This window comes from Castanea sativa, chromosome 1 (genome assembly GCF_040712315.1).
Source record: "Castanea sativa cultivar Marrone di Chiusa Pesio chromosome 1, ASM4071231v1".
Lineage (NCBI taxonomy): Eukaryota > Viridiplantae > Streptophyta > Magnoliopsida > Fagales > Fagaceae > Castanea > Castanea sativa.
Window position 1 is genome coordinate 4786525 of NC_134013.1, and position 144179 is coordinate 4930703.

A 144179-nucleotide genomic window follows, 5' to 3' on the forward strand; every position below is an offset into this window, starting at 1 on the left:
TTTTATTTGGTTGTTAGTGCTAACTATTTTTGGTTTTTGCTGAAGGTGGTTAATGAGCAAGTTCATCAGATACCTATGATGATGAGCTTTATCCCCTCACCCCTGCACTTCAATCTTCGATAGGACTTCGAATTTGCACTTCACGGTCTTCAATCAATAGGTTGGACTTCAAAATTTATGGAGATCATGCGCCATTGGGAAATAGTTAGATCTTTAGATCATTTGGTCTAGCACCATCTATCATCAAATACATTTATCCAGAAGCCAAGAGATTCATTGTTGGTCTGGAATTTGGAGGGTTTTTTCTTCTTCTTTTTTTTATATTTTGTTTTTTTATTTATTTATTGTATGAATAGATGGATTTTAATCAAATATATCAATAAATAGAGTGAAAGATGAACAATAGTAGATTAGTAGTGCTAAATCTAACTTCATTTTATTTTTTTATTTTTTTCTATTTATAAGTTAAGCGAAACATTATGTTAACATAAATTTTTAAAAAAACTTTTTTTAATAAGAAAAATTTAGTAAATATAATTTAAAAAAAAAATTGATTCTCATGTGACTGTGTGGGCTTCGCATGTGACCATGTGGACTTCCCAAATATTTGAGTTTAATGGAATCTTCAATACTATCATTAGTTAGTTTTTTTTTTTTTTTTTTTTGGTGCTAGGTTTCATTACACTTTTTAACTATTTTGGTTGTTAACGGTTACATAAATTTTATTGAACAAATGCACAAAAAGGCTTTTTATTTATTTATTTAGTGTCACAATTTTTCACTCATTCTAATATGAGGTTCATATGTTTTTTTCCACAAAAATTGCATATTTAAAACTACTAAAACGGCTAAAACTTTCATAAGGTTAGCTACAAAAAATGAATGTTATTTTGATGTTCATTTTTTGTGATGAGATTTATATACTTAAAAATTATTTCACCCATATTATTTCAACGCTATTTTGGTGTTCATTTTTTGGAATTAGCCTTAGAAACTTTTGGTTGTGTCAATAATTTGCAAATGCATAATATTAGTGGACAAACGTATAAGTCTCAAATTGGATTAAATATTTTAAATTTCAATCACAAAATACCTAGGGGTGTGATGAGTGTTTTGCATTTGTGAATGAAATATTTTTTTCATCACACCTCTAGGTATTTTCTAATTGAAAAATGTAGTAATCCCAAGTTATAATGGATTGAAATTATTATGCATGTACTCAAAGACTCTTCAATTTTTTGTGATAAAGGATAATAATTTGCATCTATTATAAATTGGAATTACTAAATTTTCCAATCACAAAAAAAAAAAAAAACATTGAGGTAAACATTATCACTTAGAAATACATAATACTCATCACATCCCTAGGTTTTTTGTGATTGGATCCTATGTCTTACATATGATAATGGTAAAATTTTGCGGTAATAGAATATAGGATAAATTGTATATTACGTCTCTATTCTTTACATTGTATTATAATTTGGTCCTTAAACTTTCAGTTGTTTCAATGTTAGGGATCAAATTGGCATAATTAAAAGGTTAGGAACTAAATTGAAATATGGTGTAAATGATAGGGACTAAATACGTAGTTTACCCAAGAATATATATATATATATACACACACACACACACACACATACACTAGCCTCTGAGCACACGCTCACGCGTGTACTCAGAGGCTCTTTTATTTTTTGATTAAAAGTTAATTTAGAGTATTTATTATAATTTGGGATTACTACATTTTTTAATCACAAAAAATCCTAGTGGTGTGATGAGTATTATGTGTGGTGAAATAATTTTTCATCACACCCCTAGGTTTTTTTTGTGATTGAAAAATGTATTAATTTCAAATTATAATAAATACTCCAAATTAAACCTTACTCAAAAAATAGAAGAGCCTCTGAGTACGTGTGTGAGCGCATGCTCAGAGGCTAGTCTTAATAATGTATATAGATTATTATATAGATATAAATAATAATAAAAAATATTGTTTCCTTCCCTAAAAGTTATTTAAAGTTTGTTTAAAATGTTTTCTCATAAGTTCCTAAATTATTGAAATATTACATTTTTTGTCGTTCTGTCTATTCCCACTGGGCAAAACTTAAGTACAGTACCTTTAGGCATAATTCCTTAGGTTCCCTACTTAAAATTTTGACATCTGTCCAATTTAACATACCAAAATAACGGTGTTAACCCATGGCTTAATTTTTTTTTTCTTTTTTCCTTCTTCTTTTTTTTCCTATGTTGTGACGGTGATCCACCGAGAGAGAGAGAAAGAAAAGAAGACAGAAAAGATCAAAAAAGAGAGAAAACGGCTTCAAATCTCCATCGAGAGAGAGAGAGAGAGAGAGAGAGAGAGAGAGAGAGAGAGAGAGAGAGAGAGAGAGAGACAAAATTAGAGATCAGAAAAGAAGACAGAACAGTTCAGAAAAGAGAGAAAGAATCATAGATCAGAAAAGAAGTCAGAAAAGAATCATAGCTCATAAAAGATCATAAAAGAAAGAACCATAGATTAGAAAAGATCATAAAAGCAAGAACCATAGATCAGAAAAGGAGAAAGGAAGCAGTTACACATACATACACACACCGACAGAGAGAGAGAAAGAAAGAATCATAGATCAGAAAAGAAGAAAGCATCATAGATCAAAAAAGAAAGAATCATAGATTAGAAAAGAAGAAAGGAAACAGATATACCAAGGATTTTCTCTAAGAATTTTTTGGAACAGAAACTCTTGAATTCTATCCCAATAGGAAAAACCCAGTTTATATAAAGACTTAAAGTTTAGGATTTTGATTTGGGTTTTGGAATTTGAGGCGCATTGGCATAGAGGTAAGTTTTTTTTTTTCCTCTAAATATCTATTTCTCATTATTGGGTTAATGGTTTTTTTAAGGAAAAAAAAGTTTTTGTGTAGGCATTGATCTAATAGGCTCTAGATTTTGGAGATAGATTTGAATTTCGAAAGAAGTTTTGGATTCTGTTTTTTATTTGTGATTTGCAGGTTCCAATTTGATCCAAGTTGGAATTTTTTTTTTCTTGTAAATATTTTATTCTTTAGAATTGGATCACATTGGTGTTTGAGATTGTAATATTTGAAAGTTTAGTGGTTTGGAAGAGAAAGAGGTTTGGAAGGGAAGCGTTTGCAGTTACAGGAAAAAGAAGGAAGAAGAAAAAAAAAAACCCTTAGTTTTATTGCCGTTATTTTGGTTTGTTAAATTGGACAAGTGTCAAAATTTTAAATAGGGTACCTAAGGTACTGTACTTAAGTTTTGCCCTTCCCATTAACCTTTATCTTACATGTTTAACTAGGTCCTATTAGAGAATTTAACAGGTTTGACTTAGAGGACCACATAATATATATATATATATATATATATATATATATATATTAAGAAAAAAAATTATAAAAAAATAAGGTTTAAATGTAAAAACACTCCCTAGAGTTTGGGTAAGTTCAAAAATGTCCCATGAGGTCATAACTATTTCTTTTAACTCCTTGAGATTTTCATATTCACCAAATTGACCTTTAAGGCTAACTTTCATGAGCTTTTACAGACAAAAAGATCATGTGACCAGTGACACAAATCAATTGATGAGTCTTCTTAATATGATCATGTGATTTTTCTATCCATAGTCAGCACAAATTCTGAAATTAGCCTTAGGGGTCAAATCGACAAGTATGGAAACCTTAGGGAGTCATAAAGAAAAATTGAAACCCTATGAAGTGTTTTTGCAACTACCCAAACCCCAAAGGGTGTTTTTGCATTATGATCATAAAACAAAACAAAACAAAACAAAAAAAAGTAGAAAAAAAGACACAGAATTTGCTCCACTGTCTTTGCTCCTCATCTTGCTCTTTTTATTCTTGAATAATTAACCTAGCCTTTGAAATGAATAAATTAGGCTAATTTCAATGTCAAGATTCTTTCTTTTGCATTTAAAAGAATGTTGAGCATAGTTGTTCATCAACTAGCCCCACAAGATTAGGAGTTAGAATCATTTGAACCTCTTTGGGTTGTGCTTTATTCCACGAATGTGCAGGGAGTTGATGATGACAAACTTTGCTGGAAGCCAGCAATGAGGAGAGGTTTTGAGGTTTGAGGCTTCTATCACTCTTTATCTCCTTCTTCTGTCATTGATTTTCCTTGGAAAAGGTGTGGCAATCCAAGGTTCGTCCTAAAGTAGCGTTCTTTTCTTAGATTGCTGCCTTAGGTAAAATCTTAACTACGGATAATCTTTGGAAGAGGCATATTGCAGTGTTAGAATGGTGCTTTATGTGTAAAATGTGTGGGGAATCGGTGGATCATCTTCTTCTTCATTGTCTTATAGCATATGAGTTGTGGTCTATGGTTTTTTATTTGTTTGGTATACAATGGGTTATGCCGTATAAAGTTAGTGAGGTATTAGCTTCTTGGCAAGGGAAGTTTGGTAGACATCGAAATATAGGTTTATGGAGGTTTGTGTCACATTGTTTGTTTTGGTGCTTATGGCGAGAGTAGAATGCTAGATGCTTTGAGAATAGTGAACGATCTATTCTTGACATTAAGTTTTTCTTTTTCCGTACTCTCCTTGAGTGGAGTTTAGTTTTGCCTTCCTATTCTTGTTTTCTCTCCCCGATCTTATAGATTGATGCAATTTGGGTTTTGGATTTGTGCCACTGTAGTACACTTCCAGTGTACTTGGTTGGTTTTTTTTAAATAAAATTTCTTACATTACTTATCAAAACAAAAAGTTTTTCATCAACTAACCATCTCCTCTCTGGGACCTTTGATATTGCTAAAATTATTGCTACTTTGGCATGAAATTGCAATTTCTGACAAGTAATTGATGATCAAGATGACTATATGAGCGGGACAAAAAATGAAATAGATGCAGCAAGCATAGAAAATGAAATAAAGCTAGGAATCAAAACTTAGAATTGCTTAGAATCACCATTAAGTAAGAGAGAACAAATCTACGAATCAACACTTCGGGTTGTCTAGAATAAGGACCAAGCTATTGAAGGAAAAACTTTAAAAATAAATGCTATTACTCTAACAAACCGTGAACAGCCTCCATTCAAGTACAATCAACTACTTATATTAGATTATCGACTTAACCCTAATTGAATGACTTAGGAAAGCTCAAATTTTGAATTATTAAAATATCCTTGATTCTAGGAAATTAAGTAAAATACTAATTAACAAATTGTATCTAAAATAAAAACCCGTCAAGGTGCAATCTAATGGTTGGAGGCTTGAAATGAGTTGTAGACCCAAACATCCTTGGTTCAATCTCCACTAGGAGCTCCCCTGGATTACTTGATACACAATTTTAGCGGGTGGGGTTGTGTATTTATTGTTTAGTCTCCAGTATTGGATCCATAGGGCTTTACCTTGGGGAAGTTCCGCATCATTAAAAAAATTTATATCTTAAATAAAATATGGTTAATTGCACTTTTTACCCTTTAACTACTGGGTCAATCTACCCTAAACTATAAAATCAACTAATGCCCCCTTTGAAATATTGGAAATAAGCAAATAGCCCCTACACTATATATAATCGAAGCCTCTGACTTTTTTGCTAAGCTCTACAATTTTCCATGTCAGCATTTAATTTTTTTTTTCTATTTTTTAAATTTTGATTTTTTTTTCCATTTTTAAAATTTTGATTTTTTTTCCAAACCCATTTACTCGACGTGACTCCTTCTAATATAGTCTTATGCAATTCAATCTCTATAACCTATACACATTCTTAAAACCCAAAACCCTTGCCTTTGAGCTCTCTCTCTCCGTTTTGTCTCTGGGTCCTTCCATTTCCTCTCTCTCTCTCTCTCTCTCTCTCTCTCTCTCTCAAACCTCACCCTTACAAGCCATCCTCATTAGCAGAATTTAAAGCTTTATCTCAGCTCGCTTTGCAAAATTTAGATCCTAAGTCACCGATTTTGATGTATTTTCAGGTAATCTATACAATTTCAAATCAGATCTGAAAATTTTTCGATTGATTTGAATTTAGTTTCTGCTTTTTTCAATTAAAAATATATAGATTGCATCAAATGGTTGAATTAGAACTTTGTTTTAGAAAATTAGGGTTCGTCTATTTCTTATCTTTTGAGATTTTGGATCAAAATTGCATAAAGTTGATTTTTTTTTTTCATTATCAAACCTAGGGTTCGATTTGATTAATTAGCAATCAATTAAAATATTTACTTCTCGAATAAAAAGATGTATTTTCTTTTAGGGAAAACAGAGATTTTATTGTAAGGTTCACATCTTTTGTAAATCTCTGTAAGCTGAAATTTTATTTTAGTCTACCACCAAGAGTATTTAAGTGTTTTAATTTTGGGTTGATTGTCTTTGATTTAGGTATTTGGGTTATTGGTTTTGATTAAGGTTGAATGATGAAGAAAAATGAAAAGAATTGCACAATTGAATACACTTACAACCCTACATAGAGACGAAACAAAGATTGGATTCTTTTGGAATTGGTTTCTTTTGAATTGTACGTACCAGTTGAAATTTCAGATACAATAGGTTTGGATAGATTGGTGGTTGATTAGAGTTAAAATTTCGTGTTTTTGATGAATTTGGGATACCTAGATTTATTTTTAATTTTTATGGATGACCAAGTTTGTGATTTTTTTGGTATGAGTAGTTATGTGGTTTGGTATTTGCTGTTTCATATTTACAACAGAGTGAAAAGAAATCAAGTTAATGCTTCTATGTCATGTAAGGTTTTGAACATTGGAAGTTTTAATTTTGTTGTTTGTTGCCTTTTCATCTGTATATATTAAGGGGATTCGACAAGTTAGTTACTTGATCTTTTAATTCTCTTTAATACCCCTAATATTTAATTCAGACAAATAAGTAATTGATGGTACAAAAGTAATTTGAACTTCTTATATTTACGAGGAATTTAATTTAGACTCAAATGCAAATACATGTTACATGAATTTCACCATCCCACGTTTTAACTCCTATAAAACCGCTTTACTGACAAATTTAGAATTTTTAATTGCTTTCTTCTAAAAAAAAAAATTAGTTGCTTTACTCACAAATTTAAAATTTTTAATTGCTCTTAACTTCTATCTAGGAAAAACTGTTATTAACTTCTGATACTTATCCTCTATCGTTTTTCTTCAAAAATAACTTCCAATACTTATCTTGTGTGTGTGTGTGTGTGTGTGTGTGTGTGTGTGTGTGTGTGTGTCCCAACTAATCACAAAGTTGGGCCAATTTAGTAGCAAAGCATAAAAGACCAAACTTTGGTTTTCTCTAACTTCATCGTCACTCTCACATGATCTCTCTTTCGTTGAAGGTTTTTTTTTTTTTTTTTTTTAATTTAAAATTTTAATTTGTTTGTGTTATAACATTTTTCCATGATATTCATGTTAGTGTTATTCCAAATTTCCAATCTCTCCATTTTTGTGCTTCTTTAATTCTTTAAATTTTTTTTTTTTTTGGGTTTTCTCTTCGTGCTTTAGATTTACATTGTAATTAACTGAGAATGAACGGTAATCTAAAGCAAGACAAGGGATTTTTGAAAATGGGAGGCAAACGATATTGTAATGTCCTTCATAATAACATTTAGGGGACCATGAAGTATGTCATTCGTATATTTAGAGTGGCACTAGCGCAAATTATATCTTAGGTGGCATCCTCAAGATCATTTTGGAGAATGTGATTTGGGACATCCTAAACTACACAGAATATAGGGGTAAGACTGTCACAACCATGGACATTTTATGCCCTCAAGAAGAAGGTGCGGTAGTATCAAGATCATTTTGGAGAAAGTGATTTGGGACATCCTAACCTACACAGAATATAGGGGTAAGACTGTCCCAACCATGGACATTTTATGCCCTCAAGAGGAAGGTGTGGTAGTATCAAACATATTGGTTTTTAGGTTTGGTTTAAGTTTTAATTAGTTGTAGTTGTGGTTGGTTTTCTTTGTAATTTAAATTCTGAATTGTTATTTCCTATGATTTAATGCAAGTTAGAATTTTTATTCTTTTTTATTGTTTATTTGAAGTATGTGAAAGATTGATAAATTTTGATGAATTGTTGCTATGGAAGTTCTATTTTGTGTCCTAAAAACATTTGGAGCCATTTTGAGCTTCTTTTTTTTCTTTTTTTTTTTTAAATTATACTTTAAGCTTTCTAGCTTTGTTGACAAAGAAAGAAATAAAGTGGCAGTGGCTTTTGTAAGTTTTGTTAGACAGTATTGCTATTGTAATTTGATTTTATGATGATCATTTGTGTTTTTTTCTTTTATTTTGGGTAAAAGTTAATAATTTGTATTAATTATAATTTGAGATTACTACATTTTTCAATTTCAAAATATCCAGAGGTGTGATGAGTAGAACGTATTTGCAGGTGAAATAATTTTTCATCACACTTCTAGTAATTTATTATACATTAGTATTGCATAAATTGTACTAGTGTTATTAATATTCATTAACTTCACAGATGTTTTTACGGAATATCTTTTTTTTATTGTTATATATATATATATATTTAAAAATCATGTTAAATGTCATTTATACCCTTTTTTGTATATAAAAAATATATAATGGTAACTATGACAATTTTTTTTTTTAATTTCAATTCTTTATATAGTCACCCTACATAGTAACAAGTCACGTTCTACCATAACTGCATCACTTTTGTAAGAATTTTTTTTTTTTGTGCATGTTGGATAATAATAACTTGTTCCTTTCCTTTTCTGAATAAGTTACCCAGCTAAATTTTTATTCATGTTTTTTTTTTCCTTTTTTTTTTTTTAAGTTATACTTTTATTTATTACGTATTAGTGAAGCCAGAATGTTGGACTTTTCTGAGTGATAAAGTAGAAGCTGAGGGTCATAGTTTCACATATTGGCATGTCGTCATACAGTCGTGATTTACGGACAGACCATATACGAAGGAGAAATACTTCTTTTTCAGAAATACTTCTCTTAATACTCCAATATTTTAGTCATAGACACAACTCTGTGTTGGGTTAAAATGAATTGACCCCTTATAAATTAATTAATTATTTAAGTTAGTTAATTAATTAAATTACATGCAATAGTGCGGTAACACAAACAAATTCTCAAATAACTAAATGCAGTAGAAAATAAATTTGACACCGGTGATTTGTTTACGAATAAAGAAAACTACCAAGGCAAAACCCCACCGAGTGAATTTAAGATTACCACTTCCGAGAATCCACTATTATCAGTCACAAGCGGTTACAAGTATAAAGAATCTTACCAAATCCTATGGTCTATCCTGAAATACCAACCTACAGTTGAACCCTTACTTCAATACTCAATTGAACTTGTATTGTAGCGAAAATATCTCCGTTCAATGCATGAATCCCAGTACGTGGCTAACCAATGATGCATTGATCCCAGTACGCGACTAACTCACCAACTTGAAGAAGATTGTTGGCTGCATAGTTCTTCAGTTCATTAAAAATGAAGATCAGAAAGCTCCTTAGTCACAAAACCCTTGGTGTAAAGACGCAGTAGCTTCTACAGAGAGAATGATGAACTAGGTCACTTTTTTGCATTCGGTCACACAATGCTTGCACGACGGCCTTTAAAATAATCATTATATATGTCTAGGGTTGAGAGAAAAGAAACCCTACACAAATACATAGGAATATACGTGTAATCAAATTTGGAAAAGCTGATTTCGTAATTCTCGACAGATACAACTTGTGTCGAGCTTCAACATCAAATCTCGATAGAAATGATTCTATCAAGATATTTGTCGGTCTTTAATGAACAACACATCATTCACTTGTTTCTTGGTCGGACTTGCATGGTTTCAATGCTTAACTTGAATACTTGTTTCTTGAAGTACTAAACTCATCCTAGATCTAACCAATTACAAGTAAGTGCGTTTTGTCAAAAGATTAGCCAATTACATAAATATGTCCCTAACACCATGAACGAACTACACACATTGAAGTTGATTGTCACTTCATCCGAGAGAAGATTCAAGATGGCATAATCAAAACATTCCATGTTCTCTCCTATGATGCACGGACACTCCGATACGGCAATTTTTGAAAATTAAGGACACAACACGGCATGGACACGGCAATTAAATAATTAATTAAAATTTATATTTAGGCATTTTTTTAAATATTTTTAGACATAAAATACATTTATGTCTAAAAATTAAATTATGTAACAACTACAAATAAGCAAATTAATACCCAAAGTAATACAATAATATACATAAAGTGTTTAGAGTACAAATCAAACTACAAAAGTTTAAATAGGCTACATTCAAGTATTCAACATCAAAGATCAAACTACAAACATAAAAGGAAACCAAACTTTAAACTGTCAAGATTACCATAGAACAAGAAGTTCAATATCAAACTAAAAACATAAAAGGATAACTAAAAACATAAAAGGATCATAGAACAACAACATCATCATCGTCATCAATATAGTCATCATTCTCAACAAGACTTATCTCCATCTCTGGCTCATCTAGTGTGAGATAAGCAATCTCAAGCAACCCAGGTCCTCCAAATGGCTCATTCCAAGTATCTCCACTAATGTCCCACTTCTTAGAGTTTCCTTTAGTGTACTCTTCTCCTCCTCCTTGAAAGAAGCCGAAGATTAGAATGAACAAATACTAAATCTTCAGCACGTTTAGGAGTAATTCTATTCCTCCTCATACAATGGATGAAGCCATATGTACTCCAATTCCTCTCAAGACATGATGATGAGCAAAGGCTGTCCAAGAAGCTTTAGAGCTAAAGTTTGAAGCATTGGCAACTTGGACCCATAATTTAACCACCAAAGTATTGGATCCAAGACCCACCTATCATCCATGTTATCATCATCATAAGCTCCAATTCCTGAAAACAAACCAAACTCCATAGTGACATTCTTCCTATCATCAATATCAGGAAAGAATCTTTTGAGGCACTTGTTTCTCTCTGTAGAAAGTTCAGCATCCTTGTGTGGCGCAACACGACCTCTGCCTTCCTCAATCCATTGATTAGTATAATACCTAGTTAAAAGCAAATTAGAAATGCCTAAAGAATATTAAAAAAAAAAAAGATTGAAGAGATAGAAAAATTACTTCGGATTCAAGGAATGGGCTAAGCAATGAAGTGGTGTGCAATTTTTAGTCCACCGTTCAATAAGTATAGCATGTACCACATCATAGAATGGAGACTCCTCATATTCTTCCTTGCCTTCTTGCTTGTATATTTCTTTCTTCACATTTTCTATCATGGAATCCCACATTTCATACACCTTATGGAGAATGGGTGCATCCGTGTCACGCCCACTCGAAGCATCTCATAAATAGGTCCCGTGAATCTCGTAATATATGCAACCTTGTCCCACCACAAATCATTCAAAACATAATCCCTCACAGTTTGAGCTTTTCCTACATCATCTTCTCTATATGACATCCATTCCTCACTAATGACCATACTTCGAAGATGCTGCTTTACTTGAAACAATCTTTTAAGCATGATGATTATTGAAGCAAATCGTGTTTCAGCAACAGCAAGTAACTTCAAAGGGGAAAATGAATTAAAAATTGCTAATCTCATAGAATGATTTGTGATAAAAATATGAATGAAAGTTGCCTCATCTGAAACTTGTGCAATCCAATTACATTCATTATATGCAACCTCATTCTGCAAAGAATTCTTAGGTGCACATATATTCTTCAAGGCCAAATTGAGGGTATGCACAACACAAGGTGACCAAAATATATGAGGATATTCAGCTTCAACAAGAGATCCTGCAGCTTTCATAAGATGCATTATCAGTAATAATTTGAACAACATTAGTATGCCCAACCTCACCAATGACCTTTAGAAACAAATCAGAAATGAAGTGCTTGTCTTTGTACTCTTTGGTACCATCAATGGATTTGATAAAAAGTGGCGCTTTCCCTGATGTAGCCATAAAATTGATAAGTGGCATTTTTTGTGGATTTGTTCACCCATCACTTACTATGCTTAAACCCCTTTCTTTCCAAGTGTCTTTAATTGACTTCAACAACTTCTCAATATGTACCTTCTCTTTATGCAACAAAGTTGTTCTCAATTTATTGTAACCCGGAGGAATATAGCCCGCCAAATTATTATTACATGCAAATTTGATCATCTCAATCCAATAAGGGTTCTTAGCAAAGTGAAAGGGTAAACCAGCAGAATAAAATGTCCTAGCAATAAGAGAATCTAATTGCTCTCGACATTGATTGTTAAAACACATCTCCAAAGTAGGATTCCCAACCCCTTTTTTTTTCTTAAAAAAAGGATGACTTGTAGCTGTACTACTGAGATTAGGACCCAAATGAGGACTACTAGGAGAATCAGACGGTAAAGACACTAGCTTAGGCTTCTTCAATCTACGCGTAGATTCCTCATACGCATCTTCTAATTTTTGCATTTCATTTAGATACTCATCTCCAACCTTTCCACATGGTTGTATTCCACAATTAGACAATTTTAACAAATGTGCCTTCACCCTTGAATAAGACCCCTTAAAAGTTTTTTCCACAATAGTTACATTTGAAAGTAACATTCCCACCACCAGAAGCAGCTTTTTCTAACTTAGTAACATATTTCCATAAAGGAGCAACTACCTCAGTTGATTTTTCACTTTCAATATTCATTTTAGTAAATCACCTACAATATTTAAGTAATTCAACTTTAATAAATAAATTAAACTTATGACAGTAACAACTAACAAGTAACAATATGGCAAATAATGTAACATAATCACAATATCCCACTCTCACAGTCACACACGGTCACTGTGTGACCGTGAGAGTGGGTTTAAAAAAAAAAAAAAAAGTGATAAGTTAAGTTAAATAAACTACCCATCTCATATTCTCATTCACCGAACCAGCCAAACAACTCAAATATCTGAAAGAGCGACCTGGAGCTCGCCGAGAGAGAGAGAGATCGGAAGGGACAAGCGGACAGGGATGGCGTCGACATATGGAGCTCGCCGATCGGCCCGATTTAGCTCCGGCGAGAGACAAGTCAGCGGCGGAGATCAGAGGAAGGGTCGGTGGTTCTTAACTGAGAAGTGAGAGGCTGAGAGCTTGTGGGTTTCGGGGCAAATGACTGAATGAAGATGTGGGTTTCATCATTTTGTTTTAGGTATATCATGAGATCAACGGTGGGGGTAAGTCCATATGTCAAAAATCTGTGATTTTCTTCTTTTTTTTTTTCTTTTTTTTTCACTGCTGGCGTGTCGGACTGTCGGAGCCGTGTCGGCACCGTGTCGGAGCCGTGTCGGAAAAACGAAAAAAAAAAAAAAAAAAAAAAAAAAGGGGACACTTCTCGGACACCGGAGTCCGGCGAATCGCGGTGGTTCCGGTGTCCGACACGTGTCGGACACCAACACGTCGCCAAAAATGGCGTGTCGGTGCAACCCAGGTTCTCTCAGGACATCAAGTTGCTGATTTCTTCACTAAAGCACTTGGGCATAAACAATTTTATTATCTTTTGTCTAAGATGAATCTAATAAACATATATAGTTCATCTTGAGGGGGAGTGTTAAAGATTTATTAGTGTATATAATGTAATGCAACACTGTGTACATACTACTTGTAGGATAGAAGGATAGATTAGTTGAAAGTCAAAAGCGACTCGTAGTTTTGACTCATAGTTAGTTAGTTTGTTAGTCACTATTTCTGACATGTGTATAGCAGCTATAGGTTGTTTAGTTAGTTAGATTTCTGTTAGTTTCTTCCTGCCTTCTGTACTTGCTATATAAGGAACAGAGCAAGAAATTTATCAATACAAGTGATTCATTTTCACAATCATTGTTTCCTTACTCTTTGCCTTTCTTCTTCGTGTGACTTGTAATCCACCATTGTAGGACCTAGGGGCGAAACTACCCTTGGACCAGGGGAGGCAATGCCCCCCCTAATTTTTTTTAAAAAAATATTATTATATATGTGTATTAATTTTATCAATTTTGTTTTATAAAATTACATTTTATTTCCCTTTAACAATATCATTGATTATTTTAAGACTAATGTTATACTCACAAACACTTTTAACATTTTTACAAACCTTTTTTGCAGCAAATTCTTATTAGTTCGCATACGGACACACCACTCACATTTTTTTTTTACTTACCAATAACCACTTATTACATAAGTAATTTATAAAAAACTTCTAGCATTTTCCTCATTTTAGTGACCATAAAAAAATTTATAGATCTAAAATCTAAAACAAAATATACAAGCCCCAAAAAAAAAAAAAAAAAAAAGCTCAACAATAAAAATTACGAGTAAAACTAAAAACAAAATTAAGCTCAATTAACTAATTTTATCCAAAATAAATAACCCTGCCCTTTAAAAAAATTCTAAACAAAAATCATTTTGTTCTTACCTACAAATAAAAAATAAAAAATAAAAAATCTCAGCAGCTAAGTAGCATAATTAGACGTTGAAATCACTGCACACAGTTAACAGTAAAACTGTCCCCCCTAATCCAAAGTTCTGGCTCCGTCCCTAGTAAGACCTTAGGCTTGAGAGTGAATTTCAACAGGGTGAACATGTCTTTCTGCAAGTTGCTAAGAAACTTAGTAAATGGTAAGAATGGAAAGTAAGAACTTGCAAATGGACGAGAGAAACTGTGGCTACTTTGGGTAGACAATTCATCTAACAACCTAGACTAGACTATGTGTATGGTTTTGTCTTTTGTTTCATTGAACCAGTTGAAGATGCAATTGCAAAGCAAATCCGTAGTTTGTAGTTTGCAAAGCAAATACTGTCAATCCCCTACCCACTGCAATTGCAGCAAAGTATATAAGCACATCTTGCTGGACTGCAATGTATCAGGACCTCTTTGCAACTAAAAGGCATATATATTATTAGTAAATCTTATCTCTCTCTCTCTCTCTCTCTCTCTCTCATTTTGGGTTTCTCTGATATCAGGTGGGTGGGTGGGGATTCATTTTTTTATTTTATTTTCTTATTTAACATTTTTCTAAAATTAAGAAAAAAAATAAAAAGTTCAAAATGGCGTCGTTTTGGTGAGTTAAGAGCAACAATTAATAGAATATTAACGGAGGACTTAATTGGAAATGAATGAAATGTAAATGACTACAATGACAAAACCTAAACCTAGAGAACTGAAATAAAAAATTGTGAAATTTAGAGGATGAGTTTTGTATTTTGACCTAACATTTAACAATAAATTTAAAAAAAAAAAAAAAACAACAACAACAATTTAAAAAACAAAACTAAATCGCATTAACTCAAAGTAGAGTTTTAAAAAGATAAAAAAAAATTATCAACCTAAAGCAAAGATGTAAGAAAAATAAAAATAAAAACACCAAAAAATTGAGAGAGAGAGAACTTTTTTTATGAGGGAAAACTATGCATATAATAGAAGAAATACTGATAAATTTATAGTAAGAAGCTGTGAATAAGAAGAGACAAAAAAAAAAAAAAAGATGAAGAGAAATAGGAAATATGATATTAATGTAGAAGGTAGTGGGGAGATGAAAAGATAAGAGAGGGAGAAAGGCTAGAGAAGTAGTGGGGCGATAAAAAGATGAGAGAGGGAGAAAGATTGGTGAAGTGTTAATATATATTCAAAACAATTATAGGAAAATTGGAAAGAAAAAAGATAATAATGTGAATGCTAATGTAGCTTAACTAGAAAGTAACAATAATAAATACTATACTTCAGTTTTTATGTATATAATAATAATAATAATAATTGGCGATGACTATTCATATTGAAATTTTTTTTTTTTTTTTCCTTTTAAATTCTGATGTATAGCGTAGACTGGAGTACAATGGTCAAAGTTCATAGGATGCAACTTTATTGCGCTTAAAAAAAAATAAAAACCTACCTTTATTGCTTCTTTGCCGATGAGATGTTTCTTTTTTGCTGATGAGATGTTTCGACCTTCAACTTTGAGTCTAAATAGAAAATTAAAACGCACTTTAGCCCAAGGGGCATTCACATTGTTTAGCAAAAGAAAGCATTCACAATTACTTGTTTAGAATAAGAAATTATTTTCTAGTTAATCACTTTTAAAAACACACGCAATTGATTTTTTATTTTAGATTCTATTTCATTAAAATAATTTTTTTATTAGTTTTTCCTCCACTTTTTAAAACGCATTCACATTTTTTCAAAAAATAAATAATTAAGAGTTTAAGAAATGAACAATGTTCTTTTACAGTATTCGACATCATGCCCTTAAGCTTTTTTTTAAAAAAAACACTTATAGGGATCTAAATTATGGTCATTCTCAACAATTTGTCCCTCACAATAATATGTGGGGGTTTTTTTTTTTTTTTAGGGTGGGCCGCTGAATTAAAAATTCTCCTAATCCTAATTAAACTTAGACCTGGAAAATGACTTACGTACTAAAAGTTCAAATAGACCAGAGTCAGCTTGTCTTGATCTGGTAGTGGGGAACAAGATAAGTTGAGATGCCTCCCATGATTCATTACATCTGCTTGATTGAAGTGTGGAAAAGATACGGTCAAAGATAAGATCTTTTTTTTCTTTTTCTTTTTCTTTTATCTAATTTAATCATTTTTGTTTAAAGTTCTAAGCTATTGTTGTTGTGACTTTGCACTGTTATTCAACCAAGAGTACTGAACGTGTTTTACGTCTCAACGTCCTAATGTGGATTATTCGACAGGTAATTAGACATAAAGATTAAAGATGGATATGGATGTTGAAGATTGAGATTTTGAGCTCCCTCTCTCAACGTAAAAAAGTCTACTACTATCGTAGTTTTTTTTTTATTTTTAATCATTAAAGTTGAGGATTGTTATCATTTCAAAAAAAAAAAAAAGAAAAAGAAAGGGCTGAGGATTTTATCATCTGTAAAAAACAAGCCTCACTTGGATTGCCACATTTGAATTTTATAACCATTTTTTGTTCTTTTAAATAATAAAATTATTTATTTTATATGAAAACCTACAATTTATTTTCTCTTTGTTTCTATTACATGGCGTGTAGTGTTTCTGTTCGATTTAAAAAAAAAAAAAAACCATGTTTACCAAAAAAAAATAAAAATAAAAAACCACATATGTTAGTTAGATGAGTTAGGGTGTTTTATTTTTAGGTTTAATTACTCTCTAGGTCCTCAACCTTTTAAATATTTTATTTTAGTCCTTAACTTTTTATTTGTGTCAAATAGGTCCTTATTGTTTGTTGATGGGTTAGTGAGAAATGAGTTTGAATGGGTCTAATTTTGTGATTTAATTTCTTAATATTAAATTTGATGCTACGTTACTTAAAATTTGCCACATCATACCTCTATTAGTAATTTAGGCATTGAGGGGAGCAATATAAATATTCTTGAGGATTTTTATGACTATATGAATATTCTTGAGGAAAGAAAGGTTAATAAATTAATTGGTATGCCTTAGATTGTTGGGAACAAACATGAGGTTAAGAAAAACTTGTTCATGGCCAATGATGAAAAAGATGCTTACAATCAAATTAGAGAGGAGTGATATATTTTTCTGGGTTGTTCATCGTTTTTGTTTGATGTTTCTGGGTTGTTTATTGTGTTTGTGTTTGATTTTTCTAGTTTTTCAAATTTTTTTCTATTTAGATCTATTATTGTTGTTCTATTTTTATTTTATCTGTTTATGAAATTTTTTAAAATTTTAGTGAATTTAATTATATGTTTCATAAATTTTAAAATCTATTAATTTATATGAAATTATGAAAAAAGGTGTAATCAAAATTTTATGTTTCATAATTGTATGCTTTCAAACTTTTAAAAAGAATTTTCGATTACCTAAAAATTAATTTTTGGTAATCAAATTAAAAAAAAAAATTGGCTTATAGCAGCATTTTACAAACGCTGTTATAAGGTATGGACCTATAGTGTCATTTGTAACCGCCAATATAGAAAACAATGCTATAGCCCAAATGGGCCTATAATGGCGTTTTTAAGACCTATAGTAGCGTTTTACAAATGCCACTATAGGTACTTTTTTTTGTAGTGTGGTGTAATTTTGTCATATATAAAATAAGATTATTGGTCAAAAAGTTTAGACTAAGGAATTATAATAATGAATGCTCCTTGGTGAGTTTAGACTAACTCACCAACTTGAGGAAGACGTTGGCTGCAAAGTTCTTTAACTTATCAACAATAAAGATCAGGAAGTTCCTTGGTCACAAAACCCTTAGCGAAAAGACACAGTAGCTTCCCTAAAGAGAATGATGAATTAGGTTACAATATGCTTGTATTCTGTTTGCATACACTTTTGCATATTCTGTGCATAATGCAACGGCCTTTAAAATAAGCCTTATATATTTATAGGGGTGTGAGAAAAGAAACCCTACACAAATATATTACAATATGCGTGTAATTAGATCTGAAAAGTTTGATTTTGTAATTCTTGATAGATACAGCTTGTGTCAAGCTTCAACATTAAATCTCAATAGAAAGGATTATGTCGAGCTTCTCTTGAGCTTAAATGACCAGCACTTCCTTCACTTGTTTTTTGGTTAGATTTATATGGCTTCAATACTCAACTTGAACACTTGTTTCTTGAAGTACTAAACCCATCCTAGATCTACCTAATTACAAGTAAAGTGCGTTTTGTCAAAAGATTAGCCAATTACATAAAATATGTCCTAACACTTTGAAGTAGTCAAATAGATGAAGTAAGGTATCGATCTATGAACACCGGACAAAAAGTTTCAAAAGAGTTAAAAAAGCACATAAAAAGGGTTAAAAAGAAATAATCGTGGAGCCACCACATTATAAGTTTAAATCATATAATATATGTTTCTTTAGGACACTAAGGGTCTGTTTAGATACTGCTTATTGTTGAAAACTGAAAACTAAAAACACTGTAGCAAAATAAATTTTAAATGTGTGAATAGTGCCGTGGGACTCAAATTTATATTGAAATCTATGTTTGGATGACTTTTATGGGTCCCATGAACAGTGCAATGAGACCCTAAAAAATGCAAAATGTAGCACTGAAATAATTTCCATAGCTATGCAAATGAACACTAAATAATAGATTCAATAGACTCAAAAGATATATAATATTCTATCAAAAAAAAAGTGCCATAAACTTGGAAGGAGGTTAGAGGTCCCAAGTTTCATTCACTACATTATCGATGCATAGAGTTTTTGGGATGTCTCATGACTAGGAATTAGAATAATTTGGTTAAAGATTGGAACACTACATTTTTTAAAACTATCTTCTTCTTATTGTTCTTCTTCTTCTTTCTCATCCTTAAACTATAAAGAAAATTTTCATATGGTACATGTGACCAATAGTTTCATGTCAAATGCTCACCTCGCATGTGTGTGTGTGTTTTTTTTTTTTATGATCAAAATGCAAAAACACTCTTTGGGGTTTGGGTGGTTGCAAAAATACCCTTTGAGGTTTAAGTAGTTGCAAAGAGATTTCATAAGGTTTCAATTTTTCTTTATAACTCCTTGGGGCTTCTATATCCACCAATATGACCTATGAGGCTAACTTGTGTTGACTCTTACGGATGGGAAAATCACATGATTGCATTAAGAAGACTCGCTAATTGATTTGCGTCACTAATCACTTCATATTTTTGTTCATAAAATTTAATGAAAGTTAATCCTAAGGGTCAATTTGGTGAACATGAAAGCCTCAAGGAGTTAAAAGGAAAAATTGAAACCCTATGGGACATTCATGAACTGGCCCAAACCTCAAGGGGTATCCGTATTTTTACATATAGGTCTTGTATTTTATGATTTTTCAAAAATGTTTTATTTATTTATTTTGTAGTCTAAGTCGGACCTGTCAAATTCTCTAATATTACCACTACTGCCTAGTTAAACATGCAAGATAAAAGTTAACGAAAATAGACAAAAGGACAAAAAGTGTAATATTTTTAATAGTCTATGAACTAATAGGAGAAAATTTTTAAAGTTCAAGAATGATAAAACTTACTTTAGGGAAGTTAACAATATATTTGTAAATATATACATATATATATATCTTGCTACTATTTTTTTTTTTTATTTACATCCATATAATAATATATCCATTATTAAGAAAATTCAACTTCTTGATGGGCACTTTTTAAATGGTTTGAAATACTCACACATATCATCAATTGCGTCCAAGGCACGATACCTGGGTGCCCCTAATCCATGTGACCTGGAATTCAGACAAATGACTGCTGTCACTCACCCATTAGCAGGCGCAAGCCAAAGGCTTATGGCTCTTCTACATTGCTGTGTTCTTACTTCTTCTTCTTCTTTTTCTTTTGATAAGTAAAATCCTCTATAAATTAAATGATGAACTATTGTTGCTGCAAAGTAAGAACACAGCACACTGCACACATTGCTGAAAGAAACGTGTGACTGATGATAGCCAAGTTTAAGATCTATTTGGAAAGTTGCTAGCAGGATCAATTTTATAGAACTATAGTGATCCAAGTGGGGTGATTAATTTTTTTTTTTAACTAAGGGTATAAATGACATTTTACATGATTTTTTTTTTTTTTGAAAACGAATGATTCACTCATTCATTAATATGTAAACGGTCATAATGCAAAGCATCTACCGCATGTGGGGGCTCATCCTCCATCCAATACAAAGCATCCACAATGTTCCTAGCAAATCTAGCTAAGGAATGAGCCACCATGTTCCCTTCCCTTTTTACACAACTAATACCAACAGATTGCCAACCCAAAAAATAAGATCTAATGTCATCAACTACATGTCCATACAATGAATTATTTACTGCAGATGTCAAAGTGCTCTCATGACATTTGAATTATCTCCCTCAATTATTAGGTTTGAGAATCCAGCTGCCATGATTTTACATGATTTTTAAAATATATATATAACAATAAAAAAAACAATATTCCATAAAACAATCTGTGAAGTTAACGAAAATTAATAACACAAGTACAATTTATGCAATACTAATGTATAATAAATTACTAGCTTCTGAGTACACGCTTACGCTTGTGCTTAGGGGCTTTTTTATTTTTTGAGTAAAAGTTAATAATTTGCATCAATTATAATTTGAGATTACTATATTTTTTAATCACAAAAATACCTAAGGGTGTAATGAAAAATTATTTCACCTACAACCGCGTTCTACTCATCACACCCCTAGGTATTTTGTGATTGAAAAATGTAGTAATCTTATATTATAATTGATGCAAATTATTATCTTTTACCCAAAATAAGAGAGAAAAACACAAATGATCATCCTAAAATCAAATTACAATAGCAGTATTGTCTAAACAAAACTTGTGAAAGCCACTGCCACTTTATTTCTTTCTTTGTCAACAAAGCTACACAGCTTCAAGTATAATTAAAAAAAGTTCAAAATGGCTCCAAATGTTTTTAGAACACAAAATAGAACTTCCATAGCAACAATTCATCAAAATTTATGAGTCTTTCACATGCTTCAAATAAACAATAAAAAAGAATAAAAATTCTAACTTGCATTAAGTTACAGGAAATTGCAATTCAAAGTTTAAATTACAAAGAAAACCAACCACAACTACAACTAATTAAAACTTAAACCAAACCTAGAAACCCATATGTTTGATACTACCACACCTTCTTGAGGGCATAAAATGTCCATGTTTGTAACATTAACATTAAAAGCATGGAATAGTTTGGCTTGGTGTTTGCTGCCTGTGCCTGTTTAGAAACTTGGTCCTAGCAAACAATTTTGGTGGAAGTGTAGTCATGGATGTAGAGAGAAGAGAGGAAAGCAAAGAGGGGCTGGTGGTGTATGTAATGTGAAGATTAAGCAAAAGTAAAGAAGATGAAAAAGCTTCCAACGGTACTGATATTTGATGTGACAAGTCATTATAGTGGGGACCACATAGTTCTACTAATTTACGAGAATGCCATGAAACTCATATTCTAAAAACTAAAAACACCCATCCACCTGATCTTAGTTTTCATTCTCATAACTCAAAATTTTGAGATATGAGTTATGAAAACAAAAACTGAAAACTCAACCAAACAAAATTTATCTCAGTGGGACCCACGGTTTTTGAGTTTTGAGTGATGAGTTTTGAGTTATATAACTCAAAACTCATCAAACCAAACACCCCCTAATTTTCTTTTTTAACTAAGGGTATAAATGACATTTTACATGATTTTAGAAATATATATATAACAATAAAAAAACGATATTTTATTAAAAAAAATCTGTGAAGTTAACGAAAATTAATAACACTAGTACAATTTATGCAATACTATTGTATAATAAATTACTAGCCTCTGAGTATGCGCTTACGAGCGTGCTTAGAAGCTCTTCTATTTTTTGGGTAAAAGTTAATAATTTGAGATTACTACATTTTTCAATCATAAAAATACTTAAGGGTGTGATGAAAAATTATTTCACCTGCAAACGCATTCTACTTATCACATTCCTAAGTATTTTGTGATTGGAAAATATAGTAATCTCAAATTATAATTGATACAAATTATTAACTTTTACCCAAAATAAGAGAGAAAAACACAAATGATCATCCTAAAATCAAATTACAATAGCAGTACTGTCTAAACAAAACTTGCGAAAGCCACTGCCACTTTATTTCTTTCTTTGTCAACAGAGCTACATAGCTTAAAGTATAATTAAAAAAGTTCAAAATGGCTCGAAATGTTTTTAGGACACAAAATAGAACTTCCATAGCAACAATTCATCAAAATTTATCAGTCTTTCACATGCTTCAAATAAACAATAAAAAAGAATAAAAATTCTAACTTGCATATGTCTAATACTACCACACCTTCTCCTTGAGGGCATAAAACGTCCATGTTTGTGACAGTCTTACCCCTATATTTTGTGTAGGTTAGGATGTCCCAAATCACATTCTCCAATATGATCTTGAGGACGCCACCTAAGATATAATTTGTGCCAGCGCCACTCTAAATGTACGAATGACATACTTCATGGTCCCTTAAATGTTATTGCGAAGGACATTACAATATCGTTTGCCTCCTCTTTTCAAAAATCCCTTGTCTTGCTCTAGACGACCGTTCATTCTTGATTAATTACAGTGTAAATCTAAAACACAGAGAGAAACCCCAAAAAAAAATTTTGAAGAATTAGAGAAGCACAAAAAAGGAGAGATTGGAAATTTGGAATAACACTTAGGTGAATATCATGGAAAAATTTTATAACACAAAAAAATTAAAATTAAAAAAAAACCTTCAACAAAAGAGAGATTATACCAGCCATGTAAGAGTGATGATGAAGTCACAGAAAACCAAAGTTTGGTCTTTTATGCTTTGCTGCTACATTGGCCAAGTTTAAGTTTCTGAGTATGCTTTCAGTTTTCGATATTACTTTCTGGGGTCTATGTCAAATTTATGTTTCATCCCCCCTCTCTTTTTGTATCATTGCATTATTATTATTATTATTTTTAGTAATGAGTTTTGTGTGGTCAGTCAAAAAAAGGGAATGTAATTTTTATATATAATTACAGGTTATTTATGGTAGTGTTATTGGGATTTGGCCATCTTTATGTAGCTGTTGGGCATGATTTTTATTTAAAAAGATTCTATTGATCGTTGACGGAATGCAGTGGCTAAAGTGAGACTTTGAATTAGAATCTCAAATGAATTAATTTGTTGGCTATCTCTGTGCTAAGAAAACACCATACACTGCTGATTTGTTTTTTTCGGATGGTTACTATTAGTTTCATTATATATAGGCGTTAATGTTGGCTGGCACATTGACAAAACAATTGACCATAGATGAAATGTGCTATATATAATACTTGAGGGTGGATAGCACAATGACGGACATGCCACAAAGTGTTCCTACAAGAAATGTGCAAGCGAATAAAGACCTACTCTTCTAAGTTTATGAAAATTATTTTGAAGGAAAAATGTCCACAAAAACTTATTTCTTTCGTAGGTTAATTACTTACTTTCAACAAAAACAATTTTCAACAACTTGCTTTGTTGGGTTAATTACTTTGTTTTTCTAATTGACATTTTATTTTTTATTTTTCTTAAATGGAAAGATTTATATACACAAATGTTCTTTGTTAACTTAAATTTGCTAAAAGTTTCATCCTTTTTTAGTCAATTCGTATTCTCTTGATATTATAACTTTCTGCACTATTCTTGATTAAAAAGAAAAAGAAAAGAAAATCATAATATGCTTCGAGCCATATTATGAATAGAAAATGAAACATATTCATTTTGAAACTAGTACTATTAATACATATAGAAAGCGTCATAATGGGGTATGATGATGTGTTAGATTTGTCTTTAACAACTTATTTGTAATGGGGTTTGGTTGATTGTTGGAGTCCATCCACTTAGTCAATCTTAGTGTGACAATCACCCACTTCTTTACTTCTTGTTTCTTTGATTAATTGCATATTCCATCCTCAACCTTTGATTATTATTATCATTTCTGAAGATTCAACCTTTAAGTTTTATTTCAAAATCATCAGTATATTTTAAAATGTTTCATTTTTAGTCCTATGCTTTCCAAATTGTTTCCAAAAAGTTCTTATTGTCATGTGATGAATAAAATTGTTGACATGACAAACAAGATTCACGCCATAACAAAGTGACCTCATTTCATGAATTGTTTTTGCTAAGCCATCATTTTGGATCCTTTAATTGACAAGAAGGAAAAATTTTAAAACATTTTAGAGTATAAGGAAAGTTTTGAAACATAATTCAAAGGTTGAGGACCAAGTATGCAATTTAACTTCTTCTTCTTTTTTTTTTTTTTTTTTTGCGATATTGTGTTTGTGTAATTTGTAGATGGATGGTTATAGGTTAAATTTTCCAATGACTAATAATTGCGATTGGCCTTTGTTGAGTGTGTAATTAAATTTAGTTAAAATCGTCTTTTACTTTGGGAAGATATATAACCAGTGAACTACCATTTAGTGGTCTGAATTTTTGAAGTTATTTGAGTACAATTGAAGTCATTAGTGCTTTGAGCATCAACATTTGTCTTTATCATTTCAGGGGCATGGTTGAGCTACAAGAATAAGTGGAAAAGAGGTTAAACAGATGAGCTTTGGAAATATTAGCTTGTAACAGCTTTTGGTTCCTTTGTCATTATCATATATAGGCATAGAGCTGAAAGCATCCATTTTAGACCAAGAGTGTCTCTTAAAGGAATACATAGATCTTCTTCCATGAATTCTCTCTATTCACCTACTTCTTTCCTCCTTCCATCACATAGACGGCAGTTCACACCATGTCTTCAAGTACAACCACAAAATTTATATGTTCACCGCCTCTTGCCACTTTCTCTCTCCTCTCGCACTAAAATCAAACTGTCCTTTACGTGCTCATAAGTCATCCATTGGTGCTACAATTCCCCCAAATGAGGGAGCAGTATTCGTAATTAACTTCGAAGACTTTGTTGAAAAAGATTGGTCATTTCTTGATTCAGATAATTTGATATCCGGAGAGGAGCTTAACAAAAATATTGATCGCATTATTTGCAGGGGAGATTGAAGAAACTTCTAAAGTGTTGGTTTCAATTGGTTCCGAAGGATTTTTAGATCAGTTGGTTGATTCGTCAAAATGCCAACTCTTGCTTGTCGTCCACGATTCACTTTTTCTCGTTAGCCGGCATCAAAGAAAAATATGACAAGGTTAAATGTTGGCAAGGAGAACTTATACATGTGCCAGAAGTGGAGGCCACTAGATGTTGTGTTCCTCTATTTTCTTCTGCTTTGTCCTTTAATCTTGACCAGGTTTTTGGAGCTCTTGCAAAACTTTGTTTGCCAGGTAACCTTTTATTAGATAGTGTTGTGGGTGTCATTAATGTTAAATTAATAGTTTCATTTTAAAGTAGCATTGGACTCTTTCTATTTGTGGGTAAAGGATTTCGCCCAAGACATCTAAATATATTCATTGATAGGAAAAATAATTAATGTGGACAAATATTGGATTTTTTCTTTTCATCCGATTACCCGACTCGGTTCAACCTAGTGAAGTTTTATTAATTTGGTATGTTAAAAAGGTTTAACCTTATAACTGGTTAATAATACAATTTGTTAACTTTTTTTTGAGAAACACACACACACACATATATATAGGTTACTTCAGATTGCGCTACTCTAGTGGAAACATCTTTTATAGTACAGATGATGAGATGGTGTGATTGAAACTGTATCAAATCATAATGTTGTCTGTCAAAAAAGGGGGTGTTTTGTGGGGTGGGGATGGATCCTTAGATTGTGCTCTTGCTTCCTATTATGTTACTACTTGCAATTCTGAGCTTTTTCTGATGCTTCTACAGGGGCAAGGGTGGTTATTAGCCATCCCCAAGGAAGGGACGTCTTAAAGCAGCAGCAGCAACAAAATCCTGATGTCATAATTTCTGATTTGCCCGAGAAGATGACATTACAGAAGGTGGCAGCTGATCATTCTTTTGATGTGGCTGAATTTGTAGATGAACCTGGTTTTTATCTTGCGGGTTTTATATTTGCTTTTGTTATGTTTTATAGATTACTACAATTAAAAAAAAAAAAATTGGGATTTCACTATAAAGAAACGGAATGCTTACTAGGTTTCCCATGACTTATTCTCCAACAGGTATAAGTATGTCCCAAATGGGTATTGTTGCGTTTTGCTGTTTGAGTGAAATAATTAATTATTGAATTTGTGTATTTTTTTATACATATTCTGGACTATTTTCATAAAACCCAATTTATGGATATGTAAATTTAAATGCTATTTAAGAAGAATAGAAAGTAGTTTGTTCCTCTTAATATTCCTCAAGTTTCTTTTTTTCTTTTTTGGTGCTTGATCAGTATTTTTTCCCCTAAAACAGAATTAAATTCTTTCTTTCATAAGAGACACCTAGCGAGCTGTTACTGATTTTTGTGGTTGGTTGGAGTACTTGGTAGACCCCATTTGAATTTTTTATTTATTAATATGCTTAATTAGTTCTTTTTCCCCCCCTATTTTTGATGCTTCTTTACACAACTTATTGTATGTCGTCATTTTTGTTAATCCCCCCTATCCTGTATATAATCTCAAAAGAGCGAGAAAGTTCTTGATATAAAAAGTTTAATGGTCCGTAAACATGGTGCTTACCTATCTTCTTGCCTATTTTTTTTTTTTTCCTTTACCTCCTTGCTTAGTATCATTGAAATCTGCTTCTTTCTTATGCTGATAATCTCTTCTATTTTCCTGTATTGCAGGGACAAGTAAATTAGGAACAATGGGCATTTTGTTCTTTGAAACTTATTTCTCTGCATTTTGCCATCCTATATCTATGGTAAGCTTTTTTATAGCAGGCATTATTCTTTTGATGGACAATTTCTACTTGAGCATAATTTGGTTTTAATACTCATTTGAGAAATTTTTTAATTTGCAAATTCTATTAAATAGCATACTTGCTGCAAGTATTTTGATCTCTGCTAATTTCTATGTTTTGTGTCATACTATTTTCAATCTTAATGCAATTTTCAATCTTAGGTTGTTTAAGTTAGACTAATAGAACCACAAAAATGCAAGAGTTAGGGAGAGAAAAAAGAAGTAGCTGCTTTGTTTTTGGAAGGGATTGTGTTATTTTTTAGCCTGTTTTGGGTTAAATTTTTGGGCTTTTTAGGTATGAGAGCTACTTATGGGACAATCAATAATGGTATTGGTGTGGTGTTGATGGGTATGATGAGGCTCGAAATGAAGATGAAGTGCATTGTCCCTGTTGTTAGGGCTAGAATGCTTGGTTATGCACATTTTGATTGGTATGCCAATTGATGTAATTGGTGAGGCTGGTGTTAGGAATGTTTATAGATTTTTATTTTTGTATTTTTAATTTTATACAAGTATACTAAATTGTGCATTCAGTTTTTGGGTGGGCTTGCTATTTGGGGTTGGTTTTTAAAGTTAATTGTTGCTAATGCTTCAGTTTCAAACCACTTATTAATTCATATGCTTAGTTACATCTTGATTCAATTTGCATAAGTAGTTTACATTTGTTCAAGAGTTCACTTTTGGCGTTGAGTCCACTAAATCTAAGTTCTGACTCTGTCCATTGCGTTTGGATCTAGCATGCAGTTAACAATTTGAAGTTTTTTTACTTAGATGAGCTTGGCTCATTGGTGTGGTAAGCTTGAGATATTAACATGGGAAACCAACAGAGTAATTGTCATTGGAAATTGAAGAGTGAAAAAACAAATTGTTTTCAATGTGCTGTGAGTTAAGGCTACGTTTTATCTCTATAAACCCAAAACTTATCATTTAAAAAAAAAAAAATCACCCCAACATAAAAGGGCTTTAGTTTGTGGTTAATTTGCTTCGGGTTGGTGCCTGTGTGTTTTCAACGACATATGATGCTCACTATGTGCTTGGTATTTTGTTTCTAGATGGACACCATTGTAACATATGATATATATTTTTTAAATTCTATAAAAGATAATTGGAGTTGATTTTAAATAGAGTGATATTGCATTTTATAGATAGCATTCATGAAAGTAGGACAAATGAGGGGCTGTACAACATGCCCTTGACGAATTTTGAATTTTAATGTATTGTTAGATAGCTGGGGTCATTATTAAACTTTGTAAATTTTTTTTTTCTTGACCAATTAATTATTTCTAAGTAACATGGTAATCTAAATGGACTCAAGCATCCATAGTTGATGCCAAAATTTTAGGACTCAAGCTTGGTTGTTGTTGTTAAGTGAATCTAATACCTTAACGTGAGTATGAGATGTGTACTGATTTCAGAAAAGGAATGTCTCTGGTACAAGATTTTCTTTGACTATATTATGTATGTGTACGTGAATAGCTTACTATTATTCCTGCATAAAGATGCATATATATGTGCAACCATGACTGTGCCTACAAAAGGTATAGTTGCTTTAAAATTGGCGTAACTAAATCCGTACTCAAAATGTTTGAAGTAAAAAATAGGTAAAGTTTGTTCAACGGTTCGGTTTAACATTAGCTGCAGAGTGCATATTTTTCTACAATTACCGTGGAGATTGCATGAACCTGGATCTTCCATGTAAGTGGACTTTACATCATGTGTGTCCCCCGTAATTAATGGTCCATGTCGTAGCAAAACTTATTGCAGCTGATAATGTCTCTGTTTCGCAAAATTTAATAGTATGACTTAAGTACTTTGGTGGACTATCGCTTAGACATAACTCCGAACTGGACCTAAAACTCAATAACGTAAAAGATTGTCTTTGGTTTTATTTTACAAAATGGTGAGCTGTGATTAACCCATTTTCCAAATATTCGCAGGTTGAGAAAGTAATTATTTCAGTTAAGGGATGTTATTCTCCACGTCTTTCTTATGTCTTTTGAAAAGGTAGTTATATGGAGTGGCTTAGGTGTATCTTTTGTTGTTTTAGGTGGTTGATGAACTGGGGTGATGTTCCATTTCATTTCTTATCATTCTAATGATTTTTTCTGTCCTTAATTTTATTAGTTTATTTCTTCTATTTTTTTGAATGGTCCCCGAAGTTAGGATCTTATGTTTTATCAAAGTTGGATGCTTCTTCGCGTAACTATCGTATATTGATATATGGAGAACTCCGAAGGCGTATGTCTTTCATTTATTAGAAATTGATATTTTAACATTTATTAGATATCTGAGATGTTAAGGATTGAAATTCTATTTTAATTTAAATTTAATTTAATTGATATTTTACATTTACTAATGTAATATTTCCTATGAAGAATAGGAATTCCTAAGATTGAAATCCTAATGTACAATTAAAGAGAAAGAAGCAAAGAATTGTTTAAATCTTCATATGCAAAGATATAGTCTGGAAGGCACAGAGAGATAGGCTGCATACCCATTACCCCATAATCGGTAAAGTTATTGTTTTGGTTATTGTCTTCTTTTTCTTTTTCGTTTTCAAATCTGGGGATTGAATATGATTTAGGTTTGAATTTATTGGTTGGATTGGTTTAGATTCAGATTTAGTTATTTGAGTTAGATTTGGTTTTGACTGATTGTTTATGAAATTCATTGCGATTAGTATTTTTTTTTTTTTTTAAATTGAGATTGCTATGTTTTTTATATTGAAAGCACTGATCAGATTTGCAATGCCTAAGAAAGTAAATATATAGCCAATTTTGTCTTTATTATGTAACGTATATCACACAAATAAAGGTGGATGTTCTTCTAGGAAAAAAAGGTTAATAGTATTGCATTTCGATTGCCTTTTTTTTGAGACATTGTTTGCCTATTTTAAAAGGCACAAGCTCTTATATTATATTACTACTTGTTGAAACATGCTGCTTATATTGTAGTTGTCTTTCTCTAATTTTTACATAGGATAGACCAAGGTTATACAATGGTTGATTGCAAAACGGAATTTATTACTTCATATAATAGAAATTTGGTTATTTATTTGTGCAGAAACAAAGGACGAGCCGTTCATTCTGGAGCTTATTAGGCATGTGTATATCTATCAGTTTTTTCTAAGATTGGTGGATGAATGATATTTGCCTAGATGTATTTTTCCAGATTATTTTGATACTTGGCTATTGTGGTTATAGTCCAAATAGTGCAACTGGTAGAGCAAAGGCCAGGCATTATTAAAAACTGCTTGGGTTTAAAAGGGGCTGGTGCTTATGGTTATCCCCTAGCATTGAACTTTGTCATAAATTGAGGGAAAAAAATCAATAATCTAGAATGTTAAAGTTAATTTTGAGTTAGATGATTTTGATCATTCGAAAATGTGGTTTATTATGTCACAACAACGCAAGCAATGCCTTTAGACAAGCTGACGTTTCTCAACGTTGATGAGCTTGAGCTTTTACAATAGTATGTTGATCTTGATATTCACATTAAAGCTAATAAGGACAATGTAATCGTTACTATCATGTAAGCTTCTTGAAGATCAATAACTATATTCTTTCAAACCACAACCTTCAAAAATACCTTGAACCAAATCTGCATTGGTTATAACTTATAAGATTTCAAATGTCATTTTTTCTAAATCATGTGTTGATGCCAAGTTTGTCATTTTCAAAACAAGTGTCTTTTTTTTTTTTCATGCCCTATGTTTACTCCCATAATCAAAGAAGTGTATAAATGGAATTTTGAGTTCTTTGAATTGTCTGTCCTAGTTAAGAGATACTTTAGTTCACAAGTATTTCCCGTTGAGATTATTTATATACACATTGATTTTTAAGTTTATAATGTTTACATACTAGGTTTAATTCTTTAGTGCATGTATGAATTTAGTTAGTTTGAAAGTAATTGATTGATATTAGCTAATTACTGGCAATGCTAAAAATAATTTCAAAGAATTCTAGATTGGGTTCCCCTTTGAAACAATTGTCGTTGGTAGCAAATTAGTTGATGATGTCTCTCATCTCCTTAAATTAGATTCAGTACATACGGAGTGGGGAAGCGAGAGAATGTCTATTTGTTTTTAATTTATTATTTTTTTAATTTTTTGGTTTCCTCCTTTCTATTTGGTGTGTATTTTTTTTATATATAAGAAAAAAAAAAGTAGCATTGGAACTGTGCAATTATTGTTGCATGAAAATATGTGATTTTATTTAGGCTGTATTTTTATTTGCAGGTATGTAGAGTTGAATGCAAGAAAATTCCCAACAAATTGCTTTGTAATATATACCCACCACAAAATTAAGTTTAGTCCCTTGCAAACAATGGTTTCTTGCAACTATTATTTTATTTTGTGTATGTTTGCCGAAATTATTATTATTTTTTTAAAATTTTATTTGAGGACATTGTAATATATACCTTTAGATTTTGTGAGAATTGTTCCATATTTTTCATCAAAAATCTTAATACTGGTTTTGTTTATTTATTGATTGATTGGTTCTAACTCTGTCCATTGTAATTAACAATTTGAAGTTGTTTTACTTAAATGAGCTTGGATCACACAATTATTGGTGTGATAAGCTTCACATATTAACGTGGAAACCAAAAGAGCAATTGTCATTGGAGAATGAAGAGTAAAAAACAAAAATGTTTTCAAAGTATGTGCCGTGAATTAAGGTTATGTTTTGTCTCTATAAACCCAAGGCTTATTAAAAGAAAAAAAACCAACATAAAAAACCTTTAGTTTGTGGTTAGTTTGCTTGATATATATATCATGTGCTTGATATTTTGTTTCTAGATGAAAACTATTGTAACATATGAAGGGAATGATATTTTGTATTGTATTTTATAGATAGAATTATTGCAAGTATAGGACAAATAAGGGGTTGTACAACATGCATTTGACGAATTTTATGTTGTGTTGATTGTTTTCTATTACATAAAATGATCCCGCGCATTGCGCGGGTTAAACGCTAGTAAAAATAAAAATAAAAAACTGAAGGAAAATATGATTTTAGCATGTGAAAAAAGTTTCATGCTTAATTTAGTAGATCTTTTGTTATTTTCAGTTAACAATGACGACTCTTCGAAAAATCAAATTAATAAAATTTTATTTGAAGGTTTAAAAAATAAAAAATATAATTTAAACAGCCCAAAATACCAAATGATGGAATTAATAATAAATCTTCTACGCAAGTATGCAGGCAGGCTGAATAATAAGAATTAAGAAGTAACCCATAAGACAATGGAGCAGAAAATAAAAAAGCACAAGTGAAGTGGGCCAAAGTCCCAGAGCTAAGTGACGAGTGACGTGTGACGACAAGACAAGGCGAGGTTTTTCTAACCCTTCATCATCTTTATCTCTATCACTCTCAGTAGTCTATCTTTGGCTTTGCTGTGAAAGAGTCTCAACTGAGCTCGAGCTTGTGCATGAGCTTTGCCAAAGCCTGAAGGTTAGCTCTCTTTTGGATTGCTTCCCTCTATGATGCTATTGGTTGCCATGGCTATGAGTGACCCATCTCTTCTCTTGTTTAATGTAGTTTCACTCACTGGGTTCATGTTCATGTTCATTACTAGCTAGGTTCATGTTCATTCTTAGGTTTGAATTTGATGAAATATTCATTGCTAAATTTCACACGAGTGAGAGGTAAAATTGTAGGGTTCGGTTCAGAGCTGGGGTTTTTGGTGGTGTGGGTTTCAGTTTCACACGAGATGAAATTCAGTACCTAATACCCAAGCAATGGATTTTAAATTTTCTATTCATTTCTTGTATAATTGATCTTTTACTTATACTCTAAACTTAAAATTTTTTTGTTCAGATGATGAAAAATCTAAGACCAGAGTTTCGTTGACTTTTTTTTTGTTGTAAATATTTTCAAAATATTAAATTTAACTTAAATAGCCCAAAATTTAAGATTTTATTGCTTCTTTCAGCTTTATTCTGCAATGTTCTGTTGATCAAATTGGCTGCAACCTAATAATACTAAGTAGGTGACTTTATCAACCCATTTAGTGAGCCATTCTTTTTCACATCTTTGCCAAAACTTCTACTTTGCAGAGTGCTTTGATATGCTTATCTAAGCAACATTTTGTGCTAACCTTATATGAATTTTTTTAATATGTATTGGTGTCGTTGGATTTGATTATATTGGTTGAAACTTGGCTGTATGATGTTTCCAAAATGACTTTACTATTTAAATTTTATTTGTTAATTACCCTTAATTTATTGTTAAGTTGGTGCTAAATTTTATTAAAAATCATATTTTGAGAGGTACTTTAAAAAAAAAAATTATTCCAATCTTCTGTTAAATTTGATCGAAATAGTAAGCTCATAATTTAATCTCCATTATGATTTCAAATTTAATTTTTCTTGTACCTGTTCGATAGTTATCATCATTGAAAGTGTCAAAGTTTATAATTTTAGTAAAAATTTTGTAGTTTGTTATTGTGATTTTCATGTTTAGTTTCGGCGGAAATATAATAAAGATGACTGTGAAAGGCTTATTTCGTTTATTATTTTAATTTATGAAAGGATCTAAGAATATATTCCCCTCTCAATAATGGTTTTATACCCCAATTGTTTTAGGGGCTCTATATACTTGAGAGACTCTTTGAAGTTTAAGTTTCTGAGTATGCTTTCAGTTTTCGATATTACTTTCTGGGGTCTATGTCAAATTTATGTTTCATCCCCCCTCTCTCTTTTTGTATCATTGCATTATTATTATTATTTTTAGTAATGAGTTTTGTGTGGTCAGTCAAAAAAAGGGAATGTAATTTTTATATATAATTACAGGTTATTTATGGTAGTGTTATTGGGATTTGGCCATCTTTATGTAGCTGTTGCGCATGATTTTTATTTAAAAAGATTCTATTGATCGTTTACGGAATGCAGTGGCTAAAGTGAGACTTTGAATTAGAATCTCAAATGAATTAATTTGTTGGCTATCTCTGTGCTAAGAAAACACCATACACTGCTGATTTGTTTTTTTCGTATGGTTACTATTAGTTTCATTATATATAGGCGTTAATGTTGGCTGGCACATTGACAAAACAATTGACCATAGATGAAATGTGCTATATATAATACTTGAGGGTGGATAGCACAATGACAGACATGCCACAAAGTGTTCCTACAAGAAATGTGCAAGCGAATAAAGACCTACTCTTCTAAGTTTATGAAAATTATTTTGAAGGAAAAATGTCCACAAAAACTTATTTCTTTCAGTAGGTTAATTACTTACTTTCAACAAAAACAATTTTCAACAACTTGCTTTGTTGGGTTAATTACTTTGTTTTTCTAATTGACATTTTATTTTTTATTTTTCTTAAATGGAAAGATTTATATACACAAATGTTCTTTGTTAACTTAAATTTGCTAAAAGTTTCATCCTTTTTTAGTCAATTCGTATTCTCTTGATATTATAACTTTCTGCACTATTCTTGATTAAAAAGAAAAAGAAAAAGAAAATCATAATATGCTTCGAGCCATATTATGAATAGAAAATGAAACATATTCATTTTGAAACTAGTACTATTAATACATATAGAAAGCGTCATAATGGGGTATGATGATGTGTTAGATTTGTCTTTAACAACTTATTTGTAATGGGGTTTGGTTGATTGTTGGAGTCCATCCACTTAGTCAATCTTAGTGTGACAATCACCCACTTCTTTACTTCTTGTTTCTTTGATTAATTGCATATTCCATCCTCAACCTTTGATTATTATTATCATTTCTGAAGATTCAACCTTTAAGTTTTATTTCAAAATCATCAGTATATTTTAAAATGTTTCATTTTTAGTCCTATGCTTTCCAAATTGTTTCCAAAAAGTTCTTATTGTCATGTGATGAATAAAATTGTTGACATGACAAACAAGATTCACGCCATAACAAAGTGACCTCATTTCATGAATTGTTTTTGCTAAGCCATCATTTTGGATCCTTTAATTGACAAGAAGGAAAAATTTTAAAACATTTTAGAGTATAAGGAAAGTTTTGAAACATAATTCAAAGGTTGAGGACCAAGTATGCAATTTAACTTCTTCTTCTTCTTTTTTTTTTTTTTTGCGATATTGTGTTTGTGTAATTTGTAGATGGATGGTTATAGGTTAAATTTTCCAATGACTAATAATTGCGATTGGCCTTTGTTGAGTGTGTAATTAAATTTAGTTAAAATCGTCTTTTACTTTGGGAAGATATATAACCAGTGAACTACCATTTAGTGGTCTGAATTTTTGAAGTTATTTGAGTACAATTGAAGTCATTAGTGCTTTGAGCATCAACATTTGTCTTTATCATTTCAGGGGCATGGTTGAGCTACAAGAATAAGTGGAAAAGAGGTTAAACAGATGAGCTTTGGAAATATTAGCTTGTAACAGCTTTTGGTTCCTTTGTCATTATCATATATAGGCATAGAGCTGAAAGCATCCATTTTAGACCAAGAGTGTCTCTTAAAGGAATACATAGATCTTCTTCCATGAATTCTCTCTATTCACCTACTTCTTTCCTCCTTCCATCACATAGACGGCAGTTCACACCATGTCTTCAAGTACAACCACAAAATTTATATGTTCACCGCCTCTTGCCACTTTCTCTCTCCTCTGCACTAAAATCAAACTGTCCTTTACGTGCTCATAAATCATCCATTGGTGCTACAATTCCCCCAAATGAGGGAGCAATATCTGTAATTAACTTCGAAGACTTTGTTGAAAAAGATTGGTCATTTCTTGATTCAGATAATTTGATATCTAGAGAGGAGCTTAACAAAAATATTGATCGCATTATTTTTGCAGGGGAGATTGAAGAAACTTCTAAAGTGTTGGTTTCAATTGGTTCCGAAGGATTTTTAGATCAGTTGGTTGATTCGTCAAAATGCCAACTCTTGCTTGTCGTCCACGATTCACTTTTTCTGTTAGCTGGCATCAAAGAAAAATATGACAAGGTTAAATGTTGGCAAGGAGAACTTATACATGTGCCAGAGAAGTGGAGGCCACTAGATGTTGTGTTCCTCTATTTTCTTCCTGCTTTGTCCTTTAATCTTGACCAGGTTTTTGGAGCTCTTGCAAAACTTTGTTTGCCAGGTAACCTTTTATTAGATAGTGTTGTGGGTGTCATTAATGTTAAATTAATAGTTTCATTTTAAAGTAGCATTGGACTCTTTCTATTTGTGGGTAAAGGATTTCGCCCAAGACATCTAAATATATTCATTGATAGGAAAAATAATTAATGTGGACAAATATTGGATTTTTTCTTTTCATCTGATTACCTGACTCAGTTCAACCTAGTGAAGTTTTATTAATTTGGTATGTTAAAAAGGTTTAACCTTGAAATTATAACTGGTTAATAATACAATTTGTTAACTTTTTTTTTGAGAAACACACACACACACACATATATATATAGGTTACTTCAGATTGCGCTACTCTAGTGGAAACATCTTTTATAGTACAGATGATGAGATGGTGTGATTGAAACTGTATCAAATCATAATGTTGTGTCTGTCAAAAAAGGGGGTGTTTTGTGGGGTGGGGGTGGATCCTTAGATTGTGCTCTTGCTTCCTATTATGTTACTACTTGCAATTCTGAGCTTTTTCTGATGCTTCTACAGGGGCAAGGGTGGTTATTAGCCATCCCCAAGGAAGGGACGTCTTAAAGCAGCAGCAGCAACAAAATCCTGATGTCATAATTTCTGATTTGCCCGAGAAGATGACATTACAGAAGGTGGCAGTTGATCATTCTTTTGATGTGGCTGAATTTGTAGATGAACCTGGTTTTTATCTTGCCGTTTTGAAGTTCTCTGATGTAAGATGTGGAATTTTTACCATAATTTTCTAGAGCTTTGACACGGTTTTAGAAATATTCTCATCAGTGAATATAATGCAAGTCGTAGAATCAAATGACCGAAACTCGGTTACAAATGCCTTCCTCGCCAAAGGCCACAAGCTGAATGATACATGAATGGAGTTTACCACAAAGCTTCTAGTATAGAAGTTGGTACATGAGCAGAAACTAAGCTAGCAGGTTGATACAATTGTTTATATAAAACAGAAGACAATGTATGTTGAAAACCCAAGACAGATTGGGAGGAGAAAGCAAGCAAAGAGATTTAGCCAAACAGCTCAACTTCTTCTCAGCTCTTACAGTTGCACAAATTGTCACATTAAAGCTCTTTCTTAACACATCAAATGAAGTTTAGTTTAGGTAAAAAAAAAAAAAAAAAATCTGCTCTTAATTTCTTGCATCAGAGAACTTCAAAACAGCAAGATAAAAACCAGGTTCATCTACAAATTCAGCCACATCAAAAGAATGATCAGCTGCCACCTTCTGTAATGTCATCTTCTTGGGCAAATCAGAAATTATGACATCAGGATTTTGTTGCTGCTGCTGCTTTAAGACGTCCCTTCCTTGGGGATGGCTAATAACCACCCTTGCCCCTGTAGAAGCATCAGAAAAAGCTCAGAATTGCAAGTAGTAACATAATAGGAAGCAAGAGCACAATCTAAGGATCCATCCCCACCCCACAAAACACCCCCTTTTTTGACAGACAACATTATGATTTGATACAGTTTCAATCACACCATCTCATCATCTGTACTATAAAAGATGTTTCCACTAGAGTAGCGCAATCTGAAGTAACCTATATATATGTGTGTGTGTGTGTTTCTCAAAAAAAAAGTTAACAAATTGTATTATTAACCAGTTATAAGGTTAAACCTTTTTAACATACCAAATTAATAAAACTTCACTAGGTTGAACTGAGTCAGGTAATCAGATGAAAAGAAAAAATCCAATATTTGTCCACATTAATTATTTTTCCTATCAATGAATATATTTAGATGTCTTGGGCGAAATCCTTTACCCACAAATAGAAAGAGTCCAATGCTACTTTAAAATGAAACTATTAATTTAACATTAATGACACCCACAACACTATCTAATAAAAGGTTACCTCGCAAACAAAGTTTTGCAAGAGCTCCAAAAACCTGGTCAAGATTAAAGGACAAAGCAGGAAGAAAATAAAGGAACACAACATCTAGTGGCCTCCACTTCTCTGGCACATATATAAGTTCTCCTTGCCAACATTTAACCTTGTCATATTTTTCTTTGATGCCAGCTAACAGAAAAAGTGAATCGTGGACGACAAGCAAGAGTTGGCATTTTGACGAATCAACCAACTGATCTAAAAATCCTTCGGAACCAATTGAAACCAACACTTTAGAAGTTTCTTCAATCTCCCCTGCAGAAATAATGCGATCAATATTTTTGTTAAGCTCCTCTCCAGATATCAAATTATCTGAATCAAGAAATGACCAATCTTTTTCAACAAAGTCTTCGAAGTTAATTACAGATACTGCTCCCTCATTTGGGGGAATTGTAGCACCAATGGATGACTTATGAGCACGTAAAGGACAGTTTGATTTTAGTGCAGAGGAGAGAGAAAGTGGCAAGAGGCGGTGAACATATAAATTTTGTGGTTGTACTTGAAGACATGGTGTGAACTGCCGTCTATGTGATGGAAGGAGGAAAGAAGTAGGTGAATAGAGAGAATTCATGGAAGAAGATCTATGTATTCCTTTAAGAGACACTCTTGGTCTAAAATGGATGCTTTCAGCTCTATGCCTATATATGATAATGACAAAGGAACCAAAAGCTGTTACAAGCTAATATTTCCAAAGCTCATCTGTTTAACCTCTTTTCCACTTATTCTTGTAGCTCAACCATGCCCCTGAAATGATAAAGACAAATGTTGATGCTCAAAGCACTAATGACTTCAATTGTACTCAAATAACTTCAAAAATTCAGACCACTAAATGGTAGTTCACTGGTTATATATCTTCCCAAAGTAAAAGACGATTTTAACTAAATTTAATTACACACTCAACAAAGGCCAATCGCAATTATTAGTCATTGGAAAATTTAACCTATAACCATCCATCTACAAATTACACAAACACAATATCGCAAAAAAAAAAAAAAAAAAAGAAGAAGAAGTTAAATTGCATACTTGGTCCTCAACCTTTGAATTATGTTTCAAAACTTTCCTTATACTCTAAAATGTTTTAAAATTTTTCCTTCTTGTCAATTAAAGGATCCAAAATGATGGCTTAGCAAAAACAATTCATGAAATGAGGTCACTTTGTTATGGCGTGAATCTTGTTTGTCATGTCAACAATTTTATTCATCACATGACAATAAGAACTTTTTGGAAACAATTTGGAAAGCATAGGACTAAAAATGAAACATTTTAAAATATACCGATGATTTTGAAATAAAACTTAAAGGTTGAATCTTCGTAAATGATAATAATAATCAAAGGTTGAGGATGGAATATGCAATTAATCAAAGAAACAAGAAGTAAAGAAGTGGGTGATTGTCACACTAAGATTGACTAAGTGGATGGACTCCAACAATCAACCAAACCCCATTACAAATAAGTTGTTAAAGACAAATCTAACACATCATCATACCCCATTATGACGCTTTCTATATGTATTAATAGTACTAGTTTCAAAATGAATATGTTTCATTTTCTATTCATAATATGGCTCGAAGCATATTATGATTTTCTTTTTCTTTTTCTTTTTAATCAAGAATAGTGCAGAAAGTTATAATATCAAGAGAATACGAATTGACTAAAAAAGGATGAAACTTTTAGCAAATTTAAGTTAACAAAGAACATTTGTGTATATAAATCTTTCCATTTAAGAAAAATAAAAAATAAAATGTCAATTAGAAAAACAAAGTAATTAACCCAACAAAGCAAGTTGTTGAAAATTGTTTTTGTTGAAAGTAAGTAATTAACCTACTGAAAGAAATAAGTTTTTGTGGACATTTTTCCTTCAAAATAATTTTCATAAACTTAGAAGAGTAGGTCTTTATTCGCTTGCACATTTCTTGTAGGAACACTTTGTGGCATGTCTGTCATTGTGCTATCCACCCTCAAGTATTATATATAGCACATTTCATCTATGGTCAATTGTTTTGTCAATGTGCCAGCCAACATTAACGCCTATATATAATGAAACTAATAGTAACCATCTGAAAAAAAACAAATCAGCAGTGTATGGTGTTTTCTTAGCACAGAGATAGCCAACAAATTAATTCATTTGAGATTCTAATTCAAAGTCTCACTTTAGCCACTGCATTCCGTCAACGATCAATAGAATCTTTTTAAATAAAAATCATGCCCAACAGCTACATAAAGATGGCCAAATCCCAATAACACTACCATAAATAACCTGTAATTATATATAAAAATTACATTCCCTTTTTTTGACTGACCACACAAAACTCATTACTAAAAATAATAATAATAATAATGCAATGATACAAAAAGAGAGGGGGGATGAAACATAAATTTGACATAGACCCCAGAAAGTAATATCGAAAACTGAAAGCATGCTCAGAAACTTAAACTTCAAAGAGTCTCTCAAGTATATAGAGCCCCTAAAACAATTGGGGTATAAAACCATTATTGAGAGGGGAATATATTCTTAGATCCTTTCATAAATTAAAATAATAAACGAAATAAGCCTTTCACAGTCATCTTTATTATATTTATGCCGAAACTAAACATGAAAATCACAATAACAAACTACAAAATTTTTACTAAAATTATAAACTTTGACACTTTCAATGATGATAACTATTGAACAAGTACAAGAAAAATTAAATTTGAAATCATAATGGAGATTAAATTATGAGCTTACTATTTCGATCAAATTTAACAGAAGATTGGAATAATTTTTTTTTTTAAAGTACCTCTCAAAATATGATTTTTAATAAAATTTAGCACCAACTTAACAATAAATTAAGGGTAATTAACAAATAAAATTTAAATAGTAAAGTCATTTTGGAAACATCATACAGCCAAGTTTCAACCAATATAATCAAATCCAACACACCAATACATATTAAAAAAATTCATATAAGGTTAGCACAAAATGTTGCTTAGATAAGCATATCAAAGCACTCTGCAAAGTAGAAGTTTTGGCAAAGATGTGAAAAAGAATGGCTCACTAAATGGGTTGATAAAGTCACCTACTTAGTATTATTAGGTTGCAGCCAATTTGATCAACAGAACATTGCAGAATAAAGCTGAAAGAAGCAATAAAATCTTAAATTTTGGGCTATTTAAGTTAAATTTAATATTTTGAAAATATTTACAAAAAAAAAAAAAAAAAAGTCACTGAAACTCTGGTCTTAGATTTTTCATCATCTGAACAAAAAAATTTTAAGTTTAGAGTATAAGTAAAAGATCAATTATACAAGAAATGAATAGAAAATTTAAAATCCATTGCTTGGGTATTAGGTACTGAATTTCATCTCGTGTGAAACTGAAACCCACACCACCAAAAACCCCAGCTCTGAACCGAACCCTACAATTTTACCTCTCACTCGTGTGAAATTTAGCAATGAATATTTCATCAAATTCAAACCTAAGAATGAACATGAACCTAGCTAGTAATGAACATGAACATGAACCCAGTGAGTGAAACTACATTAAACAAGAGAAGAGATGGGTCACTCATAGCCATGGCAACCAATAACATCATCGAGGGAAGCAATCCAAAAGAGAGCTAACCTTCAGGCTTCGGCAAAGCTCATGCACAAGCTCGAGCTCAGTTGAGACTCTTTCACAGCAAAGCCAAAGATAGACTACTGAGAGTGATAGAGATAAAGATGATGAAGAGTTAGAAAAACCTCGCCTTGTCTTGTCGTCGAGAAAGTATATAGTGTTTCGAGAAAGAGAATTACTTCTGTCCGGAGCTGACAGAAAATGGCTTGTTTACGCCACCAATCAGGAGCTGCCATGTTAGACATTTAATAAGGAAGTACTACACTCTATAACACAGGATTATAACCCAAACCCATCTAAAACGTTCTTCTCAAAACCATGTAAAACGCAAGTTTGGAATTGAAGAGAGATGACACCAGTACAAATTTCACTTGCAATGTGGTTTTTTAAGATCTTCCCGAACCCCACTGCTCACCTTTCCACTATTCAATTAATTGATAATATCATTACCAATGTTTCTCTTGTTAAAGTAACTCCAAACCCAGACTCACACAACAAATCTACGGACACATCCAAGATTTCTGTAAAAAACTTTGGGAAAATAAAAACCCATGAAAATGCCAAAAAAAAAAATCCATATAAATCAACAAAACCCACACCAATATGAACAGATTGATATCCAAAAAATAACCCAAACCCATCAAAACTTCGAAACCTAACAAATTTTGGGGAAATAACTAATCAAACAATAAATAGAAATCAGCTCAAACCTTGAGGTTGGGTGGGTCGGCGCCGGTTCAGAACGACGCCGCGGCGGCTCCAGCGGCGAGGTGGAGCTCTGGTGGTCAGAGAAGAGGAGAAGATGGCTTGGTTCGGCGTTGGTAAGTTATTCTCCAGGTCTGCTTCTGAATACGTTTTTGATAATTTTAGATGGGTTTGGGTTATAATCTTGTGTTATCAAGTGTACTGCTTCCTCGTTAAATTTCTGACGTGGCAGCTCTTGATTGGTGGCATAAACAAGCCATTTTCTACCAGCTCCGGACAGAAGGTTTTCTCTTCTAACAAATGTGATGCAGATATGGAAGTACTGGTATGTAACTTTATTATTTAATGTGACTTATTTAGTGTGACTATATAAAGAATTGAAATTATTATAAAAATAAAAAAGTTATCAACAAATGTGATGTAGTTTTCACCGTATGTGACATTGTTACTATACAATGTAACTATATAGAGAATATAAACAAAAAAAATATTACGCCACTTATAAGCATAATGCAACTACAATATGTGAGATTGTTACTATCTAATGTAATATTACCGTGTCTGTGAATATTCCTTACTATATGGAATTTCATTTCTACTTTGGTACTAGCATCTTTTAATTCCTTAACGATATTTTAAAAAGAAAAGAATAGTCTCCTTAACGAACAGACTTTAAACGTGTAGTTTCAGCACCTAGTGAAATTCCAAACCAAAGTCAAAAAGTGATGCCTATATAATCATTAATAAGAGAGAAGCATACACCATCTTCAGCACCAATGAAGCTCATGAATCTTTTTAACTTTACTCAGCTTCCTCAGCCTGTGTGTTTCTCTATTACCCTCCTTTGCAGTCTCAGCAATTCTATTTCAGGTAACTGCATGCACCCACTTACTATATATATATATATATATCTTTTCTATGTACACATGTATTGGATATATATGCATCTTTCTAGAGCTATGGTACAGTACTTGGTACATGTGTTGCTGTGGCATGTAAATTAATTAATTATGAAATGACAGGGTTTCAATTGGGCTTCAAGTAATAAAGGAGGATGGTACAACTCACTGAAGAATTCTATTCCTGACCTCGCTAATGCTGGAATCACTCATGTCTGGCTTCCTCCTCCTTCTCAATCTGCTGCTTCCGGACCCCAAGGTAATTCTTCTGCAATTTCATTTCCTTAAACTGGGACATAATTTGGTCCCACTTGTTTATTAAGGTTAAATTCAATCACATGTTGTAACAAGTGATGCCATATATAATGGTACTAAAGTTTTGGTTATCTTTTTTTTCTAGCGCAGGTCTTCCAACTTAGGCTTGGCCTGGTTAATTATTTGTTCATAACTGCAATGAAGTCCTATTAATTCCATATAATGATATATATTCCAAGTACATGTTGCTGGGTTGGCCTACATGAAGGGTTGCCTATCTGCTTTGTGTTGGCCTTGTTTGGACCAAGCCCATAAGGACTTGTTTATTTATATTTGGCCTAAGTTCTTAAGGCTTTTATAAACTAAGTCCGTTGGATTTTTTCTAACTAAGCGGACACTCAATGGTGAGAAATAAGGTTTTGAGTGTGAGCTTTTCTTGCTCAGGTCATTGAAACAAGTGTCTTATAGGTGTTGAGGGTTTCTTTCAACGAGTTGATTGGAAGATTCCATTGTGGTTGAATTGGGTTTTGTAAAATTTCTTAGGTAATCTTGTATTTCTCCAACATTGTTGTGTAAGCTCAAGTTGTATAATAGAACTTGAATAGTAGACCATTGTAACTTTTTGACTATAGTGGATTGTTCAAAACTTAACCCGTGGATGTAGGCTGAATGCCAAACCATGTAAATCTCGTGTACATTGTGCATGCCTTGCCTTCTAATGATTGATGATTTGTCTATTAGATCCCATTTTGCATATCTTGCTAGCTTAACTTTGGCATTTGTTGTGGCTAAGTGAATTCACACTTGGTTGACAATATTGGTTGAAATTTTGTTCTCAAGTGGGTAGTCTTTCCCTACACTTTGTGCGTCTATCACATTCCTGGGGAATGCATGATTGTCTAATTAAGTTTTAAAAAAGGAACAACCTGAGTATGGATGATGTTTGAGATATGGAAAATGGTCATTTTTATCATCTATATGTTCCCATCTTTTGGTCTCAATTAAGAGAACAGATAAGAGACGCTCAATCTAAATGTATGTTGTTTCCTTTCTTAATTTATTCTAGGATATCTGCCTGGAAGGCTATATGATCTCGATGCCTCAAAATATGGATCTAAGGATGAATTGAAGTCACTGATTGCGGCTCTCCATGAGAAAGGAATTAAAGCCGTTGCTGACATAGTGATAAACCACAGAAGTGCTGAGAAGCAAGATGGGAGAGGAATATGGTGCATCTTTGAAGGTGGAACTCCAGATGGACGTCTTGATTGGGGACCACATTTCATTTGCAAGAATGACACAGCCTATTCTGATGGCACAGGGAATCTTGACTCTGGAGGGGACTTTAGTGATGCACCTGACATTGATCATCTTAATCCACAGGTACAAAAAGAGTTGTCAGAGTGGATGAATTGGTTGAAGACTGAAATTGGATTCGATGGATGGCGTTTTGATTTTGTGCTAGGATATGCCGCCAGTATAACAAAGATTTATATGGAACAAACTAAACCAGAATTTGCAGTTGGAGAGAATTGGGCTCCCTTTTCCAATGGGAATGATAACAAGCCTAATCCCAACCAGGATGCACACCGTGGTGCGATAGCTGATTGGATTCAGGCTGCTGGTGGGGCTGTCACTGCCTTTGATTTCACAACCAAAGGGATTCTTCAAGCAGCTGTGGAAGGAGAGTTATGGAGGTTAAAGGACTCTAATGGGAAGCCACCAGGGCTGATTGGAATAAAGCCAGAAAATTCTGTGACTTTTATTGATAACCATGATACCTGGTCTCAAAAGACTTGGCCATTCCCCTCTGATAAAGTCATGCTGGGATATGTTTACATTCTCACCCATCCTGGGACCCCAACCATAGTAATTTCTATCCTCTCATTTTTTTTTTTTCTGTTAATGTTTATACACCTTTTCATTACATTTGATAAAAAAGAATAAATGTGACTAACTTGATTTTGTCTGTTGACCTCAGAGTTTTGGGATTAAGGACTAGATGTTGGTGTTGTTTGTATATACTTTTTCATTCTAAAGATGGCTAATAATCCATCATGGTATTATAACTGCTTTGTTGACTAAAAGAGATTTTTTTTTTTTTTTATGTTGTCTAGTTCTATGATCACTTCTTTGAATGGGGTCTAAAGGATGAATTAAGCAAATGGATTGCGATTAGATCAAGGAATGGGATCAACAGCAAAAGCACTGTGAATATTTTAGCGTCTGAAGCCGATTTATATATGGCTAGGATTGATGACAAGCTCATTATGAAGATTGGGCCAAAGCTGGATCTTGGAAACCTTGTTCCCCCAAATTTCCAGGTTGTTGCCTCTGGCCAAGACTACGCTGCGTGGGAGAAAAAGTGAAGACTAGAAACGACTTTTTACAAAATAAATGTCAGAATGGTTCATGAAGCCTTTTATTGTTAGTTTGTTACTAATAAATTTGTCTCTATGATAAATGAATAAAATTTTACAGAAGCTTATTATAGATCAATGTTCTACTGTCCACCTTTTCTGCACAATTTCACAGCCTTTTCACTTTATTATTTATGCAAAAATAACAATAAAGTTGGTAGTATGAACATGGGGAAAAATTTTGTTTGCTGAAATATTTTTCAAGCAGTCTCTATTCATGGTGGAGAAGATAAAAAGAAAATAAGTAGGTCGGATATGAAGTTGATTATCTCAAGCCACGGATACTCAAAAGAAATTGAACAAAAATCTGTTGTAGTAGTCCAGTCTTGGTATGAATGGCTTAGGAGTTAGAATATCCCCAACTCAAAGAACTGCCATAACATTACACGAGCCATCGATAATACTCTTTATGTTTCAATCTTCATTTCACTGTCTTGATTACTTGAGAGTTGAGACACTTTTGAAACCGGGACCTATTGGGTGAGAAGGCACATGCCATCGCACTAAAAATCCATATCTATATTTATATAATACTAGAAGGTTGCCCGCGCGTTGCGCGGATAATGCTGTAAGCTTTTATGTAAAATGGTTTTTGAAATTTTTGTACATATATTATAACATAAATGGTAGATATTTTCATTGCTAAAATCACCTACAATTATAGTAGAAATTTCAGAGCATGTAGGCATATTTTGTTGTCTACCATCAGTTGATCGTAAACCAATTAATTGCAAGCATACATTATGCATATCAAACTCCTTGAACCTGTCCCTTGTCATACGAAATGTCTAACCAAGGCATTGACCCTATGAAGCATCTTCAGTTGATCGTAAACTAATTAATTGTAAGCATACATTATGCATATCAAACTCCTTGAACCTGTCCCTTGTCATACAAAATGTCTAACTAAGGCATTGACCCTAAGAAGCATCTTCAATAATATTTTAACTATAGCAGTGCTAAGGTTGCATAGTGATTCATGTCTAGGCAAAACAACAAACACACTTTGATATTGTCAAGGCTCTTGCGGACAGTCGTACATGATACTTGACCAATAAATAAATAAAACAAGTAGTTTCAATGATGATTGAGGTAAACATGATTCAACATATTTAACAATTTTTTAACCACCGCACACCCTTGGTGCAATGCTCACTCCACAAGTATAAGTACTTATGGCGTGTGGGAGGCAAGAGTCGGAGTTCAAGTTTCCAGGAGGGACCTTCACACACATATACACTTAGATTAGGCTAGAATAGAAATTATATCTTCTATAAAAAAATAAAAATAAATAAATAAATAAATTTTTTTAACAAAGGTGTGCCAGTATAATATATTTAACAATTTTTTAATACCATTTTGAGTTTATATAGATTCTAGGCTAGCCTTCAAATAATGGAGACACCACATAATTTTTTTTCTGACCACTTAGTTCTTAATTTGTACATTTGGGGTTCTATTGTTTCTTTCTTTGTTCTTATTTTTAACAATTGAGTTTCTATCATTTAGTAGGACATAGAATATGTGTAGATTGTGGTGATTATTTTAAAAATTTGCTACCAAATAATACTTAACCCCTCAATAGATAAAAGAAAATTATTCACCTAAAAATAATAACTTCTTTCTTACCCGTAGCTAATTTAATTTGTTTCATTTATGTCAATTATATAGGCTACTACATCATACAACCAAATAAAAATTATAAATTTTCTGTCAAGCATTTTATCAAATACTATGGATTCAAAATGAAATATATGATTACTCTTGGGCTCTTTGCACTTTGAATCCCACAAAAGTTTTGCCTCCATTGGCGCTATGAATGTGACCCAATCCATAGAGATACATGTATTTGTGCTCCGACTACATGTGGCTTGGAGGAGCTTGACTTATTGATTAAGCTTGATTTATTGATTAAGCTTCTTCCTCATTGATCTTTCTACCTGCCCAACAAAACCAAATTAGTTACTTAACCTGTCTTTGCCTTAGGGTCTAAATATTACCCAATTCAACTAATTTTCTTAATCACATCCTCATGCAACATATTTAAATCACTCACCAAAAGCCAAATCATAAATTACAAAAATAGTGTGGCTCAGTAAAAATCTCAACCAGTAAACAGTTCAAATGAAAAGAAACAAACCACCATCTAGTTCGATTATCAAAAACCCATTACCAAACAACAACAAAGAATGAACAAATTGAGCATTAGTATTTGGTACCTCTTAGATACTGAAGAAGGGTTTGATAAATTAGGGGCTGGTGGCATTTTCTCCTTGTGTTTAGTTACTTTAGTCCCTGGCCAAAACATGGTAAAGTTGAAGCTTCAATCTACCCAAGTCTATCTTCCCTTAAACATTGCAAACCGCAAACTTAGTATCCCAAATAAAATTTTGAAAAAAAAAAAAAATTGAAAGAAAGAAACAAAGAGAAAGAGTTGGCAATATTTATTTATTTACAGACACTAAGAAATGAGTTTTTGTCTATGAACTCAAAGAGGAATCGTTGATCCATCAATATATAATTTTCAAAAGAAATAGGTACAATAGTGTGCGTTTAATTGAAAGGGGAAGTGAAAGAGTTTTTTGTTTGTGTTTTTGCTAGAATAAGTGAAGAGTTAAGACTTAAGAGACGTAGAAAGAACTGAAGAGTTAAGAAAGAGAATGAATGAAATTTAAAAAATTTAAGATGACTTTGATCTCAATAGAAATTACTTGGAAAGTATAATATTATTGTAAAGCTGTAATAGTGCAAAGCTTGGTCTCACTTTGCCAGGTGCTTATCCATAGTGTGCATTTAAATTTGAATGGGGAAGTGAAAGTTTTTTTTTTTTTGTCCGGAAGAAGTGAATAGTCTTTTTTTTTTTTTTTTTTTTTTTTATGGAAAGAAGTGAAGAGTTAGGAGAGAGGAAGAAGTGAATTGGTTTTTGATGAAGCAATAAGTGCTAAACATAAAAGCTGCATTGTTTTAATTTTTGAAGTTGGAAAACATCATTTCATAATAAAGAGGATTGCAAAGAACTCATATAGAGCGCCACATGGCAAAACCTCATGCACTCTCGCATGAGGTCTCTGCTTTTTTATATATATATTGATTTAAAAGTTTAAGTTTAACATTTATTATTGTTACTCTCCTTTCGATCCACATGAGCGTAACATTTCAATCTATTTGGTCCATTTCAGGTCACTTTAGTCCACTTTGGTTCATTTCAGTCTAATATGGTCTATTTAAAAGGATAATTTTTTCTTAATTAAAAATAAAAGGATAAGATTAATTCAAATAAAGACATGAACTACAATCTAGCTGAGTAACTCATTTGGAAAGGAAAGGAACAAGGTAATATTATCCAACATGAAAAAAAAAAATTTTATCTTACCAACAAATGGGACGAAGTTGCCCTGACATTGTTACAATCCAATATGACATTATATATTATCTAATATAATGTTTTTCTTTTTTCTTTTCTTTTTTCTTTTTTTTTTTGAGAAAGGGAGCTATAATATTTATAAATGTTAGCCATGTCGGCTAAAGTTACAGCTAAAAGTTGGGGGGGATCATCCTCCATCCACACCAACTGAGAACTAACATGTCTAGCTAAATGATGAGCAGCATAATTTACCTTGCCTTCTAACATGAGAGAAACTACAAAAAGGAAAATGGGTAATTACAGCTTACTCACTTGTGGTTTGCCTCAAATTTAACTTATCCACCTATGATTTCATTTTTGACACTTTATCCACTCGTGGTTCATTCCGTCTATGCTCCGTAACCCACCTTTAATTATTCTGTTACTCTAACACGTTTCATCAAAAAACCAAACAAGAAATCAGATCAAACGCTCCTTTCCCACGCACTCTCTCATGCTTGCTCACCCATTCTAAACCCTTGATTCTACATTGCTACCTACCTGATTTTTAGACTGAGAAATTGACTGGGTTTTGTTTGTGCAAGAACACCAAGGAAGGAGACCCCCTTCCAACTACATCTATGAAAAGTGAAACAAAGAAAAATAAGATTTTTTTACTTTTGTATTCTGATTAGTTTCTTTCCTAATAATAACGGAATGCACTCATATAGAATTAAGCCTAACACAACCTGTAAGGCTACTTGGGTTGAATTCTTTTCTTTTTTTCTCTTTGACTTCGTTAAGTAGAGCTTCGATTTCCCAAGAATCAAAACAACAATAATATTGAAGTTTCAAATTTTATTTTCCATTTTCACAGCATTCAAACAGAAACTTGGATTCAAACCCCCAAATGGGATTAATACAGCAATTAGGGCCAAGTAAATAAAATTTCATCACAGATTGAAATTCCAAAAAAAAAAAAGTTTCATTCTTTTTTCCATTTCCTTCATTTTCTTTGCAACCAAACAGTAAATTTGACCCCCTAAAAAAGGATTAGATTTTTCAGTTTCCATTCTCTCCCATAGTTTTCTCAACAACCAAACACCAACTATGCTTAAAAAATTTTCATTTCCTTCATTTTCAATTTCCATTGAGCTAGCTACTTCATTTCTATTCTCCCCCTCAGTTTTCTCAGCAACCAAATACTAATAAGAAGAAGAGGAAAAAAAAAAACTAATTTTTCGAAGGTTTTCTCGGAAACCAAATAGAGGGTCAAAAAGAGAGAGTTGTGAAATAAGAAAAGTACCGAAGGAGAAATAAGGTGGGTCTTCTTCCTTGGTGTCCTTTCACAAACAAACCCAGTCGATTTCTTGGTCTAAAAATCAGGTGGGTAGCAATGTAGAATCAAGGGTTTAGAATGGGTGAGCAAGCATGAGCGAGGGTGTGGGAGAAGAGTGTTTGATCTAATTTCTTATTTGATTTTTTGATGAAACGTGTTAGAGTAACGGAATAATTAGAGCTGGGTTACGGAGCATAGACGAAATCAATCACGGGTGGGTAAAGTGTCAAAAATGAAATCATAAATGGGTAAATTAAATTTGAAGCATACCACAAGTGAGTAAGCTGTAATTACCTCAAAAGAAAATAATGCAAATAGGAGTTTTGCTTCTTCCACTAGGTGTCTGTGACTTGCAAATGAGATGTCCTCACTGATCAATGCCTTAATCACAATCTTTGAATCTCCCTCCACCACAACAAATGAGATACCTAATTCAGCAGCAAAATTGAGAGCCTTGACCGCTACCATTGCTTCAAGTGCAGCAACGGAATTGGGAAGTGGAACTTTTTCTGCCATAGAAGCTATAATCTAACCCTTCTCGTCACGAATAATCACTCCAACTCCAGCCATATTATCCTCTCTAAAAACAGCTCCATCAAAGTTCACTTTGAGGCAGGTAGGATCAAGGGACTTCCATTTGATGTGTTGGGGAGGCCGTGTCACACAATCTGGTGGCTTTGGGGGGATTGCACGAATGAAGGCTGATAATGCAACAAGAGCATCAGGCATCACATGTTCCACGGGGAAAGGTTTGGTACTAGTCCTCAACTAGTTTCTGCGGAACCAAATAGTCCATGAGATTTGTGCAAACAGCTCTAAATTCATATTTTCTTTGCTCAGATATTGTACCAAGTCTATGAAACTTGAAAACTGAGTTGAAGCCCAAAAATTCCAACAAGGATTTGAATTCCAAACAAGATCCAAAAGAGGGTATTGCCAAAGAGCATGGAGGACATCCTCTGGATCATGATGGCAATGATCGCATGAATCATCAATTAAAACTTTCCTCTTCGCCAAATAATGTTGGTACTATACAATGTAACTATATAAAAAATTAAAAATTAAAAAAATTAGGTTACCAACAACAAATGTGATGTAGTTATTAATACTATACTATTATAAGTAACTTTATTATTGTCAAAGTGACGTTTGTACTATCCAATGCGACTATATAAAGAATATAAATTAAAAATTAAAAAAGTATCAATAAATGTAATGTAGTTACCATTATATGTGACATTGTTACTATTCAATGAGACTTTATAAAGAATATCTATATATATATATATATATATATATATATATATATATAATGCTACTAATGCTTGTGACGTAGCTACCATCATATGCGATTTTGTTACTATCCAATGTAATGTTACAATGACATGTTTTATTATGCTACCTACTTAAAATGTGTAGGTAAATTTATAATTTTCCTCTTTTGAACACAATTATAAGAATGTCAACTAAATTTTTTTTGAAAATATTTGTTCTTCATTTGTCCCTTTGATTTTTGTTCATTTGATCAATATTTCCTTAGCGAGAATTTATCATAGAATTTCTAAAACCCACTACATCCATTTAATTGGATGGATTCTGTTTTACCATATCCTCAACATTTAAACAAAGGTTAACTAGTTTCTTAAAAAAACAGGGGTTTCTACCACCAATTTCTTATCTATTCAACATATCTCCGGTTTTGGTCTAAATATTTTCACCCATAGATATTTCTCGGTCTCTCATTCTATGACTGTCTTTATTATTTATCCTTAGAATATTCCTTACTACGGAATTTTCATTTCTACTTTGGTCTTAACATCTTTCCTTAACGATATCAAAAGGGAAAGAAGAAAAAAAATCCTTAACGTACAGACCATCAAACGTGTAATTTCAGCACCTAGTGAAATTCCAAACCAGAAAGTGATGCCTATATAATAAGAGAGAAGCATCCACTAACTCCAGCACCAATGAAGCCCATGAATCATCTGACTTCACTCAGTCTCTGTGTTTCTCTATCACCCTCCCTTGCAGTCACTGCAGCAATTCTATTTCAGGTAATTGCATGCACCCACTTACTATATATATCTTTTCTATGTACTGAGAGAGATGTACCGGATATATGCATCCTCTTTGAGTTGTTACGGGACACGCTGTGAGAAAGATGATGCATATATTCGATAAATAAGATAATTATTGGTACATGTACATGTTGCTGTGGTATGTGAGTTAATTTTGATTGATATGACAGGGTTTCAACTGGGAATCAAGTAATAAAAGAGGATGGTACAACTCACTGAAGAAATGTATTCCTGAGCTTGCAAATGCCGGAATCACTCATGTCTGGCTTCCTCCTCCCTCTCAATCTGTTGCATCCCAGGGTATCTCTTATTTCTTCTTCTGCAATTTCATTTCCTTAAACTGGGACATAAGTTGGTCCAACTTGTTTTGCTATAAGGTTAGTTGATCACATGTTGTACCAAGTTATGCCATATATAATGGTACTAGTTTTGGTTATCTTGTTTATTAGCTATAGCATCTTGAGTAGGGGTTCAAAATTTGGCTTGGCTGGGTTAATTCTTTTTTCATTTCCATAGTACATAACTGCAATGAAGTCCTATTAATTCCAATATAAAATATCTATTCCAAGGACATGCCAAAAATCTGCTTTGTGTAGGCCTTGTTTGGTCCAAGCCCATAATGGCTTATTAATTTATTTTTGGCCTGAGTTCTTGAGGCATTTATAAGTTGATGGAATTTCGAGCACATATAGATATACACAAAAGCTAAGTTGTTTGAATTTTTTTTAACTAACAGAACACTCAAGAGTGAGAGCTCTTCTTGCTCGGGCCATTTGAAGCTTATTGAAGCAAGTGTTACATAGGTATTCGTGTTTGGGGTTTCTTTCAACAAGTTGTTTGGAAGATTCCAATGTGGTGAAATTTTTCTTGAGGTAATCTTGTATTTCTCCAAGATTGTTGTGTAAGCTCAAGTTGTGAAATAGAACTTGAGTAGAAGCCATTGTAACTATGTCTATGGATGTAGGCTTAGTGCAGAACCATGTAAATTTTGTGTGCATTGTGTATGCCTTCTAATGTTTGATGATTTGTGTCTTAGATTTTATATTACATATCTTGCTAGCTTAATTTTGGTATTTGTTGTGGCTAAGTAAATTCACACCTGGTTGACAATATTGGTTTAGATTTTGCTCTCACTAAGAAGTGAGTAGTCGTTCCCAATATGCTGTGCCTCTATCACATTCCTGGGGAATGCGTGATTGTCTAATTATGGTTATTTTTATCATCCATATGTTGCCAATTTTGGGTTCTGATTATAGAACAGCTAAGATATGCTCAATCTAAATGTAGGTTGTTTCCTTGCTTGATTTATTCTAGGATACATGCCCGGAAGGCTATATGATCTTGATGCCTCAAAATATGGATCTAAGGAGGAATTGAAGTCACTGATTGCTGCTCTCCATGAGAAAGGAATTAAAGTCCTTGCTGACATAGTGATAAACCACAGAACTGCTGAGAAGCAAGATGAGAGAGGAATATGGTGCATCTTTGAAGGTGGAACTCCAGATGGACGTCTTGATTGGGGGCCATCCTCCATTTGCAAGGATGATGCAGCCTATTCTGATGGCTCAGGGAATCTTGACACTGGAGAGGACTTTGGTGCTGCACCTGACATTGATCATCTTAATCCACAGGTACAAAAAGAGTTAACAGAGTGGATGAATTGGTTAAAGACTGAAATTGGATATGATGGATGGCGTTTTGATTTTGTGAAAGGATATTCCCCCAGTATAACAAAAATTTATATGGAACAAACTAAACCAGAATTTGCAGTTGGGGAGTATTGGAATTCTCTTTCCTATGGGGATGATCAAAAGCCTAATTTCAACCAGGATGCACACCGTGGTGTGGTAGCTGATTGGATTCAGGCTGCTGGTGGGGCTATCACCGCATTTGATTTCACAACCAAAGGGATTCTTCAAGCAGCTGTGGAAGGGGAATTATGGCGGTTAAAGGACACGAATGGAAAGCCACCAGGACTGATTGGAATAAAGCCAGAAAATGCTGTGACATTTATTGAAAATCATGATACTGGGTCTACTCAAAACCATTGGCCATTCCCCTCAGATAAAGTCATGCAGGGATATGCTTACATTCTCACCCATCCTGGCATCCCAACCATAGTAATTTCTATTTCCCAATTTTATTTGTTTTATATATTTTTTCATTCTAAATGATAGAATAGTCTACATGTGGCCAACCAGATTTAGTTTGTTAAGAACTTATAATTGGACCTAAAGGTTTTGGGATTAAGGTTTAGTTGTTGTTATTGTTGTATATACTTTTTCATTCTATAGATGGCTAATAATCCTTATGGAAATATATATACTTTTGCTGGCTGAAAGAGATTGTTTTTGTGTTGTGGCAGTTCTATGATCACTTCTTTGATTGGGGTCTAAAGGATGAGATAAGCAAATTGACTGCAATTAGATCAAGAAATGGGATCTATGCCAAAAGCACTGTGAATATTTTAGCTTCTGATGCTGATTTATATATGGCTGCGATTGATGACAAGATCATTATGAAGATTGGGCCAAAGATGGATCTTGGAAACCTTGTTCCCTCAAATTTCCAGGTTTCTGCCTCTGGCAATGACTACGCTGTGTGGGAGAAAAAGTGAAGACTAGAAATGATTTTGTATAAAATAAATGCCAGAATGGTTCATGAAGCCTATTATTGTTAATTTGTTACAAATACATTTGTCTCTAATGAGTGTAAAGATCTCTACATGGATAGAATAAAATTTTACAGAAGCTTATTATAGATCAATTTGATCCACCCAGTCACTATTACTTCTGTGCTACAGTCCACCTTTTCTGCACAATTTCACAGCCTTCTCACTTTATCATTTGTGCAAACATAATATTAAAGTTGGTAGTATGAACATGGGGAAAAATTTGTTGGCTGACGTTTTTTTTTCGAGTAGTCTATTCATGATGGAAAAGATAAAATGAAAGTAAGTAGATCGACTATGAAGTTGATCATCTCAAGCCCCAGAAAAGTAGTACTAAAAGAAAGTGAACAAAAATCTGTTGTAGTAGTCCAGTCTTGGTGTGAATGGCTTAGGAGTTAGAACATCCCCATCTCAGAGAACTGCCATAACATTATATGAGCCATTGTTAATTCTCTATGTTTACTGTCTTGATTGCTTACTTGAGACCCCATATTTGAACCTTTGACTGGTCGCATTTGGTGGAAGACAATTGTCAAATCTTTATTCTGTAAAAAAGAGGTGTAATGATGTAGCATGGTTGAGGGAGATGATGAGAGACACAGGAATGTCTGTTCAAGACTTGGCATCATTGAGGTGACTTCATTCGAGTAAATTAATAGAAACTTTTGTTTGAGTTAAGTGAATTTGAATACAAAATTATGGCAAGTTGGCAACCTTGGTCTTTATATATTGATTTTTAAAAACTGATATCCTGTATCATATTTGTTTTCCCCAAAATAAGCAGACTTCTTTGCAATCTTGGGCTTAGAAAATACACATCACCCCAACTTACACTATTTTAAATAAAGATGAAAACGAATTTCCATAATTTAAGGTAAATATATATTTTTTTAATTTGTAAAAAAGTTTTAAAAATAAAAAAAAACAAGTTCAAAATTTCACGATTTATAATATGTTTTCAGTATACAGTTTATCCTCCACCAACAATTTTTCTTTAATTGATGTGTACTAATGCTTAAAAGGCAAAGTTGCTACTTTATGTGCTTTCATTAACTTAATTACTTAATTTAGCTTTGATTCAAATTCAACTGCAGAGATTGTTGGTCTAAATTAAAATGAAGTGACTTCCTATTAGTTGGCAGCAATGATTTTCAGAACATAATTTTGGATGTTGGCTTAAAATCACATTGACACTCACTTCATTTTCTTACATCTCATGCCACCATGGACTTTTCCTAGCTAATGTCACTTTCTTGTCCTATCATGTAAATTTGTCTAACAATAGCATCCAGTGAAACTACATTTTTCATAGTTATTGACATAACCTAGTATAATTAGTACATAATTAAATTGGTATCAATAATAGACATATATGAAAGTGACGTGATTCTAATCACAACTATTTTTTAAAACATTCCAATTACAACTTGACATTTTTAACAATTTGTTAAAAATACTATGAAATTTTGTCTAACATTAGCATTTACCTTCACAATAAAACATAAAAAGAGGATAGCTACCTATTTTTAGTAAAAAAAAAGACTTTCACTTCAGGCTGTTTTGAATGGATCCTTTCTATTTAGAGAAATACCTTTTGCTAAGCCGAATATTGAAAAATGATAAAAAAAATAAAAATAAAAAAATGCGATCATTAAGTTAACAATAATTATTTTATGCATCATTTATCGAATGTAAACCTACATGATATACAACAATACATAAAATTGGGTAAAATTTAAATCTACTATTTTAGCGTGCTAAACTTTCACGTGATTAAAAGTAAACACATGTTACCACGGTAACTGATCTAATACACCAGCCAAGAGCCGTGAGAAAAGGGTCCATTTTTTCCCTCCGAAACCCGACCCATACCTTAACCCAGTTGTCAACCGGCTGTAGTCGGTTACCCTTCACCTATCCTTCCTCCATTTTTCAATCGAGAAAGTGAAAACCCTAAACAGTAACAGGTAACTAACAAACAAGAAGTCAACAAAGCAAACGCTCCAATTTCAAAATTCGAACTTGGCGCTTTTCACTTCCCCATTTTCCCATTTCTCAGATTTCTCATCTCTCTCTCTCTCTCTCTAAGCAAGAAAGATTACATGGGTGCCAATCACAGCCGAGAAGATCTGGAGCTCTCTGACTCCGAAGAATATGAAGAAGAAACCGAGAAAGAAGATGAAGAAGAAGAAGAAGAAGATTACCACGATGCCAAAGATAAGTCCTCAGAGCGCCGACCCAAAACCCCATCTTCCGTAGACGAAGTAGAGGCTAGGCTCAAAGCTCTCAAGCTCAAATACCCATCTTCAACCCAAACCCCAAATCTCAAAAACCCAGTCAAGCTCTACCTCCACATCGGTGGAAACACCCCAGTAGCCAAATGGGTCCTCTCCGATAAACTCACTTCTTACTCTTTCATCAAGTCCGCTCAGATTGAACAACAAGGCGACGATGAAGATGAAGAAGAAGAAGAAGAAGAGCAAGAAGGTGAAGATTCTTGGTGGGTTTTGAAAGTTGGGTCCAAGATTAGAGTCAGGGTTACTCCAGAGATTCAACTGAAGACTTTCTGTGACCAGCGTCGTGTTGATTTTGTGGCTAATGGTGTTTGGGCAATGAAGTTCTTTACAAACGAGGACTATAAGGGGTTTGTAGCTAAGTTTCAAGACTGCTTGTTTGAGAACACGTATGGGTACGAGTCTAATGAGGAGAACAAGGTTAAGGTTTACGGAAAGGACTTCATTGGGTGGGCAAATCCTCAAGCTGCTGACGATTCAATGTGGGAAGATGCAGAGGATACTCTGTTTAAGAGCCCCGAGCCGAAGACTCCAACCCCAGCTTCTAGGGGGGGCCAAGATTTGAGAGAAGAGTTTGAGGAAGCTGCAAATGGTGGTATACAAAGCTTGGCATTGGGTGCATTGGATAATAGTTTTCTAGTTGGCGAATCGGGTATTCAAGTTGTTAAGAATTTTGCTCATGGAATTCAAGGAAAAGGGGTTTGTGTCAATTTTGATTATAAGAAGGGCGGTTCGGGTTTGGTCCATTCGACGCCTAAAAAGGCGTTACTAATGAGGGCCGAGACTAATATGCTGCTCATGAGTCCAATGATGGATAGTGGAAAGCCTCACACAACAGGGCTTCATCAGCTTGATATTGAAACTGGAAAGGTTGTTACTGAGTGGCGGTTTGGGAAGGATGGGACTGATATTACAATGAGGGATATTGCTAATGATAGTAAAGGAGCTCAATTGGATCCCACGGGTTCAACCTTTTTGGGATTGGATGATAATAGGCTTTGCAGGTGGGATATGCGTGATCGAAAAGGAATTGTTCAGGATATTGCTAATGCTAGCACTCCTGTGTTGAATTGGACACAAGGGCACCAGTTCTCTAGAGGGACTAATTTTCAGTGCTTTGCGAGTACCGGTGATGGATCAATTGTTGTTGGGTCTCTTGATGGGAAGATTAGATTGTATTCGAGCAGTTCTATGAGACAGGCTAAAACTGCTTTTCCTGGGCTTGGTTCGCCTATTACTCATGTGGATGTTACCTTTGATGGGAAGTGGATTTTGGGCACCACGGATACGTATTTGATCCTTATTTGTACACTCTTTACTGACAAGGATGGAAGGGCTAAGACTGGTTTTGCAGGCCGTATGGGGAATAGGATCTCGGCTCCTAGGTTGTTGAAGCTGAATCCTCTGGATTCACACTTAGCTGGAGTTAATAATAAGTTTCGAAATGCACAGTTTTCATGGGTAAGTATATAATTATTCTATGCCTGCAAGTAAATTTATAAGAAGTTATGACTTTCTTATGGCCATTTAATTTGGAAATAGGTGCCTTAGAATCTCTAAGAACTAGTTGTTTTTGGTGGGATTTAGTGTCACTGCATAGTTTATATTTTGTGTGTTTTACTTTGCTAATGCTCATAAATTCTGTATTGCATCTGATTCAATTGCAATTGCATGGTTTCATAGTCTACTTGAGCAGGGTTTCCTCTGTATAAATGACAACAGATAAGATTTAAATGTGTATTACAGCATTGAAAATTCTTGAGAGTCTAGTTGTTAAAAATACTTGATGGAATAGTTGTTATGTTTCTTTTTGTCTCTCTTGTTTTTCTGTACAAATTGGGATTGAAAACTAGCTGCCTGGCACTAATTGCATGTTTGAGATGTGAATCCTGGCATAAATTATAACTTGGTAAGGTGTGTCCTTTAAGGGTTGGTTAATTCTGTAGGAGACTTAATATTTAGGAAGGGGGACTATGGAAGTGGTCTTGTTTAGCATGCTTTTGAGTAGTTTTTACCTGATTAAAAGTTTCATCTATTGTTATTATTTCTTCTTTCAATTTAGTCCAGAAGGAGGTCTCTTAGTAGTTATCATGTTAAACTCAAGAATATTTAAGCTTTATAAGAGTTTTATCGGACTCAGAAATAGAAAATCATCCAAAATCATCCTGTTAAACCTGGTGTTTTTATATATGGACTTGCATAGAGGGTCTTGATTGTACTTGTAGATGTCAGGAGTGATTTTTGTAGATTGAAGGTTTATCCTTGCACGGTCTCATTTATAAACCTTCCCATAATTTTCTATGTTTAGGTAGTTCATTGCTTGTGTCATCTTTGTACCTTGGCTTTTGGCCTGTTGGCACTCACACGCGCACACACACACAATGTTATCCAGTTGGAATTTTCCTTTTAGTTGTGCAAATTGCCTTTATTGCATTTTTCCTGGCCAAAAATTAAGCAGATTGTTACTATTATTACCTTTGTACCTGCTGTTCTATTCACAGCTCAGGGATACTTTGGCTTAATAGTTAGCCAATCCAGTATTTGACTGACCTGGCTAGGATATCCTGCTGCTTGCTTTAATGTGGTCAGCTTTTACAATTTTTTACTGCTTTTGGTTGATAAGCCTCCCTTTTGAAAATTTTTGTATGACTTATGTGCTTTGTGATACTTCTTTGCTTCCCCTTGTTGGGGTTAACTCCTATAGAAGCTGATCAATCACTCAAATTCTTATCGTTTTTCATTCCTCTTTCCTACCTTTTTTGGTGTTTCTTTGTAATTATAGTGTATGCAGGCTCATTAGCATCTTACCATTCACCTTCCAACAATTGTTAAGTAAATCCTTAGTGGCTTTTTTTTTTTTTTTTTGTAAAATGTGGATGGTGTGCCATGGTTGCATCTTTTATTTCTCAATAAACCATTCATTATCTGAAAGTTTGTAGAGTGCCCACTACTATACTACAGCAATTTCTGTCTTATTTTTGTGATTTTAATGTTGTCTGCCTACTTTTCTGTATGAACAATAGAACTGCCATTCAAACTCACCTAAAGTTGTTAATCTATTTATTTCATACACACTTCATATCTATTTAAAAACTCAGCTTTTGATTTATTTTTCTTATGCTTTTCCTTAGTTCCTTGGGTATAATTTTACAATTTCATATATGATATTGCCTAGGTCACGGAGAATGGGAAGCAGGAGCGCCATTTGGTTGCCACTGTGGGCAAGTTTAGCGTGATATGGAACTTCCAACAGGTGAAGAATGGCTCTCATGAGTGCTACCGCAATCAGGAGGGCCTGAAGAGCTGCTACTGTTACAAGATAGTCCTGAAGGATGACTCCATTGTTGATAGTCGCTTCATGCATGAGAAATTTGCAGTCACTGATTCACCTGAGGCTCCGCTGGTCATTGCAACCCCCTTGAAAGTCAGCTCCTTCAGCATATCCAGCAGGCGATGACATGCTCAGTCATGGCCATTTCTTCACTCATCAGCTTCCTTAGCCTCACCATTTCAAATGCTTTTGTTTTAGAACTTCTTTTCTGTTTTTTAGGATATTGTTTCATTCTGTGATGTTTCACTTGACATCAGTAATGAATGATGTCTAATTGTACTACGGTGTTCTAAACAGAGATTTAGTTTCTCTTTCAAATTGTAAGCCGTTTAATGTCTCCTAGCAACTAGTGTGTTAATTCTTAATGATAAAAATTGCTATCCTTATTGCAGAACTTGAAGCACACATTGGTTGGCTGAAGTGTTCTCATGTTCAATTTAACTTTGTTTATCTTCTTTGTATATGCAACTTTTGGTAGAAGAAACCATTGAGAACTAAACTTATAATCTAATTACCTCCCTTCTAATTAGTTGTCACTCCAATTCTAGGTGCAGGCACTTTGTAGCTTTGAGAAATTTTAGCTTTATCAGGATAAGGCCAAATCTTTTAAGTAATATGAAGATCTGTACTCTGAAATCCAACGGCTTCAATGACTTGTGATAAGTGGGCCCATGTTATCATGTTGTTTTTCTTACACGTTGGTTACGTACATGTATGATATATGTGGCTTTTTCTGTACCTTGTGTTGTGTATGACTTCAAAGTTAGAACTAGGAGTTATTGATAGAGAGTGAACAAAAGAAAATGGCGCTTGTAGTGGGCAGAGGATTCCTTATTCAGCCGTGCTCTTCATCCTTCATTTGTAAGAACATTTATAAACCCTTGTCAGGTGTAACAAACACATTCTGGCCTACCAGACCAGGAACCACTCGATGCTTAACCCGGACTGTGGTTAGAGCCCAGCTGCGCCCTACATGGCTACCTGGGCTTGACCCTCCACCCTACCTGGATGGAAGGTGAGCCTTTCATATAATTGTACATGTTAATGTTCATTTATGCTGCTTTAAAAAAGAAAATGTTGCTTTTGAGCTGGAAGCTTGTTTGAACTGTATTTTGTTCTCCAATTTAGTCTGCCTGGAGATTTTGGTTTTGATCCACTTGGGCTTGGAGAGGATCCAGAAAGCTTGAAGTGGTATGTGCAGGCAGAGCTGGTTCATGCTCGCTTTGCTATGCTTGGAATTGCTGGAATTCTTCTTACTGATGTGAGTAGTTCCGAAGTTTCCCTGGCCACTAACCATTTGTCAGTCTCAATGTGTTTTGGCTATATAAATGCAAAAGGGTCATGATTTGTAGCTTAATTAAATATTCTACTCTCTAACCTTAAATATGGCAAAGTCTTGAAAATGGAATTTGCAATTGCATCCAGTCCTAGCTCATTCCATGTTATCGTTTGAATATGGGGTTTCCAAATGAATGCTTGGATCTCAATATCATCTATATAATGAGAATCCCACACATCTTATCCAGAAAGCATCTACCTTGTAAATTTACTTTTTGTCATTTTATCATATTCTAATAATTGGTTACAGTTACTCCGTGTGACAGGAATCAGCAATATACCAGTTTGGTATGAAGCAGGTGCAGTAAAATTCAAGTTTGCCAACACACAAACTTTGTTCATTGTCCAACTAATATTGATGGGGTAGATTCTCTGCCCTTTATCAACCATTGAATTGATGGTTTACTGTACTTTTTTTTGCATCCCTCTGTGGTAAAAAGTTAAAACCATGCTTAGTGATAAAAGAGAGTTATCGCATTGGACAAAAACTTAAGTAGAGTTCCTTAGGTGTTGCTGCTATACATTAGGTTACTCAATTAAATTAAATCATTAAATTAAATCATGTGACTGCATTGGCCAATGATTCATTTTGTTGAATTTAATTGTCACTGGCTAAAATAACACTTTCTATTTGTATTGGTCAATGCAACCACATGATTGAATTTATCTAGAGAATTTAAAATACAACACCTAAGAAACTGTATTTAAACTTTACTAATACGGTATTATTTTCAAAACCCCATGTCATTGTTGCAAATATTACATTCATTTTAAACATATAATCTTCTTAAAGCCACATGGTTGTATTTATTTTTTTCATCTGCTTTATTTGCACAGGTTTGTTGAAACTAAGAGGTACATGGATTTTGTTAGTCCCGGATCTCAAGCTGAGGGACCTTTCTTTGGGATAGAAGCCGCATTTGAAGGTTTAGAACCTGGGTAATTTTCTCATAAGAAGGTCGCATATTTATGTCAATCACTTCCAAAGTTAAATGTTTTGATACTTTAACAAACAGATACCCTGGTGGCCCTTTGCTAAATCCTCTTGGCCTGGCTAAAGATATAACAAAGTCTCGTGACTGGAAACTAAAAGAGATCAAGAATGGTTTGTTTTGCTCATTCTTTCTTATATATTGCTTCTTCTTCTTCTTTTCCTTTTTTTAATTGGGGGTTTCAATCACTTCTAAGTTTCATTGGTTACTGTCTTTATTGCAGGACGACTTGCAATGGTAGCCATGCTCGGCATCTTTGTGCAAGCTTCTGTGACTCATGTGGGACCAATTGATAACCTTGTGGAGCACCTCTCAAATCCATGGCACAAAACCATTGTTCAGACCCTTGCTAACTCTGGTTCTTAAATGTGAATCAAACTTGGTCTCCCTAGTCCCTACAATAAAAATGTAAATTTTGTTACAAGTTACAACAATAACTTTTCATTTGTTCAGTTTTAGGTACATAAAGGTTCTTGGTCAAGAGTTGGGTAATTCTTTGTGATGGAATAAGAAATCAAGATTGAAATCGTCTCTCTGATGATAAAAAAACAATTATCATATAGGATTTAAATCTTGTCATAACTATTAAAAAGAACTTACAAGAAAACTTAGAAAAAAAAAAGAAAAAGAGAAGGGGTTATGCTTGGTTATAAATATGGTATTGGCATCAAAATTTCCGAAGTCTTATAAATATAGATGTTCTCTTTCTTGCAGCTTTTATAGTAGATAAATGCTTCATATAAGCAATTTGCACTTTCCTATTCACTAAAGAAAATATTGAGGTAAAGAAAGAAAGAAAGAAGAAATAATAAATAAAAAAATAAAAGAGGCAAATTAACAAGAACGAAATTAAGTGTTCAAGGAAAGTAATTTGATTCGTGTAAATAGCTCGGTGAGAAGCCCTAGAGAAAAAGAAAGTCACCTTTTAGGAGAAAATTAATACAAAAACAAAAAATCCGACTTGCCGGATTCGAACCAGCGACCTAAGGATAACAGCTAGACAACTACAGTCCTCCGCTCTACCAACTGAGCTAAAGTCGGTCTTGCTATAGAATTACGAGAATTATTACTTAATCTATATTAAACGCATGATTCATATTTACAATTTTTTATTATTGATAAACTTTTAAGTGACAAAAGTGGAGAGTAAAGTTGATGCATGTATATCTCATTATTTAAATACCTGAAAAATGAAAAGTGAGGTGAGAAGAAATAGGGTTGTAATAAAATGATTATCTATAAATAGTTCAGGAAAAAGCGTGTTAACGTTGGATGGGCATGCGAAAAAAGATAACATATAAAAAAAAAAATAAAGACAAATTACAATATCTATATTAATCTCTACACTTTAAAAATAAATGAAACAAATATTAAATAAAATAGAATATATTCCTCAGCAAATTCCTTCAAATTCATTACTCTTGCCACTCTCCTTAAATAATAATATTCATTAAACTAGAATATATTCCTCACCAAATGCCTCCAAATTCATTACTCCTGCTGCTCTCCTTTAGAAAAAAGAAAAGGAAAACAAATCCAACAAATTGAGGACTAAATCGCAGCCCCTTCCCATTTTTCCTTTGAGACAGTGTCTATTATCAAATCACGAGTCTCTCAGTCTCCCTCTGCAGAAGAACAATAATATAAAGAAAAAAAAAAGAAAAAAGGGTTCTTATAATACTATTATAAGAACCCTTTTTTATATTAGTATTATAAGAACCCTTTTTTTTTCTTCATATTATTGTTCTTATAATGCTGCTAGTTCTTTATGCTCCGTTTTGCATGTTGAAGTTAAAAAAAATAAATAAAAACCCTTCAAATTTCATATATCCGAGATATCTTTTCAACCCACATATAAATGCCATTTGAATGAGAAAAATCAAATTTTCATTTCTCAAGAGAGGAAATGTAGCTCAAAAACTCAAATTCTTTGATTAGCTCAATCTCAATTCTCACAAACTTTTACAACAGTTGATAATGGATGTTACAAGCCCATAAATTATAGAACCACCTTATTATATCTCTTCCCCCAACCAACCACCACCAACAAACTTATTACATCCTCCAAAATCCACCATCCACACAATCCTTTCGTTGAGCAAAAAATATAATCCAATCGACTTATACACATAATAATACCAACATGTACATTCGAGTAATGTTGAACCACCCAAAATAGAGAGTACAGAGGTAAGCTATAACAGCAAAGACAATATATACCGGTTTCAATGACAATTTACGTTGACTTTGTTGAATTTGACTTTTTTCTAGCCAAAAACATAAGAACCCGTGGGAGGAAGGCTTTCTTCTTTTTCTTTCCAAGCCTTGAATCTGTGGATGACTCAGTATCAATGTCAATCCCTTGCATCGGTGGGTTAGACACATAATGAGTAGGAATGGCAGCATCAGGTGCCCGGTCATAGTTCATTGTTTCATTTCTCCCCTCGAAACTTATCCTCGGGCTTTTAGTGGGATTTACTACTAGTGGACCTGATGCATTTGCCTTCCGTCGTTGTTGTTCATGTTCAGCCCTCCATTTTCTTAACTCCTGTTCTACACCCAACTTCCCTTCCTTGGCCTTCTCAGCCTTCTCCAATGCAAATTTTAGCTCTTCCTTTTTATCAGCCATCTCCTTATTCACTTCTTCCAACTTTGCTAAGCTTCTTAACTCAGACTCCTTGGCTACCTCAATTTGGGAAATTGCAGTTGCCACCCTAATGTTGGCCTGCTCCTCTGCCTCATGGGCGAGTTTGCTGAGCTCATAGTACTCCTCTAGAGAAAGTGTTACTCCGGTAGGTGAATCCACATCGTCAACACTTCTAGTTGATTCGCTTTCTTGCAATGCTTTTATTGCTGCTAGTGCCAACTTCTCTGAAGCCCTGGCAGCTTCTATCTCCTTTTGAGCTGCGAGTAATCTACTCTCCATGGTACTTGCTCCAGCCTTTGCTTGCTCAGCTTCTTCCTTTGCCTTGCGCAGCTCTTCACGAGCCACTTGAGCAAGTGTCTTTGCCTGATCAGCCTCTTGTGCTGCTTGCTGTAATCGCTTGGGCAGCTCCACCATCTTTTCTCTAGCGTCTCTCTCTTTCATCTGAACTAGAGCTATTTCTGACCTTATCCTGTCTATCTCAGCTTCGAGAGATGCAACTGCTACTGATGCCATTCCTTCTCTTTGCTTTAAGGTGGCAAGAGCCGATTTCTCTGTTTCAAGCTCCGTCTTTAAGGACGTGGCTGCCACCTTCAAGTAATTTACTTCAGCAACTGCTTTCTCTATGTTAAGCTTCACTTCTTCAAGTTCTTTCTTTGCAGAAGCAACTGCTGCTTGTATATCACTATGAGATTTCTTTGCTGGATCCTCTAGCTCACCATTTGAGAGTCCTTCACCAGTTTCCTCCTTCAATTTTGATTCCATATAAGCTGCCAATTCAGCTTTCAAATCAAGTAGCAAGGCCGAGGCGGTGTCAAGTTTTGATTTGAGATCCTTTGCTGATAGAATTTGCTGGTTAAGTCTCTGAAGCTCCTCTTCTGCTTGCTTCAATTCCTTCTCCCAATAAAGAGAATCCTGTTCTCTGGCCATTGCGGCTCCTATTCTTTGTTCTTCTGCTTCTAGATGGGCAGCATGTGCAGACTCTAATGATTCCTTTGCGGCTATCAGCTCAATAGTCAGTCCTTCCACTGTCCTCTCAACTTCCCTTGATGCTGCAATAGCCTCTTCAGCTTTCTTAGCAGCCACATCTTTCTCAGTCACCAAAGAAGCATATTCCTTACAAAGTGATTCTAATTCCTCTTTAACATATTTTAGTTCCGAAACTGCAGCTGTATGCCTAGCTTTAGCCACCTCAAGCTGTGCCTTGGCTGCAACACTAGCCTCATCAGCAATTCCTTGCTCCATCTCTTCCACCCTGAGCTTTGCAAGTTCTGAATCTTGTTTTGCCTGATGCTCTTCTGTTTGTGCCCTTTCGAGGTTGAGCTTTAGTTCTTCCATGAGTCTCTTAGTGCTGTCCAGCTCCTTTAGCACATGCATTTTTTCCCCTTCAGCTATCTCTGACTGTCTCTTATACTCGGGAATCTCCTCCTGTACTCTCTCAAGTTCTTCTTCTACAAGCTTGCGTCTCTGCACAGCCAGAGAAGAATAATAGTTATTTTCAGTAGGACCATGTCACAATGTTCAGAAGCAAGTCAGGGAACAAATAAAATTACTAATATGTTATGCATCCCAGAAAAGGTTCAAACAGTCACCAAAGAAAGCAAAAAACTTGTAGCAAGCAATAATCAGAAATTGAAACCTTTACCCTAGAATTGAAAATCTATCCTCTTCTTTCCATTGGTTATTTCTAATTATACTGAAACACCTGACATAACATAGAGAAGTAAACCTGCAAAAATAATCATTCAATAAAGTGAAAAAAACAATGTGCAATTTGTTCTCTTGTTAGATCAATTAGCCATTATCTCAGAAATATACATTTTGTCTCATACATGTACCACTATCACCATCATCACAATAACACTAACCCCATAACTACTAATAACTTTTAGCCATATATCCACAAAACTAATTGCACAAGTGCTACTCCCATGGCTAAAGACATTACCACACACAAGTAACGCCACAACCAAATACACCACCTTACTTGTTAGGTCAAAATCATACAACTCCCATGTCCCAAAACAATTGTGCTTTGCCCCTCTCACTGTCTCTCTGCATTGTAGAAGCTGTATAACCATGCTACTCTCCCACATAGCAGCCCTTGGCGCAAGATTGACTCGAGAACAAACTTATCAAAAAAAGAGAAAAATATTGACTCAGGAACAAACTTAATCAGAAGATCCTAAAGTTAAAGGCACCTAACAAGTCACTAAATTGAAAAGTATGGAGTAGTCAGCTGTTCCCTCCCATTTGTCATAATCCTAGTAATGTGAAATGTTAACTTTCTTTAAATTTAGCTATTTTTATCAGTTTTTCAATAATCTTTTTTTTTTTTTTTTTTAATTTTTATAATTAAGAAGTTAGGGGAGGGAAGGTTTGAACCTTGGACATTTCCTTTGGAAATGCTAAGAAGTGAAGATTGTATTTTTCTTAGCATGTGTTCAAAAAATCAGGGCAAGACTCCAAGAATTGCTCCCAAAAAGACCCATTATTCCTCCTCAGCAAGTCAATGTTTCCTCCTGCCAGGCCGGATTTTTTCCTAAGCGCTCTTTAGGGGGGAAAGAGTAGGAGGGTTCCAAAGAGGCTAGCTGGGCTTGGCAGCGGCACTCCCCCCAAGTGCTGCCATGGCCTTTGAGGGGTCCCAAGGGCATGCCACGGCCTTGGCATCCCACCCACGGGGCATGCCCGCGCCTCGCCCGCGTGCCCACGCCGTGCTGCCACAGCCCCTCAGGCAGCGTGCATGCTAGGGCGCCCCCAGGGGCCTTGCTGCCTGCCCACGCAAGCATGCCATGGCCTTGGCTGCGTGCCTTGGCCTTGGCTGCTTGCCCATGGGGGGCTGCCTTGGCCTTGGCCTTGGCTGCTGCATGCCCATGGGGGCTTCATGGCTTGGCCTGCTGCTTGGCCTTCAATTGAGTTACAAGGCTCTTGGCAGTTTTTCAAAAATGTCTGAATATCATACACCCAACAGCAACAACAAAGCTTTAGTTCCAAAATTTTGGAGTTAACTATGGACTAAATAGACTAATTAAGGTCAATCAAATGTATTCTTAAACATCATACCTGTCTAGCAAGAAAATCAATAACTGGGATTTTCTATGATGGCAATTACAATGGGGAATTGGATTAGAAAAATCTGGTACAATCACTTTTGTCTTCAGGCCAAAGCATAAATTTCAAATGAAGTCTATAAAAATGTATGGTATTTATTTGTTCCTTTGTGTTCATCATTGCGAACTAAAGTTCTTCTGATTAGTAAAATTGTACTACTTACCTATAAAAAATAAATAAATGTATAGTGTCTTCATAAAGTTTTTAATCAGGTCTCTCCAGGTATTTTGATTTCCCCATTACTACTACCATCATCTCTAGCAAAAACCACACCAGTAAATCACATATTTTCCAACTATTTTGAAACATATCATATACAGCATAGTAGTCTCCAAAATGCTTTAGAGTCTCCACCAATAACCATAACAAAAAAAATCTCCAAAACACTTTAGACATTATCTTTGCAGCTAAAACAAAACAAAACAAAAGGGATGCAGGTTACACCTGTGTAACTCTAAGTAATATTACACCACCTAATAACTTGTTATTGAATTTATATTTTGAAAATTTCACCATTGGATTATATGTTCTATATGCTTTTAACATGCATGCCAATTTTTATGCCAATCGGATGTTATATACCATTTGATCTATAAGAATACGATTGGGTAGCGTTTGCGTTTGTGGTAGCAATAAGTTTGCGTTTTTGTGTGGGTCCCGTGCACTATTCACAGGACCCACAAGTACTTTTTTTAGCAAATTTTTCTTTAAAATTGGGTCTCACAGCACTATTCACACATTTAAAAATTATTTTGCTACAGTGTTTTCAGTTTTCAGTTTTCAGCAATAAGCGCTATCCAAACAGACCCTAAATTCATCTTTTATGCATTATTTTAAATTACAAAAACTTGAATTTAAACAATTGATTAATGACATGATTATTGACCTTTGATCATCTTTAAATTTTGCAAGCATGAAGAACATACAAAGATAATGCAATCCAACGGTAGATTTGTTAAACTTTGCATTCAATTTAAAAATATAAAGTAGTGTAACATATAAAGTCAAGTACATTAATTGATAATGATCACAATAACACAATATATCTACCTCCACAGTTTGGATTCTATGGGCTTTCCAATCAACAATTCCTCCAAATTTGGAAACAGCTTCTTTGACAGATTCAAAAGGAGCTGTAGTATCAATAAGTCCTCTGTTTACATCAACCTGCTCAACATGTTTAGAAGGATCAATTGTTGCTGGTTTTTTAATGGCAATATTGGCAAACTATGCATGATGCAGAGAAAGCTCATCAAATAGAACTACATGATCCACAAAATTTTCCTCCTTACCTCAGGGTATGAGTTCTCTTCACACAGCACCATATGGTCCTCATTTTGTGATTCATTTACCGCCAGGGATGAATGCTCATCGGACAACACTACATGGTCTTCATTTTTTGATGCCTTTACCTCAGGAGAGGAAGCGGGTAGTGTAACTTCATCGACATGAACATGAGCACTCTCAATAGAGGAACCATCTTGAGCTTTCTGTTCATCATTAGAATCTATTATCTCTCCAGTTTTAAAATTTTCCAGTGTTATATCTGGTTGGTCTGTCTCTGTTTTATCAACCTCATCTGTTGAGGTTGAAGCTGAAGTGTACGTTGGGAGAAGCTGATCCTGTCCCAGAGATGGACCATCAGATACATCCTGTACAGTTTTTGAAGACTGACCATCGGGTTCCACTTTTCCATTAGTAGTAACTGGGTTTGTCATGGCTTCAACATAAGAATGACCACCATCCTGGGAGGGCAAGGAAGATTCAGGAGGAGGCATCTCATGAGCAATTTTCACATCCTGAGGGGGCTTCTCTTCAGTAATTTTAGTATCCTCCATACTAAGAAAGTTTTAAGAAGTGCCACAAGGGTATCTAAAATTCAATTAAACAGAAGCTAAATTAGCAAAAACGAGCATAAAAAAAATGACAAGAAATTTATTGCCTGTTTTGTGCAATTCTTGACAATATTGAAAATTTATAACCATTGCTCAGCTAGAATAGTTACAAGCTGGAACTCCTTAAGAAGCAAGTTGACAAATTCCAATATAAGATAGATTGGATCAATCATAAAGTCACCTTGTTTTCTGCACATACCATCCATCATCGTTTACCATTGTATTTCATTTTTTTCCATTTAATTCCATCGTTAGGTTGATCAAGGTGGGTAAACTGGGAATGGGATATACGTTTCAGCCAAAGGCACAGAAAGTTGACACGTTTTGAGCAAGGAAGTTAATCCTTGCAGGAAGAACATGGACAATTAAAAGTGTGGTGAAGAGAGGTCAAAAAGAAACAGAAGCAGGGTTAAGGGTCAGGAAACATTTACTTGTGGCCCTGCTAGAAATGATTCCAGAAAGGATTCCAACTTGTAACCACAGTATAAAGATTCTAAGAAGAGTTGAACGAGATAATTAGCAAACAAATGCGGGAAGAGGGTCATGGTGCAATTGATAAAAATGATTTTGAGATTATTGCTGGCCATTTCTACATCAAAACATATTAAATAGGATTTGAAACCTTAAATACTAAATAGGGTTGATGACATCTTCAGTCTCACCACATAAAAGATAAAAGAAATTCATAGCATTTGAAAGTATGCAATCAAGAAATTATTGTAATTAACCTTTATGACTATCTTAGGTAAACAACCTTCTAGTGCCTTACTCCTTGAAGATTCAACAAACCAAGACAGACAACAGATCTTTACTACACTGTTATTTAATTCATGGCCTAGGTTTAATTACAGTGCGTGCCACCGCCACCTAGCAGCGTCCTGGATTTGTTATTGACAAAGAAAAATTAGATTTTCTCTCATAGTCCCTTTAACATTATTCCAAAACTTCCAAGCAGAAGAGGATGTCCAAGTAACCGATTCATCAACTTAGAGTACCCTTCAACTAAAACTTCTTTAATTTCATCACAAAGGGTCCGTCTAACAAAGCATTCATTCAGCTACCATGAGGATGTGTTCATCATGATCATCAAATTCAGTCGCTTACGGGTCCTTTTTACCAATTGAATGAATATTTTTTTTAAAAGGGAAGAGAATACCGAGTCACTAACAAACACAACACTGAACAGGATGGTTAACTCAAGAAACTAGCATGCCAATCCAACCAGAGGTAAGGAATGTTTTAATCACACAAAACTTTTGAAATGCACTATCCAACTACAGGACTCATACATACTGGTACTCATATCAAATCCTATTGAATTTCAACTAGCACCTAAAATGGCCAAATAAAGACATCAGTTGTCCATCAAAAGCCATTAGATTTTCATTTTTTGCAAGAATAAGTTAGCTACTATAACCATCATATAGTACTATGAAGCTGAAAGGTCCTTTATAAAGTTTTGAAACTGCACCAACTTTCTAAATTCTGCATGCTATCTAAATTGCAAGGTCTACCAACCACGCCAGCATAAAATTAACCCAACACAAACTATTTCTAACATGGTCTGTGTACATTTTATAGACAACACCTCGCCTTCGAAAACCATCAAGTTCCACCAATTAACTATACCTCACAAAGAAACCATGTTCACCCTGAGCTTCAAACTTAACCCTTTAATTTCCACCCAAATAAGAGTTTAAAGGGCAAGCACAAGATAAAAACTTTTTACACTGATTAACCTCAAGCATAAACAATATTAACAAGTAAAAATAAAATTTAAAATAAAATAAAATTCTTGCTTGTAACAAACTGGTTTAATATTTTTCTCTTCCAATTATATACATGTAAAAAGTAACATTTCAACTCTAAGATTCTCCATAAACATTCATAGATGACCCAAAAGCTCAATCCATCCAAGACGTTCTGTCATTAAGCTTCAAAGTTTTCACGAACTTTAGAAAATCAAAAACCAAGAAAACAAACAACAATTATGACTACCAATCAAAGCTTCACAACCAATTCTCCAACTACACGAATTACAAAACTTCCAGGATTTCAAATTCCCAGAATTTCCTTTCCACAACTCTTGAACAACCAAAGTGCAAAATCTAATATTTACAGAGCTAATTTGAAACAATAATTACATGTAAAAAAATGGAAAAAAAAAAAAAAAAACAGAGAAAGAAGAAAGAGAAACGTACCAGGAAAGAGTAGAAGCGAAATAATGAAAAGTCAAATGGAATTGGATATTAATAAATATGGCTGAAATTAACAAAAATAAAAACAATAATTAGTAGAAAATAATATTATTATTATTAATTATGAGAATATAATTAAGGTGGAAAAATTGAGTGCTAAATTTAGAAAGAGAAAATTACGTGGAGCCTACCTCTTCACACGCAGAGTACTAGATCCATTCTGTACGCTCTATCTTTCTCTCATTCAAAATGAAAACACTTTTTTTTTTGTTTTTGTGTTTTTGTTTTTCTTGTTTTTGTTTTTTTGGTTTGTGAAACGAAGAGAAGCACAATTATTATAGTTATAATTATGTTGTTGTCGCTTTTTTGTTTTCGCGAAGGAAAAAACAGTCTTGTGGTTTTTAATGAAAGTGTTCGTTTTTTTTGAAAAGGAATCTTACGACACAAAGTTTGTTTGTTGACTATAATATGAATACCAGAGCGTCGACTACAGCTCAGCTCAGCTCAACTCAACTCAATTCAGTTGATTTTCTTTTTTTAATAATTATTTTATAAAGCTTAACTATAAGAGGTTTAATAGGCAAGTAGAATTTCTAAAAAAGAAAAAAAAATGTGTTCGTTTACCAAACGAAATGATCAATTTTTTTGGTAAGTTTGACTGTAAGTTATGAATTTGGCATTCATTAAAAAAAAAAAAAAAAAAAAAAAGAGGTTATAATTATAGAACTTAAAATAGTTAGTGGATAAAATTTATCCACCTATATTCTACTTATGAGAAATTATTGATATTATTTTAGGTAAATTGTAAATTACACTCTTAAAATTTAAGAGTGTTTAAATTTTACACCTTGAAATTTCAAAATTTAAATTTTATTTTCTTAAAGTTTGAGGTGTTTAGATTTTACACCCTCTTTTTTTCAAAATTTAGATTTTATCCACTAAATTTTAGGGGTATTTAGATTTTATTTCCTAAAGTTTTTGGGGTATTTAGATTTTACACCCTAAAATTTACAGGAATTTAAGGTGTAAAAAAAAACACTTTCAAACTTTAGAGGGTAAAATCTAAATTTGAAATATTATAGTGTAAAATCTAAATACTCTCAAATTTTTTAAAAATTTTTTTGAATTTTGAAACTTTAGGATGCAAAAATAAAATCCAAACAATCTTAAACTTTAGGAGCATAATTTATGATTTACCCTATTATTTTTATTAAATTGAATTACAACGTAGCAAATTGTGGAAGAAATAAAAGTGACCCAATAATAAGTTTAATAATTTGGTGTAGATAATTCACACAATCATTTATTAGTAAAATTTATGTTCAAATTATTTGATTATAAAAAAATACATGTTAAAATGAAATCACTATCTTTTTCCTTAATTTTTAACTATAAATGTCCAATTATTTGTCCTTCATAAACCTATAGGAGTTGCCATAAATTCTATAATAGTTTTTTTTTTTCGATGGGCTATGATAGTTTTTTAAAGAGTACGTACAAAACCAATTCACAAAAAAAAAAAATAATAATAATACAAAATTTCATAAAATAAAGAAGGGTCCCCTCTAAATTTTTGTAAGATATTTCACTTTTTTTTTTTTTTTTGAAGGCATATTTCACTTTAAAGTAAAGGAATAAAATATAAATGAAGTCACCGCCCATCATGAACGGGTCCGTCACGCGCTTAATAGAGAGTGTAAAATTAATCTCCACAAAAAGACTATTATACCCTTGTTATATAGTTTTAATTACGCTAGATTTTGATGAATCATGGTTAACTAGTACTGGGCAATGTTGTCCAATGAAAAATGTAGAAGTAGAGACTTGAGATTTCAAGAAGTTCAAACAGTCTCAACGGTAAAGGAAATTTGAGGCATTAGTACTAAATGACGAAAATACCACTTTCAATGTTGGAGAGTGAGGTCCAGATCTTATCTCACAACACCGACCTATTGGACAAATTGGGACCGTTGGATTTATAGGTTTGCCGTGGTTGAATTTTCTGTTTGAAAAGTAGCTGAGAGTCCGTGACTTTTTCACGGTTTGTAATAATGAAATTAAAGGATCCCAAGGTGTTTGAGAAACAAGAAGTTTTGGAAGAAGAAAAAAAAAACTATTTGTAGAAGGTAAAAAAGTTTGGGATTTGGGGAATGGTAACCTTATGCTAAGTGCTGCATTAAGAGGATTCGTTTTAGTACCAAAAAACAAACTAAATAAAAGGTGTCAAACTTATATATAGTTGATTCTCAAAAAAAAAAAAAAACTTATATATAGTAATCTGCTATTTCTGAAACTTTACTGTTACTAAATGGTAAACATAAAAAACGTTGTTTAATTGTTATCATGTGCTTATGCATTATAACACTGTAACTCACTCGCCTCCAAAGAGTGCAATTTGCAGCTTTTAGTTCCAAATTTGAATAGAAGGTGTACCACCAAACGTTATCTCTGTTTTACAGGTTGGTCTTGACATCCTTCTTTAAATGAAATGGTAAACATAAAAGAACGTTATTTTTTTTTTTTTTTTTTTGATAGGAAAAAAGAACGTTATTTAATTGAAAGTTAGAGAGACGACTCGAGTGGTAAAATAAAAAATAAAAAATAAATATTTAAATGAAGTGGTAAAAGAATATAATATTTGATGTTGAGTGTGTTATAAAGTAAGGTGTTAAAATAGACTAGCTTCATCGCACATGCAGACTTTTTTTTATTTTGAGTTTAATATAATTTTTCATTTTGAATTTATTTATTATTAGTGAGGTTACACAATAAGAGATTTTAATAAAACTAAAATATAGGCTTTGAAATAAAGTAAACCACTGGGTTTAGTGTGCTAGTTTTTAGGGGAAATAAATGTATCAAACATATGTGAGATATGTTTAGATAGAGAGTGTGCTTATTTTTTAGAAAAAAAGTTTCTTTGGTGGTTTTTCTTTTTTTCTTGTTTTTGAATTTTGTTGAATTACAATTTTAACCCCTTTTTTTTAAGAATAAGGATTATCTAATTAGATTATGGATATTTTTGATATTTTATGAAGTCATAACTAGCTTTCTAAATCTTCTTAATATATAGAGTTTAAATAGTTTTTTTGAGTTGTTACAAACTAAATTTTTTAGCACATTTGATGTAAATGTTCTAAGTAGGACTCTTTTTGCCAAGGGACACAGTCCAATACTTTAATACTTTAAATCCGATTTAATATGTACACGTATCCAAAATGAGGCATGTATTAGTATTGTGTCAAATGGACTAAAAATTTGTCTTTTGCTAAAAGCCTTGTAGGCCAAGGTTTGAGATTTAAAACTCTCATTCTTATCTATATATATATAACTAAAGCCAAAACTAAGAGAAAATTTAATTAGATCCCAAATTATATTTTAATTATAGGCTAATTTTGTGCCATGTGTCCACTAAAGTTTTTTAATTTTTATGTCAAATGAGTTAATGAGTACAAAATACTAAGAGTTTAATATTAATGAATATAAAAACAAAAAACTAACATATATCTACTCAACCAAAGTCACCACACTTTCTATCTTATTCAAAATTAGAATAAAAATAATAATAAGTAGTATTAATCTTCGGCAGAAAATTTAATATGCATCTAATTATATTTATTTTTTCTAATAATTCAATCAATTATGTATCTTTTTGTGATTAAAAAATGTACTCATTTTTAAATGTATCCATACATATGCATGGATTACATGCTAGTACATATATTAATAGGAAAAGTTGAGAGGAAATCCAATTAAATTTCAAATTAGAATTCAATTAAAGTCTAATTTTGCGTTATGTGTCTCATCTAATAAAAGTTTTTTAATTTTTGTATCAAGTGAGTTAATTCAGTGTAAAAATTGGATTTCAATTAAAATTTAATTTTGCACTATGTATCCCATCTAATCTATTTTTTTTATAGAAATTTGTAACAAGTGAGTTAATTCAATGTAGAAAACGAGGAGTCTAATATAAATAAACATATGTTATATATATTTAAAACCAAAACTTAGAGAAAATTTGATTAGAATCAAAATTAGATTTTAGCCTTTGTTAGCTTTTTATACAAATTAAATTATTTAAATTTTTGCTGTTAATTTATTTTTTCCAAACTAATGAGTATATTTTTTATATTATTTCTATTCAGATATTTTGTATGTGAGGATCTTGAACATAACAAACTGTAATTGAGCTAAATGAGTTCATGCACTTATTCCCATTCAATTTAAAAAATACTACTAAACTAATTTATTTTTTTATTTCGTGTTGTATTTAGTAGAATTCTAGTGATAGTAAATTGATATTGTATATGCAGCGTCCAATAGTGATTTTCAAAATTATATACATAACAGCAGTGTAATGAGAAACTTGGCGTAATCAATATCATTAAAATTGCAAAGGAAAATCATTTTAGTACCTCCAAATGTTTGAGTTGAACTAATGTCCTATATATTTGATAATCTAAATTAATATCAATAAAGTCACTATAATTCATCATTCCTGTACATAAACGCGAATTATATACTAGGTTGTATAAATAATAATAATAATAATAACAATAATAATAATAATAATAATAATAATAATAATAATAATCAATTTTTTAAAAATGAATGAGGGAGTACTAATTTTACAGTAGGAGGAGTTAACAACCAATTATCTCTTGTATAAATTCACAATTTAATTGTTAAATTTTAGCACCAAACTATAAAAGTGACAAGAGATACATGCAGGTCGCATTTTGTAAGAAGTTGTTTGATAGGGTTGAAATTTGAAAATATGAAAAGCTAGCTAACGTTGACAAGACAATATTGAATGTATTAAACAATCTCATAAAATCTCCCCCAGAGTCTTCTCAAATATTGTGGGTTTTATTCTAAAAATTGAAAATAAAAAATAATATACACATCTTTCTATTTTTGTTTTCTTAAAAGTTCTTTCCATACAAATACAACACCTTTTTTAGCTTAAGTTTAGATTTAAGGATTAAATTAATAGATTTGGAGAAACAACTACTCGTTCAAGATTTATCTTTTGAGGAAAAAAAAAAACTCTCATCTTAGACTTTAGATTGCAGGGTTTTTATTTTTATTTTTTTATTATTATGGTTAAAAACCTTTTATTTCCATTTGATGAAAGAAAGCCCATCCAATATACAAGCCCATGTTCAAAACAAGTGTCTTTTCTATTGCCACCCTTTGGGTATGATACCTCGCCAGTTTTGGGGTTGTGTGCTCCATATTAACCAGACCAAAACTAGAGAAAGAGAACACTGATGAGGATCTAGGAGGACAATGTCCAACTTGGCCCAATAGAACCAAGAGGCTTTTCACTTAAAAGTTCATTGTAAATTAAAGTGGACTAGATATCTATTAGTTATAGTAGTGGACTTTTGGGCACTACTACTGTACAATAGGCCCAATGTCGCAATGAGAAACTCTTTCACTTTTCTTCATAGGAATATATGGAGGGTAGAGCATTGTCGGACTTGGACCTATGGGCTACCCTCCAAATTAACCAGCCCAAATTTTGATTTTGAGAGGGGACCACGTATAATATACAAATGATTTTGAGAGAGTACCATTATAATTTTTGAAAAATAAACTCATTTTGTAAAGCCAAAAACTAATTTTCAATTGTTTTGGAGAGTTGAGTCGGTGCCCTCTTCTAGGAAAAGGTATATGATCTCATACGAGAATTGAGTCGAATCGATAGTAAACATATATTCCTTTCTCATAGTAAACATATATTCCTTTCTCATAACGTATTTACCATTTATTTTTATTAAAGTCTCTCGTTTACAAATTGATATATTTATTGCTTAGTTTCATTTCAATTCTTCTAAAGATATCCAAGCTACTCAAAGCTCTTTCTTATTTAATTCTAAGGGTTTGTTTAGATATCGCTTATTACTAAAAATTAAAAACTTATTGCTGAAAACATTATACTAAAATAATTTTTAAATATGTGAATAGTGCCGTGTGACATAGTTTTAAAGCAAAATTTGCATTTTTTAGTACTTACGAATCCCGTAAACAATGCACGGGACTTAGGAAAAAAACGCCAAACGCCAAACGCCCCATTTATCAGTGTTATCTAAAATCACACTAAGTTTAACCCTGACTCCTTTTGCCCAATAGAGATCTTAAAGTTGTTTCTCCCTTTACCATATATAAGGGCAAAACTTAAGTATAATATTTTAAGATATATATATATATATATTTCAAACTCTGTAGTCAAGAAATAAAAAAAGTCTTGTATGTACTACGTAGCCTTAAAGTTATAAAATGGTATGCTATTACTATCATAACATCCTAAACAAATGTGCCAAATTTTTGTTGTTATTCTTCAATTCTTCTATAATATCATATACTCTTTAAAGGTTCCTATCATAACATCCTAAATAAATGTGCCAAATTTTTGTTGTTATTCTTCAATTCTTCTATAATATCGTATACTCTTTAAAGGTTCCTTGCAATGAACACAATCTAATTAAGATAGAGTATATATATATATACACACATTTCAAACTCTTTAGTCAAGAAATAAAAAAGTCATATACATAGTACGTAGCCTTTAAAGTTATAAAAGGGTATCCTATTATCATAAAATCCTAAATAAATGTGCCAAATTTTTGTTGTTGTTTTATTAAATTCTTCTATAATGTCATTGTCATATACTCTTTAAGGTTCCTTGCTATAAGGTATAGAAAAAAATATTGATATATTTAAGTTGATTTTAAAAACAAAAACATCATAAATGATTAATTTATTTGTATTTATATTAGTTGATATTCTAGACTTAATTTTGGCTTACTTTTATTTTTATATTGTCCCTTCAAATAAAATTCTCACTCCTCCATCGATGACTCAACTCAAGTCATCTTACATATCTTTTATGCTTTCTAGCCCATGCTTTCCACAATTTCAACATCTTTGCTATAAACTGAACTTATAAGCTCAACTTTTAGCTTCTAACTTTTATGTATAGCTTCATAAAATCTCAATTTTTTTTTCTTACATTTTCAAAATACAAGTATGCTAAAGTATGCTTTAGCATAAATTTAGTAAAATGTGTTCAATAAAAAGTTAAACAAATTGTTCCCAAATGAACGTAGCTTTTGCTCCAGATAACTTTGTTGTGTATGATAATTAATACATTAATGCTCAAATCTGAATCTCAAACTGCTTAATTTTGAGCTACACGAATCCGTGATCAATATCACAGATTATTTCATACATGAGATTGCTCACCGTATTCTCAAAAAAGAAAAAATAGATTGCTCACCGCTCACCTTTCCCTATCAATTTGTCCTTTTAATATGTCTGCTAACCAATACTATTGTGAGGGAATTAAGTATCATTTTCTTAATAAACTCTCTACCCAAACCCAATAAATTATTGTTTTCTTTGGCAGATCGTAGGGTTTCTGGACCTAGTAGTAGTTGAGTTATTGAATTTCGAATAAGACTTTATAAATACTTTATCATATCATTTTCTTCTGGACCATGCACATGAACATTAGATATGAATTAGGGCATTTAGTAGGTGTACCTAAGTGGGTTTGCTCAACCAATCCTTTCACAATTTCCACAATAATCTATCCTTGCCTTGCACCCAATCATTTTCTTGGTTCACTGCTCTCCAGGCCCTCTATTATGAATTAATGATAGAGACCAACAATCCGACTACTAATTAACCCGGAGAAATTCGTTATTAGAGAGAACAATTCAAGGATTTGGTTAAGTAGTAACTACTTAACCTTGACACAAAACGCAGACATAGTACTAATTCTGAATCACTTTGCTTTCTCGCTCAATGGATATTTACTTCCATTTTGATTTAGACACCGGATTTGAATTTCATAATTCCCACCTATTGAAATTGATGGTTAGATTCAGAATCCATTCTTTTGATCACAATATATATACTAGGTTGTCAATGTAGCCATTCTCAAGAAATTGATAGCCATAAATGAAAATTAAGTGTGACCATTTATGTAAACGACTTGATCATACCCAAACTGCATCAATGTTTATGTCTTTTCTTACAACAAGTGAGAGAGTAATGAAAGTTCAAATAGTGTAAAACACTATAGCTTGTTTAGACTTCCAATTTTAATCTTATGGCTAAATTGCTTTTATCCTACTTAACTAAGTGTGGAATAAGAGTAAGCGTAACACAACAAAACCGGATAAACTCTTTAAAGCATAAACATATATAATAAGCAATAAATGTAAAGCGTAAAGAGGAAGAGAAAAAAGATACAAATACAAGATAATACCAGGACGTGTTTTCAAAAAGAAAACCGAAGTACTCAGTGACAAACCTCTCCCCAACCCTCCAAACCGAATTGATCCACTAGTGAATAAAGTTGAACTATATGGATATCAAAAATACCCTCCAAGCCTAATTTACCCAAAGTACTTGAACCCTCTAAGTTCCAGCTATTAACGAGTTTCACCGAGCTATGTTTTCACTAATTGTCTGGATCCCACAATTAGCTCCAAATTGCATCCGCCAAACAATGACTTCTTCCAATGCTTCTCACATGCACTAAAACTTCTCGTAACACACAAATTGGATGAGGTAAGTTTTTGGGCTAAAAACTTCTCAGAGATTTGTGATTGGAGAGGTAGGAGTAGAGGAAAACTAGGAAAATTTGTGTAGATAATTGTGAGTTTACGATCTTCTAATTAACTCTTAAGTGTTTTGTTAAGGTTTTCTCTTTAAAAGTCTCTTTACAATTTTGTGGGTAATGTGGACTTATATAGTGTTGGTAAAGAGATGAGAAAAAAACACTTTAAAAAGTTCCATGTAAAGAGTTTCACGGGTCACTCGCAACTTAGCCTAGTTGCGAACTGACTTGCAAAATCCAGCTTGGATAAGGGATTGTTAAGATTCTAGCATATGCACCTCACGTGGCCTTTCACAGGTTATCCACTCGTGAGCCAGTTGCGAACCACCCGCAAACTTCACTGTCTTGAGCATTTTTTCACTTAACTCTCACACTCAACCCTTACATTAATCCCATAAACATACAAAGAAATTATTGAACAAAATACAATCAAATTTGACATGAAATTAAAGCCAAAAAATACATAATTGTAAATCACAACTTTACAAGTAAGAATTTGAAATCAAGTTTTCTCAATGAGAGAGATTGAATGGCATGTCATTGAGTTGCAAGGATTTTGGTCTATCTGCATCAAATCAAATGTTAAAATTTGAATTGTACAGTCACTTAAGTTTTTGGCAAGGATGACAATATTTGAGTCATTTGACACGACTAAAAACATGACATTTTTTAAAGCAAATTAGTGTGTAGCGTAAAATTCCCGTGTCAAAACATTTCAACCCATTTTGATATGATTAATAAGTAGATTAATTCCATATTAGCTTATTTAACTTGTAATCAATCCAAAATGACCCGATCTACATGAATAGATATCATTTTTGTCAAACATAAATTTGAATTTTATATATAAAGCTAAGTAATTAAATTCTTTTAATAGTTATATTAACAAATCAATCATTTTATGATTTTTTTTAATGGATTGAAATAGGTTATGTGTTAACCCACATGTATTTATTGAACAAATTGAAATGATTCGTAATTATTACAAACTCAACAAAATAATGATATTAAGCTGGTTACGTGGGTCATGATGGGTATTCTAATGTATACTTATCTCAACATGATATAGCCACTAGCGTGAAGACACAAGAGTTTATTTTAATTACAAAATGGCTAATATTGCTCCTAGCTCAAGGCATGAACCTTGGGGCTAGCAATATTCCTAGAACAAAAGTTAAAGAAAATAGAGAGAGAGAGAGAGAGAGAGAGAGAGAGAGAGAGAGAGAGAGAGAGAGAGAGAGAGAGAGAGAGAGAGAGAGAGAGAGAGAGAGAGTATAAAATGCCATATATCCCTGCAAAAATAAATATAATGACTAAGAACTCCCAATGTCTCATATGCATTCTCTCGTGACAATCTATTCACACATAAATTAAGTGGTACAAAAAAAGGAAAATCAAATATAAAAAAATAAAAATGAGAGAGAATTATTACAAAATTCTATGTAATCAAATGCTTCCGTCTAGGATCTGTAATTTTAATCCCCCAATGCTTATCGGCCAAACCCATCTTTCTAGCTTTCATTCTATCCCAATCCAACTCAATCCTCCTTTTTTCCGTTAACCCACAAAACTTTTGCAACCCTTCATCCATCTCATCGTGAAACTTCCACCACCTTTGGTGTGCCACATCGCTTGCATAAACACGTTGGTCCCCAATGTCCCAGTTACAATCATAGTCCCTATAACAAAGCCATGGCTTCAACCCTAAATAATGTATAGAATAAACTTGTGGTGGGTCAGCTCCAAACAAATGGTTCTTCACGGTCGCTTCCAACGTTGTGTTAGCCCAAAAGTTCTTCAAGAAGTTCACTCTCCTAGGCAAACGATGCCACCACACGAAGACCTCGTTAAGGAAACCTTGGTCACCACCATTGTACGAAATTATGTCCTTTGTACGGTCTATGAAAACTCGAAACGTGCAATTCGAAGGCTCGATGACCATGATACCGGAATTGAAGATCGAAACATCGTTGCCAGTGGCTGTCATTTGAGGAAAATGGAATAACAAGTCGAGGTTGCGTAGTACGAGGATGTCTGAATCGATGAATATGACTTTGTCATAGTCAGTGAGTTGCCAAAGTCGGAACTTGCTGTAGTTGTACTCATTGTACGTGCCATTTTCGGCTCTAGGGTTTCTGATACGCTCGATGATTCGAATAGTCCACCCGGCAGATACGAGGGCATTGCGTTTGGATATAGAGATGGAGTTGTCTATGAGCATGAGCAGGTCACGCTTGGTTCCGGTTTTGATGAGGCTTTGGGCTAAGGTTATGGCACCACAAACGTAGGCTTCCGTGGAATGAAGAACTGTGGCATAGGCTTCTTTTTTTGGTGTTATTGTAGACCTTTGGATCTTGGAGAGGTCGTAGATTTCGTGGATACCTGTGAATTAATGATTTTTTCATCGATTAAGAGTCAAAACAAGTAGTATTGTAGTTGTACAAATCGAATTAAAATATTATGTTTCATTTTAATTAGTGATGTATAAAGTGAAACATAAAAGGGAGATACAAAACTATATTATTTTATTATGTTTTAAACATGGGTGATTTTGATACATTAATTTAAGAATAATGTTATATGTTATCAAATTTCCTTCGTTAATTGTGTGAGAATCTTATAGCTAAAATTTGAGTATGAAAAAACACATTTATTATCTGAGTATGAAATTTTTTTCACAACTATGTTTATGTGAACTAGCCATGTAGGTATGGAAACGATGCATAAAATAATTAATAATGATTTGATTGACCAATGTCTCTCTCTCTCTCTCTCCGTTTTTTGTTTTTCCTTTGGTTGAGTCAATTTGTCTAATGTTAATGATAAAAGATTCATGGACATAATTTTATATCATCTAGAAGAAATGTCAATTCAAAAGTTATTTAGAGGATATGGTATTATGACTATTTAGATCGGACTTCTTCATTTGGGGTAAAAAAAATGTGACGGTGAATTAGAGGATAGGGAATTTGAAAAAAAATTCAGTTTCCTTGATTTCTAAGCTATATTGAAAGAAAATGTCAGCAAAAGATGTTTCCCAATCTTAAATGAGAAATGTACATTTCATGAAAGCTACTTTTTTGGCATCTAAAAAAGAAGTATGAAGGTTTCTTAGAACCACAGCTAAAGCACAACTAACCCAGCCAAAAAGATGTCATCAAAACAATCAACTACTTTTGTTTGTTCCTTAATTTGTCCACATCAATTTTTCAGCTTACCAACCCCAATTAATAACTGATATATACCCAAGTCACATTAAAAAAAGAGACAGAAAACCAAAAAAAGCATAGAGATGCTTTTGACTTCCGTTAATTAATAGCCAAATGACTCTGTTATTTCTTATATTCTTGTACAATTGATGGCGTAATCTTGCATGAGCAAGCGCCTGTAGCTCAGTGGATAGAGCGTCTGTTTCCTAAGCAGAAGGTCATAGGTTCGACCCCTATCTGGCGCGATTTAGATTTTTATTTTTTATTTTTTTTATACCTCAAAGTTTTTGCATATGCTATGTCTAATTTTATTGTGCCACATATGATGTATGTAATGCAGCTATATAGCAAAAAAATCTGGGAAAACCATAATTAAAACAAACTCAAACAAGGACTTGAAGCCTTTTACGTACCTTTTCCCCAAAGAGGTAAAGCTAATTTGCAAGACCCAATAGGCAGTGAAACTTTCTGCTCCAACCTCCCCATCTCTGGCTCAAAAAACCACCAATCACCTTCTTGCTTTACCAAATCCTCACATCTAAACAGCTCCATCATTGGCCTACACTTGCTCAATAGCCCAACCTTTGTCCTACTATACCAATCTTTCTTCCCTTTCTTTACAGCTAAATTTGCCACAATAAGATGAACTTGGAGTCTGAACACCTCTCTTGCCCAACCCTCTTCTGGAAACTTGCATGGCAGTATAGCCACTACCATGTCCATATTGTCGTAGATTCTATAATCTGGCATTGGTATCTCGGGACATGTTGCCACATCTGTGTCTTCCTCTTCATCTATCCATTCAGGGAACAAGTCTTTCCATTCAAATAACTCTGAGACCCTTTCAAATTTGACTGGAATAGTTTCACTGTGTGCGCTCCATTTACTCACATCTCTGTGATCCATATTGACCATTCCAATCTTCATTCCTTTCCCCATTTTATTCAAGAAGTTTGGCATTTCTAGCTCAATCAGGTTTCCCTTGGGCTTTGGTGAACTGGCTTGAGTCTCCTCCAACACCACCTTCATTTTAAGAGTATCCACCTAAAAATTCAAGTTCAACCAAATGGGTCATCCAAAAACAAAAAAAGAGTCTGAGAAAAGAAAGGAAAAAAAAAAAAAAAAAAACTCTAATAAAATGATAATGTATTATTACATAGAATAAGATCCTCTTTGCTTCAAGTGAAATGAAGAGCATAAAGAGTGTTAAATCATTCAAAATTTCAAATGAAACACAACTTTTACTATCTCATGATGCCAATAGATGAGGCAGAAATTTTTATTTATTTTTTAAAAAATCATGTTTGCTTTCTCATGGTTTTAAAATGCAGATGAATGGGGGAAAGAGAAGAAAAACTTGTGCAGGCTCACCTTACCTTGTGATGGCACTCGCGCAATGAACACCTAACAAGCGAGCCTGCATTCTCAAAATAGAGAGAAGAATTTGGCCGGAGAAGAAGAGCTGCGTAAACAACCAGAAATAAAGCAAGGAAGACCAAATTGATCTTAACCAAAGCCTTTGAAGGAGTGGCCTTCATAAGCTTTTGAAGACTAAGTCCTTCCATCAGTTTATTCAAATTCTTTCAACTCCTTCAAAGGGGACTCTGTTTATATATATATCCAACTATTTGCTCCACTTTCACATTAAAAATGATTAGGATTGAATGAAGAATTTGGAGGCAGTGGTTAGAGAGCTTAGAGAGTGATACTAGAGTAATTCTCAAATTAAGAAAGTCTAGACCATTTATAGAGCTCCATGTGTGCTCCTGTTGGTGATCTTTACTTTAAGACAAAAAAAGTTGGGATTAATTGAGTAAATTATAACTTTGCATATTTTATTTGTAGTTTCTACCTTCATAACTTTGCACCTTTCTCCCACACTACCTTCTACCAACTCCTATAATGTTTTATTTTTATATGTCATATAAATTAACAAAAAAAAAAAAAAAAACCAAAAATGGACTTGATCAATAATGTGTGTGTGTGTTTTTTTTTGGCTGAATGTTTCATCTATATTCTGCTTTTTTTTAATCCTTTTTTTTTTTAATGAATCTAGGCAATTGTCAATCGATTAGTTAGAGGATAGAGCATAGGTAGAAAGGTAAATTGAAACTTTCTCTAGAAACTTGGGTATTTACGTATGCTAGGAATCTTGAAGGAAGAAGCTAAGCAGGCCCTCCAACAACTATTTGGTTGCCCCGTCAACTTCATACACGCAAGGAAATGTCGTTTTTATTCGTTAGGAAATTGTGTCTCTTCACCAATATCTTAATTTTCTAATCATTTCTTCCTTTTGCTGATCTTTATTCATCATTGACATGATTTTCATTTTAGGTTAGATTTCAATTCATTACATGAAACAACTCACCCAAAATGATTTCTAAACCATGTTTTGCATTTTTCTCAAGTTATGGTAAACTATCACAATGGTGTTCTTGGTGGTCAGCCTCCTGATATTGACGAACTCAAAAGTGAATACATAATGTATCCACAAGTACCATGAGGAAAAAGTGCATCTGTTACGCATTTTCTTCTTTTTGGGCCTACAGTTTGCGATCAACCTGTGTAGTAAATTTCTGACATGAGGGTTCAGGTAACACAGGGCCCATCTTAAGGAGTTTAACAATATTGTTCCTCAACAATTAGTGAGAATTGACAATACTTGAAGTGGTCATCTCATTGCAAGCTGCCAAGCTCTCTGTTCAGCACCATAATAAGCAAATTGAGCATCTATTCTGCCATGTGACATGGAAACCTAGCTTCCTTAATACGAGTCATGTTCATTAAGCAAAACAGTAAACATCTTTTAAGCCACTTTGGGCAATCCGCTAATCGCACTTCCCGCCTCATTAGCATTAAAAGTATATTAGTTTGATGTATCACATGCTGGGCAGTTGCCAGATGCAAAAATATGTAAGTTTTGGCAACATGATAACTGATGTGAAATTACCATTCCATTTAAAGGGAATGCAGCTTGGCACAGGGCAAGCCTGACTGGATATTTATGTCATTGTTTTTGATATAAATTTTTTTTTATGTCATTGTTAAACAGCAAAAACATTGTAATAATAGTCATTCGATTCATTATTAAATATTAGCTAAACTGTCTTACTCAATGTCTTCAGTGACATAAGGGTCACCACACAACACAGTAGTCATGTTCGATGGCCATCCATTCCATAAGCTCAAAAAGGCTCTAAAATATAGAGAATGAATTTATCAATATGACAAAACTGTACACACAGACTACAACCAGTTCCATAATTTGAGTGTAAACATTGTGATTTCCCTGACCTCCTTTACTGATCTCATGTTAGCTGTTCCATTCTCATAATGTTTTGAATGCATACCCACTTGGTAGCTTTGATCTCCTACAAACCATTATCCGCATGTCAAGGAACTTATTTTGTTAACTTGAAATACACACATGCCAAACAGAGGGGTTACTGATAGACATAATGGCTGACCTGCTTTATTATGAACCTGAAAACTTGCAATGTGTTCACAAATGCTCAGTTGAAGTCACACATCACATTCATCTCGCTTTAAGCACTTCTTGAATGTGTTGAGAGTGGCTCTTGCCAGGTGGAATAAAAATCAAATCTTCCCAACCCAAGTTCTTTTCATTCACCTGCATCAGTGCGGCACCAATTCAGTATTACTATTTAATTCTAGTTTATTCTGAAAAAGCAAGCATTCAATTTCCATAGGAAATGTCTTGTTACCTCCATTTTTCTCAAAACATCTTCCAAGCTACCAACCTGTTGAGATCATTTTAATCAAGTAAATAGAATACAATAATGTAAAAGAATAAGTACCAAAAATCAACATTGCATTGTTTGTGGAAACGTGAGTAGTAAATCACAAAATATGAATTAAATCCTGTGTATAAATATGAGCTAAAGGCACTATTGCCTTGTCGCAATTGCTGAAATATACAGCAGGGAAATAGTTTTTATTTTTTGATAAGTAAATAGTTTTTATTTATTTCCCCCAATGCAATTTCTCTTTTTATCCATTTTCTCTCTTTGGTATAGGAGAGCTTGATTTTTAATCTACAAACTTATATTGCATCCCATATCCATTATTATTATTTATTTATTTCTTTTGATAATGTAAGGAACCTTTACAAAGTAGAGACTTATAAGAGCTTCAAGCAAATAACTTCTCCAATAGCTGTGGATTTCATGTAGAAAATTTGAACATTTATTTGGTTTTACCCAGAATATTAAAATCTTAACAGAGTCAGAGGATCAAACTGTAAAACTTGCCCTTTATGTCGGTAATCTATTATCATATGATCATCCTGACATTAATACCCCAACTTTGTAAAAGACATTCCCAAAATGCTCCAGGCCCCAAAATCAATGCGGAATTCATAAAACTTCATGAAGTTGAAAATGAACATTAATATTTGTAAATACTTGGTGAGTACTGAGTTATAAACTAGCAAAAAATAATTTATTGTGCAATATTTCATGAAATCTGGGCCAAAGATTTGAAAATAATTGGAAACCTTAACCTACTTTTTGCACAAATCATTAGTTAGAATAAAGGCAACTTTCAAATCAAACCCAGCAAGTTATTCCTGTGACCTGTCACCAACTATTAATTGGATTCTTGCACAACACAATTATTGGAACAAAACCAATTCAGGACAAATGAAAACAGCCACGTCTGTTGGTACCCAAAACAGAGTAAAAGAATGAAGTGTGATTATGTTGGTAAACTCAGAAAAGGTGCTAAAATTGGAGCATGTTACAAAGACAGAAAAATGAAGGATGACTTGGAATACATTGAAATTTTATTTGAAGTTTCAGAAAGGTATTTCACATTATTATTTCATATGTTTTCGGTAAAAAAACATTCCCATTAACGCCATCAATAGTTCTATAAGAGAAGAGAGGCAAAAGAATGGTGGGATGTCATACCATAATATGTTGGGAAAGTGCTGGTCCCCTTGATGCCCTAGAGACCTTTGACAGTTCTTTTTCTATATCTTCCTGTATACAAACAAGCGAAGGACAGCTACTTGTAAATCATGTACTCATATCTGCATCTTACAACACAACAGCATAACCAAGGAGCTCAATGGGCCCAACCAACCTTTGTAAAATAAACAGGGCAGTAACGCTTGTTTTTCTTCTTCACAACCAGAAGGTCTGACTGTAGACACAGGCAGGTAATTAGAAAAAACTGAGGAAGGACAACTAAGACCCAAAATTTTCTCCCACCAACACACTCATGCAAGAAAATTTGGCCACTTAAATGATCCCTAGCACTAGTGCAAAGGCTGAGAACAGCCATGCTACAGTTTTAGTGTTCTACTGATTTGGCATGTGTAGGTTCCATTTAGTCAGGTAGTCTCCAGAGTATAGAAATTTTATATGTAGTCAATAATTTTGTACATGATATACATTGTCAATGTAATAATACTAAAAAACATCCATATTACTTGTTTAACTATAGATGAATCTATTTGAACATATGGAAGACAAGGCTGAGACAAAAAACCAACCAGCGCTAAGAACAAAAGTGTTATTTAAATCTTGATTTCTTCTTCTTATTTTCTCCTTCATTTCAGTTCCTATCTCTCCAAAGTATTTCATTTGAGTAGTGGACACAAATATGAAAGCCATTCATATGATGCATAAAAGAGCTGGTGTTACTTAAGCACTCATTCTAATGTATTTCTGCTTTTACAATTGGGCATTAGATTCCAAAGTAGATTAACAAACCTGAAAAACAGGAACTCCATCAAATCCGCTCCTCCCATCAGCAGATTTGATCTATTATACATGACACATAATTGCAAGTCAATCTTAAAGGTTAGCTGAATATAATTATACAATAATGGCATACAATTATACAGCACATTCATAAAAAGCAATTATGGTTTCTCTCACAACATCCTTCTATATGGTTTTTGACTCCTTACATTTTTTTTTTTTTTTGTATTGACACCCCATTTTTTTAATTCATTTAGTTTATAGTTGGTAATTATGCATGCACCCAATGCGTCTTGAACCCACAAACTCCCCCTTCACCTTGCTGTTATTAAGGCATGAGGTGAATTGTCATTTTTTCCTCCTTTTTTTTTTGGGGAGTCATTTTGCTCGTTAAATCTTCACATTCTTGTAAAGTTAGCACTTCCATCCATCGCTGTCTATATAGATGCCGAAAAAATCTAGTAAAACGATGTTGCATCATATATTGCGATTCCTACAATTCTGTAGACAACAATGGACAATTCACCCAAAACTTAAAAAAAATGGTGTAATTTCGATTTTTTAACATTGACTTATAATCTCATTTATTCCTTTTTACATGTTGCACTTTAACTACATTCATTTTCTTCTCAAACAAAATACAAGTTGCTGATATGCCTCAAACTTCTAAAACATAATAGACCCAAAAGAGAAAAAAAAAAAAAAACTAACCTCTAGTGCATTCTTTATTTGAACTGGATCAGGCAAAAACCGAAATGCAATTCCTTCAACCTTTAACAAATACACCTATAACTTGTAGAAAGAGAAATTTGAGTTACATTACAGAATAGAATTGAATAATGAATCAAACTCCAAAGGAATACACTACCTGGTCAAGTGTAATTGGAACCACCTTTGCATCACTGCGTAATTGTCTCTTTCGCGTCCTAACCTGAAAATTCACAACCGTAAAGTAAAATAACACACAAATTTCCAAATTTTTTTTTCTCGGGAAACAAACAGGAGAGAGAGAGAGATAGAGAAAATTATTGAACTTGAGCAAGGAAGGCCTCGGCGTCTTCCTGGCGAAAGCAAAGCAAGCTAATGGACTTAACGCCATTAGGATCGGAGATGAGCACGAACTCATTGTTCGAATTGCTGACCGTGTACACCGCCGTGCCGGCTAGGGTTTTGGCCACGTGTTCGGAGCTCAATCCGGCGGCTACGGCTTGCTTCGGCTGCGAAATCGAAGCGAACGGAAGAGGCGGCGGAGGAGGATGCGCCGGACGGACACGCCTGTTTGGCGGTGGCCAGTGCGCGGCGGCTAGGGTTCCGGCGAGTCGCTTGGTGTCGTCGAATCGAGAGGCGATGTCGGCGCCGAGGCGGAGGCAGTGTTGGTGGATGAAGGTGGAGAGTGAGAGGAGCGGGTTTGTGGGCCCTACAAAGGGTTCGGGTTTACGGGGCTCCATGTGGATATTGAACTTGGCTCCGAAAGAGAAATGGAACAGTAATGAGTGAGTTGAGTGATAGTCAAGAGTGAGAGTATTTTGTTTGGTGTTTGATAACAAATTTGAGCGCGTTAATTAGAAAATGGAAGGATTACAGGACCCTTTTTACATTGGGCCTAATATCAGTCTTCGGAAGCCCAAATTGAGTCACTCTATTTATTAGTCTGCATCTAACTTCATTAAAAGGCCAGCCGATATTGCTCACCAACCCAATATATATAAAATATGGATAAATAGAGATCTATAGTTTCATTAGTTTCAAATTGATCCTAAAATTCTAAAATTTATTAGTTTGCCTCTATCTTTTCTTTCTCTTTCTAAGTTTATCCTCAATATCTTGCTAAATTCAAAATTAGTAAATGGAGTTTGTGTGATCATTATTGAATGTTAGTGAGGATATTCAATATGCAACTTTTGACCGCAAGTAGCACTAGTAGCTAGGGAATTTATATCTATCCATTTATCTCTATCTATAATCCATAATATAGTAAAAAAGATGGATCCCAAAATTGGTGAATGCACTTCGATTTTATTCGGTCTAATTTGGCCCTATTCGGTCTCTTTTTTTAATTAGGTCTAATTTGGTCCTATTCGTCCATTCTATTCACTTTGGTCCTATTTGGTCCACATTGGTTTTATTCGGTTAACTTTAGTCCTATTCTGTCCATTTGATTTTATTCAGTCTACTTTGGTCCAATTCGGTCCATTTACTTTTATTCAGTCCTATTCACTCCAATTCAGTCTTATTCGGTCCAATTATTTCCACTTTGGTCATTTGGTTCTATTTGGTCTAAGTCGGTCCACCTCGGTCCAATTTGGTCTATTTTGGTCCATATATATACATACATACACACATATATAGTCATACCAATAAGAAATTGTATGGTCATTTTATCTTTAACAACAGAAGGCAAATAATTTTCCAAAAAAAGAGAAGGCAGATAAGATCTTGAGTAGCACTTGGCGGGAATTGCTTTTGAGTTTGGCAAAATTGTTGGGCAGTGGTTTCTAACTTTCTACTTATCTTTTGACAATTTTGATCCTTTCCACAAAATATCCCCTCAATAATTTTCTTCTTTCAAAGTCATTTGGGGGCTAGACTAGAATATAGTGTTGCTATTATACCATATAATGAGATCACTTTAATTATTTTATATGCAGAATCTTACTTTTCCCCCCATATTAGTGTATAATAAACTGGTTAAGGTTTGAATTTGATATTTATTCCTACCACTTTAACATAGCAGATGATCAAGAGCAGTGGACTGCAACAAATGCAAGGTATTTTTTAAGTATCAAGGATTCAAGATGCGTATGTGAACTGTGCTAGATATGCAAGGTTTTTTTTTTTTTTTTTACTCTCTAGCATTACTAATATAAAGTGGTAAAACTAATGATATTGTAGGCAAGTGCTTTCGGCCGACATGTGTTTTCTTAGATAGCTCTACAAGTAAGAAAAAAAATATGGTCATTTTATTTTATTTAAAACTAGCTATATCGCTATGGTCATTTTATTTTATTTAAAGCTATATCGCTTGGGTCATTAAATATAAGATAAGAATTTTTTTGAGAAAAAAATATTAAGAGAAGAATTAAGAATTTAAGAAGCGCCTTTTTACCGAAAAATAAAAGGCACAAACGGACAAAAAAGTGGATTAATGATTTGTGTAAACAGTTAATGATAATCATGCACATGAATATTAATTCTTTGTTAGGCACAATTATATTAGATTAATTAGAACGTGATGAGCTGCTCCTTCTCGAAAACTTTTGGTCCTAAATATCTCTTATATTAATAAGAATTTGAATAATTTTTTCTTTAATCTCCAAACACTTTGTGTATATGAAGATGTGTCAAACTTTTCGAAAACTTTTTGATCATGAATATATCTTATATATATTAATAAGAATTTGAACCATTTTTTCTCTAATCTTCAAACACTTTGTACATGAAGATGTGACAATTAAATTATAAGATTTTTAACAATAAATAATTAAAATGAAGAAGGAAAAGATAGAAGCACAAAGAATTCCCCTATTATGCTCATTTTTGCAAGTTTTTCCCAACCTTGCGAAGGTCAAATATATTTTCATGATTTCTATCTTTCTTTAGTAAATATTTTTAAATTTATTTTCATGTTTTCACTTCAAATAGTGACACGCATGTATGAAAATAAATCAACTTAAGTTATGGCTAAGGATGAAAGGAAAAGTTCAGCCAAAAAAGAAAAAGACAAAAAAGGAAAAGAGGACCATGGATATGAATTTATCCTTCGTTTGAAATTACAAGTGTCTTCCTTTAACAGCAATCGCATGGAAGGAAAAGAAATGATAACAACAAATATTATTGTCGGAGTCACAACAAATTAATTCCTGCCAATAATTTAAAAAAAAAAAAGGATCCTACGACTATAATATAATAGGTTTTTATTTAGCTTACTAGAAACCTAGTGATATGATACTTTATAATCCAAGGGACCGAGGAAATCTTTGATATTATTGTCTTAAAAATTCTTTAAAATCTTAAGATTAAAATCCTTGCATAGTTGCACCGATTCACAGAAAGCCAAAGTGGATTTTTATTAAGTCTTATCCACTAAAAAGAGATACAAATATCCTATCTAGAAAATGGGATAAAATAGTATTTTGAGAAAAAAAAAAAAAAAAGGTTACCTGTAACCCTTATCTTTCTCTCATTTCTCATATCTAGCAATCTCAGTATATAAGAAATTCTCACTAGGTATCTTCCACACAACAAGTTTTTGCCTCATCACCAAAGCACACCCATATACCAACAAAATGCCTGTGTGGAGCCCTAGAAGTACAAGCTATCCCTTGTCTGAAGAGCAGCTTAAGGGTCTTCTAAAGAGATATGATACAAATGGAGATGGTAAGCTAAGCAAGAATGAACTAAAGGCTGCTTTTCGTAGCCTTGGCTTGCATTTTAGTGGATGGAGAGCTGGACAAGCACTTCGTCATGCAGATGCTAATGGAGATGGATACGTTAGCGAAGATGAGATGAAAGAGCTGGTCAAGTATGCTATGAAATGGGGTTTTACTATAAACTAGCTTGATATATATATATATATATATATATATATATATATATATATATATATATATATATATATATATATATATATATATATTTGTTATATAGCTACATATAGTTTTTTTTTGGGTCATGTAGCTATATATATATATATATATATATATATATAGTTAACAAAAGAAAGAAATGTTTGTAAACATCCACCTTTCTTGTATATTAGAAAAGGTTCAATTACTAGTTTGTTCTGTAAAGAAATGAACATTGTACAAATTATGATAATATATATATATATATTTCTTTTTTGAGAACCAATTATGATAATATATGGTACTTCTGTATGGCTGAGAAAAATTAATATCAGGCCTGGCCCAAGTTGAGAAGAAATGTGAGAACTTATATTTTTACCCGATATCCTTTTATAAATGTCAGGCCTGGCCTAAGCTGAGCAATAATGGAGGTACGAAGGCCCGATCAAGATCTGTATCAATGAGACTGTAGCTAGATTAAGAAGTGAATATAGGCTCAAAAATCAAACCTGTGCTCGGTCTTAATTAGAAAGTAGACACCACTGCTTTAGTGCGCGAGTCACATCTGCACTATACAACAAAATAATTATTCATGATATAATTAGGTTCATCGTGATTGTTTAAATAGTCTAATTTGATGTAGTAAACAATTGAAACAAGACTCATCTTATGTCTATACAAATTTTCACTAATTCAATCCAATCGAATTCAATTCACTCAATTTTGGATATTGCACAGGAGGTCAATCATTTAAGAAAAAGAAGTGGGGGCTGCACGGAATCTCTCTTGTGGATTTAGTTATCTAACTCTAGGTATGAAACGAGGTCGCAAGGGTTTGGAAACTTTGGATTCTCGCAAAAGTCGATTTTAGCTTTATTCGTGGAGGAGAGTGGTTCAGTTGCTAACAATGTGGAATTTATACTTTAAATTGATAGAAGCCCTTCCTAAAGAAAGTAAATTGCATGAGAAACTATATGTCCCTAGCTAATGACAATTTCCGGTTTATTAGTAATTGGTCTGTAATTATTCTTTCGGTCTGAGATACTATTTAGTTTTTGATTGATGTGATTTGAACTCCATAGTCCATACATATTATTCAACGAAAAAAAAAAAAAAAACCTTACTAGTTTTTTTTTTTTTTGATGGAAAAACCTTACTAGTTGAGCTAACTAAAATTAACTCATCTATACTCTATTTTATTTTAAGATGTTCTAAAATATTAATATTTTTTTATATAATTGGATAATCTATATATATAACAATAGGTAAAACTGAGAGAAAATCCAATTAGATTTCAAATTAAAATTTAATTAGAGTCTAATTTTGCGCCGCGTGTCTCATCTAATCTAAATTTAAAATTTTTGTGCTAAGTATGTTAATTCAATATAAAAATTAGATTTCAATTAGAGTTTAGTTTTGTATCACGTGTCTCATCTAATCTAAAATTTTTAATTTTTGTGCTAAATGAGTTAATTGGTGTAGAAAATGAATAGTCCAATATAAATAAATCATAAAAAACCTAATCATATAATTAAAAACAATTCAAATTTATAAGTCATTTATGTAATATACCATGACTATGTAATATATATATATATATATATATATATATATATATATATATATATATATATATATATATATTAAAGTTTAGAGAAAATTCAATTAGAATTAAAATTGAATTTTGCTTTTGTTAGTTTTCCATACAAATTAAATTGTTTAGATTTTTGCTGTTTTTTTTTTTACTGAACTAATGAGCATATTTTTTATACCGTTTTTATTAAGATATTTTGTATATGAAGATATTGAACGTAACAAACTGTAATTATGCTAATCGATCCCATATACATATACATTTTCAATTTAAAAGATACTATTTAACCGGTTTATTGTTTTATTTTGTATTGTATTTAGTAGAATTTCGCAGACAATAATTATGAATTAATATTGTATATGTAATATCCAATAGTTATTTCAAAATCATATACATAATAGCAATGTAACGAGAAAATTGGTGTAACCAATATCATGAAAATTGTAAGGAATACTATTTTAGTACTTTCAAATGTCTTGATCAAACTATGTCCTATACGTTTAATAACTCAAGCTAACATCAACAGTACAACTATAATTCATCATTCTTGTACGTAAGCATGGGTTATATACTAGTTACAATAATAGGTAGAGAGCAAGTTAAACATCATCCCATTAAAAAAGGCAATTAACATTGATAATTTTCGTAACTTATTCAAAATAATTAAAGTGAAGTACCAACCTTGTAGAGAAAGATTTATCTATTTTATCCACTCTCTAGTTGGCCAACTATGGAATGAAAGAGGCAACTAACCTTAACATATTCGATTCATTGCAAGGAAAAGTGTCGGATTGCAGAACCAGAAAACCTACCAATAATCACTTAAAAATTCCTTCTACCTTCAAGTTTCAAGTTCTAAAAGAAAAAAAAAAAATCCAAGGTCATGACTTATCAAAAAACCAAAAAAGAAAAAGAAAAAGTTCTTTTGTTCAAAGTAAATTGGTAGGAGCATTATGACCGGTATGTCGACCCGTTAATGAAGAAGAAGCATTGGGCCTTTATGTACAGAATCTTTCTCTTGCATGAGTCCTTAAAATATGGGTGATTGATTATTTATGATTTACAATTAATGTGTGATGCACAAGAGGCCCAATGTATTGTACAGCCCAACTATGACTAACTCTAACTCCTATAATTTCTATACATATATATCTTGTATAGGGCTTTTCATAATCCACTTGATCATACAATAGATATGTGGTCGTCAAGGCTTTTCTTTTCAATTTTCCTTTGTAGACATAAACCATCTAGCTGAACCATTATATTCTTGGCGTAAATGCACTTTTAGTTCTTACATTTTATTTTTATCACTTTTAGTCCCTAAACTAATTAACGCGTGTTATTTTGGTTCTTTCCGTCAGTCAACCGACGGAAATTGCTGAGGTGGCTGCTGGAGGAATTAAAAAATTATAAAAAATGCCACGTCACCATGACACATCAGCATCTATTTTTTTTTTTTATAAATAATTTTTCAATTTTAACTAAAAAAATAAAAATAAAACACACAAACTCAAATTTAAAAACACAAAACCACAAACCCAGAAAATCAAACCAAAAACACGAATTCAAAATTAAACCCATTAACAAAATATCACTTCTGTTAGAATAACTCAAACCCAGATTTGAATAAAAATTGCTAAAGATGAACCAAGATCCAATCTTTTGTTAGAATAACTCAAACCCAGATTACAACAACACAAACGAAAAAAGAAAAAAGAAAAACAGAGATCACAAAGACCCAGATCACAAATATAGATCAAACACAGACCCAGATCACAACAACACAAACGAAAAAAAAAAAAAAAAAACAGAGATCAAAAAATTTCTTCCGGTCTCAAGACCCAAACAACATGACCACTCAAAATCAAGATCAACTCTCATGGTCTCAAGACCCAAACAGCATGACCCATAAGACAAACCCCAGCAAAACCCAGCAAGACCCAAACAGAATGACCGATCTGAAGAAGAGTGCCGCCGCTTCGGTGGTGGAGGTGGACTCGCTGGGGTTGGCAGAGGAGAGAGAGGCCGATCCGATCCACCATGCATCGTCGATCTAACCCACCACGCACCGCTGAATCCATCGCCTTTGTCATCTTCAACTAACTCATTATCTAATCACCGGAAGAGCTTTCCTCCGCCGGCCAAAGTTTTTAGAGCAGCACCGATGTGGAAAGTGAAATGATTGGCATGTCGATGGCGGCAGTGTCGCCAGATCTGGCCTCTCCGTCTTCTTCCAATGCTTCGGTTCGGAAGAAGATGGTGTGTCATGGGTGATCTGAGAAAGCCACCGAATCAGAGAGAGGGAGAGAGAAAGGAAGTCAAGAAATAAGAGAGAGGAGTGAGAGTGACCGTGTGATTGAAAGAAGAGAGAGAAAGAAGTGATATTTTGTTCATGGGTTTAATTTTGAATTCGTGTTTTTGGTTTGATTTTCTGGGTTTGTGATTTTGTGTTTTTATTTGATTTGTTTTAGTTAAAATTGAAAAATTATTTATAAAAAAAAATAGATGCTGAAGTGTCATGGTGATGTGACATTTTTTATAATTTTTTAATTTCTCTGGTAGCCACCTCAGCAATTTCTGTCAGTTGACTGACGGAAAGGACCAAAATAACATGCGTTAATTGGTTTAAGGACTAAAAGTGGTAAAAATAAAATGTAGAGACTAAAATGGAAAAACGTCAAAATGTAGGGACTAAAAATACATTTACGCCTATATTCTTTCGCACTCTTATGCGTCTCAACATCAATTTTGTATTGTTTAGCAAAAAAAACATCAATTTTGAATTATTGTATTTAAACTCAACAATGACCAAAATATTTTTTTTTTCTTTTCCCCCCCTGGTAATGAAGGTTTAATTCCTAAAGAAAGTAGCTTGCATGAGAAACTATATTCTTGTCCATGATGATCACTATCTCTGGCTTATCGATCACAAATTGGAATCCATTCCACGGCTTTGAATCTTGCCGGCCAAGTGAGAGAGGGGCGATATAAAGTAAGATGCCAAATAGTCCTTTTAACCATGCCAACCATTGTGCCCCTTCTATTAATTTGTCACTCGATTCCTTGGTCTAAGAGGGCGTTTGGATTCAACGTCCAGCGTCCACGTTTTGTGTTTTTTTTTTTTTTCAACGCGTGTTTGTTACTGTTCATTGACCATGAACAGTGATTTTAGGCCAATGAACAGTAACTTCTGGAATGAACAGTATTTTTTTACCCCCTTTAAAAATTATTTTGCTACAGTATTTTCAGTTTTCAGTTTTCAGCAATAAGTTCTATCCAAACGGACTCTAAGTCAAAAAAGTTAATAAAGAATCCACATCATAGAAAAGTGATAGCCAAATTTTATCTACTATCCAGTGAGGGGCCCCTGAGAGCTGAATGACAGACCTTCTTTACCTCATATTAAATTCAACTTGATTATGAAAAATCTCGAATAGAATCTAACTTTCAACCATCAAACCGTGCAGATCGCTAGGTTAAAATTAGATTAATGATATGGGTATTAGAGGTTTTACAGTTAAAATATCATCAATCACCAAAAAGCTAATTTATATATATATATATATATATATTTATTATATTATTTAAATGAAATCAATCTTATTTATTGCATTAAAATTGATTGGTATTTTGACCTAATGATAAAAAACAATTATTATCATGAAGTGGAAACTATAGATTGAAATTTTTATCATTTTGTAAATATATATTATCATGTTAGTTTATAAGCTTTTAGAAATCAATTTATTAATAATTTCAGAATTTTCCTAAAATTATTCCGAGTCTTTGGTAGATATTTTAATATATTACAATTGGATATGTAGTATAGAATCCTCTTGTTGTTGCTATGGAAAAGTTGAGAGAGAGAGCTCTATAAATAGTGTTGCATTCTTATATAATCTCACAATATAGCAACTGAAGTTTTAGTGCTTAAACTTGTTGCAATCACACATTTCAACCCCAGAACCTATATCCACTTAGCAGTCCCTATATTATAGCTAACAAAATGGGGAGGTTACCACTGGTAATGTCGATTGAGCCTAAAGTCGGTGAGATACCCTTCACTCGAGAGCAGTTAAAGCAAACTTTCATGAATTGCGATACCAACAAAGATGGGAAACTTTCATGGGATGAGTTGAAGTCGGCATTCAAATACCTCAAGTCGCAGTTTCCTAGTATTAGAACTGAGTTAGCATTCCATAAATGCGATACGGACGACAATGGGTTCATCGATTATGGAACGGAGATGGATTCCCTTGTTGCCTACTCGGAAAAATGTGGGTTTACTATAACTTAGATCTTTATAGGAGCTCTGTGTATTTTAGTGTGTAAAGTGTGTTATCTTTGTATATTTGAGAGCGTTTACCTTAAAGCGACTTCCTTTTATGTGACAAAAATGAGGTGACTTTCGCAGCCCTTTTGTACAAAGGGTAGAACGATCACAATCTGATTGTCTACTATGTAACCCTTCACACTTCATAAACCTAAATAAAACTTGCTCTCTCTCTCTCTCTCTCTCTCTCTCTCTCTCTCTCTCTCTCTCTCTCTTGTTATCCTTAATTCTTTGGTAGTTTATTTTTAGGTATAATTATCTTTTTGTACAACTTATTCTAAACAGTGTTAAAGTGAATAAAACTAGTTATATGTTAGATGCACACAACCAGGTTCCAAGCTGAATTTTGTCCTGTTATATATGACCATGAATAACAAACCTCAATCTCTCTACGATCGAGGTTGTCGGAAAATGGAATTAACTTTCTTCTTCCATTAACGTCTTATCAGCTAAATTAAAGTTACGGTCCCAATACAAGTTTAATATAATCTTAAGAACTATGGAATATATCATTCATTAAAAAAGAAAAATAAAAAAGAGGCATATTATATATGGAAATCCACCAAATCCATCTAAAAAAGAAATGGGAAAGTTCACTAGATTCAGATCCACTGGATCCCGAGACAGTAGAGAAAAATAAAAGAAAGCTAAGCAGGTGAAGCATTCAATAATATTTGAGTTCACATGTTAAACAAATTAAGAGAGAATCCTTCACGGAAAAATACTGAACAACATTAACATTCTTAATTCAAATTGAGGGAATTAATCAATACTTAAAAAAATATTTCAAATATCTACTATTGAGGTCTTAAAATAACATATAAGGATAACACTTAACTCCAGTGTTTATGACTATAAAATTTGACCTAATTATATTATATTAGTTTTTTAAGTTCTTTATTTTTCCTTTATGTGCATGGTACTTTTAGTTACATTTACATATATATATATCTAATAATCTCTCCTCAAATGCAAATTATTACCTCTTTGTAGGCTCTAAGATCTCTCTCTTAATTTTTGGGCACAAACAAGTTCTAATAGTTCTCCCTTATGGGTCCGTTTGGATACAGCTGAAAACTAAAAATTGAAAACTGAAAACACTGTAGCAAAATAATTTTTAAATGTATGAATAGTGCCGCAGGACCCACTTTTAATATTTTTTTTTCTGAATAAAGTGGTTGTGGGTCCTAGGAACAGTATATGAACAGTACTCAACAGTTCTCTACAGTGCACTTTCTCGAGTAAAAGCTGAAACTCCTAAAAAAAAAGGTGAAAAGGGGTTGAGAAGTCAAACATATACAGTTACTGTTCATGAACAGTAGCATCTGTCCTTGATGCGTGCAGCAGCTGAAAAGAAAAAAAAAGAAGAAAAAAACGTGAAAACGCGAAATGCAACAAAATTAATCCGTATCCAAATAGATATTATGTGTGAGTTTTTCTTTCAACATGCCTCATTCATAAGCTCTAATAAACCATTCATGCGGAAACCACATGTCAATCTTACACACTCATCCATGAGAATCCCACAAGTCCACGACCACTGGAACCTCACACAGCATTGGCAATGTTACATTGTTGGGAATTTTTTTTCAAGATCATTTAATTCGTGTGAGTTTTGTGGGTTTACGCACAATTGTGGGGGCTTCAAAGACATGCATCTTATTTCCAAAATACTTAATATAACATATAGAAATGCTACGTAATTCAAAAGTTTAAATCCATGTGTGATTTGAATTCCATACTCTTATTCAATGACAAAAAACCTTACTAGTTGAGCTAACTAAGATTCACTCATCTATACTCTATTTTATTTTATGATGTTTCAAAATATTAATTTTTTTTATAATTGAATAATTACAATATTAGGGAGATGAGATTCAAATCTTTGTTCACCTAACAAAAGAGAGCAAGTTAAACATCATCCTTTTTAAAAGGCAATTAACATTGATAATTTTCGTAACTTATTAAAAAAAAATTAAAGTGAAGTACCAACCTTGTAGAGAAAGATTTATCTATTTTATGATTTTATCCACTCTCTAGTTGGCCAACTATGGAATCAAAGAGGCAACTAACCTTAACATATTCAATTCATTGCAAGGAAAGGTGTAGGATTGCAGAACGAGAAAACCTACCAATAATTACTTAAAAATTCCTTCTTAACTTCAAGTTTCAAGTTCTTAAAAAAAAAAAAAAAATTCTTGAGTTCAAAGTAAATTGGTAGCAGCATTATCACTGGTATGTCTGGCATGTCGACCCGTTAATGAAGAAGAATTGGGCCTTTATGTACATAATCTTTCTATTGTATGAGTCTTTGAGACGAGGATTACGACCGTTAAATATATGAGTGATTGATTATATGAAGGACAAAAATGCCCATGTGCAAGTTGCACATGGGCTTCTTCAGAATGTTTGTTTGTTTGTTTTTTTTTTTTTTTTTTGTTTGGATGTGATTTTTTTTTTCTACACATGATTTTTTTTTTAATAATAAATTTGGGTGATTGTATGCTTTTTGGTTGTTTGTTACTTTTTTGTTTCAATTAGACATCATTTTTTAATAAGGGTATATGAGTAAATTTATATAAATTTACTTTTTTTATTCCTCTACTTTTTCACTTCCAACCAAACAAAATGAGAGAAATTAAAATATCTTCCATCCTCCCATCATTTTCTATCCTTCTACTTTTCTACTCCAACTAAACGGGCCCTAACTCCTATAATTTCTATACATATGTATCTTATTTAGGGTTTTTCATAACCTACTTAATCATATAATAAATATGTAGCCGTCAAGGTTTTTCTCTACTATCTTTCTTTGTAGACATAAACCATCAAGCTAAACCATTATATTCTTTCTCGCTATTATGCAGCTCAACATCAATTTTGTATTATTGTATATAAGCTCAACAATGGACAAAATATTTATTTTCTTTTCCCCCCTGGTAATGAAGGTCTAATTCCTAAAGAAACTTGCATGAGAAACGATATCTTTGTCCCTAATGATCACTATCTCTGTCTTATCGATCACAGATTGGTATCCGTTCCACGGATTAGAATCTTGCCGGCCAAGTGAGAGAGGAGCGATATAAAGCAAGATGCCAAATAATCCATTTAACCAAGCCAACCATTGTGCCCCTTCTATTTTGTCATTCGATTCCTTGGTCTAAGTCAAAAAAGTTAATAAAGAATCCACAGATGGCCAAATTTTATCTACTATCCAGTGAGGGGCCCCTGAGAGCTGAGGGACACACCTTCTTTACCTCATATTAAATTCAACTTGTTTTATGGAAAATCTCGAATAGAATCTAACTTTCAACCATCAAACCGAGCAGATCGCTTGGTTAAAATTAGATTAATGATATGGGTATTAGAAGTTTTACAGTTAAAATATCATCAATCACCAAAAAGTTCATTTAAATATTTATTTATTATATTATTTAAATGAAATCAATCTTATTTATTGCACAAAAATTGATTAATATTTTGACATAGTAATAAATAGTCATTATTATCCGGAAATGGATAACATAAATTAAAATTTTATCATTATATATATATATATATATATATATATATATGTAATCACGTTAGTTTATAAGCTTTTAGAAATCAATTTGATAATAACTTCAGAATTTTCCTAAAATTATTCCGAGTCATTGGTAGATACTTCATATGTTACTATTGGATATGGAGTATAAAATCCTCTTGTAGTTGCTATGGAAAAGATGAGAGAGAGAGAGAGGGAGAGAGAGCTCTATAAATAGTGTTGCAACTGAAGTTTTAGTGCTTAAACTTGTTGCAATCACACATTTCAACCCGAGAACCTATCCACTTAACAGTCCCTATATTATAGCTAACAAAATGGGGAGGTTACTACCGGTAACGTCGACTAAGCCTAAAGTCGGTGAGATACCCCTCACTCGAGAGCAGTTAAAGCAAACTTTCATGAATTACGATACCAACAAAGATGGGAAACTTTCATGGGATGAGTTGAAGTCGGCATTCAAATACCTCAAGTCGCGGTTTCCTAGTATTAGAACTGAGTTAGCATTCCATAAATGCGATCAGGACGAGAATGGGTACATTGATTATGGAAAGGAGATGGATTCCCTCGTTGCCTACGCAGAAGAATGTGGGTTTACTATAACTTAGATCTTTATAGGGGCTCTCTGTATTTTAGTGTGTAAAGTGTGTTATCTTTGTATATTTGAGAGCGTTTACCTTAAAGTCACTTTCTTTTATGTGACAGAAAAAATGAGGTGGCTTTTGCAGCCCTTATGTACACAGAGTAGAACGATCACAATCTGATTGTCTACTATGTAACCCTTCACACTTCATAAACCTAAATAAAACTTGTTTTCTCTCTCTCTCTCTCTCTCTCTCTCTTACTTGTTATCCTTAATTCTTTGGTAGTTTATTTTAAGGTATAATTGTCTTTTTGTACAACTTATTTTTTAAATGAATAAAACAATGAAAATAATTAAATGAGGTAGACCAAACTAGTTGGAGCCTTCAAAAGGGTGCTTAATATGTGACTACGGAGCTAAACAGTATTAAAGTGAATAAAACTAGTTATGTGAGATGCATAAAACTAGGTTTGAAGCTGAATTTTGTCCTTTATATATGATTGTGAATATCGAACCTCAATCTCTCTACAAGCTTGTCGGAATGGAATTAACTTTCTTCTTCCATTAACGTCTTATTAGTTGAATTAAAGTTACGGTCCCAATACAAGTTTAATATGTACGTTTTTAGACCCCTTAAACACAACTAGATTAACCTAGTTGTTTAGTCAAGTGATTAACTTAGGTAAATTATGCAGATTTAAGAACACATATAAATTATATCATTGTAAAGTGCAGAAAATAAAGAACAAAACAATATGATAACCTAGGAAAATCAAACGGGTAAAAAACTAGAGAGGATTTAACCTAGCTATCCTCAAGGTAAATTGAATCTACTATGAAAGAATTGAAGTTTACATAATAGCGACTTAGACCACTAACATCTTATTGCTACCTTGAATAGGAAACTTACTACCACGACCATGTGACAGCTCTGAGTCCACGGACTACTTCTTTCTTGGATTCTCAGCAAGCACAAGCACTCCCGCTTGTATATCTTTAAACTCTTGAATTTGCAACTGAATTAATCACCAAGCTTTTGACATCAATCTAGATCTTGATAACCCTAATTATATGTGAAGGCAAACACTTCTAGATCTCACAAAAGATTCACACACACACAGCATAAAGAGCAACCACAAAATGTGGCTAGGGTTTCCCTTTTATACTTAAGACAAAACATAAAACCCTACAAGTCAAACTGGGTTTGGGCTGAGTTGAAAAATTCTGCAGAAAAACAATCTGCACGAGTTTCGATTGATCAAGTCTAATTTTCGATCGATCGAGCCAGATAGATTTACACAGTAAATCTTGCAGTACACTCGATTCCAACTTTACATTTAAACATATTTTGAGCAAAACAAGACTAAATGTTTTGATCATGGTTTTTCAACATTACAAAATGAAGTTCTAATACATTTAAACCTAAAGTCTTAGAACCCAACAAACTCCCCCTTTGGCAATCCGTGACAAAACACAAACTTAAACAAAATGCTCAAAGTTATAAAAATAACCCGTCACAAAATCATTGCCTAACACAACAAATTCAACCTAACTACTATCCATCAGTGGCAAGTGCAGACAGTAACACGATTGAATCAACTTGTATATTCCTGTAATACTTAACAAACACATAAACGCATATGTGAAAAATACAAGTAACACAAAATAACTTTTTGATTTCACATAACATAAAATAAAGACATATATCATGAATAACCTCATAAATATAAATCAATAAACAAATGTGAAACAAGAAACAGAAATAAACATATCATAGTATCTCCCAAAACATATGTAAATACATGGTGAGACACCTAGATGCAATCTACATCACCACAGCTCCAAAATCAACAAAAACAAAAACTTCGCCTATTAGCAAAAATCCTATCCTACCCTATCCATATGTACTCCCCCTTTTTGTGACGAATTGCTAAAGGGCACTCACTCATTATCAAAAGGAGATAATGGAGGGGACCGCCTAAAACTTGCCAAATCCACTCTCAAAGCCTGAAGCTCGGTAAGCACGTCCACCAAAAGCTGACCATGAGTTGCTTGTACGGTCATGACAGTATCCAAATCACGAAATGCTAGAAACATTTGAAGTAGATGGTGGAGGAGCAGCAGCAGCAGCAGTCAGATTGACATACTCATCAGCAGCTGGATCACTTGTAAAGGGAGGAGGAGGAGGAGGAGCACCAGAGGAAGACTCTACCCTAGGACGTTTAGAACTAGCTCGCATATGAATAACTCTCTGCCTAAGAAAGGTGGCACCTATAGGAGCTATAATATGGATGGGCTCAGTCGCCGGAAACTCATCTAACCCTAGATGTAATAGAATTTGATGAATAAAGATAGGAAAGAACAGACCATGAGACACAGAACTACTCCTATGAACCTCAATCACAGAACGAAGGAAAAGATGAAGAAAACTCATAGAAGCATCCATGACAAGCGCATACAAAAACACACATCTCTCCAAAGGAATAGTGTGCAAATGAGAGATAGGCCAGATAGAATGACACGAAATCTGGAAAAAGAGATAATGAATCTCAGTCAACTTGTGAGTAGTGATCCGAGGATTAGAACCCCACTAGATAGAAGACCTAGTAAGATATGACATAATGTCATCAAGGGGTGGAGACTCATCTTAAGGATAAACAGGATGCTGAACCAAAGGCACCCCAAGAGCAGCAGCCATTATCGAAGGAGTAATGGTGTACTCTTCACCCCGTATCCAACTTCTCACGAGAGTGTTGGAATCATAGGAATAGACAGAGAGGTTCGAGTAGAACTCTTTAATCAAGGTAGCCGGAGGGGAATGTGAAATTTCCAGCAAAGGAAGCCAACCCCTACTCTCCAAGTTTCTCCGAATCTCACCGTCTAACTCATCTAACACTACTTTCCGCTCAGCCCACATAGACCTTAGACTATTTAGCTTCTCATTCGTCTCTTGGTTTTTCTCACTCAGAAATCTCTCACTGTCAAAGGTGGGGGCAGATGAAGAGGAGGATTTCTTATTTGCTCTAGTCTTCCTAGTCATGATGCTAAGGATCAAAAGGACAGACACAAAAGAGACAAAAGAGAAAGAAATCAAAAAGGCCAAGGGTAGACTGCAAGTTAGCACAAAACAAAATAGAAAAATAACAATCTATATGATGCACGAACAGTATAATCATATGATGCATGATCTAATGCAGTGAGAATAAGTTCAATTTAACTTTAAAATCACAAAATTGGCTTGAGCATAGAGTTTATATCAAAAACCCCAAAATTTTGAAAAAAATCACTTGTACAATTTTCAAGAAATTGACCAATTGATCATTAAAAAAGATATATAACACATTATAATGATCATATTAATCAATCCAACAAGCCAATTTCATCTAATTAAACCCAATTGAACAAAAACCCTAATTCGAGTAGTTTCAAACCCTAGAAGTTTCAATTTTTTCAAAATTCATCAAATTGATCAAATTAATTTACCAAGAATAGTTGTATATCATCCCACAACAAAAACCCATTGATCAATTTCCAAAGAAAAAGCTTGAATCATCAAAAAACCAAATTTCCCTTAGATTCAAAATTTCCCTTAGATTCGAAATTTCCCTTTAATGCATGGTAAAAATGCATGTAAACATGAAAATAAAAGAAAAAGAAGGGGTATAAAAGTCTTACCAGCCTTAGAAGACAAAAAACCTATTGAAAATTCGAGGGAAAATGACAAAAAATTGAATTGACCACTTGATCGATCGAAGAGAGAGAGAGAGATAGAGAAGCTTTTGAAAAAGTTGAAAAAGTGATGAACATGTGAAAAGCTAAAGGTTTTAAAAAAACTCTCCATGCAATTTTTGATTGATCGAAAATTAGATCCGATCGATCGAAATTACATTCGATCAATCCAGCATCAATCGAGAATCGATCGAGCAGGACAGATACAACCCAAAATTTTAATCGCATTTTTGATTGATCGAAAAACACACTCGATCGATCGAAAATCATGAAAAAACAATTTTTTGAAAAAGAGAGCAGTTTTTATGCAGAAACTCCTCAAAGCATAGTATTTTATGAATAAAATGCATGAGTATGAGATGAAATACTTTTCAAAAACACTTATATTGAACCCAGATCTCCCAAAATTAAGATTTTCAATCAATTTTCCTTAAATTCTCAAACTTCAAACACATTTTGTATTTAAACTCAAGGAAGTTTCAATCTTGGATGGCCAAAACAAAATCACACATAATAACATGTGCAAAGTTTAGCAAAGAGTAGCTTGTGTAGTGTGTGCAACTAGCAAAAGCTTGAGATACAAATGAGGTGATATGTGAATAGTAATCAAGCACAATTTCTATAAAATTCATCACATAAATTTAAAAGAGACTATCCCTTAAAGAGTTACATCATATAACTCTTACATCTCATAGAATAAAATCTTGCAATCATGTAAGTTTTTTGATTTGTCTCATAATGTATACACCAATTTTATTTGATCAGAAACTTATTAAAAAAATAATCAAGATAATGTACACACCAATTTTATTTGATTGATTTAATTATAGCCCAATAATGTACACACCAATTTTAGCATTTAATCCAAGGCTACACTTTATGTTCTTTTTGTGCATGTGCTACACTTTATCGAGCAAAAAATCTTACGATATGCACTAAGGTGTTCATGATTGACTAGTAAACAGTGGTGAGATGGTTATTTATGCATTTCTCATTAAGTTCAAGTTCGAGAATCAAAGGTATGTGACTTCAAGGTTAAGATCATGTGATCAAGAACTATAAAAATCTTCCTACACAACATGCACTACAAAGCTCAAACTAGTAAAGTGCAAAAAAAAAAAAGCTCATCCAAGCTAAACAAAGTACATAAACATGTTATGTAAAGATAAATTGGCCAACTTTGATTTCAAATCCAAGAAAAATAATGCAAAACACATTTTGCTTCCCTTTTCTTTTTTTATTATTTTTTTAATATTTTTTTTTTGAAAAGAAATAACAAAAACAACCTAGAATGAAATGCATGTATGTTATGCAATGCAAATCCTAGATAAACAAAGAAAACAAAAACAACAAAGAACAGTGGTCACAAAGAAAAGAGCAATGAAGCACAAGGACCACGTCAGAAAGACTCAATTAGATCGAGTCTTTTGCATGCAAAGCATCTTAGATGCAATTCTAGTATTGGAGTTATTATTCACATTAGAATTCTGAGCAACTCTAGGATTGGTATAAAGGTTTAAAGCCTTTACTAACTCACAAATAAGTACCATATGATTTTGTGCTTGAGGCGCAAGTACTTTTGGTTTATTTGCTTGCTCAGCAGCTTGTAACTTGAAACAGTTTGAACGTATGTGCCCAGACTTTCCATAAAAATGACAAACCCATGTAGGTCTATCATGCAACTTGCCCTTAGAAGGATTAGAAGTCTTAGGTTTAGACTCTTCAAGATCAACCCTAATCTTCCTAGGAGGTGTAACAGGTTTGACAACCTCACTCACAAGGGGCTCAGAAGGAGGAACAAAGTTTGTGGAATGTGTTTCAGGAACAAATATGTTTTTTACAAAACCTAAGCCAGTTTTGTCAGAAAGAGACTTTTGAACACTCAGCATATGATCAAGTTTGGAACTAGCGGACCTATTAGTTTGTTCTCTAGCAACAGATAATTCATGTTCCAAATTCTTAACTTTATCAAGCAAAAGCATGTTCTCATTCTTCACATTATTCAACAATTCCTTAGCATCAAACAGTTTCACAAGCAAAATTTTCTTATCAAGTTCAAGCGATGCAATTTTCTTTAAGTCTAGATCAACACTCATAGCATCCTTTGCAGCAACTTTGCAAAACTTATTGTAGGCTTCTTGTAAATCTGCATCCTCAGAGAGTTCTCTATCAGAAGGGTTCTCCTCAACAGCAACACTTTCATCAGCTACAGCAATAGCAATAAAAGCAATGAAGTTTCCATCCTCATCAATACCAGACTCATTGTCAGAAACTTCATCATCACTAAGTGTTACAGCCATAGCCTTACCCTTGGACCTCAAGAATGTTAGACATTCAGATTTCACATAACCATATCCTTGATAACCAAAACATTGTTGAGCCATAGAATTATTAGAAGATTGACCTACTTTTTCTTTAGGTTTCTCATTATTGTTCACCTTAGTGGGTTCATTCCTCCTAAAATTTCTAGGTTCAACATTGTTTTTACCTCTTGTCCTTCTGTTGTTGTTCCTAAGAAAGTTTCTAAAATTCTTGGCAAGATAAGCAATCTCTGTAGCAGAGAGCTCATCATCAAATCCACTTACATCAACATCATCAATAGACTAAAGAGCCATTGATTTGAGTTTGCTAGTCTTAGGTAGGTCCAACTCATAGGACTGAAGAGATCCTACAAGTTCATCAACAGGGATGGAGTCCACATCCTTGCATTCAGTGATAGCAGTTTCTTTGGGTCTAAAATCTTCAGTTAAAGATCTAAGTATCTTCCTAACAATTTTAAGTTGATAATAGATTTCAACCAAATTATAAGCAGAATTAACAATATCATTAAGCTTAGAATAGAATTCATCAAAAGTTTCATCATTAGACACACTAATGCTTTCAAATCTAGTTGTTAATTACTGCAACTTATTGATCTTAATTGCCTTTGTGCATTCATGTACAGTTTGGAGAATATTCCATGCAGTGTGAGCAACTTCGATATTAGAGATTCTCTTGAATTCTTCCATAGAAACAACATTAAAAATAGCATTCATAGCTTTGCTATTAAAAGCGGCTGCTTCTTTCTAAGAAGTTTGCCACTCACTTACAGGAGTAGTGGGCTTCTCCCATCCATATTCAACGGAGTTCCAGACTCTCTCATCAGTAGATTTCAGGAATATTTTCATCCTTACTTTCTACTAAGTATAATTATTCCCATCAAAGTGAGGTGGGATCACAAGAGAGTGGTCGTGTTCCGTAACAACATGGGTCAAGGATCAACTCTTAGATTAAAGGATCTAAACACTGGAGCTAACCCACTCTGATACCACTTGTATGTTTTTAGACCCCTTAAACACAACCAGATTAACCTAGTTATTTAGCCAAGTGATTAACTTAGGTAAATTATGCAGATCTAGGTTAACATATATAAATCATATAATTGTAAAGTGCGAAAAATAAAGAACACAACAATACGATAACCCAGGAAAACCAAACAGGTAAAAAACCTGAGGAGGATTTAACCTAGCTATCCTTAAGGTAAACTGAATCTACTATGAAAGAATTGAAGTTTATATAATAGCGACTTAGACCACTAACATCCTATTGCTACCTCGAGTAGGAAACTTACTACCACGACAATGTGATAGCTCCGAGTCCTTGAACTACTTTCTTGGATTCCCAGCAAGCACAAGCACTCTTATTTATATATCTTCAAGCTCTTGAATCTACAACTGAATTGATCACCAAGCTCTTGACATCAATCTAGATCTTGATAACCCTAAGTGTATGTGAAGGCAAATACCTCTAGATCTCACAAAAGATTCACACACACAGCATAAAGAGCAACCACAAAACGTGGCTAGGATTTTCCCTTTTATACTTAAGACAACATAAAATCCTACACGTCAAACTGGGCTTTGGCTGAGTTGGAAATTTCTGTAGAACAACAATCTACACGAGCTTCGATCGATCGAGTCTAATTTTCGATCGATCAAGCCAGACAGATTTACATAGTAAATCCTGTAGTACACTCGATTCCAACTTTACACTTAAACATACTTTGAGCAAGTCTAAAACAAGATTAAACGTTTTGATCATAGTTTGCCAACATTACAAAATGAAGTTCTAATACATTTAAACCTAAAATCTTAGAACCCAACATAATATAATCTTAAGAACTATTTATGGAATATATCATTCATTAAAAAAGAAAAAAAGAAGCATATTATATAGGAAATTCACTAAACCCATCTAAAAAGGAAATTGGAAAGTTCATCAGAACTAGGTCCACTGGATCCCAAGACTATAGAGAAAAATAAAAGAAAGCTAGGCATGTAAAGCATGCGATAATATTTGAGTTCACATGTTAAACAAATTAAGAGAGAATCCTTCACAAAAAAATACTGAACAACTTTAACATTCTTAATGCAAATTGAGGGAATTAATAAATACTTAAACAAATACTTCAAATATCTACTGTTGAGGTCTTAAAATAACATATAAAGATAGCACTAAACCCTGTTATTTTAAGAATGACACTAAACCCCAGTGTTTATGACTATGAAATTTGACCTAATTATATTATATTAGTTTTTTAAGTTCTTTATTTTTCCTTTATCCTTTATGTGCATGGTACTTTTATTTACATGCATATACCTAATGATCTCCCCTTAAATGCAAATCATCACCTCTTTGTAGGCTCTAATATCTCTCTCTTAATTTTTGGGCACAAACGAGTCCTAATAGTTCTCCCTTATGTGTGAGTTTTTCTTTCAACATGCCTCATCCATAAGCTCTTATAAACCATTCATGGAAACCATGCATATATCAATCTCATCCATGAGAATCCTACAAGTCCACGACCACTAGAACCTCACACACCATTGGCAATATTACATTGTTGGGTTTTTTTTTTTTTTCAAGATAATCTAATTCGTGTGAGTTTTGTGGGTTTACGCACATTTGTGTGGGCTTCAAAAACATGCACCTTGTCTCCATTTCAAACATAAAAGGGGTCTTAATAACATTACTAGTTTGGGAGGGAACATTATGGAGAGCCTTTAATTAATAATTTAGAGTTTGTTTGGAAACAGGTTATTTAGTATCTGTTTGGCTAGCTTATTTTTTGCCAACTTATTTTACTATTTAGCTTATTTTGCTACTATTCATGAGTTCCATTACACTTTTGATACTATTTATGGGTTCTACTGTACTATTTCAACTAACATTTACCTTTATCTATATTACTTTCAGCAAAAAGTATTTAGTTATAGCTAAGGGTTTGTTTATTTTGCTGAAGCTGAAGCTGGAACTGAATACTTTTTGCTAAAAGTACTATAGATAAAACTAAAAAGTACTATAGATAAAACTAAAAAGTAGCTGAAATAGTATAGTGAGATTCGTGAATAGTATCAAAAAATGCAATCACTACAAAATATGCAGGTTATAGCCGCGTTTTCTTTAGTTGTGGCTATAGGCAGGCTATAGCCTCGTTTTAAGTAAATGCAACTTAAAGTACACACCAATAGCTGCGTGTTTAAAATGCAGCTATAGGATCCGTCTGCAGCCGCTTTTATAGGTGTTTATAGCCGCATTTTTTGGTTACTACCTATTGCCACGTTTTAAACATGTGGCTATAGGACCAATGAAATCCATTTTTTTTTAATCTGACCTATGGCCATGTTTGAAAAATGCGGCTTTAGCTTACCTATAGCCGCGTTTTTAAACGAGGCTATAAATTTAGTCTATAGTCACATTTAAAAAAAAGCGGCTTTACCTTTCCTATAGCCGCGTTTTTAAAACGTGGCTTTAGCTTTACCTATAGCCGCGGTTTAAAAATGCGGCTTTAGGGTTGGTATAAATATTACTACAAAATTCTATTCTGCCCTTTTGTTCACCAAACGCGTCACTCTAGCTCCCATTGCAAACTCGATCTCAAGCTCAAGCTCTCACCCTCCATCTATTACTCTCACCCTCCGATCTCAAGCTCTCACCCTCCATTTGTCACTCTCACTCTAAATCTCTCTTAGTCACCACTTTCCTTTGATTTCCTGCTTGACAAGTAGAAGGAAATCGAATCTGCCGATTGATCCGAATCGGCTGTCACGGGTTGAATCACGAACTCGCGCTTTGAGGTTGAAATACGCGATGTGAGAGAAAAAGGTGAGACATGAAATATTAGTATAACTATTGAGATGGGTATTGTGAAAATCTCCTTCCAGAAGAGTAAAAGGAAGGTGCATTTGAGAGTATGAGTTTTGCAGAGAAGAGTTAGGGAAGAGGTGAGACAAAATGTAGGAGGTGTGGAAGATGTTCTTGAACCATATTGCCAAATTATGGGCATAATGGATTGATAAGTAGGTAATGTTATATCAATGTATCAATCCTTATTCCCTTTTTTACAAAGTTTCTTAATAGTGAAACAAAATTAGTGAATATTTGAATAAATTGGAAGGTGATTGAAGGTGATTGAAATGATGCTGCACATTTCTCAAAAATTCATAAATCAAATCAGTAGATTTTGTATCTCCGGTATGGGACCCTTGCATTGTCCTTGAATATGAAAACCCAGTGCCAACAGGAGAATCTACAAATATTACACTAGAAACCTACGTATATTAATAAACTTGTCTTAGAAAATGATAAACGAACTAGCAATGACAATCATGGTCAATATATTGCATTTACCTTGGTCCATGAATATGGATTTAATGCCAAAGTTGGTAAGCTGCCATTTTACTCAATTATGTTAAACTGTATAGGGCCTACAAAAAGCCAAAAGTATGTAAAAGCATGTTCACACTCTAAAAAAGGCTTAGTTTAGAATGAACACATGGCAGTGTCAAGGAACTAAGGGCCTATGTACATTATATATGCCCAATGGCACATCAGATGAGCATAATTGTAGGTTGCTAGTCACACAAAAATTCTATTTGTTTCACAATTTTAATAAAGATTACCATTAATTTATGTAGTGATCTTCATTCAGTATATCAAAACTATAAATAATTTTAGTTATTCCATTACAATATATTTTATTTTTAGCAATAAAGATTGCCATTAATTTATCCAGTAATCTTCATTCAGCGTCCTTTCTATAAAATTTTAAATTGTACTTCTAAAAAAAACACAAAAAATAATACTTCTCATCAAAATTTCATTTAACTCTAAAATAAATTAATTATCACGCAAAATATATATAAAGAGAAATTAACCTATCTCAAAAATAAGTCCACAGAGAGTAGAGCAACCAGGGCCACCAATGATCCAGACCAGAAGGGGATTCTCCTTGGGTTCCCTTCAAATTCAATAAAGTAATAGAATAATTGCACATCTTCATTCTCATCTATGCCAATGTATCTGCTTACAAAAAATTTAGTCATTGGGTTACACAGTGGCTTGTGTGGATTATAGTCTTATTGTAAATCTTTATTTGATATTCATAAACTTTTTTTCAACATATCATAAAATGATTAAAAGGAATGCATTAGGACAACTGGTCGGGAGACTCACCCAATTTCAAGTTTAAAGGGAAGAGAACCAGAAAATCCAGGCAGAGTCTTTACAATTGAGAAAGAAACTGTAGGCTTTGAGAAAAGCAGTAGAAAGATCAAAAGGAGACATAGAAACATGAAATTTTTGGCATTTAGCTTTGCTAGCTTTTGTTCATCATATGATGTTGCCATTTCTGTAATTTGTTCTTGGTGTGCGTGAGGAGTGAGAGTATTTATGGAGTGACTGAAACACAAAGAGAGAGAAGTACATTTAGGAGTACGTGCTAATATTAGAATTGCCATTCTTGAATAATTATTAGAATAGAAACGGTGAACAAAATGTGCATTTTTTTTAACTTGATATTTGGGGAGGGAGATCTTGAATCTCATTTTGGAAGTTCTAGGAGGTGCCAACTTGTTAAGATATAAATTCTTGGTAATTCGAGGTCAAAAGAGAATGTAATTACTAATTACCTAAGGTGGAAAAATGAAACCAAGTCATATTTGAGGGTAATACGAAAAGCAAGCTTTTTATCTACGTGCTTCCTTTGAATGTTCCCCCTTAATTTGTAATCTTAGTGTGTGGTTTAAAGGTGTTAGGACATATGTGATTGGATGTTAGGAATATATGTCAATATTTTATGTATTGGTTAATTCTTTGACAAAACGCATTTTACTTTTATTTTGGTAGATTTAGGATGTATTTAATACTTCAAGAAATAAGGTTTCAAGTTCAAGTGTTAAAGCCATGCAAGTCTGTCCAATAAATAAGTGAATAAGTGTTGTTCATTAAAGCTCGACAGCTAGCATCTATCGAGATTTAAAAGAGCTGTTTAAGCCCGAGGCTCGACAATTGCTTAACAGCTATGGTATCTGTTGAGGTTTATGAAACTCAGTTTTTCTGGACTGATTTTCATCCAATCCGTGATTATGTGTTTAGGCTTTCTTTTCTCACAACCCTAAACATATATAAGGATTATTTTAAGGGCCGTATCAGTTGCATAGCCAAGAGCACGATTGCACAAGAACATTATTCCTCAAGTGTAACCGGAAACCTAGTTTGCCCTAGTTCTTGAAGAAATTGCTGTGTTTGTACACCGTAGGGTTTTGTGATTAAGCAACTTCGTGATCTTCATGTGTTGAAGAAAATAAGAATTTTGTAGCCAACATCTTTCTCAAGTTGGTGATTAAGTTGCGGACTAAGATCCACGCATCCTTTGGTTAGTCACGTACTCGGAGCCGTGCATTGAAAATGAGAGATTGTCACTCCAGAACAAGTCCAATTGGGTATTGGGGTAAGGGTTCAATTGTAGGTTGGTATAAGGTACTGGAATTCTTTTATTTGTAACTGCTTGTTTTAATCATAGTGGATTCCTAAGAGTGGTGACCTTAAAATCACCTGGTGGGGTTTTGCTGTGTAGGTTTTCCTCATTCGTAAACAAATCACCGTGTCATTTAATTTCCACTACATATTTAGTTTTTGGTGATTTGTTTGTGCTGCCACGCTTGTTGCATGTAATTGAACCTAATTAATTCACTTGGTTAATTAATTGGTTAATTTATCACAAGGGGTCAATACGTTTTTGGCCTATCAAAAGGAATTATGCTTGTTTTGTAATATTGTTATTAACCTTCATGCTATATCGTTTTTTAAATTAGATTTAGCAGAATTTTGTTTAGGCTGAGAATGCTTGGCAAGAAATAAAATTCTTTAATCTTTAGTGTATGCTTTTAAATTTACCCGTTTATCTTTCTTAACAAATAAGTTGGTTAAAGTAAGGTGTGCCCCAAAAAAGTCCTGGTTTAAAATGCTGTACATAAAAATAGGGCTAGTGAGTAGCTAATGGACTATAAACAAATTTTTTATATTGAAATTGTGTATTAAATGTGATCTCTTCATTTGGTTTTTACTGCTGTGTTGTTATTATCTTTTTGCTTAAATATATTATTGTTGAATTTGTGGACATGATTTATGATTAAGATCTATTACTACATAAGTTTAGAAGTTCCTATGTTAAGTTGGATGGTTGGACAGATTGTTCTTTCATATGTACTTCGAACCACTTCTAAGGTCCCTTTCTTTGTTTGGAACATAGCCGTAGATTGCTACTTAACCGCTGATAACTAGTAAAAATAGAACACTTCAAAAAGGGTCCCCTAGCTAGGAAAGTGACAAACTAACTCCAAAATCATTCAGGGGAAAAAAAAAAAAAAAAAAAAAAAAAACTAACTCCAAAATCTTTAATGGGCCTAACCACTTGTGCGTACCTCTTAGTCCATGTGTTATTTGGCCTTATTAATAAATATGAACATAGCTCTTAAATTGAAAGGAGTTGATTCTCAAAAAAAAGAAAAAAAAGAAAAAAAAAAAAGGAATTAAGTGGGGATTGTATTATGCTATACCAACAATCTGGGGTGGTTGGCTGGGGGCCGCGGCATTATTTGTGATCATGAAATATTAGTATAACTATTAGTTTCTCAGTTGAATTATGAGGGTTGCGTAATGGATTTCTCATGTGTCAAAATCTTCATTTAACAGTTATAGAGATAGAATTGAATGCTAAAGCTATTATGGATTTGATAGCTAATCCTAATTATTCTAAAATTGTTGTTTCATCAATTGTAGATGACTGCGAATTTTTAGTTTCCCAACTTTCCTAAGTTCACATTCGTGATTTGCCACTGTTTTCGTGAAGCTAATAAATGTGCTAATAGGTTAGCTAGGATGGTTGCCAATCAATCTAGTGATTTTTTGTTAAGTTGGATAGTTGGACAGATTGTTCTTTCATATGTACTTCGAACCACTTCTAAGGTCCCTTTCTTTGTTTGGAACACATCCCTAGATTGCTACTTAACCGCTGATAACTTGTAAAAACAGAACACTGTTCGCTATATTCTTATTTGCTATTTATATGTTTAGAAGGGATGGATAATTCATGGATCATTTGCTACTTTCATTGATCATTGCACGAAATCTTTGCTCCTTTGTCTTTTCTTTCGTAATTGCATTAGGTTATGCCCGAGTCTATGGTTGACTTGTTGGTTTCGTGGCTTATAAAGTTTGAATGGGAAAGAGCCTAGTTGTTTGGGGAGCAATTTCTTATTGTTTGATGTGGTCTATATGGTTGCAGAGTAATAACAGGCAATTCAGGGTGGAAGACCTTTACATGGTTTCTCAATCTCTCTTTTAGATTTAATTGACATTCTTAACTTAAGAATTTTATATGCAGTCATCATTTTTTCCTTTTCATGGGTGGTGCCATTGAGTATACTTCCTCTGTACGTGGGTTGCCCCCATTTGGGGATTTCAATTGAACTTTGGTACATAACAAAACAAAAGGCCAAGGTTGTGGCACCATAATTGAGGGTGAGCTTGTGGGTTCAAAACCAATTGAGTGTGTGTCTAACCTATTTGCCATAATTAAAAAAAAAAAAAACCAGCCGCTTTGTTCAATTGGGGAATATTGACATTTTATTTTATTATTGTTTTTTCTTCTTTCCTTTGTCTCTTTCTTTTTGGAAGTCTTTGTAAGAAGTTCATTTCTCATTATATAAAAAATATATTGATAATTATTTTTGTATTGATGATACCACTGTTTGTTCTTTCATGTAGGTTAACAGATTAGGAAAGCTTGATAACAATGCACCACAATATTCTATGACTGCTGAGTTAACTGGCTTGGTTGGTTTTTAATTTTTTTCTAAATTTCAATTAGAACAAGCTTACAATAATTTTAATTGGCATTTTATTAATTTGTAATATGCACTTTCTAATTTTATTAGGTCATATTGTTGAATGAGGTTCTGTTGCAGCAAATTTTGGTGTTGTAGGATTATTTAGGCACATGTCATTTGAGAGAGAGTAAGTTCATTATTTCATTTATATTGTTTTCTGTATTAAAATTTTGGAATAATTTTATTCAGTATGGATTGTCTAAAGATAAGACCTATAGCCACATTTATAAAACACGACTATAGCTGTTTCCTATAGCCGCTAGGGATGGCAATGGGGCGGGGCCGGAGGATGGGATCTTCGCCCCCGCCCCATATAGATTTTTCTTGCTCCATCCCCGTCCCGCCCCGCATGACGGGGAAAATTTCTTACCCCATCCCCACCCTTTAAGGCCTCGCGAAGACCTGCGAAGCTCTGCCCTACACCGTAAAACTTTATTTCTTGTTAATTTTCTCTATAAATATTACCATTTTTTAAAATAAAATGACATGTTTTAATATTAAAAATATACTTGAAATTATAAATAAATTTATCCTATCAAATCAAACTAATTTTTAGCAAAAACTAAATAATATTATCTAAATGTTTAACAAGACAATGTCATAACAAAAATCTCATAGTATGACACGAAAATCTCATATTATGTTAATGATGAAAAGTAAGTTGAGAAAGACATATGAATCATGAATGAAAAGACAAAAAAGAGAGTTAAAATTGGTACCTTATTTCCAACTTTGCTTGAGAGAAAAAAGAGATAGAACCACGTTAGGTAGAATAAAATAAGCTGATGATATTTTTATTTAAATAGTACGATTTTAGAGTATGAAAAAATTACAACTTAATCCTTATTAATGCGGGGTGGGTCTAAAAAGTGTAAACCCATCCCCGCCCCGCCCCGCGGTACGGGTCTAAAATCTTGCCCTATCACCTTTGCGAGGCGGGAAAAACCCGCACGGGGCGAAGCAGGGAGGGGTGAGTCAAGTGAGGCGGGAAAAAATTGCCATCCCTAATAGCCGCCTTTAACAAACGTGGCTAAAGTATGTCCTATAGCTATGTTTCTAAAAACACGGCCATTGGTCCTGGCCTATAGCTGCATTTGTAAAAACGCGGTTATAGCCCCGTCAGACCTATAGTTATAGGTTTTAGGCAACGGCTAGAAATGCAGCTATAAAAAACGTGGCCATAGCCTAAATTGACTTATAGCCACGTTTTCAGGAGCTATATCTGCGTTTTAAAAATGCGGCTATAAATTTTTTTTTATTTTTTTATTTTTTATGTAGTGAAGGAGACCTATAAATAATAGTAAAAATAAACTGAATAATAAAAAAAGCTAACTTTTTAATCCAATGCCAAACACAACCTTAATATAACATATAGAACTACAGCGTAATCCAAAATTCTAAATCTATTTGTTCACTCAATTAAATATATTTAATTTCTCAAATTCTTTATTTATTTTTTTTGTTCTATGTGAAAATTTTATTATACACGTGTATACCCAATTAACTATTACTTACCAGTGGATCGCTTTGCAATTGGTGGCATAGCATAAGCATTACAAAACATGTTCATTTGTCTGTTTGTTCCCTTGACTACAAGAAGAAGTACTTATAAAAAAAAAATGATTTCCATAATTGGATCGCTTTTGTTATGTGCCCAATTTTTTATTGGTTGCATTAAAGGAATCAAGATCTCTTAATTTCATAAATAGACTATTTTGAGGGAGTACAAATTTCCAAGTTATAATTGTTAACAGTTTAATTATAATTTCAGAAATTATGACTACCCTTTGTTCATTGTTAATATATAAATTTATATAAGACTAACTTCGAATTTGATTGATGAATAGTATATATTATAACTTCCTATAACCAGTTGATAGGACTAATAATAGTTCATCCTAATCCAAAGTCCAAACCAATCCAACTAATCTTAATTCAAATTAATTTATATAAATCAACAAAACATATCTTTTTCATTTCTTCTAGAAGACACCCTTGTCATCAAGGGTCTTTCTTCTTCTTCTTCCTCAATCTTCAGGGAGTACTTCTCTTTGATTTCTTATATGTTGGCCTTTTGGATTTGATCTGCCTTCCTTTCTTACATTCTTTAAGTATTTTTTTTTTTTTGAAAAGCATGCATTTAGCTTTTCCATTTGAATAACGTAGAGATAGAAAGGTTGGGTGGCTGTTTTACTTTTACGTCTTTCTGACTGTAGTTTTCCTTCTTTTGTGCCATTATTTTGCAGCTCTCCATTGTCAATGTTTCTTTCATAATCATGGTGTGCCTTTTCATAAGCTTGCAAGCTTTCTCCTTTCGTGTGATGGAGACATGTTGAAATTCTTGAATAACTGAGTGATTTTCTCCATAATTTGTTGCATTTGCTGCAGACCAGAGGTAAGGGAGATAACCTTTTGCTCCAATTGCTTCATTGATCTATATTTTGATTCCAAATTGCTATGTACCCAAGTTTTTTTTGGTTACTTTGTTACCTCCTAGATAAATAGACTACGTTGAAAAAGTCTAGACCTCTGGTTAACAATATATAATTTAGTAGATCATGATTATTTTTTGTTCATTGCCAACACATGAATTTATAGAAAATTGACTTCTAATTAGATGACACTAAATATTTACTTCCTATAATATATCAATAAAACTAATCATAGTTCATTCTAATTCAAACAAATCTAACTAATCCTATTCCAAACTAATTTATTATGGGTTCTAATTTGCTCCTTATGTAAAGTTTTTGATAGTTGAACAAGTTAGAGATTTGAGATTCAATTTCCACTTATATTAAAAACTGATTGATATTTTAATTTGATGATAAAGAGCACAATCATCAGTAAAACATATCTTTTATCATTACTTATTCACTACTAATTAAAATAAATTATGCTAATGTATAACAACTTCGCACATTACTTCGCCAGTTATTCCTTTGAATAATTAATTGCAAAAGTTTTGAAAGTGGTACTGAAAATTGAGGAACTACTATAAGCAAATGGCTAACAACAGCCTACAACATTGCAAGCAGATCATTTGATTTATCATCTACGAGAGTAAATATGCGTAATCTGCTCAACTTTGGAAGTAAAAAAAGAAAAAGAAAAAAGGAAGTGGATTTGAGTAATTATTTGACACTTCCATCTATATTATTATTATTATTATTATTAGGGAAGCTTTATTTATATTTTGTATATTTATGTTGCACATGCACTTGGCAAAATTAATAGATTCATGTACCAAGTTTATGCCACCCTCCATCTATATATGCTTAGGTACAGTGGCGGAGCTAGGATTTCAACTCAGGGGGAGCAAGATTAAATGACACTTCGATACTCATTATTATGATCATGTTTCTTCATAAGCTCAATTAACTACATGTGTGTGTATGTATTTCATATCATTAAAATAAAGAAAGCAAAAATAATCAAATCATAGTAAATAAAAAAAATCTAAGTACATAATGTTGAAATTAAAATAAATTGAGAAAATAAATTAATGTAGGAGTGTTAGGAATATAATAATATACCTACAAAGTTGTAGTAATTTTTTAGTGCCTTGCATTCTTTTAAAAAAATTTGTAGAATTAAGCATATGTTTCTTTATTTGTTTAAGTAGTTAAAATTAAGATTTATAGAAAGAGTATGAAACTGTGAAAAAATTAGAAGAAAATATAAGTTACGTCAATGATACAATAAAAATTCACAGCAATTTCACAACATTCCTCAACTTAGCACATCATCTCATACATGTGGTTCATTAGAAAAAAAAAAATTAAATCATATATTGCGATTTACATCCTGAATGGAAAGAACACAAAGTAGATTTTTTTAATGCTCTATACAAAAAAAGAAGGTGATTTCAATTTTTTCATCATTGACCTTTTTTATGTCTAAAAAATATCAGTTTGTAATTTGTAGTTTGTATTATATACTGTGACCCTGTGAGAAGCAAAGAAATTCTCTAATAGTGAATTTAACTATTTAAATGGCCCACTAGGAAAAGACGAAAACTAGTATGGTGATTGTTTTTTTCTTTTATAGTAACATGCTTTCTGATATGTGTAAAGGGCAATTTAGGCTTTCTAACATCAAACTCTATTATTATACTATTACATAAGCTTCTAAAAAAAAAAAAAAAAAAAAAACTATTATATACAAATTCTGGGGCAGGTCAGGGGGGGCAGCTGCCCCCACCCCCCCCCTTGGCTCCGCCCCTGCTTAGGTACCATATTTTGTCTCGTTAGGCACCTGCCGCAAGTTCTAAAAGTTAAAAGAGAGTAAAGAGAATAATACAAATGCGCACTCATATCAAATTGAAGTCGGCCTAGGTTCTATATAAATTGATTAAATTCGTTCTCAACCCTCTCTTATCACACAGCAATAGCAAACTCTTATATATATAGCACCCAATATTCAAGTTTAACACCAACGAAAACCCGAATTCCCAGCCAAAAAATGAGTCGTGCTAGGTTTAAGTCAGCTCCTGCTAACCGTACTAAGAGAGAGACCAATTCTGTTGGTGTTACATGTGGTGAAGAGCAGATGAAGTATGTATTTGGGCGCTCTGACTCAGACAAAGATGGCTACCTCAGCAAGCAAGAGCTTAAGAAGGCCTTCAGCGATTTAGGAGTTGAATTCCCGAGCTTGCGAGCTATGTCAGCACTCTGGCATGCTGATGATAATGGTGATAATTACATCAGCAAGAAAGAGTTGGCTGAGCTAGTGAAATACACTTCAACAATGAATACTAGTACTGATAAATAGGCCTTGTTTTATTGTTTTAACCCATTTTTTAGGAGATGGGTGGATTATAAGAATAAATGAATAATAAAAATAAAATGTCTACCTTCGTTTAATGGGGATAACAAATGAAGTTTAAGTGTTGTAACATGTTCTGGATATGGAACCTAGATTTGCAATACATGCTTAATTAAATACGATAAGTTCTGTTCCTGGTATAATAACATTGAAATTTTTTCTCTTTTGGATGAATTATTCCTCAGTTTCTCTAGCAGCTCTAAAGAATAAGAATAAACTTTGTTCTATTATATTGGTGGATTTCAGCCAAATATTGGCCATGGAATATTCCATGACATTTAAGAGAATTAATGTTTTTGTAAGTTTTTCGAACCAGAGTTTTTTTGATTTAGCATTATGAACTAAATTGATACAAGTTTATTAATTGAATTGAACTCTAATGTTTATATAATCTGTTATGTCTAAAGTGTTTAGGTTGACAAATTGTGAACAGAAGTGCAAGTTAAATGTGTTAAAAAATATGTTTTCAAGTATAAGTCAATTCCATAATAGCTCAAGGAAAAGGAAGCTTATGTATTCTCGAACCTATGTCAACAACTAGTCGATTAATCAAGATTAATCTTGCAGCCTCTCAACAATTAATTGATCGATCGAAAATAATAACCTAAATTCTTAAGTATACCCATTAAGCCAATCCATGAGTTGGAATTTTAGCCCTACTTGCTAGAGTATAAAAGGGATCATTTATATTAGTAGTCGTCTAAATAACAAAAGAGAGTCTTATGCATAGGGTTTGTGCTTTTTCTCTAAGTGAACATATCGTATGCATAGGATTTGTGCTTTTTCTATTAAGTTCACCAACATATCGAATTCACCAAAGATCTGAAGGTCGGTACTTGGTGAATCATCCAATTGAAGCTATGGTACTAAAAACAGTCAAGTTTCTATGAAGAATCTTTTAGGGTGGACTTTGAAGTTGCGAGTGGAAAGTTTTTGAAAATGCAAAGTAGAATAGCTTAAGGTTGGAGTGTGGGTCATATGAGCAAGTTTTTGCCGGAGGTAGCGATAGAAGTTAGGATTAATTTCTATTCTAAGAACTTCAATTTTATCTAGTGGGTCTCTGTCCTGGGGTTGGTGGTTAAACCTTTGATATGTTTTTATTCTTTGGTAGTTGTCTTTGGTTTTTCACATCATGACTGCGTCCTTGATTTCTTAATTCTATTTTTTTTTTATTACTTTTAAATATTCTTTATGTGACTTAATTAATGTGAAGTGAGATTCACACATAATTGATTAATTAATCAATTCGATTCTAATTCCATTTAAATTGTGAATATATGGGGTCAAAAGACTAAACAATATCTCAACATAATTCAAGAACTACATTAAAATTCTGGAAAAAATAAAAATAATATTCCCTATAATCCCATGTTCTCTTTTAGAAGTTTTTTTTTGTTGTTGAGAGTTTCAACCTATGACGTATTATTAGACCAAGATACTAATCGGTTTTTAGTGTAGGCGAGGATTAAATCTCAAATCTCTTATTCAATTATTAAATATTTTACTAGTTTAGCTAATTGAAATCCACATATTTTAGAAGCTTTATAAACACTAAAGTTTTAGATAGAAAAAAAAAAAAAACACTAAAGTTTTTTTTTTTTGGAGAATGAAAAACACTAAAGTTTATTTGTTTCAATCTCCGTGGACCAGACTACCGTCCATATATTCTTCTAAAAAAAAAATCTAGCAAATCTTTTAGCCACCAGTACTCTTGTTCATGACACTTCATTATATAACTTCCTAAAAATTTTTGACTGAGAAAAGTATATAGGCATCAATTACTTTTCATAGTGAATTTCTTATTATCAATAAGCCTTGGCTCCTTGCTACCCACTTCTCTTGTCGCCCATAATAACAAAAGAGTAATATTATGCTTGTGTTTTGCTGTGATTGTTTTTAGTGGTTTGTTTTATTTAAAAAACAATTTGGTTATATGTATAGCTATATATAAAATATAAATATATGTGCATTAATTTTAAAACTTTATACATATATTTCGCTATAAAATGGATTTTGAGCTAAAACAAACAGCCCTTAACGTTGTATATACTCTAAATATTTTGTTTTTTTTATAAGTTAATGTGATTATTATATGTGATGGCTTAGGGTATAGATTTCACGCATGCATAATAAGAATAAAAACCCTGTTTTGGCCTTTTCCATTTTGACCAATACACAGGATTATAACCCAGCCCGACTTGTTTGCCAAGCATCTATTATTAAATCTAAATTTTAATTTAATGGATCTATTTTCAATTTAAATTTATACACTACAGTTATTTTAGATTTTTTTTTGATGTTATAGATAGATATATTAATGAAATTACTTATAAACTTAACATACAATTCTCAGATATATCCTCTCTAAAAAAAAAAACTCAGATATACATATTTTTAGTGTTAATTAGATCTAATAATAGTAATTCTTTTTTTGTAAATTTCATTATAAAATTTCTTTCCAATTATTTAAATTTTTTCTTTATCATTCATTTTATATATTATTTTTAAAGTCTATATATTCAATTTTTTTAGGTGATTTAAATTTTTGTAATGTTTTAAGTGTAACATACACAGGTGATTTCTTATCTTCTTTTGTGGAATTAATAGATTAATATGCTAATAGAAATTACTGGACTATTAATGTAAGGATTTAATCATTATTCAAGTTTTATTTTTTATTTGTTTTAGAAGATATATAAAAAAATATATTGAAAAGTACATTTGAGGGAGCTTTTTTTCACATAAAAAAAGGTCATATAAGATTAATTAACCTGATGCGTCAAAGACCGGAATATTTCTCTTGCATCAAATGTGTATTTCTAATTTTCTATAATTGTGAATAAAGATACTAACTAGCTAGCTATACAAGATAAATTGGAATAAAGGTACAAAGATATATATGGGAGCCACATCTCTATATAAATCAATGTTGCTCTCAAACTGATCCTTGTAGTGCAATTAAGTGTGACTCAATTAGCAAACAAATCCTATCCAAAGTCGCTCACAAATGGGCAGGAAAGTTACAGTGTATAAACCTACGAGTGTTTTATACACTAAAGATCAGCTAATGAATGTTTTCAAGAGCCATGATGCTGATGGAGATGGAAAACTTTCAAGGGAAGAGCTGAAGAAGGCATTCAAATATCTTGGCTCGCGTTGGTGTTCATATAGAGCTGAGCAGGCACTCCGGTGTACTGATGCTAACGATGATGGGTACATTGATGAAAAGGAGTTGGAAAAGCTTGTTGATTACACCCTAGAACGCCGGTACACCATTGTGTAGTTCTTCTAGTTCAAGATATTGTGTCTCTTTTTGTTTTTTTAAACTTTGATAGTTTAGGGAGATATAATTTAATCTTTGAACATCTCTATTGAAAATACCAAAAAGTGCTAGTTGAATTACAAGCCTCTTTGGTAGTTATAGAGATTGCCTAATAGTATAATGTTGTCTTTGTGTATATGTATTTGGGAAGAAAAGGAAATTCTTGTCCTTTTTATGAGAGTATATATGAACCAACTCTAAATCAACTATTGTGCATGTTAATATTTAACATAGCATATTACAACTTGTTGATGATGAAAGGGCTTGAATGTAATGCCAGGCACTACTCAAATTTTCAAAAATATTTAATTTGTCTATCAAGCACAAACCGTACTTAACATTATTTGCATGTTTCTTGCTCCTCTAAGTCTTTTTCTGTTTCTTTCTCCAACTCTCGTTCTCCCACACTATAGTAAGCACATTAAAATTACTAAACCAATTCAACTCTAGGTGAAACTCTACCAAAGTTCGATTCCAAAAAGTTAAAATACTCTTTGGTTTACTAAACCAATTCTACTGTAGGTCAAACTCTACCGAAGTTCCAAAACGTGAAAGTACTATTTGGTTTAAAATTCTATTACTAAAAGTTTCGTTGAACTTTCATTATTTAAATAAAATTATTTTAACCATCTATTGTCATTTAGGGTAATTTTTTTCATTAACTGTTTTATTGTTCAAATTAGAATGATACTTTCTAAATCTTTTATTTACTTTAGATTGTAATTCTCATTCATCCGTGATTCACACAAGCATCCTTTTTTTTTTTTTTTTTGAGAATCCAAGCATGCTATTAGTTTGACCTTAAAATGAACATCTTCATTTCAGAGTAAATGAAGAGAATCTTTTTTGTGTTGTAGGTGCCATACATTTAACTAGAACACGAATGAAGCTATTTGTTTCCTGTTGAACTTTCTATGAAGAATCTCATTCTAAAGTGTGTTGCAATAACTTATATTAATCGATAAGATGCTGCAATGCATGGCCATCCGAGTTGTTAAAGGCCGGCTGGTGGGGTTGGGTAAATCCTTGGATTACTAAACCAATTCTACTGTAGGTCAAACTCTACCGAAGTTCAAAAATGTGAAAATACCATTTGGTTTAAAATTTATTTGTTTGTTTAGACTCTTTTAAAACAGATTGTTTAAACCTAGTGAATTAGCCAAATAGTTACTTAGGTTAATTATGAGATCTAGGTTAAACAGCAAAATATCACATCATGCACAACAAAAAAGAGAGAGACACAATGATGTGATTACTAAGGAAAACCAATGAAACAAACCGTTTCAAGGTAAAAACTTGAGAAAGATTTGACCTAACTATTTTCAAGGTAAATAAATTCACTAGAAAGAATTGAAGTTTACAAAAGATTTAACCCTAAATCCAATACTACCTTTAGTAGAACTCACTAACACGACCACGTGCAGCTCTAACTCCATGGATTTTTCTCTCTATGGATTTTTCTCTCTTGGATTTGCTAAATACAAACTCCCACACTTATGACTTTGAGATTCCACTTAAAGATTTCAGATCATCAGTTGTTGTTGATCTTATAGCAACAACTTGATTCCACAAGCACTTGATTGTAGATTTTGTTCCGGTAGACACTTGTAAAGTTAGAAGATTACAAAAACTTCTCAGATCTCATAGGAGTAATTCACAAGTCTTCCAAGAGTTTTCAAAACATAGTTAAAGTTTTCCTTTTTTAGTTAGAAGTGTTAAACTAAAACCCTAAACGTTTTTGCGGGCTTAGGCCTGATTTAAATTCTGCAAGATTTGATTTTCTACGATTTTCAATCGGTCAGATCTAATTTTTGATTGGTCAAGTTTCATAGAACTTGAACTCTACTTTTTGCAGCTTGAATTTTCTTGAATCTTGATTTGTATAATCTTGAGCAATGTCTAACATCTAATTTAGACATGTTTTTTGTTCTCGGTTTGCTAACATACACAAAATAGGAATCTAAACATATAATCCTAAATATTTAAAACTTAACAAAATTCTATTACTAAAAGTTTCATTGAACTTTCATTATTTAAATAAAAATATTTTAACCATCTATCATCATATAAGGTAATTTTTTTCATTAACTGTTTTATTGTTCAAATTAGAATGATACTTACAAAAGCATGCAATTAGTGCGTTTACTTTAGATTTTAATTCTCATTCATCCGTGAGTCACAAGCATGCAATTAGTTTCACCTTAAAATGAACATCTTCATTTAAGAGTAAATGAAGAGAATCTTTTGTGTTGTACGTGCCATATGTGCATTGAACTAAAACACGAATGAAGCTATTTATTTCCCGTTGAACTTTCCATGAAGAATCTCATTCTAAAGTGTGTTGCAATAACTTATATTGATCAATAAGATGCTGCAATGCATGGCCATCCGAGCTGCTAAAGGCCCGCGGGTGGGTTGGGTGAATCCTTGATTTTATTCTCACTATAGTAACCCCCAATTGAGGTCACAACACCCATAATGTCGGAAATGACAAGAATTATAGAGAAATGGGAGCTTCCTAAAGGCTCCAAACCAATCTCAAGTATGAGACAAACACTTAATATATTTATTGAATGGGAAAAGGCGAGATCATTAACTTATGTCATAAGTTTAAGCCGGTGTTACATCAGTGCCGCATAAGCCATTTGATTCCTTTTGAGTGCAAGTACTTTGTCACCCGTCCGGAACTCAGGTTTGTTCTGTAACCACTAATACTTGATCATATATTTTTATTAAAATTTCTTCGCTTTTTTAAATTCAACATAAACGTGACTGTCAAAATCCCGAAAATGGTATGCGATTAACTATTTAATTTTTTATTGTCAATTCTAGAAGATTGAAAAAAAAAAAAAAAAAGAAGAACCGTTGAGTAAAAGGATGCAATTGTGTCATATCAAAATCAACTTGTTTTATACCAAATTTGACACAATCTGCATTAATTCAACGATAAAAACTTCCACTACTGACCAAGTTGGATTTTTTTTTTTAACAGGTTAAGAAGCTTCCCTTACCGAATTTTCCGTTATAGATCGATGTTGATTTCCAGAATCCTCCTGTATTTGTAATAGGAAACTTAAATGATGAGAAGGATATTGCAATTTGAAGACATAAAAATGTCTAGATATGAGAAATATCAGAGTATTTGAAATTTTTGAAAGCATTAAAAAATAATACAATTTTCTGACTAGCATAAAAAAATAGATTCGTCCTTCACTAGGAAATTGATGTCTCATTATTTACATGAAAATAATTCAATACGTAAAATTGTTAATAATAATTTTATAAATTTTACAAATTTTACTCAAATTTTGAAAATTGATGCATCACTAATTACAAAAAGTTTTGAACGAGTGATCTCAACTTCCAATTAAACATAAGTTCATTATAAAATTCATATTAAGCACATTATCAAGCCCATATATTTAGACGAGCGATCATAACTATCAATTAATTAGAAGTTTAATAAAATATGAGTTTATTTTGCAATCTCATATCTAGCACAATGTTGCACACTATTAGAAACTTTCCCCCAAGGGTTTGTACAGAATAAGATTATCGGCCATTTCCTATACTCTTTTAGACTTATGTTAAGATTTTAATATTATTGATTATTGATTCTAGGTAAAAAAATTTTGATCGCATAAACAAAAGAAATTTGTACGGTGTTAATAAATTAATAAGCCTTGCTACCCATTTCTCTTGTTGCCCATGATGATCACGTTCATGTGGTGATTTAGAGCTTTATAATATTAAATAAATCATAAAAATTTGGTTTTAAATGAATGTGATTATTTAATTATTATATATAACCAAAAATTTTGTCACGTAGTGACACTATTATATATTCTTCTGCTTTTTTTTTTCGATAAAAAAATTATTTTTTTAACAATAATGATATTATTTGAAATCTATATTAAAGGATTTTTTTTTTAGAGCGGAATTTAAAATCAAATTTTTTCTAGACATTTTGTTGTATCAAATTAAAACTCAAGGAACTCAAGTGAATAATAACTTAATAACAATCTAATAACTATGCCAATTTATACTATACTTATATTCTGAGAATAAAGATATTAGTAAAGATAAAGTAGAATAAAGGTGCAAAGTAGATATGGGAACCACATTCCTATATAAATGTGCGCTCTAGTCTCTTTGTGGTGCAATTAAGAGACTCTCGTTGCACTCAAATCCTAACCGATATATCCAAAGTCCCTCACGAAATGGGCAGGAAAGCTATGGCGTTTAAACGTACTTCAGTTCCATTCACTGAACAGCAGCTATCGAATATCTTCAAGAGCCATGACGTTGATGGAGATGGAAAGCTTTCACGGGACGAGTTGAAGAATGCATTCAAATATCTTGGGTCGCGTTGGGATGCTTATAGAACTGATCAGGCACTCCGTCAGGCTGATGCTAATGATGATGGGTATATTACTGAGGATGAGTTGAAAAAGCTAGTTGAGTACGCCCTACATTGCGGGTACACTGTCGGATAGATCTTGTTGTCGTCCTAGTCGTTATTTATTATTATTATTTTTAATGAGGGTGTTCAAAAGTCTTCAAGTATCTGATTATTCGCATGGATGTGTAATCTCCCGACCCATACACACCCTTTAATAATCTTGTTGTTGTTGTTGTTGTTTATCAAAGGTTTAGTCTTGTGTTTATACATATAAGGGAGCGTTCCTGTTTGTAAGCCGTAGCTTATTATGTGATGGATAAAGGAAAGAGGTGACCTTCTTGGCCTCTTTTTGGAGTGTAAGCTATTGTGTAATTATTTAATAAGACAAAGTTGAGTGAAAATCCTATAGACTTGATAAGAAAATCTTTTTTCTAGAGTTGATTTTTTTTTTGATGGCCAAGAAAGGTGGTGGGGGCGATCATTGTGACTCACCCCCTGGGCGTGACCATAGAGACACCCTCTGCTAGAGAATATTTGATTGAGTCATAGTTACTGTGGTCGATGATGACCAAAGACCTCACCCTAACCCCACGAGAGAGCTTGGGCTAGTTGCAGGCATTAATCCCACAGTTCGTCCATTATGAATCAAACATGGGACCTGGTACTCCCACATTCACTCTAAGACTACTAAGCCACCTCTCTCGGTGGTTCTGGAGTTGCTTAGATTCTTACCTTTAAAATAGTTATTCACAAGAAAAAAAAAATCACAATTAAAGATGAACTCAACATTAATTAAGATAGTCATTTAATTTCATGAATTTATGCAACAAACCAAGTCTTGAAAACCACAATAAAATCATGATTTTGATTTGTAGCATAGCCTGCATAGGGGCTGCTTTGCAAAAAATGAAATTATTTATTTATTCATAACAATAGTTGAGGTCAACAGATTTGAACTCTGGACGTTTCTATTGGAATCTCCAAAATGTGTCATTTGAGTTACAAGACTTCCAACCAAAAAAATGTAGTTTTTGAAACAAAAAATGCGTGACTAAAATGCAGTTTTGTGAGCATACATTTTTTGTCTTTGACGCAATTGAACATCTGGAAATATAGGTCCATGGGTTGGAATAATTTATCAAAAACTCTAGAATTCTAATAACACATGATATTTGCTTTGTTACATATACATTCAGTGATTGAGTAGTAACCTAACAATTCTGTACATTTTTAGACCCCTTAATACAAGTTGTTTAACCTAGTTATTTAGCTAAGTGATTACTTAGATAAATTATTCAGATCTAGATTAACACAATAATATCATATCGTGCAAATAATGTGGTAAAATAAAGAATACCACGATATGATAACCTAGGAAAACTTAACTGGTAAAAAACCTAGGGAGGATTTAGTCTAATTATCCTTAAGGTAAAAGCAGATCCACTATGAAAGAATTGAAGTTTTTACAATAGAGTTTAGACCACTAACATCCTATTGCTACCTCGTGTAGAAAACTTACTACTACGACCACATGACAGCTCCGAGTCCACGGACTACTTCTTTCTTTGATTTGCAACAACCACAAGTTCACCTACTTGTAACTTTGAAACTCCACTCAAGAGTTTAAGATCTTTTTTAAAGTTCTTTATGCACAACTGAAGAGATCATCAAGTTCTTGAGTGAATCTTGATCTTGATAGCTCTATATGTGTGTATGAAAGTAAATACCTCTAAATCTCACAGAAGATTCAACACACAACTCTTCAAAAACTTCTAAAATGTAACTAGAGTTTTTCCTTTTATACGTGAAGTAAAACACTTAACCCTACACGTCTTATGTGCTTGGACTGAATTGGAATTTCTGTAGAAAATTAAATCTGCAAGAGTTTCGATCGATTGAGTCTAATTTTCGATCGATTGAGTCTTGCATATTTTGACTAATAAATTCTGCAATCACTCGATTCTAATTTTACTAAAACCACACTTTGAGCAAGCTTAAATCTAGACTCTATGTTTTGATCATGGTTTGTCAACATAATACATATTGAAGTTTTAATACATTAGTTCCTAAAGTCTTAGAACCTAACAAATTCTTTAGCATTCTCATTTTAGAATGTGATAAGGTCACATAAGGCAGTGTTTATATCAAATTCAATGTTAGGTTTCACATGTGGTAACATAATGTGAAAATCACGATCCAAAGGGGCCAAGATATCTAGCTACCCTTGATAGTCACACACATAATGATGCTCAAAACTATACTCATTTCTATATTAAGGAATTGACAATGAAAATTGACACTTAATTTAATTTAACACCTCGAAAAATAAGAACAAAAAAACGCTCAATTGAATTATAAGATAACGCATGATTTTTCAAATAAATGTTCTAAAGCTTTGGGTCCTAAGTGACAATCTAAAGAAATAAAATTAGATGGAATTTTAACCTAATTACCATCTAAAAGAAAAAAGAAAAAGAAAAAGTTAAATCTCTAACCTACACCCCAAAATCTAATTTCAAAAGCGAAGCTAATTACAAAGTGGAAAAGATGTTAGCACCCACGTAATGTAATCTGAAGATCGGTCTCCCAAAACATAATGACAAATTGACAATTTAATTACTTATTTGCATACAACCAATACTTAAAAGCGTCATTAAGATCATATTATTTTTAGGATTTAACAGTATTTAAACTTCAAAGTACTACATCATTTAAAAATTTAAATAAAGTGATATTTAATATACTTTCTAATTTGTAGTATTCTATACAAAATTTATACTATGAATCATGATATGTATTCATTTTAGTATCACTTAGAATCGAACTACTTTATCCACAACTTTACAAGAATCCCATTCATAGATAATTTATCTTCCACTTGGACCACTGCCGACCAAAAAGTTTGAAAACAAATTAGGAAAAAAGTTACAAATCTTCCCTATCCGATCGAATAATTTCAGATATGTACTGACTTGCAATAGGAAAATTAAATTCTGAGAAGGATGATAAATAATAAAATTAAAAAAAAAAAAACTGAGAGCTAGAGGTTTCTATATATATATATATATATATATCAATATTGTTACGTTCTAAAGCTCACCATAGTGCAAGTGACACAGTTTTACTTATTGCTTGAAGAAAATCCAGAAACTTCAAGTGATACATGTGGGGGGTAAAAACTCTTGAATAAACATTTGGGCTTTGGGCCTGATTGGCTGGTACCAGTTTGATTTGATCAGGGCCTCTAAGCCCACAAGTCAATCCGCATTGTAGTAGTACGAGGAGTTGTCCGAGGAGGAGTGTCTCCTCGAATAGGTTCAGCAATGACCATGAGACTTGCTAAATGGGTTAGAGGTAGAATGTTGGAAGAACTGGTGGGTAAGAGGGTGATCCAAGCACCCTTTAGAAGCAGATACATGTGAGAAATATCTAAGGAGAAAGCTGCTACCATCACATTAAAGGCCCTGCATCTACCTCCCTGGCCGTATTAATGGGGAAATGATCTCTGAACAGTAGGATTCAGCCTCCTTGCTATTATTTGGAGACTTCAAGAAGGTGGTGGATGAGACAAGTATCTGAGGGGAAGATTTGTATAACACGTGGATAAACTAGTGAAGAAGAAGTATATAAGGAAACGAGAGAGGAAAGAGAAAGGGGGATCTACACTTTCTGCTGAGGGAAAACAGGAACTAAGAATTGTAAACTTTAGCATAGAAAGAGAATATATATACAAATCGTCCTCGGCTTACGTCCGAGGAGGTCTCTTTGTCATATTCGTTGACCATTTGCACAGATAGTGGCATCTAGCCTGTTAATTAACCTTCCAACATCCCTAACCTAGATTTCAAATCTATACTCTACAAATTTTATTGTATAAGGCTCATTGGGCCTGAGCCCAACACTTGTTTTTGAGTCCGGGTACAATTGTGCACTTACAATACATATATAAAATGAGTAGGTTACCGTTGATGAACATGAAGAGTCTTAGTCTCAACGTCCTTACTAAAGAGAAGTTACGGAGCACGTTCAAGAAGCACGATAAGAACGGCGATGGAAAACTTTCATTTGAGGAGCTGCAGGCAGCCTTTCGAGAACTTGGAGGAGGTATTAGTTGGTACCAAACTGAGCAAGGGTTCCGTCATGTTGATAAGAACGAAAGTGGTTACATTGATATTGAAGAAGAGCTGGAAGCCCTCGTTGACTACAATGCCAAGAAGTAGTTTGCCTTGTGTTTTTATCTTTATATTATATAGGGAAAGCACTCCTTATTGCACAGTATCTTTTGCAATCATGTTTTGAAAATGCAATTTTAGTTAAAATTATGGAATTGTGTTTCAAAAACATGATTTCACAAATCATAATTTTAACTAAAATTGCGTTTTACAAATATGATTTCAATTCATATGGCAATGTTTGTATGATAAGTGTAATAATCAGTACTCTTATATATACATATATATGTGTGTGTGTGTGTGTGTGTGTGTGTGTGTGTGTGTGTGTGTGTTTGCATCTTCTTCTCTCTCTCTCTCTCTTTTTTGGGCGCAATCTTGTTTATTTTTAATTGCCTTGTTTAATCATTTATGTGTGATAGATAAAAAGTTGTATCTCTAGACTTATTCTTACATATAATGCTTCTCTCCGCTTCTCACACATGGGCACGTACCCTCCTTCCAATGTGCTACTCTTTGGTTTCTTTTGTTTGTACTTTGTAGGATAAGATGTGTTAGTAACTAAAAGTTTAGAACAATTGGCAAACTGTGAACACAAACTTGTCTAGATATAGATCTTAGAGTCTATAGGTATTATTAGACAATGCTCAAGGTGATACAAGTCAAGATCCAAGAACAAGCAAGCTGTAGAAAAGAGAATTCGAAATTTGCCTGGTTGGATCGATTGAAGAACAGGCTCAACTGATCAAAAATCGCAGACATGCTTTTTTTGCAGAATTTTTATTTAATCCCAATTGCTCATTAGACCCAAAAAGGATTAGGGTTTCTGATCTACTTCTTCTAGTATATAAAGGAAACCCTAAGCACGTTTTTAATAAGGTTTTTCAGAGAGAGAAAATGGTGCCTCTTTTTGTATCTAGGGTTTTGTACCCAAAAGCTCTCTCATATCTTCTATCAGTGTTATTCCTTGAAGAATCTCAAGATTCGGCAGATCTAAAGTTGCTGCATCAAGATCAACAATAATTGAAGATTTAAACCTTCAAGGGTGGTTTTGGAGTCACAAACAGGAGAGTTTGTGTTGCTAGAGTGGAGTCTCAAAATTACAAGTGTGGGAGCTTGTGTTGCAAAGGCCTAGGAAAGAAGTAGTCCGTGAACTCGAAGCTATCATGGGGTCGTGGTAATAATTTTTCTACTCGAAATAACAATAGAATGTTAGTGATCTAAGTTCTATTGTACAAACTTCAATTCTTTCATAGTGAATTTGTTTTCACCTTGAGGATAGGTAGGTTTAATCTTCCCTAACTTTTTTACCTTGAAACGGTTAGTTTCATTGGTTTTTCTGAGTCATCATATCGTAGTCTTATTTATATTTCCGCTACTTTACATGATATGATTTTATTGTGTTAAACTAGATCTGAATAATAAAACTAATAATCAACTTGGTTAATTAATTAGGTTAAGTAATCTAGTTTACAGGGATCTAAAACCTAACAAGATGATCATAGGGCAATCCTACAATTTATGGCCAACCATGTAATCAACTATAAATTATCTCTTGCTTGGACATTAACAATGTTTTTTTAACTGATTATATTCTGAGAATTATGTTCACAACACTTCCACAACAAATCCTACGTGACATGTTACGAGTTTTTATTGGTAGATAAAAAAGTAACTTCGGTAGTAGGTTCAAATTGAAACCAATAACAACTTCTCACTTGTGATTTGTTATAAAATTATTGTAGACATAATACTTAGCTTATTCTGTAGTTCACTCAAATGAAGAATTTAAGATACATGATGTAAATACAAGTAACAAGTTCCTAAGAGATGTAATTAAGTAGCCGAGGGCTCTTGCGTGAAGTACTAAAGAGAATAAGGGAAATGCAAATAATTTATCTCATTTTTTGTATTCTAATTTATGTTTCACCAATTATAGTATATATATATATATATATCATAATTCATATGTCTTATTTTAAATTTTTTTTAAACATTAAGTAATTCATATATGGCAAGTTGTGCTTATTACAGTATAAAGTGTAATACAAAAAGTAAGATAGAGAATGATTTGTATGCGAATGAGGGTACGTACCCTCCTTCAGACGCATAAGTATTCTGGTATTTTAATTAGCAAGTAAGGATGCTACTTGACAGACCCAGGGCAATCATATAAATCTTGACCAACGAAAAAGTATAAATTCACATGCCTTTTCAAGTGCTACTTAGAATTTGATTCATGAGGTTATTTTCCTCCACATGAAATTGAAGGATTAATCTGACTATCAAAAAAAGAAGGAATCTGTTACAAAAAAAGGAGTAATTCTTGTAGCCACAAACATAATGATATTTTAGCAAGTAAGGATGCTTGACCAACCCATTTGCCATGGTGGGCTGTGGACTGTGATCAGTTAGAAGTTTGAACCTAGTCAAAGAAATATATAAAGATGCAAAGGTACCCAGGTTCTTGGACCACCTTATCATTCTTTTTTGATTCATGAGGTTATTTTCCTCCACATGAAATTGAAGGATTAATCTGACTTTCAAAAAAAGAAGGAATCCGTTACAAAAAAAAAGAGAGTAATTCTTGTAGCCACAAATATCATGATATTTTAGCAAGTAAGGATGCTTGACCAACCCATTTGCCATGGTGGACTGTGGACTGTGGACTGTGATCAGTTAGAAGTTTGAACCTAGTCAAAGAAATATATAAAGATGCAAAGGTACCCAGGTTCTTGGACCACCTTATCATTCTTTTTTGAGTATGTAAGTAAAAAAAGTAGTATCAGTGGTGGAATCAGATAAGAACCAGTAAAGATTTGTCACTTTAATGTAAAATATTATAAAATAGTTTGTAATTGTAGTATTACTCTGGAACATGACATGGTTTTAGCAGTTAAGTTGTTGTATGAGTGAAACTATTGCCCTTTGAGTTTTATGTTTAAGGACTCTAGCAAAGAGGTTGATCAGTTTCTACATGTTTCTTAGTGTATGTTTGGCTCCAAATTAAAAAGCCAACTTATTTTACTATTCAGCTTATTTTTATAACTATTCATAGGCTCCACTGCACTTTTTGGTATTATTCATGGGTCCCATTATACTATTTTAGCTAACATTTAGCTTTATTTACAATACTTTCAGTAAAAAAATTTCAGTTTCAGCTGAACAATTAAGAGTATTTGAGTTTTTTTTTTTTTAAAAAACAATATAAAATAAAAAAGAAAAGAAAGGAAGGACCAAGAAGTAACCGAATTCAAATAGAAAATATACTTTTCAAATAGGGAAGAAGAGATTTAGATTTTTTTTTTTTTAAAAAAAAAAATGTGAGAATTGAAATTTTAAAGAAACAACAATTTAAAAAAAAAAAAACAACAATTTTTTTAAAATAAAGGGAGAGATGAAAGAGGTTGAAATTTAGGATTCGATGAAAAGGAGAATAGTTTAGTTTTATGTAGTATTAATTTACAATCATAATATTTTTTTGATTAATCTAATATTAATCTATACCTACAATCTTATATGAAGTAGACGTGAAGCAGTTTTTTATTTCTTTATTTTTTTTAAAGAGATAAACTACTTAATGATAAAAATGAATTAGAGTCCTTGGCAATATACTATTCCTTTTTAGTTCTTTAAAAATATAAAAATTTAATAAATTTCTGCAATTTGGTGAACCCACATGGCGTAACTACAACGTCTTAGCTCAACTTTTATTATATATATATATTCCGTTAGGATCAAACCTTTTTCCAATTAGGAAAAAGGTTGCAACTTGCAAATGCTCGCTATCCAAATAATTTAAAGATATGTGCTGGCTTGCAATAGGAAACTTAAATTATGAGAAGGATGATAAATAATAAATTTAAAAATTAGAAGAAAAAAAAAACCTGAGCTAGAGACTAGAGTTTATATATATATTGCGTACTCCCTTTTAAAATTGTGTTAAAAAAAATTTTAGTCAATGTAGTAATGTGTGTATTATAAGTATGAAATAAAGAATGTATAATTAGTACCTTATATATGTGTGTGTGAACCTTATTCTTCTTCATTTTCTCTGTTTTTTTTTTTTTTTTGGGTGCAAGCTTGTTTATTTTTAACTGCCTTATTTAATCATTTATGTGTGATAGATAAAAAGTTACTATTATTAAAATATTCGAGTCCATCTTCCTAAAAAAGAAAAGAAAAGAAAAGGACCCGCATTAGATGGAATCTGATTCAAACCAATCTTCTTGGAGACTTGAGTTTTACTGGACTCACTGCCTGTACAGACGAGGGCAAACATATCTCGACCTACGAAAAAAAATAAATCTACTTGCATTTTTCGTGCTATTCTTATAATTTGAGTCATGAGGTTCTATTCCTTTACAGGAAATTGAAGGCTGTTTACATTCTACGAAAATTCTTCTCGTACCCATAAGTATTGTGATCAAGATCCGTTGTAATTGCACTATGCTATAAGAAATTACCGGTTGAGATTAAAAGTTACTTTTAATCTAGACCGTGCAATACCACACCAGATCTCAATCCTAAGTATTGTGATATTTTAGCAAGCAAAGAGGCTACGTGACAAACACAGGGCAATCATATATCTCGACCAATGAAAAGGTATAAATTCACATGCCTTTTCACGTGCTACTTAGAATTTAAAGCAAAAGGCACAGTAAATAATTCTATCCTCAACAAAGTGTTGTGCATTATTTGGGGTTTGTCGCGTGAAATTCAAAGCTAATCTGGTGTAATGGGATTCCTTATAATGTTTGGGAAACGTGCAATTCAAAGCTAATCTGGTGTAATGGGATTCCTTATAATGTTTGGGAAATGGTAATGAGCACCGGGCGGTGCTTGTTAAGATTTTTTTTTTTGTGTTTCACTTAAAAATGAAAAAAAATTGTCAAAAAAATTATCAAAAAAGATAAAAAAAAAAAAAAAATTGCCAAAAATTGAAAGACTGCCAAAAGTTGAAAAAATTACTCAAAAATTTACTCAATGTATGTTGTTAACGGGCACCTTATGGTGCCCGTTAACATAACCCATAATGTTTTAGTGGTTGAGTTGCTGCTGTTGTATATTTTGAACTCTTGCTGTTTGAGTTTTATGTTTAAGGACTAGCAAAGACGTTGAGATGTACATGTTAGTGTTTAAAAAATCATCCGGCAAATATTTCACCATATTTCTGTGTGTATATATATATATCACCTAGATTAACAATTAACAAGAAGTCATGTTTTCCCTTTTTCTTTTTAATGAAGGGGGAAAAAAAAAAAACCACCACCACCCATCACAAAATTACAACAGCTTCAAAAAGATATTTCAAGGAAATTTTTTATGATCCTAACTGTAAGTGCACAATTGCACCTGGACCCAAAGACAACTACGGGCTCAGGCCTAATGAGCCTTAGACAATAAAATTTGTAGAGCGTGGGTTTGAAACCTAGATTAGAAGTGCTGAGAACTTAATAATGGGTTAAGAGTTACAAACACATGTAGATAACAAAAGATAACTGAAAATAGGCCTCCTCGAACGTTAGCCGAGGACCACTTCTGTATTATTGCTATTTCTTCCTTAAAAGTTACAATTCTTAGTTTCTTTCTTTGTTCCCGATTCCCTTTTTCTCTGGCCTCCACCCCCCTTAAATACTTCATTCCTTGATACTTTTTGGACTGTGACTAGAAATTTCAGCCCTACTGTTTAGGGGTCATTTCTCCATTAATGCGGCCAGGGAGGTAGGTGCAGAGCATTTAATGCGGATGTGGCAGCCTTTGCACTTGATATTTTCTTTAACACTGGTGCATCTAGAAGGTTCTGGGTGTCCCCCTTTAACCATCAGTCTTTCCAGAGTTATGCCTTGACCTTCATAATGAAGTTTTGAGTTCTCTTGGATTTGTCCGAGGAGAAGCTCGTTCTCGGCTGTACCCTCGGATCCTCGGCGTATGGGCCAATTCGTAGAGTTTAATTCTGGAGTAGGTTGGCCCTCGATGCTACAGTCCAAAGGCCCATATGCCCACTTGAGTCCTTTTACCCCCCACACTAACTAATATGTCTTTGGAAGTATAGACACAAACACGGGTATGATACACAATGCTAGCTCAATGGTATAAGTCATTGATGCAGCTGCCTAAGGCCCTAAGTGAAAAAAAAGACCCCTAAATTTTAACCAATAGTATTAATTAAGCCAAAATATTAACAAATGAATAAAATAATATTTTCTTATCAAATGAAAAACGAATAAAAAAGAGAAAGAAATACTATGTCTACAACATTTTTCACAATATTTTTACAAAAAATCATAAATGGTAGATTGTTAAGAACTGTTATTGACAAAAAAAAAAAAAAATTTAGTGGTAGGTTCAAATAGAAACAAGAAGTAACTTAACACCTAAAATTTGTTATGAAAAATATTGTGAATGTAGCGCTTTTAAAAAAAAAAAAAAAAAAAAAAGCAATCCACAAAAAATTCACCACATTTTTCACAATAATCGAGTTAGCAAACTTTTACTAGTTTTCAACTAGATTCACCACTAATATTATTCTTTAACTCACTACTATCAATCTGCTACACTAACAAATGTAAAAAGTTTTGTCAAATTTTTTTTTTGTGTTTATAAACGTTTTTTTTTTAATTTTTAAATTCCACGTAGTTCAGGTTAATTAATAATAATTTTACATATGAAACAAGATAATTAATTTTTGTCTTAGACCCCCAAATGCATCAAGCCGCCCCTGATGATACAGTGACACAAGCAATCTATGAAAATTAAAATATAAAACGGCCGATATGACACTGACATAACGTGGATACGACCACAAATATGATATCGGTATGACATTGGTACGACATAGGTATAATACCCTAAATGAAATGTTTGTAATTCTTAGAATATATCATAATTATTTTACTTTAGAAAATATTGTGTATATTTTGATTCGTTGTTTCCAACAAAATTGATGATAGATTTAAATGGAACCACTGTATGTATACCTCTAGGCTCTCGAAT

The 144179-nt window shown here is 33.0% G+C and overlaps 9 protein-coding genes, 2 non-coding genes and 3 pseudogenes across 12 annotated transcripts; 8 read left to right on the forward strand and 6 right to left on the reverse strand.

Annotated features, from left to right (window-relative positions):
• The first annotated feature begins 25197 nt into the window (after positions 1 to 25197).
• Positions 25198 to 27687, forward strand: LOC142634536 (uncharacterized; annotated as a pseudogene).
• A 6586-nt stretch (positions 27688 to 34273) lies between these two features.
• On the forward strand, positions 34274 to 37226 carry LOC142611285 (uncharacterized). The gene is made up of 2 exons (XM_075783379.1): positions 34274 to 36324; positions 36852 to 37226. Exons 1-2 carry the CDS (start codon positions 35721 to 35723, stop codon positions 37076 to 37078), a joined length of 831 nt encoding a protein of 276 aa, XP_075639494.1. The 5' UTR covers positions 34274 to 35720; the 3' UTR covers positions 37079 to 37226.
• Positions 37227 to 37242: 16 nt separating this feature from the next.
• Positions 37243 to 42970, reverse strand: LOC142634699 (uncharacterized). The gene is made up of 5 exons (XM_075808994.1): positions 42959 to 42970; positions 42533 to 42710; positions 38934 to 38969; positions 38193 to 38480; positions 37243 to 37677 (listed from the first exon to the last, which is right to left on the reverse strand). The coding sequence occupies exons 1-5, from the start codon at positions 42968 to 42970 to the stop codon at positions 37472 to 37474; spliced, it is 720 nt and encodes a 239-aa protein (XP_075665109.1). The 3' UTR covers positions 37243 to 37471.
• A 333-nt stretch (positions 42971 to 43303) lies between these two features.
• Positions 43304 to 46069, forward strand: LOC142611271 (alpha-amylase-like; annotated as a pseudogene).
• Positions 46070 to 52545: 6476 nt separating this feature from the next.
• LOC142611278 (alpha-amylase-like) lies at positions 52546 to 55627 on the forward strand. Its single transcript, XM_075783366.1, has 4 exons — positions 52546 to 52837; positions 53032 to 53161; positions 54176 to 54981; positions 55227 to 55627. Exons 1-4 carry the CDS (start codon positions 52751 to 52753, stop codon positions 55476 to 55478), a joined length of 1275 nt encoding a protein of 424 aa, XP_075639481.1. The 5' UTR covers positions 52546 to 52750; the 3' UTR covers positions 55479 to 55627.
• Positions 55628 to 57517: 1890 nt separating this feature from the next.
• LOC142622937 (protein CYPRO4) lies at positions 57518 to 61577 on the forward strand. The gene is made up of 2 exons (XM_075796506.1): positions 57518 to 59287; positions 61002 to 61577. Exons 1-2 carry the CDS (start codon positions 57635 to 57637, stop codon positions 61281 to 61283), a joined length of 1935 nt encoding a protein of 644 aa, XP_075652621.1. The 5' UTR covers positions 57518 to 57634; the 3' UTR covers positions 61284 to 61577.
• A 329-nt stretch (positions 61578 to 61906) lies between these two features.
• On the forward strand, positions 61907 to 64039 carry LOC142608380 (photosystem I chlorophyll a/b-binding protein 5, chloroplastic). Its single transcript, XM_075780158.1, has 6 exons — positions 61907 to 62172; positions 62286 to 62418; positions 62746 to 62858; positions 63333 to 63434; positions 63512 to 63600; positions 63711 to 64039. Exons 1-6 carry the CDS (start codon positions 61961 to 61963, stop codon positions 63851 to 63853), a joined length of 792 nt encoding a protein of 263 aa, XP_075636273.1. The 5' UTR covers positions 61907 to 61960; the 3' UTR covers positions 63854 to 64039.
• Positions 64040 to 64442: 403 nt separating this feature from the next.
• On the reverse strand, positions 64443 to 64528 carry TRNAY-GUA (transfer RNA tyrosine (anticodon GUA)). The gene is given in 2 exon segments: positions 64443 to 64478; positions 64492 to 64528. It is a non-coding gene; the product is annotated as a tRNA-Tyr (tRNA).
• Positions 64529 to 65394: 866 nt separating this feature from the next.
• LOC142618871 (protein WEAK CHLOROPLAST MOVEMENT UNDER BLUE LIGHT 1-like) lies at positions 65395 to 73706 on the reverse strand. The gene is made up of 5 exons (XM_075791912.1): positions 73527 to 73706; positions 73339 to 73399; positions 70535 to 71114; positions 70293 to 70409; positions 65395 to 67598 (listed from the first exon to the last, which is right to left on the reverse strand). Exons 3-5 carry the CDS (start codon positions 71078 to 71080, stop codon positions 65724 to 65726), a joined length of 2538 nt encoding a protein of 845 aa, XP_075648027.1. The 5' UTR covers positions 71081 to 71114; positions 73339 to 73399; positions 73527 to 73706; the 3' UTR covers positions 65395 to 65723.
• Positions 73707 to 83261: 9555 nt separating this feature from the next.
• LOC142607808 (UDP-glucuronate:xylan alpha-glucuronosyltransferase 2) lies at positions 83262 to 86937 on the reverse strand. 2 transcript variants are annotated; one of them, XM_075779443.1, is made up of 3 exons: positions 86556 to 86937; positions 85593 to 86223; positions 83262 to 84352 (listed from the first exon to the last, which is right to left on the reverse strand). In XM_075779443.1, the coding sequence occupies exons 1-3, from the start codon at positions 86742 to 86744 to the stop codon at positions 83409 to 83411; spliced, it is 1764 nt and encodes a 587-aa protein (XP_075635558.1). In that variant the 5' UTR covers positions 86745 to 86937; the 3' UTR covers positions 83262 to 83408. The 2 variants fall into 2 exon arrangements, with proteins under 2 accessions (XP_075635558.1, XP_075635566.1); XM_075779451.1 differs by having other exon boundaries at positions 86551 to 86762.
• On the forward strand, positions 85352 to 85424 carry TRNAR-CCU (transfer RNA arginine (anticodon CCU)). Its single transcript has one exon. It is a non-coding gene; the product is annotated as a tRNA-Arg (tRNA).
• A 1302-nt stretch (positions 86938 to 88239) lies between the features above and the next one.
• LOC142623747 (protein TIC 22, chloroplastic) lies at positions 88240 to 92450 on the reverse strand. Its single transcript, XM_075797233.1, has 9 exons — positions 91943 to 92450; positions 91777 to 91839; positions 91620 to 91694; positions 90918 to 90968; positions 90286 to 90345; positions 90111 to 90182; positions 88905 to 88940; positions 88647 to 88810; positions 88240 to 88550 (listed from the first exon to the last, which is right to left on the reverse strand). The coding sequence occupies exons 1-8, from the start codon at positions 92354 to 92356 to the stop codon at positions 88715 to 88717; spliced, it is 867 nt and encodes a 288-aa protein (XP_075653348.1). The 5' UTR covers positions 92357 to 92450; the 3' UTR covers positions 88240 to 88550; positions 88647 to 88714.
• Positions 92451 to 115645: 23195 nt separating this feature from the next.
• On the reverse strand, positions 115646 to 116920 carry LOC142634784 (serine carboxypeptidase-like 7; annotated as a pseudogene).
• Positions 116921 to 132832: 15912 nt separating this feature from the next.
• On the forward strand, positions 132833 to 137234 carry LOC142634858 (putative calcium-binding protein CML25). Its single transcript, XM_075809127.1, has 2 exons — positions 132833 to 133092; positions 136973 to 137234. Exons 1-2 carry the CDS (start codon positions 132833 to 132835, stop codon positions 137232 to 137234), a joined length of 522 nt encoding a protein of 173 aa, XP_075665242.1.
• The last annotated feature ends 6945 nt before the right edge of the window (positions 137235 to 144179 follow it).

What these genes read in the sequence shown, in the direction of transcription:
- LOC142611285 (XM_075783379.1), top strand. Translation starts at nt 35,721, where the DNA reads ATGAATTCTCTCTATTCACCTACTTCTTTCCTCCTTCCATCACATAGA. An exon ending in TGCAAAACTTTGTTTGCCAG is followed by an intron (nt 36,325 to 36,851) that starts GTAACCTTTTAT and finishes ATGCTTCTACAG; the next exon opens with GGGCAAGGGTGGTTATTAGC.
- LOC142634699 (XM_075808994.1), bottom strand. An exon ending in CAAGAATAAGTGGAAAAGAG is followed by an intron (nt 38,481 to 38,933) that starts GTTAAACAGATG and finishes TTATTTCTGCAG; the next exon opens with GGGAGATTGAAGAAACTTCT. An exon ending in TGCAAAACTTTGTTTGCGAG is followed by an intron (nt 37,678 to 38,192) that starts GTAACCTTTTAT and finishes ATGCTTCTACAG; the next exon opens with GGGCAAGGGTGGTTATTAGC.
- LOC142611278 (XM_075783366.1), top strand. Translation starts at nt 52,751, where the DNA reads ATGAAGCCCATGAATCATCTGACTTCACTCAGTCTCTGTGTTTCTCTA. An exon ending in CTGCAGCAATTCTATTTCAG is followed by an intron (nt 52,838 to 53,031) that starts GTAATTGCATGC and finishes TTGATATGACAG; the next exon opens with GGTTTCAACTGGGAATCAAG. An exon ending in TCAATCTGTTGCATCCCAGG is followed by an intron (nt 53,162 to 54,175) that starts GTATCTCTTATT and finishes GATTTATTCTAG; the next exon opens with GATACATGCCCGGAAGGCTA.
- LOC142622937 (XM_075796506.1), top strand. Translation starts at nt 57,635, where the DNA reads ATGGGTGCCAATCACAGCCGAGAAGATCTGGAGCTCTCTGACTCCGAA. An exon ending in GAAATGCACAGTTTTCATGG is followed by an intron (nt 59,288 to 61,001) that starts GTAAGTATATAA and finishes GATATTGCCTAG; the next exon opens with GTCACGGAGAATGGGAAGCA.
- LOC142608380 (XM_075780158.1), top strand. Translation starts at nt 61,961, where the DNA reads ATGGCGCTTGTAGTGGGCAGAGGATTCCTTATTCAGCCGTGCTCTTCA. An exon ending in CCACCCTACCTGGATGGAAG is followed by an intron (nt 62,173 to 62,285) that starts GTGAGCCTTTCA and finishes TCTCCAATTTAG; the next exon opens with TCTGCCTGGAGATTTTGGTT. An exon ending in GTCCAACTAATATTGATGGG is followed by an intron (nt 62,859 to 63,332) that starts GTAGATTCTCTG and finishes TTATTTGCACAG; the next exon opens with GTTTGTTGAAACTAAGAGGT.
- LOC142618871 (XM_075791912.1), bottom strand. Translation starts at nt 71,080, where the DNA reads ATGGAGGATACTAAAATTACTGAAGAGAAGCCCCCTCAGGATGTGAAA. An exon ending in AAGAGAACTCATACCCTGAG is followed by an intron (nt 70,410 to 70,534) that starts GTAAGGAGGAAA and finishes CATGTTGAGCAG; the next exon opens with GTTGATGTAAACAGAGGACT. An exon ending in ATAGAATCCAAACTGTGGAG is followed by an intron (nt 67,599 to 70,292) that starts GTAGATATATTG and finishes CTGGCTGTGCAG; the next exon opens with AGACGCAAGCTTGTAGAAGA.
- LOC142607808 (XM_075779443.1), bottom strand. Translation starts at nt 86,744, where the DNA reads ATGGAAGGACTTAGTCTTCAAAAGCTTATGAAGGCCACTCCTTCAAAG. An exon ending in TGCGCGAGTGCCATCACAAG is followed by an intron (nt 86,224 to 86,555) that starts GTAAGGTGAGCC and finishes TTGAATTTTTAG; the next exon opens with GTGGATACTCTTAAAATGAA. An exon ending in TTTACCTCTTTGGGGAAAAG is followed by an intron (nt 84,353 to 85,592) that starts GTACGTAAAAGG and finishes ATTAATTCACAG; the next exon opens with GTATCCACGAAATCTACGAC.
- LOC142623747 (XM_075797233.1), bottom strand. Translation starts at nt 92,356, where the DNA reads ATGGAGCCCCGTAAACCCGAACCCTTTGTAGGGCCCACAAACCCGCTC. An exon ending in ATGGAGTTCCTGTTTTTCAG is followed by an intron (nt 90,346 to 90,917) that starts GTTTGTTAATCT and finishes CTGTGTCTACAG; the next exon opens with TCAGACCTTCTGGTTGTGAA. An exon ending in ATGTTTTGAGAAAAATGGAG is followed by an intron (nt 88,811 to 88,904) that starts GTAACAAGACAT and finishes GCACTGATGCAG; the next exon opens with GTGAATGAAAAGAACTTGGG.
- LOC142634858 (XM_075809127.1), top strand. Translation starts at nt 132,833, where the DNA reads ATGGGCAGGAAAGCTATGGCGTTTAAACGTACTTCAGTTCCATTCACT. An exon ending in GAGTACGCCCTACATTGCGG is followed by an intron (nt 133,093 to 136,972) that starts GTACACTGTCGG and finishes TAAAATGAGTAG; the next exon opens with GTTACCGTTGATGAACATGA.